Raw genomic sequence first — 144,179 nt, 5'->3', positions numbered from 1 at the left:
GTACCGTTCATTATGCTTACCTTCATTGTTTTTTGTCATTTCATGCTTTTTGCTAACATGTAATTAGTAAAAAATAATTAAAAAAAGTGAAGTGGCGCTGCTGTGGCCAACGTAAGCGAAGAAGGCCTAGGCCGTGTGGAAGAGTGGAGGCGACTGGCCGGTGCAAAGTTTTTTTTTTTAAAACAAACACACAACCGGTGGCTGTTGGCTGACTGGTTCGAAGGCGGCGAAGGATTGACAAAGGCCGCATGGAGGTAAAGTCAGCGTGGAGGCAACTACGAAGGGAGGCGAGTGAAGGCGGCTGGCGGGGTGCTTGGAGTCAAGAAGTCGGCTGCAACAGTGGAAGGCGGCCGCGTGGAGACAGGCGGTTGCGAAGAAGGGGTGTGGAAGGTGACTGTAGCTGGTTGTGAAAAGCGTTGAAGGCCGGAAGCAAGAAGAGTAGCGGACTGCATCTAAGGCTAAGGTGGTCGACGGTGGCACAGTGAAGTGGCCGCTATTGTGGCCAACACAGGCGACGAAGGAGGTGGCCGTGTAGAAGGTGAAGCGGCCGACGTCAGCTCTGCAGGCCGGTGTGAAGGTGACAGTAGAAGGCGACCGGCTGAAAGTAGAAAAGAAAGGCCGAAGTAGTGGCTGTGGCTGCGAAGGCGGCTGTTGGCTGCAGCTAAGGTGTGAAGGGCTGGCCGTAGAAGAGGAAGTGGCCGGCTGTAGGTGGTGGCTGTAGCAAGGAGGAAACGAAGAAGCGCAGGCGCCTGCAGAGCTGAGAAGTAGAGGCGAAGAAGTGGAAAAGAAGGCGAGCGAAGCTGCAAGCCGCCGGTGTGGAAGTAACTGGTCGGCATGGAGGGCAGCTAGCTGTCGATAGTAGCTGACAGTAAGCACGTGAAGGCGAACGGCGAGGAATCCGGACGCGATAAGGAAGAAGAAGAAAAAAAAAGGTTAGTATTTTTTCTTTTTTTTATTTTGTTATTTTTTTATTAATTTTTATGTTGTTTGTATTTTTAAAAAAATAAAAAATAAAAAATAAAAATAAAAAATAAAATAATAAAAATAATTCCCCAAAAAAAGGAGATGTCCAATCACCTTTGCTCATATTTAGGAGTAGGTTTGCCACTTAGGAATAACTTAAATACTTGTGGGACATTGAGACTGCGGTCATAACCTGTGGTGTGCAAGCACACTTGCCTTTGCATAGCACACTTGCCTTTGCATAGCACTATCTACCACTTAGTCTCACTTTGACTAGTCTTTACTCACCTCTTTTAGCACTCTTTAAAACTCTAATCAGCCTTTCACTTGTATGCTCACGTGTGAGATTGTCATTGCTGGTTTTTTTTTCAATAAAAGGCTTTACTTGTATCCATTGTTTTTTACAGCTTTTGCTTCTACCGCGCTCGAGGACGTGCGCAAAATAGGAAGGGGGGAGTGTTGCGTGACGAGTGGATGAGTGGTGATCAATGCAAGGATGCAACTCAAAGATGCAAGCAAGAAAATAGGTGACATTCTTCTTTAGGGCTCTTGTAAAGAGTTCCAAGTTGTAGATGAGTGTGGGAGTAGGCTTAAGAATAATCCCACATGGGAAGTTTTGGGAGTTTTAGAGTTTTTGTATAAAAAGTGGCTCATTTGAGAGCTTAGACACATTGGGCTAAACTCATGTTTGAGCTCTCTTGAGACTAGCTCTCCCTCTTTTTCCATAGAGGTGCAAGCTCTTCTCTCTCCCCATCTACATTATTGTAAGTTCTTTTTTTGTTAATTCAATGCAATGAGATGATGTTTGTTTGTCTCTCTTCTCATGTCTATTCTCTAGTGTGCATGTTTCTTTGTTGATAGTTTCAAGGTTTGTGTGCATGCTAGGGAAGTAAGTGCTTAAGAATGAAGAATGCTTTGAGCTTGTGTATGCAATAGCTTAGCTTTCTTCTTGTATTGGATGCATGAATGAGTGGGATGATGAGTGAAAGAGTTAGGGCAAGATTGAGCTTGTGTGTGTGTTAAGTCTGTGTCAATGGTAGTAGTATTCTTAGCATTCTCTCCATTTGTGGATAAGCTTTTGTGCACCGGTACGGGTTGAATCCCTAGCTCCGAAAGGAATGCAAATCCCATTGGATTGAGCTACACGTGGATCATACTACTCTTGCTACAAGTGAGAGAGTTTTCCGTCTCTCCAGGGGATTAAAATGATGTCTTATCCAGAGTTTTTTGGTGGTCCTAATGAAGATATAGCAGAGTTCCTTGAAAGAATGGAGGTTGCGTGCATAAGCAACCACATCAATGAGTCGGTACAGGTGTTACGGCTACTGAGCATCTGCTTGAAAGGGGATGCAAGGACCTGGTATAGAACTTTTGAGGAGTCACTGAGGGTTGCTGTTCCACATATTGATATGACTGAGAATGGATTAAAGACAGCACTTAGCAACCGGTTTAAGAAGGTAGAAGACCCGACAAGGTTTGGCATGAGGTGCAAGCTCTGATACAAGGTGAGTTGGAATCAATTGATGACTATGTGAAGAAATTCTCTTTGCTGTGGGAGACTTTATGCAGGGCTTTAGGGGAAGACCAAGTACCCCCTGACATGATGAAGAAAAACAAGTTTGTAGCCGGGCTTAAGAGGAGTATTCGCTGGAAGGTGGAATTAAAGAAGCCCAGGTCTTACGAGGATGCGGTGGAGATTGCCAAATCAAAGGATTGGAAGTTGCAACGAATGAATCAGCTGGGGATGATTCCAGTTGTAGCACAGCCAGAGATGCGTAGAGTGGAGGCTACACCCATGAATGCAGTGATTGAGAGGATGAAACCCGCTGAAGCTCAGGCTATGCAGATGGTAAGTACCTATGGTTCCTGTGGGTTCTGATGAAGGATTGCGACAAGATATGAAATAGATGGTCGATCTTATGAAGAATTTGAGCTTAAATTTAATGGGAAGTACAGGTGGTGGACGCGGCAAAGGTAGAGGCAATAATCAAGAAGGGGGAGATGGACAAGCAGGGTATGGACATGGTCATGGTAGGGGCTGTCGTTTCATCCCTACATGCTAGAATTGTGGTGAGCTTGGTCATCTAAGTACAAATTGTGATAAGCCCCAGCGGATGGGTGGTGATATGTATCCACTACCTTCACAATTACCTAACAGGTCAAATGACTATGGTATTGATATCAAGGATCAAGGAGGCCCCAGCAGTGGAATCACAGCTGAGGAGAAGGGGAAGGCAAAGGTCGTGAATGTGGTCACTCTGGAGAATGTTCAGGTAAAAGAAGAAGGGGATGTGATGCCCATTGGCAAGCGCACAACGGATGAAAAGAAGGAAAGGGAGTAGCTGGACCCAGCCGTAAGAAGGGGAAGCAACATGAAGGAGAAGATGTGAAAGCCAAAAGGAAACGGAAGCCTCGTAGAAGGTTCCAAGTGTCAGACTTCCCACTGGGGGATGGGCAAACCAGCTATAACTTGAAATCTGATATGGTGATTAGGAAGGCCAACATCACCTTTGGGCAGTTGGTGGAGATGGTGCCAAAATTGAGAAGGCAATGGAAGGGACTTGTGAATCCAATGGAAAGGGAGTCAGAGAAGAAGTCAGTCAAAGTATTATCTTTAGAAGAGCTCCCAGATATTTGCCCTATTGTGGAGGTGTGGAGTAAAGGTAGGAACCTTGGTCAGGCCTATATTGATGGAGGAGCTCAAATCTATGTGATTACTCAATCATGTGTAGAGCAGTCAGGCTTGAGGGTGTCTGGGGTTTCTGGTTTTCGAATCAGGATGGCTAATCATCAAAAGGTAAAATGTCTTGGTATGGTAAAGGAGCTGGAAATTGAAGCTTTTAATGTCAAAGCTACTATAGATTTTCATGTGATGCCTGCGGGTCTTGGTGCTTTTCCAATTATTCTTGGGCAACCCTGGTTGCGAGTGGTGGGTGCAGTACAAGACTGGAGGTATGGGACCATTTCTTTGCATAATAAGCAGGGTAATAAAAAATCTTTTGAGATGCATAGTAGGAGATCTTTGAATGATGTGTGGGAGAGGCCACAGGATTCAAATGAAGAGGAAACTACCACCAGTACTTCTGAATCGAAGATGGATTCATCGACTACTACTTCTAGTGAAGAAGAGGCAGATGTGGCTTTCCTAGTATCAGAGCAACAAGGTAATGAAGATAAAGAAGTGCATGAAGTGGGTACTGAGGGAGAAGATACTTTAGGGTCATATGAAGTGATCGAGGAATTACTGCAACCAAAGATGAAAGTGAAGAAGAAGCAGGAGCTGATTGAAGGAATGCCGAGTCCAGATCTCTCGAGTGGAGAAAAGGTTAGGTATGTTAATATGCTGTCTCATTTTCCAGAATTGTTCATCACCTCTTATAAGGAAATTCGAGGATTTAAAGGGCCAGATTTGAGGATTGAATTGAAAAAAGATGTAAAAATAGTTAGGCAGAAGCTTCGCAGGATGGGACGAGAACAAATGCAGGCCCTGAGAGAGGAAGTTGATAAGTTGTTGAGTGCAGGTTTCATTACACAAGTGGACACAGCTGAGTGGGTAAGTCCTACAGTGGTGAGTCCAAAGAAGGATGGCAGGTGGCGTATATGTGTGGATTTCAAGCCCTTGAATGCTACTACAAAAAAGAATGGCAGGTGGCGTATATGTGTGGATTTCAAGCCCTTGAATGCTGCTACAAAAAAGGATCCTTACCCCCTACCTTTTTTGGATGAGATCTTAGATACTGTAGTTGGATATGAAAGGTACAGTGTTTGTGATGGGTTTTCAGGTTATTTTCAGTTAAAGATTGCAAAAGAAGATCAGTGCAAGATGACTTTCATTACACCTTGGGGGTGTTTCTGCTACAAAGTCCTTCCTTTTGGATTGACGAATGGGCCAGCCTACTATCAGAAAAGGGCAAATTGGGTATTATCTCCTTTTTTAGGCAAGTTTATCAAGGATTTTATTGATGATTTTTGCATATACAGCTCAAGGCAAGAGCATTGTGATAGGCTAGCTACAGTTTTTCAGCATTATGATGAGTGTGGTGGTCAATTAAATCCAAAAAAGTGTTTTTTGGCTCAACTGAGGGTGAAGCTCTTGGGCCATGTTGTTTCAGAGAATGGTATTGATCCAGATCCTGATAAAGTCAAGTCTCTTCTTCTCCTTCCTACACCAAAGAATACAAGGCAACTGACTACTTTTGTGCAAAAGGTGAAGTATATGGCTCGATTTATCTCTCTATCTTCACAGTTGTTATATCCTTTGCAGCAAGCAGCAAAGCATGATCCTTTACATTGGTCGGAGGAGTGTGAGGTAGTTTTCCAAAAAGTCAAAGAGGTGTTGGGAGGTATTCCTACAATGCAGGCGCCTAACTGGAAACAGGTATTTTATGTTAACCCTTCAGTAGGTGAAGATGCAATTGGAGCTATGTTGTTATTACAGAAGGGGAAAGAATCACATTATATGCAACCAGTCTACTGTGCCAGCAGGGTAAAACTTGCTAGAGAAAGGTTGTTATCAGAGGTGGAACTTGTTATGGTGGTTAGTGTGATGTATGCATGTAGGCGGTTCCGCCACTACTTGTTGCCTCACCCCTTTGTGTTTTTGACGAGTTACACTTTTTTGCCTCAGTTAATAAATGGCACAAATTTATATAAGGCTATGATGAAGTGGGTGATTGAGTTGCAGGAGTTCACTTTCTCATTCTTGGTGGAAGAGAGTACCAGGGCTACCTTAGCTGATCTATTGACATATAAGGAGAGTCCTCTTCTTATAAAGGAGGAGACCATCAAGAAGCCAGTTGAGGATGTGGTTGAGTTGGTGAATGCACACATATTATATTTTGATGGTTCCTACAGGAAAAGCCATGGTGCAGCCTCAAAAGGTTTGGTGCTTTATGATCCACAGGGTTGCCTTGTTTTTAAGAAGGGTGTTAAGGTGAATGCACATAGCAACAATGAAGCGGAGTATCTGACTTTGGAAGTTGGATTGCAAATATGTTTGAAGCATGGTGTACATAGGATTCACATTCGAGGTGATGCATTGCTTGTGGTAAAATAGGTGTTGGGAGTTTGGAAATCAAAGAATGTTTCACTCAAAGAAATGTGTTTCAAGATTTAAAGCTTGTTGAAGGAATTTGAAGCTTGGAGTCTTAAGCATGTGGATCGGGGCCATAATGAAGAAGCTCATGAAGCAGCCCAGGGAATGATTGGTGAAGTTTTTGTTCTTAAAGCTCATGCACCATTTTATTGTGGCAGGGAGAAATTACTAATGGTATTGAAAAATCAAAAAAATATGGTTTCATCAGGAAAACTGCAAGGTATGTGATGGTTGGTGAGGCTTTGTATTTGAGGAGAATTGACTTGATAATGCGACGGGTACCTTGGAAGGAAGAAATCTACAAAATTCTTAAGGAAAACCATGAAGGAGCATGCGGTGGACATTTTGCCTCAAAGATTACTTTGCATAAAGTATTGCAGGAAGGTTATGTATGGCCAAGTGTACATAAGGATGTTAACCACACTGGTGCAGGTCATGCAAACAATGCCAAGCTCATAGTAGACGGATATTAAGGCCTGAAATGAGGAAGATAATTCTTTCTTATGATGTTTTTGAAAAATGGGGTATTGATGCTGTGGGACCATTGTCTATTACCAGCCGAGGGAAGTGCTACATTTTGACTACAGTTGATTACCTTTCTAGATGGGCGGATGCAAAGACAGTGAAACAAATTACTGCTAAGGAAGTGGCAAAGTTTGTATATCAGGATATTTGTTGTAAGTTTGGTGTGCCATTGGAATTGCTTTCTGATCAGGGTCCAGGTTTCAGGGCAGAGCTTATGGACTATTTGTGTACAAAGATGAAGATCAATCGTCGCAGTTTTACCACATCTTACTATCCACAGTGTAATGGTTTGAATGAGCATTTCAATGGTGAATTGATTAAGATTTTATCTAAGGTGACGGAGCAACAAGGCAAGAATTGGGATCTGGAGCTGCCTGCTCTGCTGCCTTGTGGGCATACAGGACAGCAATTAAGACTGGTACTGGTTTTACTCCATTTCATCTTGTTTATGGGAAAGAAGCTTTATTGCCTATTGAGGTGGAGATACCAGCTGTTAAAATGTTGGAAAAGCTTTTGGAAGAGCCTAAAGATGCCCTTAAAGAGCGGCTGTTATATTTACAAGAAGCACAGCTGAACAGGGATAATGCTTTGAAGCATTATGAAGATATGCAGACAAGGACATTGGAGAAGATCAACAAGAAAATTAAAAGCAAAGGAATTATGAAGGATGACTTGGTATTACGTTATAATAGCAGGCTGGATAATTCCTTTCATAAGAAATTTCAAGTTAAGTGGGAGGGACCTTTCTTGGTGATCCAAGGATTTGGAAATGGTACCTATCAATTGGTAGATTTAGATGGGACTTTGCATGCTTCCATGGTAAATGGATGCAGGCTGAAGAAGTATTATGCACGTTTGATGGTGATTATACAAGATGTAGTGTTAGAAGATGTGATTTCCAATGAAGGGCAATCTTTGGATATGGATTTAGGTCTTGAAATGCTTTTTACTGCTGCTGATCATGAATGATTCAGCAGGCTGGGGGTTGGGCAAAGTATGTCAGGAAAAATTCTGTAAAGGTGTTTTGAGTCCGTGTACATATGGGATGCATGGTTTGTAATAAAACTTTGCCCTGATTGCCCTGGCAAATGTATAGACTGAATGGCTTGCAGTGAGTTGGTACATGCATTTTTCTTTGGAGTAGGTGCTTGTTGAGACTTAAAGTTTTATTTGTATAAGCTTTCTATTAGCCAAGAGGGTGTCTTGGGGATGTGTGCAAATGTATAGACTGAATGGCTTGCAGTGAGTTGGTACATGCATTTTTCTTTGGAGTAGGTGCTTGAGACTTGAACTTTTATTTGTATGAGCTTTCTATTTGCCAAGAGGGTGTCTTGGATGTGTGCAAATAAGAGGTGGAAGAGCATGAGAATGTCAATGATAGGGGCTTTGATGAGCCTCTGGTGGAGATAGATGTACATATGCTGGTTTATGTGGAGAGAGCCCAATCTAGACTGTGAATACTGAAACCTACAAGGGATGCTAGCTAAATATAATTTGCTCTTTGTGCTTGAGTTTGGATGTATTGTGCAGATTTGGAATGGCCGTATGTCTCCACATCGCAGGGGATTTGGGCATAATAGCCATGGTGATGAGATGTGGTATTTGTGTGGATTCCGGTGTTTCAAAAGATATTGATAAAGGCCATATGGGCACTGTAGTGTGGCATGGGAACCACCTTCTAATATATATATATATATATATATATATATATATATATATATAAAAGCACCACCAAGTGGTAAGCGAAAGAGCAGCCATCTGGCTGCTTGCTTTGCTGCCAGCGCAACCTTCAAGAAGGTTGGCGAAGAAAGCTTACGAGTGTGGCCGCCTGGAGACGAAGAAGATTTCTGGAGAGAGCAGAGCTAACGGACGGCAAGTTTTTCTTGTGTGAGTAAGCAGAGCGAAGGAGATGATGTTTTCCTTTGTGTGCGTGAAAGGCTGACAAGGACAGGCTTTTGCTGGGGCGATGCACATGGCTGGCGGGCTTTTCCAGAGCGTGTCCAAGGTGACGGCTGGAGTGAAGAGAAGAGAGAGCGGCCAGTTCATGATGGAAGGCGCCGCTAGGTGGTGTCCGTTGTGAAGCCGGCAGTGGCTAACATTGCAAAGGTGTTGAAGTTGGGTTTCGCTGTGGCTACTGGCAAGCACAGAGGGACAGAGAGCTAAGAGAAGCGAAGCTGTTGGCATCGACTAGGCAAAGGAGTCGCCTGAGGGAACAACAAAGGAAAAAGCCAGAGGAGTGGCTGGTATCTTGCTGGGCCGGCTGTAGGTTCGACGTCAACTGGGAGAGCCAATGCAGGAAGGGTGCCGCCGTGTGATGTAGAGAGAGGTCTCTCGGGTGGCTGAGCAGAGCAAAAGAAAAGAGAGAGTGCCTTGGGTTAGATTTTACTTTAGCTAACTGTAGGTGGTGATGGCGACTGACCCAAGCCGTAGACGCAAGGAGAGCAGAGGCGAGGGCTGCTGAACACTGCAGGAAGGAAAGGTTACATTGGTTTCTGTGGTGGGTTGGAGTGCAAAAGAGAAGGAAAAAAGCATGGAAGCTGGCAGCAATTAGAAGGGAGGGCCACCTTTGGGATGCAAAAGGAGAGCCATGGGCAGATAAAGGGAGTGAAGGAAGCCAGAGCGGAGCCAGCTGATTTGTGAAAGAGGGATCAAATAGGAACAACATTAGGTGTGGTCCTCGATGGTGCTATATTACAATTCAAAGCAAAGAGACCTTTTTACTTTTTTGCATTATTTGTGGATAAGTGTGCGGGTTTTGATTATCTTGTGGAATGCAAGGTTTTGATTATCTTGTGGAATACAAGGTTTTGAGGTATCTCTGTGTAGTGTTTTGTTTTGGTTGTTGGTGCCCCCATATTGTTGTTGTATTCCAAAGTTGCGAGGTGGAAGGCTATAGAGGCCTGGTGTTTGTTTCCTTGTTTTCGCCTCACAGCAGTCATTGGCATGTATGCTAAAAAACGACGCCAAAAGCGTTGGCATGATACGCATGTGAAGAAAGGTCGCTTTAAGAGAGGTGATCTAGTGTTGCTTTACACATTGAAGAAATAAAAACGCAAGCTAAAAATGCGAGGACTTGGTCCATTTGTGATCAACGAGCTTAGTGCAAGTGGTGCAGTAAGGTTGGAAACCTTAGACGGAGAGCCAATGACTAACTTCATCAATGGTAGCTGCTTGAAGCGCTATGAAGAACCTCTGACAGATGATATGCTGATATACATACATGCTAGTCAGACACGTAAAAAAGCTCAAGCTTTGTTACAAAGTCAAGCATACATGCTAGTAAGGTGCGAGTGGTGCAGTAAGGTTGGAAACCTTAGACGGAGAGCCAATGACTAACTTCATCAATGGTAGCCGCTTGAAGCGCTATGAAGAACCTCTGACAGATGATATGCTGATACGCATACATGCTAGTCAGACACGTAAAAAAGCTCAAGCTTTGTTACAAAGTCAAGCAAAAGAAGAAGCTAAGGCTAGAGTAGCACTAGCATGAGAGCGCCACAAGGCAGCTATCATGGCCATCCACTTGAATGATGATGAAGACTGTGTAGATCCCTTTCATATTGAAGTAAGGAACCTTACTCAAAGAGCAATCTTTGTAGTGTCTGCACTTATAGATTCCGGAGCTGACTGCAATGTTTTATCTTATGAAGCGTGGACATCATTAGGCCAACCTTTGCTCACCAATGCAACATTGAACTTCCAGAGTTTCTCTGGTGATGAAACCCCAGCCCTAGGCAAGTGCTGTATTAATATGTCCATTCAGGATCAATCTATGCACATGACTTTTTATGTTGCTAACAAGAGCCAAGCAGTGGTGGATGTTGTTCTAGGCAGATCATGGATTAGAACCATCAGATGCGGTATGGACTGGAACTCACGACAATACACCTTGTTGGTAAATTCTACTCACCTTACAGGATCAAGTGCTTCGGCACTCCCATCTTTTCAAAAGGTGAAGACCATCACCACTGTGATAGAGACAACCTCAAAAGATCCAATGATTTGGGTGAATAATGACAATGACAATACTCAAGGATGGCATGTGTGCCAACATCTCTCTTATATGCATAAGGCTACGGAAGTGGGGAAGCACTTAGAATTCAAATCTGGTTACCTAAAGCAGCTCGCAAGCCAAGACCCAATGCTACCAAGGAACATCCAAGGAATACAAAGCTAAAGAGGAGGTTCACCAAAACCAACAGTTCCACCTCCAACAAGACCACTCAACAACGATGGATCCCAAAGAAGGTTCTGCAAGCACAAGGCTACTACGAGGGTGCTACTACCTTGTGGCTACCAAAAAAGAATGCAGGGACTACTGCAGCAAAACATAATTATGTTCCTGAATCTACTCAAGAACAAAAGCAGTCAATACCACCTCACTTACAGAAACCAAATCAATACTGGAAACCACGCCTTACCAAGCCTGAAAGAGTCCAGGTGTGGAAACCACGCCTTACCAAGCCTGAAAGAGTCCAGGTGGAAACACAAGCTGACGCGTCAATCGGACATCATCAGAAGGTCTCAAACAGGAAGGGATACTCCAAACTGACATGGGAAGAAAAAGGCAAGTGGGTACCTTTACTCACTTCTATCTCAGAGGCAACACATCAGAAGGAGGATATTGCAACTGAATCAAGTTCAGAGTCTATTCCTCAAAACACAAGCAATGTCAAAGTTTGTCTTACAAAGCCGACAACTTTCAATCAGGCTCCTACACAAGTAGACTCCCTGACTATCAAGGAAATAGCGTTCTTCCTACAACTCCAACTATTTGGAATGTCGTCGGTATTCTACTCTTTCCCTAATCAAATTACATTACTAGCCATAAGTCTACATGCATAGGTGTTAGAGTTGGGCACTCTAAAGACCCAAGAAAATTTTGAAAGCCCAATGGGATGGCAAGAACACAGCTGCCATATGGTTGCGAAAGCTCAGAAGTGTTCAAACATCTCCATTCACACCTCCTCCTATTTGTCCCAATGCATTTCCTATGCCTATCACTAAAATCTCACCTCCGACTAAACTTCAATCTCTTGCACGTACTCTGAAATGGGTACCAAAAAGAGTCCAACAAAAAGGAACCTGTGCCATACGTCAACACCCCAAAAACAATTTGCATAATGTTACATTCAAAAGCAAACTCACATTTATCGAATCTATTAGATCTATTTCCGTCATGCCTGTACATACTAGCATTCTTCGTTCAACTTGCATTAAATTTTAAAAAAAAATATGAACACTTCCTTATGTGTTGTGTAGAATAACCAAATGGAGACTTGGCTGGACACATGCAGTCCATCTTTGGACCTAGATAGCACTCACCCTGACCATCAAGGGGCTACAGCATTGCACCTTTTCAGATGCACTCCCGATATTTTTATGCCCCAGTGGGTGAGGATTGCTGTGGAAGACAATTTGTGGAGTTATACTACCAGCAACATCATCCGTTTCCACACTGTCGCCGCGACTGTGCTCGTATGGTATTGGGAAATGCTTCCCATATATGTTGGCAGTGTCGCACATACTTCCGTCGCTATGGCACTGGTATGATGCAGCAGATCATGGGGGTCACACCTCAACGACATAATCTCTGGGCAATTATGACGCCGCAACGTGGACCCAACCAACAAAGACTCTCGGAAGAGGAAAGAGCTCAAACATGGTGTGAAGACACCCTTCGTTTGCTAACCCCTCCCTTTTTGCAAGTTCTTCTTCCCCATGAATCTACATGTCAGTTTTGTCTCAATGTGAGTGAATCTTTAGAACGGTTTCAAAACCATAGGTGCCTCTTAAGCCTTCCTACTGTGCCCATACCATATGTTAGTGAAGATGCACTTCTTCCCTTGCCATCTACTCCGTCGGTAGGATTACGGTCTGGGTTATCTTTACATCCTGAAGCTATTGATGTCCACCCACCTGAGAATGCAGACATACATCCACTAGCACTTGTACTCTCTTAATAAGAACTAAAAGCCAGGGCACTTTTTCCCATTGGGTTTTTCCTCTCGACCAAATCCGGTGTTTAGCATCAATGTTTCTTATTTTTTTGTCTGTTTTAATTTTCTTTCTCTTTAGTTTGTTTTGTCAGAATAAAATAGATACAAGCACCAAACTACATCTTCCGCTTCAGTTCCGCAAAACTGACAGTAATACAATCAAGTGCAAACAATTCTTCACCAACCAGCACTTTAACAGAAACACATGAACTCATGCCAATCTCTAATGTTTTCTGTATTTTTCTTATTGATTGTTTATAAATTTTACTTTACTAAGCATGGCAATATGCATCTCCTTTGGTCTAGAGTAGGGATAGCATTCTAGTGGCTTTAGACTTAATAGTGTAAGTTTGACCGCAATTGTTTTTTCCCGTTTAGCAATACAAAATAATTAGTGTTTTGTGCCAAAGGTAGAGTTCCAGACCTAGGACAAAGAGACTAAATTAGTCATAGGACCGTCAGTGGATATCTTGCCCTTACTAGGACATTGCTTAGGGACAATCTAATAAACCTTCCATAACAAAAATTGGCATGACAAAAATAAAAGAAAAGTGTATGTTTGTGGCCTATTGCCTTGTTATTCATGGTAGGCGAGGGAGGTCTATACCTTTCCCAGACCAATGCCTTGTGTAGTAAGGAATAGCCATACCGCAGGTGCGCAAACATACTCTTGAAGAAAGCCCTGTCCAAAAAGAAAAAAAGAAAAAAAGAAAAAAGAAAAAAAGGCACCAAGAGAAATGCTTGTCTAATAATCCAGGATGGTCGCCGTTGTGCTTAAAATATTAAACCAAACACTAAGCAATATCAAGAGTCTGCCACTACATAATTATGTTAGATTTATTAATGTTGAACCGACATCTTTGACTTAGCATAGGCTCAGTATACTACTTGATAGTCCCTTGATTAACTGTTGTCTTTTGCCTTCTAGGAAAAGAACAATACATTTGGCATAAAACATTCTTTACTTTAGTTAGCTGTAGGTAGTAATTATTAAGGCTTGAACTAACTTATTCAATCTCTACACTGCTTCAATGTTTCCTTCCTCTAGCTAATTGGACGTTTATTGCCATGTCTTATTCAATAAAATTATTTGTTTTGTTATTGTCTATCAATACTTTTGCTTTCAAAAAAAAAAGAGAACACACAAACCACCTATCATTTTGCTTGCAAGTACACACTGGAGATTCTACTCTTCCTTGGCATCTACGCACTCGAGGACGTGTGCAAAATAGGAAGGGAGGAATGTTGCGTGACGAGTGATCAATGCAAGGATGCAACACAAAGATGGAAGCAGGAAAACAAGAGACTTGACATTCTTATTTAGGGCTCTTGTAGAGAGTTCCAAGTTGTGGGTGAGTGTGGGAGTGGGCTTGAGAATAATCCCACATGGGAAGTTTTGGGAGTTTTAGGAGTTTTAGTGTAAATAGTGGCTCATTTGAGAGCTCACAGACACATTGGGCTAAACTCATGCTTGAGCTCTCTTGAGAGACTAGCTCTCCCTCTTGTCCATAGAGGTGTAAGCTCTTCTCTCTTCCCATCTACACTATTGTATGAGCAATGCTCTTCTAATTCAATGCAATGAGATGATGTTTTTCTTTCTCATCTCTATTCTCTAGTGTGCATGCTTCTTTGTTGATGCTTGTGGATTCTCTATTAGGCTTTGTGTGGTAGTGGATTCAAGCTTAAGCTTCTCCATAGCTTGTAGCTTATCCATGGGCAAGGCATTGCTTGAGTAGTGAATGAGAATTCATGTTTACTTCAAGTTCCATTAAGCTTCAAGGTTTGTGTGCATGCTAGGGAAGTAAGTGCTTGAGAATGAAGTGTGCTTGAGCTTGTGTGTGCATTAGCTTAGCCTTCTTCTTGTATTGGATGTATGAATGAGTGGGATGATGAGTGAATGAGCTATGGCAAGATTGAGCTTGTGTGTGTAAAGTCTATGTCAAGGTAGTGGTGTTCATAGCATTCTCTCCCGAAAGGGATAAGCTTCCGTGCACCGGTACGGGTTGAATCCCTAGCTTCGAAAGGGATGCAAATCCCATTGGATTGAGCTACACGCGGATCATGCTACTCTTGCTACAAGTGTAAAGAGTCTTTCGTCTCTCCAAGGACTGTGAGGATTCACAAGTTTCCAAACAAACCTCATTTAAAATTGTCCAAGAACCAAGTGTGCGAGTGTACACATTGGGTACTCTTGAAAAGGCTGAGAGCCAAAAAGAGAATGAAAGTGAATGGGAATATAAAACCAAAACGGGATCTGAAGCTGAAACAAAAGCTGAAACATCCATGGTTCCTCTTGAAGATTCTATCATGATATGGTTGGATTTCCCTACATGCAATGATGTTAAGCGCAAACACGTGTTGATTAGCCCTCAAGCTAGTCATGACATCATGACAATAGACACTTGGGTGTCATTGGGACAACCTAAACTAATCCCTACAGACAATGGTCTTGCAAGAGGAGCCAATGGACAAAACATTGAAGTTCCCGGTTACTTTAGCTATGCTACTCAAACAATCAGTGGAGATGTGGAATGTAAATTCCATGTTACCCTAGATTCCCTTGAGTATGATGTTATCCTTGTTTGGTAGAACTTGGATAAGTGACTTGTATTCAATAGATAAATCCATGCAGACAGTCACCTTGAACACTCCTGCTGGCATTGTACAATTGCTATTTATGACAAAAAGTTGACAATACCATACTGAAAGGAAGAGGATCCAACTTTAATGGATTTCTATGATGCTGAACGCAAAAGGTTACAAGCCTCGTCCAACACGAAAGCCCCTCTACACAATGATCTACCATCTACGTCAATAACCAACTCCGATAAAGCATCTACTCCTTAAATCCCATCCTCACCAACAAAGTTCAATGCCCAACAGTTAATCTTGAAGAAGTTCCTATAGCACAACCATCTATCTCTAACAAGGAACTACCCTGAAGCCTATGCCTCTTCATCGACAAACCTCCCAAAGGAGAAAACTACATGCTCGAAAGCCTCATCGTCGACAGTCACTCCACAAGAGACTCGAGCCTCATCATCGTCAAAAATACCCATGAGTCTCAAACCTACAACCTTAGTGCTAACTAATGTCAAGGAGGGCCCCAAACCTTCCGCATATCAACCAAACAGAAAACTCCACCAAGAACCAAAATCAAGGTATCTGAATGGTATAAGATGTGGGTGGAGAAGCAGCTACTTGTAGCTTAAGGCTACTACGAAGGTGCCAATCAAATTTGGGTGCCATGACAGTCAAAACCTCTTCCTCTACGCAGCACTCAGAGGCCAAGGAAAAATAAAAGTACTCCACAAACTCGTCCACAAAAGCCTATGATCCGAGTTCCTCAAAGAACTCCACCAAGTCAACAAGTGTGGGTACCTAAAAGATCACTACAAGCACAAGGATACTACCAAGAAAATTCCAACGCTTGGATTTCCAAGTGCATCAAAAAGTCCCCTAAGCCTGCACAAAAAAAGAAACCTCAGCACCATAAGCATCAGCCACCACATTATAATGTTCATCAAAGATGGGCGCTTACTATGATGGTCATCCCATCATATGGTTGCCAAAATCGAACAACGTGAAGAAAGCCTCGCCACCGACTTCAACCCCAACAGCTTCACCTAAAGTTCGATAAGAATGGAGGCCCAAGCAACAACACGCAAGCCACTCGACCACTCTCGTGCATTTAGCACCTACACAAGAGCTTGTGTGTTTAAACAACCCCAATATTAACCAACTAGCAGTCTTACCTATCGCCTCGACAACGTTCGAGCCAAAAATTCAAGAATCAATTTCCATGTCTGACGGAGACTTAGGAGCGCATCAAAGCATCAAAGACAAACTCACAATGCTCTTTTTACCCCTCTGGATGTGAAGCGTAAGTGCAGAAGCTATGCTACAGACATAAGAACCTATTCTCTCAAAAAGGTGAGTAGCCACAAGAATCTGGTTCTCATAAGGTGGCAATTAAAAAAAACACAAAAACAAGGGAGTAACGTATATGGCAACTCCCAAGGATCTTCAATATTTTGTTAAGCTTATCACTTACTATTCTTTTAGGTATATTAATGTAGCAGCTGCTCCATGAGTACATATCCATACTCATGCACTGGAGGACATTTTTACCAAAGCCTCAGCATAAAAACCTTCCAGGTACATCTCTAGATGGGGGGACCATGGTGGGAAAACTTGGTCAATAGTACAACCCATCGCCTGAAATTTTCCTTCAAATTACAAACCTCTCCAAATGATGCTACCATCCTCACAAATCAATGATCTCCAATCCTTAGTGAAGATATCTATATTAGCCTTACAAGTCAACGTAATTCTTTCAACCTCGCCAACAAGTGGCTACTTCAACACAGAGCAGTTCAATAAGAGTCTATTTGACTCCATTCTTGTACTTCATGTATATCTGCTTCATAAGAGTACTTAAATATACATAACAACATAAAAAGCACATGGGAAGAAGCATGCATGAATAGGTCCTAGGTACTCAACATTTGACAAGAATCCTGCCACACAAAGGGACATCATTGAAGGCCAATTTCTTCAAATGATGAATGCTACATCAATGAATCAAATGAGGAATGAAGAATCACCATCTCGTTCTGATGATTATGATGTATATGTTTCTCCATATCCTTCCCTCTCTTCTCTCCCATTATTAACATCTCTTAGCATCCCCAACCACTAACACAAATCACATGTAACCTTGCTTATGATTGCCAAAAACAAAGTGAGCAAAAAATCCAAAAAAATTTGCTCACACAAATTTGCTCACACAAATATAAAAATGTAATCACTCGTGCAATAAAACCCCAGAGTTTGCAGTTCACCAGGTAATCTCTTGTTGGATATGTTTTAAGGGGCTCAGGGTGAGCTATAACAAATGATGAAAGCATAGTTGATGCCGTGGTTTAGCTCTTGTGCTAATGGCTCGTGCCAAGAAGGCACATGTGGATGTGGTGGTGGAGGATGCGGGTAGTGATGCTTGGATATAGTGATGGTAGTTAATAACATGTATGATGACCAGCGAGCCTTTGCATCTACTATTGATACTTTCTGCATTTGCTACTCGTCTTTTTCTAGTTTTCTTTTTTGGACATGTTGGCTTTATTTATATGGACATACTTCTCTTTTTTATATTAGGATGAAAAAGAACATGTGGATGAATTCTAGTTCATATTTGATGTTTATAAAATTGTGATGGTGGTTGATTGCGATCTTCGTTAAGTGAAATGTATCTTGAAGTGACTCATTTTATCATCTTCTCATTTTCCCTTTTTTGTAACATTCTTCCATGCTACACCAATGATGTGGCAGAGGAAATGGCTCGAAGTAAGAGATTTGATGTTGCTATAAGTGAAAGGAAGAGAAGAAAATGCACCTTTGGGGATGACCAATGCTCAAAGGCATAAGCATTTGTACCATGAAGTAGAGATGTGGGCCTTAAATTATTATTATATCTTTTTTGTATCTTTGGTTAATTAAGTGCATTAATGGTCGGACACACACTTTTGGATTTTGTAGATGTTGTTTATTACATTTTCTCCTCATTTTACTAAAGTTTCATTTTACCATCATGGTGGCTTTGTTTATGTGAGTGTCACGATCGTCATTGTGTCTTTTGAAATGTTGCTTTTTTATGTGAATCATGCTTTTGAATCTCTAGCTAGTCATGTGAATGTCTAGACATGCACTCTTGGATCGCAAAATTGATGAGTTTTGTCAGTATGTGGGTGAGTTAAATTAACATTGCATGGAAGGCATTTTGTGTGCTACATACACCTAGTGTAGGGGAGTAAATGAAGTGGTGTAGGGTCTCTTATTCAATTTTCTTTACTTGTTTTTTTTTGGCCTCGCTCAGTTTTTGTCGCTTGCCTTCTAGACTGCCTTGTGTGCCTAGAGTAGTCACATCATTAAAAGTCACAGAGTAGAGATATCCCTTGATTGATGGTATCCTCATGGGACCATATACATCACTGTGTAAAAGCTATAATTTTTGGACAACCCTAATCAATCCATCTTTCATAAATGATCCTTGTTGCATCTTGTCCAAAATGCACCCTCACATACATGTTTAATGGGAGCCTCAAGCTTTGGCAACTCTACACTATCTCTTGCCTTTTAAGATGCAACAAACTACCAAAATACCAAAGCGGGCATGCCATAGATGCGCATCACTCATAGCATGTATAGTAGTAATTAAATAAGCATTATGTGCCAATCTAACTTGTAAATCCCATGGCTTAGAGCACCGAATACCTATCTAACTTGTAAAGCCCATGGCTTAGAGTGCCAAATACCATAGTGATGTCCCTATCACTCTGGTTAGGAACCATACACCATCACCAAATCTAACCACTAGGCCTATTGATGCCTAGCCCAAATAAGACTTCTTTGAGAGAGTGATTGTCCCACCATTTACAACAGTGCGAACAACCTTACTCCTTTTACTGGATACGAGGAGTTATTTGCACATGTGACTATTACTCCATGAGGATCAGACTTAAGTGAGGAAAATAAATCATGGTGAGAAGTAATGTTCTTGCTAGCACCACTATTGAAGTGCCTAGCATCACTATCAAAGTGCCTAACATGTTGATTTGTCACACTAACATGCATACATCATGGAAAGAAGGATCATAACTGCAGTGCACACAATCAATGCCCGATCATCCTGTGCATAGTTTATTGACTCCTTCTTTTTCAGTACTTGGAAGGGATTTAATATTCACATGATCACAAGTTTTTTCTTGTTAATAACACATGTGAACATGTTAATAACATGTTTACATGATTACACGTTCACAAAATAGCAGGTTGCTGGTTACCTTGTAACCGGCCAAAATCCCGTCGGGATTCAAAAAAACCCGACGGCCCGCCGGGTATAATTAAAACCTGGCGGGAACCGCACCGCCGGGGCCGTCAAAATTCCCGTCGGGCAACATATTTCTATATATGTGAAGCCCGTGGGGCCCTTTGGGGATTTATTACTTGACAGTATTACTTGACAGCTATTTACACACAGGTACTGTCTTATCTGCATGTGGGTAGTGTGGGTGTGTGAGTACTCGTGTGGGTAGCCGCCCACAGTCGCAATGCGCAGCTAGATGTGGGTGGTCCGCCACACGAGAGGTGCGTGTGTGTGTAAGGCCATTCTTCGGAATGGTGCTTATCATGGGCACATGGTCGGTAACACAGCCGAGTTGTGTCCTATGGTAAGTATGGCACGTTGTAATGGTACTAGTCGGTAACGCGGCAAGCATAGTATCATTATGACGATGTCACCTTCCCTTCCCTTTATCAAATGCGGGCATATGGTCGGTAACACGGCTAATTTATGTCCGTATCCAATTCCTATTCCCATAGATTCGAACGGCACCTTGTTGGTAACGCAGCAAAATGGTGTCGTTCGCTAGTGCATATGCTTTGATTGCATATTGCGGCATTTGATCGGTAACGCGATCAAAAAATGTCGTAAATTTGTTTGGTTTGCCGGTAACGCGGCCTGTGTTGTTTTCATTACGTGTGACACATGCGATACTTGGTCAGTAACGTGGCCTGAGTATTACATGGGTCATAGTTTAAATCATATTGTCTACAAGTCTCATTTCATGAAATAGTAAAATTAAAGTAACAAAGTAATAACCTAAATAACACTAAAAAATAGATGATATTCTCTCTCTCTCTCTCTCTCTCTCTCTCTCTCTCTCTCTCTCTCTCTCTCCCTCTCTCTCTCTCTCTCTCTCTCTCTCTCTCTCTCTCCTACCTCTATCTTTACTTAGGTGATTATGGCTAAATGTCCATGTAAAGATGACAATGTAAACAAAACAATTCTACACATTTTTTTAGTCTTTCTTGGAGAATTTACGAAATCATTCAAAATGTCTTCTACTATTCACTCTCTCTCTCTCTATATATCTCTCTCTCTCTCTCTCTATTTTCCTTCTCTTATCTCTGTCTTGACTAGGTGATTATGGTTAGATTTCCATGTATAGATCACAACAATGAATATAGATCACAATGAATATAAAACAATCATATACATTGTTTTGCATTATCTTTAAGAATTTATAAAACCATTTAAAATGTCATCTTTAAAAATTTTTGAACTTATTTAAAATGCCATAAAGAGATTATAAACATTGTTTTGCACTGTCTTTAAGAATTTATGAAACCATTTAGGAAACTATCTTTAAACATTGCTGAAATTATTCAAAATGCCATCTAATATAATCTCTCTTTCCATCTATTTCTCTCCTCCTTCCACTGTCTTGACTTAGGTGATTTTGGCTAGACAGTGAATATAAAGCAATTTAATTGTGATGGAGTGATTTACCCACATACAAAAAAATTAAAACAAGATTAGATGAACACGTAGAAACTCAAACACGTAGAATCTTAATATATCACCATAGTGAGTTATTCACATATATAAAAATTTAAACAAGATTAGATTAACGTAGAGAATCTTGATATATCATCATAGTGATTTATCCACACATAAAAATTTGAAAAAAGATTAGATGAACATAGAGAATCTCGATATGTATTATATGACAAGAGTACAACTTGTTCTCTGCTAACCCAACAACTCTGGGTTTAGCATGAAAGTACATTAGAAATCATAAAATAGAGAGCAACCTAGCTACTTTGAGTCACTATCTGAATCCACGTCAAAAAATGTGCTGTGGGCATAGGCCGCAGCCTCGTGGGCCACATTATGTCCATGGGCCTGGGTTAGAGCCTAAGGCAAACTAAATCTCTACTATAGCATCCACATGTGTTGCCCTAAACTCTACATCCTTGGTGGTGGGGTTTAGCCTCCGAAAGCACTATCTCCGTAAAGCAAACTCTACCATGACCCATGCCTAGAATTTCTCTCATGTCTGTTGCGAGTTATTATTTGGTCCACCAAAATGGACCCTTCACCACTAGGCCATGCAATACCACTGGACCCAACACCCCCGACCTACTCACATAGGTTGTATGCTTGCTCTCCTTGAGGACTCGTCCTCGTTCCAGGCCCTCTTGATAGGCTCTTCAAAGCCCTTAGGGAGAGTGTCCAATCAAACCTTTCCACCAGCAAGTCTCTCTAGGTTAGCACAGCCTCCTGGTAGAGTGAGTGATTTATCTCATGGTGTTCCTTTCCTCTCTATCTGTGTCTTGATACTCTCTCTCTCTCTCTCTCTCTCTCATATATTTCTCTTGATCTACTTGATTGGTGGTAGCAGTTCAGTGAATGTGCAACAATGGATGTTTCTTTTGTTTGATAAATGATAATTAATGTGACACACTTGTTACGGTTGTTTTACCTATTCATCTGTCTCAGCTTCTTCTATTTTTAGTGCTTCTTCTACTGAGGGGAGTGTAGGGTTTCGGAGGCCCGACGAGATAGAGTGGCAGAAGGAACTCGCCAACAACGTGAGTCTCATCGCGAGGATCCATTGTAGTGTGGACATTAAGTACCTGGACTTTGGCAAGATCGTGGCCACATCCTCCATCAGAGTCAAGCGCCCCACCTCCTCTAGCCAAACCACAGACGATACCGTGTAAGCTCACGCCCCCTCTCTAGGTCCCCCTTTTTTGTGTGGGGCTCTCTCCCCCCATTGATGAATGTACATCCTTATGTATGAATGTGTGTATACGTGTATGTATAAGTATGCTTAAGTTTATACATATGTGCATGTTATATGTATGTATGTATATGTGCTTCTTGCTAGTACCTCCTCTAGGCGGGAAACATGTATGGCTGCTTGACTGTGGTCATCTGGATACCCTATTATATATAACTAACTCCTAAATATCCCTCATCTCCAAGAAGTGTCTACCATATGTTCATGCGTACCATTTTCAACGAGCAATGTACACACCTTATCAGTGTTCCGCACGAGGCCTTGATCGAGGGGCAAACAATAGGGTCAGGAGCTTTTGGCACAGTGAAGGAGTATAAGGTCAAGGGCATCTCATTTCTTCCAGAGCACGTTACTTTTTACTGAAAGCTTTACAAGGGAGAAGGCAGCTCAAGATTTGAGAGCTTTCAGGCTGAGCAGGGCATGCAGGTTCTACACCCGTCCATCGTGTGATGCATAGCCTTCACCAAGGAATCGCCGTGGATCACTATTTTTCCGTTATATAACGGCGGCTCGCTGGGTGACACGCTCTTGAAGGTGTCTTTCAGACACAGTGAGTTTACCAGAACGATGTATCGCTTGGATCAGGGATGGAAAAAGCCCCCGCCTGCTGTGCTGACATACAATTAAGCCAGGTGCAGCTCGCTCAGATAAAGGAGGTGGTTTTGAATATGCCTCACATTATGCATGCCCTGGTGGATGGCCTAGCATCCGCACACATGGCTAGCATCATTCACACTGACCTACATCCCTTCAATGTTGTGCTAGATTTTACAAAGGATTTAAAAGCACGCATTGGTATCATTGACTGGGGCCTTCTGCTGAGAGCGCCCAAAAAAGCGAGTATCGCTCAATTTTGTATTCGAAGCCAGTAAAAATCCAGAAAAGGTGGCAGAGGCTCAAGCTTATGCCGACAGGGAGTGGAACAAGCAACCATGGATAGCTCCAAAGATTTTTTATCCTCTCTTGGAAGATGCATACACTCCTGCGAGCGATGTTTTCGCCTTGGGATATTTATTAGAGGTGTTATATGACTTTTGGAGGAAAGTGCAGGAGTTGTGGATGGGTGGCAGTACTCACGACAAAGCCACCATGGACGCAATTATATATAAAGTCAGAAATTGGATGTGCTTGCCTAATCATGATGAGAGAAAATCTCTCTTGCAAAGTAGCAGAATTTTTTAGATCACTTACGACTAAACCAGCAAGGGCGCAACATTCGCTGGTGGAGCTTTCTGTATCTTTTAAACCTATTATGTAATTGAACATGGTGTCTGTCTTACTTTGAAGAATGACCAATGTTTTCTAGTATGTGCAATGTTCTGAAGTATTTTTATGTTAAGGTACTTTTCGAGTCTTTGCATTTCATCTTTCATCCTGTGGTGTTTAAAATTAAGTTTTTGAGGATAATGATGAATTTGTCGTACGTTTTATTTTATAGTTCATTAAAAGCCTAAAGTCATCTTTATTTGTCCTCGTGCAGACATGGGAGACGCACAAGCGACCGAGCACCACGAGCTGGCTAAGAAGTCGTACGAGCGCATGAAATCCTTTGCACACGGATTGACTGCTCGTGAAGCGACTAGAACGGCGTGCCAGTTGTCAAAATGGGCAAACCCTTCTTATGCCCTCACCTCTAGGTGAAACAACCATTATATTAATTAATGGTTTTCTTTGTACATTGGACCATCCATCGCTGACTATACTACATCCAGAAAGCTCTATGTTGCTAAGAATTATTCTATGTACACGTTCTTTCTTTGAGCATAGCATTTCTCCAATAGATCATTTCGCATAGCATGATACGAAGGCGGTGAAAACCCTGATCCAAATTCACCGATTTTCTTCCATGCTCTCTTCCAATGCTCACTCTCCACCATCACCATAGCACTCCCTGAAAAGTAGATCGCTTCAACAAGGGCGAGCTGTGCATCATCGAGCAGACCGTTACGTAAGCTTTCCTGCAATGAAGTTTGACGCATGGGTATGTTAAAGTGACGGTTGCAAGAAGATGCACTGGGTAGATTACTTTCTGGTTGCACATTAAAGTTCGGAGTACAAGCCGGCGATGCTTCCGGAGTTTGATGATTAGAACAACAATGTTCTTCCTGCCTCGACACATTGGCAGTAGATGAGAACAGTTTCCTTGCGTCTTTCTTCTGCATTTCGTCTCTTAAACGTTTGGCCACTGCAGGTGCAGAGGGGTGGGTGCATCCTCGGCCTTTTTTCTTCACTCCACCTAAAAAGTGTTCTCTTAATCGAGGTGTTGCCATATATATAGGCAGTGATGTGTGTGAACACACTTAGGACCATCGGGGCACTTTTTCCCTCTTTAGGAGGTTTTTTCCCCCGGCTTGTATATACGCCCATTCTTCTAGGGCTAACTTATCTTTTGTACATTGACACAATCTAATACATTGTGTGTAGTGTGCATTCTTGCTTCTTTTTCTCCAAGCTTTGTGTGCTTTCTTGCAACCCTAATTCCAACAATTGGTATTAGAGCAAGCATCGGCTCCCAGGGCTACGCCGCCGGCACCCTCCGACTCACGTTCTCCGATTGAGGTGAGCTTTCACGAGCGCTTGCAGGTCCCTATACTCTACAAATAAGCCCAAAGGGCTTGGCGTTCTCAGAAATCACATCTGAGGTCGTTTCGGGCTCCGTTTTTGCATTGTAAGTTCTGCACATGTGTTTTCGTCATTTTCTGTAGAAATTTTCACAGTGCAGTTTTCTGCAAAACAGGCATACGTATTCTATTGTGGACCGTGCTACATAGCACGAGCTTTTTGCTTCATTACAAGTAGCTTTTGCATTAGTTTCAGTCAGTGGCCCCATGGCTGATAACAGCAATGATGTATTTCGCATGTTGTCTGCTGATGACAAATTGAATGGAGATAGCAACTACCCACTTTGGGCATACATGATGCAGCATGTTTTGGTTGCAAAAGGAGTGTGGAACATTGTGCAGGGTATGGATGTACGTCCAGGTTCTGTGGATGTAGGATCTGTTGAGGATGTTACAAGTTCTAGCAGCTCTACTATTGCTGCTGTTTTATCCACTACTGAACAAGCTCGTTGGGATGGTAAAGGTGCGCAGGCTTATGCCTTGATTGCACTTTCTATCAAACGTAACATCACCCCACATATTCGTTCAGCTAAAACAGTAAAACGGGCTTGGGATATTCTAGCTGGTTTGTATACAGGTTTGTATACAGGTCGTAACGAGGCAAAAATCTCTTACCTGCGTAAAGAGCTACAATCGAAGATTATGCAGGAAGATGATGACATGAATGTTTTTTCTGCTGAGATTAAAGATCTCAAGGAACAGTTGATTTCTGCAGGTGAGATTATTCCTTATCATTCTCTTGTTCTTGATGCTTTACCTGAGTCATATCAGACTTTTGCTTCCACGTGGAGACTTGTCACTGAGGACAGACCTGATGTTGTCAAGTATGATACTTTAGTCAACAAGCTCTTGCAAGAAGCGCAGTCCAGGAAAAACAGGGCTAGGCAGCGTGCAGTTGACCAGGCATTTGTTGTGCTGCCTAGCAGAGAAGAAGTGGTAAGGCAGCCCCTTCCACTGTTTCTTCTCCTATTAATAGGTCTGCAACTTCTTCTCCTTCCACAGGTAGCGACAATAAGTTTGAGAAGGCTCTTGATAAAGGCAAGAAAAAGACCAGGTGCAACTATTGTAAGGCAACTGATCATGTCATTAAGAATTGCCCTAAACTAAAGGCTAAAGAGGCAAAGAAGAAAGAGTCAAATGCAGCCACAATAGCGGATGCCTCTACAAATGCAGATTCTGCAAATGTTGTGCAGGATATAGAATGGGCGTTTAGCGTGTATTGCCAGTATGACCCATCTGTACATGATGCATGTTTGGCAGTTTCTGTTGACTCTCATGTATGGTATTTTGACAGTGGTGCTACAAAGCACATTACCTCGTATCGTGATATGTTCACTTCTCTTGAGGCTGTCCCTAATGGGAATACTGTCACATGTGCCAATGAAGGGCATTGGTAAAATTATGCTTACTGCTGCAAATGGTAGCGCTTTCACACTTTCAGATGCTTTGCATGTGCCAGGAATAAAGAAGAATCTATTGTCTATCTCTGCGCTTGCTAGACTTGGACTTGTAGTCAAATTTGTGGATGACAGATGTACTGTTCATGATTTGACTTCTGGTGATACGATTATTATATCTGGCACCTTGTTTCGTGGGCTATATAGGCTCAATTCTTATGACAAGTGTGTGGAAGATTCAGCAAATGTAGTTTCTGACGAAAAGACAGTTTCAGATACAAAACTATGGCATGCTCGTTTTGGTCATCTGAACTTTGCTAGTTTGCTGCGTTTGCAGAAATTTGATATGGTTGCTTCATTGCCCCCTCTTGAGGCACCATTGAAACATGTTTGTGAAGGCTGTATTTTGGGCAAAATGCAGCGTTCTGCGTTTCCAAAGGATGGTTCTGTGCGGGCCACTCGCAAATTGCAACTTGTACATAGTGATGTATGTGGGCCTATGCAAACTCCGTCATTTGGTAAACACTTGTACTTTGTGACTTTCATTGATGATTACTCAAGGCATGCATGGGTATATCCACTGAAGGCAAAGTCCGAAGTGTTTTTGTGCTTCAAACAATTTTTACTTATGGTTGAAAATGTATCCAATTGTACTGTGGGCACCCTCCGTTTTGATCGAGGGGGGGAGTACATGTCTAAAGAGTTTGATGCATTTCTGGCTAGTCATGGGATAAAACACCAATGTACAGTGCCGTATACCCCTCAGCAAAATGGTGTTGCTGAGAGGAAAAACAGGTCACTTATGGAGATGGCACGATGTATGGTCAAGAGCCAAGCTTTGCCACATGCGTTTTGGCTTGAGGCTATCATGTGTGCTGCATATGTACTCAACAGGTGTCCCACTAAGGCCTTGCAGTCTATTACTCTATATGAAGCTTGGCATGGCAGGAAGCCTTCTATTGGTCACTTGCGTGTCTTTGGTTTACTTGGCCTATGCTTTAGTGCCTGTGCAACAACGCAGAAAATTGGATGATAAGGCTGTCAAATGCATTTTTGTTGGTTACAGTGCTCAGAGCAAGGGTTACAGATTGTATCATCCGCAGTCAAAGCGTATCTTGATTAGTCGAGATGATGTTTTTGTGGAAGATGCTGTGCAGCCTTTGTTATCATGTACCAAAGAGACATGTGTGAGCTCACGGGATGTATTTGATACGTTGTTGCCTCTATTTACAGGTGGGAATTCAAATGTAAGTCCTAATGAGGCAAATACTCAGCCTAATGCAGATTTCAAACGACATCATAGATCAGCCTATTTCTGATGTAGATTTACAGGATGTAATTCATGAGGATAGGGCTGAAAATGAGCAAGCTAGAGGTATGCCTAAATGGCTATGCAAACCTTGCGTGATAGTAAAATTAATGCACCTATATCTAGTCGTACTCGTTTCAGCATGCCTCTTATGCATCAGATTGTTCTACTTTGGCTGTGTCTAGTATGTGTGAAGAGGAAGAACCTCTTTCATTTGATGAGGCACAAAAATCAGAAAATTGGTTGGCTGCAATGCAAAATTGGTTGGCTGCAAAGTGAATATGATGCTATAATGAAGAATGGTACATGGTCTTTGTGCGATTTGCCTATTGGTAAAAAGGCCATTGGATGTAAGTGGGTTTTTAAGTTGAAACGAAAGCCAGATGGCAGTGTTGATCGCTATAAGGCTAGACTTGTTGCAAAGGGTTATGCTCAAGAAAAGGGCATTGATTTTGATGAGACCTTTGCTTCCACTTGTCATATAACTACCATTCATAGCATTTGTGCATTGGCAGCTCATAATGGTTGGAATGTACATTAGTTGGACATAAAGACTACGTTCTTAAATGGAGATTTACATGAGGAGGTGTATGTATCGTGTATGTATCGCAGCCTCGTGGTTTTGTTCAAAGAGGGCAGGAAAACAAAGAGGGCAGGTTGAAAAAGGATTTATATGGTTTAAAGCAAGCTCCACGAGCTTGGTATGAAAAGATACATGCATATTTGACTGCACATGGTTTTCAGAATAGTCCAACAGAAAGCACTTTGTATGTTAAACATGTGGATGATGTACATCTAATCATTGCTCTCTATGTCGATGACATGCTGCTCACAGGACCAAATGAGAGTCATATTGCTGATTTTAAGGCTGATTTGAATGCCTCTTTTGAGATGTCAGATTTGGGGCATTTGCATCATTATTTGGGAATACAATTTAAGCAGTGTGATGGAGGTATTGCTTTGTGCCAAACAAAGTATATTGAGACATTGTTGCAGAGATTTGGCCTTAAAGACTGCAAGCCTATTGCTACTCCAATGGAGACAGGTTTGAAGTTGAGTCTTCATGATGCTGGAGATCACTTTGATGTCACACTCTATCAGACAGCTGTTGGTTGCCTCATTTATATATGCATTACGAGATCGGACATTCAGTTTGCAGTCTCACAGGTGAGCAGGTTTATGCATAGCCCAAGGTCTCAGCATTGGAAGGCAGTTAAACGCATCTTTTGCTACTTGAGTGGCACCATTCATCTTGGGTTGTTTTATCCCAAGGGGGGATCATTGTCGCCAGATTTACATGCTTTTTTGGACTCAGATTGGGCTGGTTGCTATGACAGAAGAGTATCCACAAGTGGTTTTTGTTTCATGCTCGGTAGCTCATGCATATCTTGGTTGAGCAAGAAGCAACCTACTGTGGCCACTTCTAGTTGTGAAGCTGAGTACAGGGCAGCTTTCACAGCTACGGTTGAGTGTGTGTGGCTCAGACGGCTTATGGCTGACTTGGGTGTTAGACAGGAGTCTGCCACCTCTATCTTCACTGACAGTCAGAGCGCATTGTTGGCAGTTGTTGCGAGAAACTCAGTTTTTCATGCTCGCACAAAGCACATTGAGGTGCATTATCACTATGTCAGGGAGAGACTCTCAGCAGGAGAGATTAGCTTGGCCTATGTGCCAACACAAGACAACCTCGCCGATCTTTTCACAAAGGCGCTTCCTCGTCATGAGAAGTTCGAAGCTTTCCGCAAAGCTTTGGGCTTGCTCCCCTTTGTGGATTGATCTACTTCGGGCATGGCACTCCCCTATACATGAGTGCCAGCTCTCATTCATACCATCACTCCCAGGGGGGATTTGTTGCCATATATATAGGCGGTGATGTGTGAACACACTTAGGACCTTTGGGGCACTTTTTTCCTCTTTAGGAGGTTTTTTCCCCCGGCTTGTATATACGTCCATTCTTCTAGGGCTAACTTATCTTTTGTACATTGACACAATGTAATACATTGTGTGTTGTGTGCATTCTTGCTTATTTTTCTCCAAGCTTTGTGTGCTTTCCTGCAACCCTAATTCCAACACGAGGTGCCCCACTTGATTTTACTGCATGGCATAGCTTACACTCCCAATCTATGAATCGGTCACCGATGTTAATTGCATATTGCCACTCTATCCCAGGTGCCTTTTTTTCTGCTCTTCTGAATTTGGGCTCTATTAGAAGTATCGCTAGGTCCAATGTTTTCTTCCATCTCAAATAACCTATTCAAGCAAGCATACAATAATGAATACACAAACGAAGTAACAACAAAGCCACTCACATATTACAAAACATATATCACCACAGAAACATAGAAGCCTTAAACAACCAAGTGATTACTGAAAAGCTAAAATGTAGCCAAGCAAAAATATGAAACTAGTTTGAATCTATTTTGACAAAAATAAAAGATCGTCATATATGTTCATCGTCATATATGTTGTTTATTGTTTTTATTTTAAAAGAGAAAGACATCCATGACGATAAATGCTAACTGCAAAGGATGATTGAAAGTTTTTTGCCTATAGGAATTTTATTTTTCAACTTACAAAATCGTAGATATTAATTTTTGCTAGACTTTTAGCGTCACGACAAGACAAGACGAATGCATAAATGTGTATTCTAAGATTAAGATACATGTAATTGACAGCATGCATACAATGCACATTGCACCCCCGATGAAGGATGTCTTTCGTACCCAATTAAGGATACTTTAAACAAATCAAAGATCTATGATTGCCCAATACTCTAGTATACGACAAAAGACCTTCTCTAAGACTCTAACATTGACAAAGCAAATCAAAGATCTATGTTTGCCCAACACTCTAGTATAGGACAATAGACCCTTGAAGGGTGTCGGGCGCCTTTTATTAAAATAAAAAATATGCCCGCCGGGATTCTTTGTTTCCCGACGGGCTCGCCGAGAAACAAAGAATCTCGGTGGGTTTACAGGAATAGTAAGTTTTGGCCAGTAAGAGATCAAGTCTTGTGAATATATGTTGTGATCACATGTTTTAGAATGTTAATAACACGTTTTGTTAACGTGATCACGAATTTGTGAACACGTTTATGAAATCCCTGGGCTCGCCGAAAAACAGAGAATCCCGGCAGGTTTATAGGAATAGTAAGTTTTGGCCGGTAAGAGATCAAGTCTTGTGAATATATGTTGTGATCACATGTTTTAGAATGTTAATAACACGTTTTGTTAACGTGATCACGAATTTGTGAACACGTTTATGAAATCCCTGGTACTTGGTGTTAATGCATTAGCCCACACCTATGCTTGACTCTTTTTTCTTCTCCTTCTCCAACCCTTTTATACCTTCATTGATGGAATGGCTTGGCTTCCATTAGTAGTTGCATTTGCCTTTCTTCTTAGGCTTATCATCCCCTTCTCGACATCCTCACTAGAAAACTAGTCTGATTCTACCTTTGGCTTATAGTCGTCGTGAGAAAAGGCTTTGCCTTTATCTTTTTGATTGGCAGTAAATGCCTAATCTCTTACACACATACTAGACAGGTTTTGCCAAGATTGCTCTTCTTACAAGAGCACTACAACCAACTCATTAAAAGTAAAGGCATTGGGGTTACCCTTTATCATGATGCAAAGTGTAGATGCAAGACCTTGGTATAAATTCGGTAGAATTGTGAGAACAGTAGACACCAAAGAACTATTCAAATAGGCCTCATCAATACATACCAATTGCTCCCCGAGATCTTTGACCCTTGTAATAAGGAACTCATCCATTGAACCTCACTCACGGAGCAATTGGCATACATTGATGATAGTTATCAGTATATGCTAATTGATCCTTGAAATCTTTAATCCTTGTGGGGAACTCATCCATTAAATATTCCTCATTAATATGTTTGGGCTCTAACTACCACTCGTGCTTTGATATGTGGTAAAGTGCAGGAAGTGGTAAAGTGCAGGAAGTGCACCCCAAGCATGCTTTGTAATTTTACATAAGTGAATATGATCAATAATGTTCCTTTTCACTAAAAATGCCACTAATGCATGTTCCTGTGCATCCCTACCATCCCATTTGTCTTGTCTTGCTATGGGAGGTGCGGAGGCGGATGCCATTACATCAAAACTCGTATCACCATCCAAAGTACTTGTACTATGGTGTTGTACTCGTGAGATAGATCATGCCTCAATGCCAATAACAACATTCCAAATCCCTTATACATGGTGCATCATATAGTACTACAAGGGTTATTTTATCTTGTTAAGCTTATCCAAAGTACCTGTACTATGGTGTTGTGCTCACGAGATGGGTCATGCCTCAATGCCAATAACAACATTCCAAATCCCTTATACATGGTGCATGATATAGTACCACAAGGGTTAGTTTATCTTGTTAAGTTTATTCTCAATAAAAAGCATACCAAATACATCATTACCTTTGCTATTCTGCTTGTAAATAACTAATCTTTGACACATAATGCAAATATCCCAACTACCTGTAGGTATTGTCAATGCCCACTAAATGCAATCAAAATGGGTGCTAGTAGATCACTGATGATGATGGAAACTTGTAAAGTGTATGATAAATTATAGAGTGTGAAAATGATACTTGGTAGGAATGTAAAAATTGATGATAATGTTGATGATGCTATTCAAGATGAGCTCGAAGATGCAATGTCGAAGATGAGGACGACCCTATCTCCACACCAAATGTTGCTACTGTTGTGTAGAAAACCCAAAACTGAACAAAAATAGTTCGAACTAACTCTCTCAAGATATTGCAAAAACCTTACAACATGAAAATGAGCCCTCCGAAACGCACAAAAATGTCGTTAACATAGGTAACAACACATCATATGGTATATCTTCTCCACCTAAGAGGATAGCTCAATCTGAGATAATCAAAAGAGTAACTCTAAAAGAAGATGACAAGGGGGTGACAAGAGAACTTGCTCTGATACCAATGGTTGGAGTGGAAATCACTGTAGCAACACACATATAGATGTAGCAACAAGCAAGTAGAGATAGATGGAAGCACAACAAGTGGACTCCAGCCCATTATCACTACCATATAAATGGCTACAAGTTATTAACTCAATAGAGTAGTGCCTATAAAGATATATCAAATTTTGTGATATTCCTTTGGTTATTTTTAACTCATGGTCTCATTGAAAATGTTGTATACTTAAGGTATGAACAAGATATTTTCTTGAAGTACTTCATCAATGAGCCATTTACTTAAGTTATTCTATTTAGCCTAGTAACAAAGTTCTACAAATGGTTGAAGCTACAGATATTGTGTCTTGCCTTTATTAAAAAGAATACAAATAATTTTCGTACCATGTATAAAATTATGTAAACAATCTAAACTCAAGTAAATTATTGGAAATAATTTAAATCACCACCCATAATATAGATGACTACTTTGTTTTATAGTAAACTAGATCTACCGTGTAGGCAACCATTAAGTTGCTTGATAAATCTCTTAAAGCTTGTTGAAGCAACATCTCATGTATTAAAAATGACCATATTAATCTCAATTTACTTAACCTAAAAGCTAAAAAAAGACCATATAGTTTGAAATCTATTTAACCTAAAACCTTCAAAGGGTAAAAACAGTTAATATCCTTTCTCCTTTGCTAACAAAAAATAACTATGCACCATTAGCTAAAGTGAGCTACTCAACCCAAAAGCTTCCAAGGGCAAAAAAGTTAACATCCTTCTTATTAGCAAGCTAACAAAAAATGTACCATTAGCTCAAGTGAGCTAGCAATTACATCTAAGCTAGAGATGTCACTCGAAGAACAAGCATTTTATTCATTGGAAGGCATGTGAAAACAAGGTTAGATCCCTGATTTTTCCATAGGATGACTTTGTAATATGCCTTCCAAAGTTAGTCCAATCAATATTTACATATTGGCATGATGTACAATTACTACTTATACATTGAGCCAACCTAGTCTAATAAATATTTACACAATGGCATGATGTACAAGACCGTGACTTGGTCGCTTCTAGTTGCATAAATAGACCTCTTGTCACCACCCGTCTAATGAAAGAAAACATTAATCACACTTAACTATCACACAAGTTAACATAACTCAAACGCGGCACGCATAATTTTATACTAAGTTTTGGGTGATCAATCATAATTGCAATGTGTAAAAAGGACATAGCCTTTTATCATCCCATTTATCATACAATAAATATAATTCAAAAGGAGTCCAAAATTTCTAAAAAATGAATATATAAAAAATTTGAGCCTTTTAATGAAGAAAGAGAAATAGAAGTTCAATGGCTTGGATTAAAATGTGTTTACCATGGAGCTTTAATTAAAGGGATAAAAAAACCCACCACTCTCCCCATAAGCCTCATAAGGGAGGACCAATAAATAATAAATAGATAAATAAATAAATGAATAAGTATGTTTTTTAATGCTCGGGAGGGTATTGAAATTAGATGCCATCACTTTCCACTATGGGAGTGGGTATATTTGAACCATGTACCTCCCTTTTAGGAGGCAAGGATGCTATCGCTAGGATAAACTGAAGGGAGGAAAATTTACATGTAAAGCCTTTAATAGCTTGACATGAAAAGTATGTTTGTATATATGTGTGAGTATATAGTATAGCATTAAAGAACAAGTATTTTTGTATATATATATGTGTGTGTGTGTGTGTGTGTGTAGAGGGGCCTATTTAAGGACATCTACTTAAATTTGAATGGGCCTCTTCAATGAAGGCCTTCCCATTTTTTTTTCATGGCCACTATGGTAAGAATGCAAGCATACAACTTTCAAGAGATGGAAAAAATATCATGATAACTATAAAAACCAACTACCCCCCAAAATGATACAAAAGGAAGGAGTATGACAAATTTTTGGCCCATTGGATAAGAACACGTTAGCCTTTTTTTTTGGGTTAATTATTGGACAATGCCTTTATTCTAGCGCATTTTTTTTGTGTTTTTAGCATTGTATCTAATGCATTCAATTTGCTCCACTATTTCTATGGAGTTTTCAAAGGTGGGTTTCGTGTTTTTTTGATGGTTTTATTGTTTTTTTTTCGAAGGTACATGAAATTTTAGAAACATACACATACGCCCAGCCTCCGTGAGGTCGAGGCGGCCCCGTCGGGATGAGGGCTGGCGAACCCATCATACATGCTTATAATCTACCCATCAAGAGGGGTAGGTACCTAACGAGGCCCCCAAGACTTGAACACAAGACCTTGGGAGTAGAGACCAATGCTCTACCACTAGTTGGTGTGTTTTTTGAGTTTTTACTATGAGGAGTATGTCCCATACCTTGAGTACGTCCCATACCTTGAGTACGGCCTATTTATACTTACATATTTAGGCTACTCCCCATATTCATTAATTAGTGCCCGCAATTAATGAATACATTAAGCTTTATACATTAAAAATTCAATTCACAAAAAAAAATATATTTTTTCTCTCTAGTGTTGTTTTCACTCCTCGCCGTCTCTCTTCTTCGTCCCGCAACCCCAAAAAATCATTCATCCCTTCTGCAATTGTTCATTTCCGACATCAAAACGAGGCTTACAAAAAAAAAAAGAAAATAGATCTTAGTTTGCCATTAATTCATTAATGGCCAAAAAAAAATTGGCACCATATTTATTTATTATATATATTTTGTGGTCTTCTTAAAAACATACTCGCGCATGCCTTGTTTAAATAATGGGCTCTATACGTCCCAATATAGTATAGTAATTGTGGTAGTATCATGTAAACCTTACAGACGTCGAGAGCCTGCTTGGAGAGCACAGCTATGGCGTCCTGGAGCATGGCACGTCGTGTGGCAGAGGCTTGTGTGAGCGGGGTGGTGGTGGGAAGGAAGGCAGTAGTGAAGGGGAGGCGAGCAGGGGGCAGCGTGTACCTGCCGAGGAGGCTGTGTTTCCTCTCGCAGAAGCTAGGGCCGGTGAGCTCGTGCCGCTCCTTTTGTTCATCTGTTTTTAGTGCTTCTTCTACTGAGGGGAGTGTAGGGTTTCGGAGACCCGACGAGATAGAGTGGCAGAAGGAACTCGCCAACAGCGTGAGCCTCATCGGGAGGATCCATCGTAGTGTGGACATTAAGTACCTGGACTCTGGCAAGATCGTGGCCACATCCTCCATCAGAGTCAAGCGCCCCACCTCCTCTAGCCAAACTGCAGACGATACCGTGTAAGCTCCCGCCCCCTCTCTAGGTCCCCCTTTTTTTTTTTTTTGGTGGGGCTATCTCCCCCCATTGAATGTACGTCCTTATGTATGAATGTGTGTATACGTGTATGTACAAGTATGCTTAAGTTTATATATATGTGCATGTTATATGTATGTACGTATATGTGCTTCTTGCTAGTACCTCCTCTAGGCGGGAAACATGTATGGCTGCTTGACTGTGGTCATCTGGATACCCTGTTATATATAACTAACTCATAAATATCCCTCATCTCCAAGAAGTGTCAACCATATGTTGATGCATTCTCCATATTTTGGTTGGTCCTTTGAGAGAGAGAGAGAGAGAGAGAGAGAGAGAGAGAGAGAGAGAATACATACATATATACAATATGCATGTATGGATGTATGTATGTATAGGTATATACATATAAACAAGCATGAGTGTATATGTATAAGCCCTTCTATTGCAGTCGATTGGTTTGTATTAATTCTTTCTATTCAAAGTGGTGCAATGAAGATACACCAACTGGTCTATCCTCACAGGATGAAGACAAATCTGATGACATATCCTCTTGTTGTACCTCCATGACATCAACACTGAAGACACTCCACCCAATGCAAATGGCAGGTAAGAAGAGTCCTCTTGATCGACCCTAAAAATTGAAGTGATCGCCAGTGAAACCAAAGATCTTCCATTGAGTGCAAACGGCAACTGTGAAGACTCTCCCTTGGAGATCTGGCTGAAAACTTCCTTTGTTCGTACCTATGGTCTGATGTGATGGAGCACCTCGGATGTGTGTTTGACCCAAGAAATGAAAAAAGCTAAGACGCGCACACATGCATTTCCTTTGCACTTGTTCTGAAGAAGCCTCCTTCTCAGATTGCACGTTTGGATCTGAAGAAGCCTCCTGCTCGGATTGCTCCTTCAAGGTCTTCGGACACTCCTTCGCGATGTGCTAGGTGGAGTCACATTAAAAGCACTGACCAACAATCATCTTGCCGCGACACTCTTCAGAGGTGAGGCGATTTACCGAGGCTCCCCACTTGCCATGTCCTTTGGCTTGGACTGGCTATCCTTATCTTTTGCCTTATTGTTGTCCTTGTTGTTGCGTGATGGGCTCCGGGAAGCATCTTCTTCAGTCCTAGACTTGGAACTCTCTCGCGTCTCGAGGGTTGTAGCAAGTCGAACATCATCTTAAAGATCACGGGGCGATGCTCCCACTGTTTCTTCAATTCACACTAGTAATCTATGGGAATAAATTGCTTCAAGACCGCCTTGCGGCAATCATCCCAAGAAGTTATGGAGTGGTGTCTAAGGTGGTCTTCTCACTACAAGAGTGCCTTCACATAGACCGTGTGTCACCAATCTAGGCATGTTCCTATGTGTAAAGGACTCTGGGATTATAGGATGCCTAAAATAGTACAAGTTCTCAGAACGGGGGATTTCCATTCCACATGCGTGTACATAAGTCATGGATGCATGCTAATACATTAGTGGATTTTTGCTAGGGAATGATGTCACCAATTGGCCGACCATTTGGTCCATCTCCAGTTTTTGCGTCTCGTTCACTTGAGGCCAGGCCGGTGTCTCATGTGAAGAGGCCAGTATTTTGCTGACATGGACGGGAGCCAGACTGGTGCCACCCGTGTGTTAGCAGGATGGTGTTGTAGGACAGGAGCCAGACCAGTGCCACCCGTGTATGACCTGGACTGTGTTCGACCCATGGGACTGTCACGCCATGGAAGAGCCAGTATTCGTGCCGTGTTTTGCCTATGGGACTGTCACACCATAGGGAAACTCGTGCCTGGAACTGTGTCTTACCTATGGGACTGTCACTCCATAGGAAGACAGAGCAAACAGCCACCTGCCACAGTATTCAGCCTCCTGTAGAGAGGCAGGCGCAGCCAACAGCAGAGGGTACTGCAGCAGTCGCCTTCATGAAGACCATGCGCCAGAGGGAGAGATGGTCGCCGGTTGATGAATCCACGCCAGATAGAAGCGATCATCTTTTTACGCTTGAAGGAGGGAGTCCTTTTTAATAAATCAATGTGGAGTTAACTAGGTGATACCCACGTTTGCATGTGGGTGGGGAGTTTGGGTAGGTGCCCATGCCCACCCCCACACTCACTTAAGTGGGGCTCCCCACCTTGGCCCCTAAGTGGGTGCCCACGTTAATGTGAACACCTAACCTTATAAAACAAAGGGGTTAGAATAAAATATTAAAACAACATGTGTAACATACTTACCACCTGTTCACATATACTAAAACTCGTCAGAATACAGAGCAGACTTCACGACTCACTGGCAGGCGTCCCCGCTCAGTAAGTAACACGTCAAGCAGGCAAACACACAAATACATGTCATGCGAAAACAGTTTCAAGCATGCAAATCATGTGTGCATGTGCAAATAGTAACATGGACATATCTCCCGTTCATGGAACAAGTACAAAATATCTGTCGGCACAAAACTGGCACGACATAAAAACATAAAAACCTGATGGCTGTTAACTCCACGCTCCTCTTTCCCCAAGGCGGCTGGCTGCAACTATAGGCGGCTGCCATCTTCCCCTGTACTGCTGCGCCTGTTTTCCTGCAGGCTGTTTTGCCTACACAAAGGCGGCTGCTACCACTTGAAGGCTCTACTACAGCCGGCTGCTCCTCCAGGCGTACCTCCTCTTCAGGCTACAACCTCTGCGCCAGCTTTACCTGCAGGCTGCCCACCTTCTACAGTATCCTCCTATCTATACAGGCTGCGTGAGCTTTCCCGCAGGCGGTTGCTTCACATCATACACAGCCGACTGCTTCTATTTGGCTGCACTTCAGTACCTTCTGCTGGCGACTGGAATCCCTATTGCTAAGGGCTACGCTGGTTGTCTAGTGGGCTGCCCACCATACAAGCAAGCAGCTGTGCAGGCTGCATCCTCTACAGGCGCTGCTCCCTCTGTCTACTGTGGGTGCCTTTTTCTCAACAGAGCGGCTGTGTGCTGTGAATCCTCTTCAACTGTGTGCTACAGGCCGGTGGCTGCAAGCTACCTCTCTCTATGTGCTGTGCCTCGGTGTATTTCTCAAGTAAGAGCGCACATGGGTATTGGACTTCCTTCTGTCATCTACAACAAGTAAGTGAATTTTCAGATTTAAATAAAGTATTTTGTATTAAATCTGCTAAGGGATTCATTCCCTCTACGGCCACACCCGTTCGGTGCCGGGTTGTCCAAGCTATATTGGCGAACCTCGGTCCAAAGGTGCTGAGATCGGGAGAGCCAGGCGTTAGTACGAGAGCGCCTGTTAGTGCGTGGTCTCGGAACACCAGTGAGGCGCTCTCCGCGGAGTCCAGTGAAAGCATAGGACCGTAGCGATTGGACCACACTAGTGGTCGTTCTGCTTCGAGCTTCTACATCGAAATTCGAGCCTGCTTGTTTGGTACTGTTTTCATATGTACATGGACATTATTTGGTTCTTGGAACCCATGGAGCATTGTATTTATTAAATACTCCCAATAAATATATCATATATTGAGGGGGGGTCGGCCCGTTCCGGCCCCAGTGCTGGTGTCCATCTTTCCATTTCATTTCATTTAAATTTCAAGTTGTTTTAAGTTGTCCATTTCATATTTGTGGTTTTAAAGTTGTGCTATTAAGCGTGTGGGTGTCCAACGGAGTCTTTCCCACTTGACGGGATCGGTTTCATTGGTATCAGAGCACGGTTGTTTCCCTCTTCCTAGTGGGGAAACGAACTTGTGTACTGGACATCCCGCTTTTAGCAAACTTAAAACACAATGGACAGCCAAGGCAACCCTTTGGAAATACCAAATTCGAGGGGTCCATCTAGTGCTTCTCGTGGGTCTGATGCCCTGCGTGGTAGGCACAAGCCCCTTGAAAGGGTTCTTGATAGTGAATCCAAGGGTCAAATGTCTCCAGGAAAGACAGTTATGCTCGAACAAGAGCCTGAAGCTATGAGGGCTGAAATGGAACATATGAGAAAACTTTTGCAGGCTCAAGAGCAAGAGTTAAAGTTCTTGCATGAAGATCCCCATCTACAAAGTGCTATTGAAGCCAGGAAGGCTGATGCTATGGTTGATGTAACTTTTGAATCAATGGCTCGTGAAGTGGGCAAGAAACCAAGGGAGTTGGCACTTGTCTATCTCCTTCGCAAAGGTGATATCAAAGAGGGGGATGACGGAGAGCTGAAATTCAGAAATCCACCTCGTTTGAAGCATGGAGATCCCGCATCCCAAAGGCTGAAATCTTTTATGCAAAAGGAAGAGGTGACTGTCACCTCTCGACATGCATCCTCTCCCCAAGGCACTAAGCCTGACAGATATATGTATGCCAGTGCTCATGGAGGGCACGAAAGTCACATGCATGCAAGATATGTATCTCATGGTGACAGGTCTACTTCCAGAAAAATTTTGCCTTCTGAGTTGTCTCATGGAGAGACCATGCCATATGCAGGTAAGTCACATGCATCTGAGCTTCGAGTTCGTGGAGCACATGCCACCGTGCCCCATGAAGCTTCTATGACGGCCCATGGAGCCCATGCAGACAGGGCTACCCCGTTGGATAAGGGGAAAAGAAAAAGAGAGGACCATGAGCCTCATGCCAGGAAGCCCAAGGAATTCAAAGCAGGTGATAAATCTGTCAAATTTGATGTCTTTCATGGTGAACATGATGCTTCTAAGGTGTTAGCATTTGTGGCACAGTTCGACATTGCTTTTAGCGATGAGGATTTCACAGAAAAATCAAAGGTGCGCCATGCTAGCATGTTTTTGAAAGGGACTGCTGCCCATTGGTGGATCACTGAAAAGATCACCAAGGATCCCATTTCTACTTGGAAGGAATTCAAAGATAGATTTTATGCTCAGTTCTTGGGACAGGCCGGAACAAAAAGACAATGAGAGTGTGCAACAGTATGTTAACAAATTTTGAAAAGTGTTGCTGGAAGTGACTCCCTTCATGCAAATCACAGAGGATGAAAGAAAGAGGAAGTTTCGTTCTGGACTGCAACCAGCATATAGATCGGGTATTGAATTGCACCCGAAACATACGTTGCAACAACTCACAGCTTCTGCCCTTGCTACGGAGCAATTGGTGCTCAAAATCAAGCAGGATCAAGGAGGTTCCAAGGGGAAGGACAAGGCTGTCCCAAATCAGCAAAAGGGTGGACAGCCACCTAAAAAGAACTTCCGGGAGCCCTACAAGGGTGGTAAAGCTGAAAATAACACATTTAAAGAACAGGGCCCAAGGAAGAACAAATTTGGATTAACCCCGGAGCAAAGAGAGCAATATGCCAAGGATGGAAAATGCTTTTCTTGTGGTAGCAAAGACCACATGTTTCGGCAATGCCCAGATCGCAAATCAAAGCACGAGGATAAGCACACCAAAGCTAATGTACATGCAGTTCCTGATGTGCAAGGAAATACAGGTCATGATGCAAAAGAGCGTATGGTTTGCAAGGCTTGGGGGCAAATCAAGGATCAGCCCGCACTCTTCATGTTTGATGACTGTGCAACTGACAATTTCATCTCTATGCAAATGGCAGCTGCATTGGGTATTGAGGTTGAAAACATGGGACCTCAGATTGAAGCCGAAGCTGCATTTATTGGTAAAGAGGTGCAGGTTACCCCTTTGATAGGGAAGTTGCGTATCCATATTCAGGGCTACCTTGATAATGAGCATTTCCTAGTTGCTCCTCTGAATGGATGTGATGTATTGTTGGGCAAGCCGTGGCATCATAGGCTTGAGCCCCGCAAAGACTACAAGTCCAATATGATTTCTTTTATGCATAAAGGCCGCATGCATTTTATTGATGCTGGCAAAGAAGGGGATTCTATCCCAGTTGTATCACACATCCAAATTAATAAAGCAATGAAAAAGAGTCTTTCAGCGTACTTGGTTTTTGTGCGTGATAGTCTTGTGCCAAATCATCAAAATATGGATGCTGTCTAATGATAGGCTGAATTTTCTTAATGCATTCAAAGACTGTTTTGCTGACTCGTTGCCAGGTGAATTACCTCCCCAAAGGCCCGAAGATCACTGTACAGATCTTGTGCCAGGTAGTTCTCCACCTAACAAACCCGCATACCGAGTGAGTGCTGCACAACAAGAAGAAATTATGAAGCAAGTAAACGAGCTTTTAGAGAAAGGTTTGGTTCAGCCCAGTTCCTCACCTTACTGCTCTCCTGTGCTTCTTGTTCAAAAGAAGGACGGATCATTCCGTATGTGTGTAGACTATAGAGCTTTGAACAAGCTTACCATCAAGAACAGATTCCCAATTCCACGTATTGATGATATCTTGGATAAGCTTGATGGTTCAGCTTGCTTTAGCAGACTTGATTTGAAGAGTGGTTATCACCAGATACGCGTGGTGCCACAAGATGTCCATAAGACTGCATTCAGGACAGCCTTCGGATTATATGAATTCTTGGTAATGCCTTTTGATCTCACCAATGCTCGTGCTACTTTTAATCGTATGATGGATAGGATATTCCGACCCCATCGCAAGTTTACAGGAGTCTTCTTTGATGATATCTTGGTTTTCTCCAAGAATGAGCAGGAACACAGAACTGATTTGGTCACAATGTTCGAAGAGTTGCGGAAGCATAAACTTTTCGTCAATGCCAAGAAAAGTGAGTTTTTCCTTTCAGAGATTCATTATCTGGGACATATTGTATCCAAAGATGGAGTTACAATGGATCCTGCAAAGATAGAGACTATTCGGAATTGGCCCGAATTGCAAAACGTACATCAAGTACGTAGTTTTCTGGGATTATGTTCGTATTACAGGCGTTTCATAAGGCATTTTGCCATGATTGCCACTCCTCTACATGATCTCACGAAGAAGAAAACTGCTTTCAAATGGACTTCAAAGGAACAGGATGCTTTTTTGCAGCTCAAGCATGCGATCATATGTGGTCCAGTATTGATTGTTCCTGACTTGCACAAGTCATTCGTGGTTGAATGTGATGCTTGTGGTGATTGCATAGGAGCTGTCCTAAATCAAGAAGGGCATGCAGTTGCATACGAGAGCCGTCGTTTGCATGATGCTGAGCTTCATATGGATATCTATGAGAAAGAGCTCTTGGCTGTAATTCACGCCTTAAAGATTTGGAAACACTACCTTCTTGGGGCTGAATTTGTAGTCAAGACAGATCATCAAAGCTTGAGATACTTTCTATCTCAAACCAAGCTTTCAGAGAAGCAGATGAGAATGGCAAATTTTCTTTCCATGTTTCATTTTCAGATTGTGCATACTCCAGGAAAGAAAAATGTGGTGGCCGATGCACTATCTAGGAGGCCTTATGTTGCTGCAATCTCAGTGGCCTCTCATGGAGATCTATCTGCTATGAGAGATTTGTATCATTTGGATGCTGATTTTTGCCATATATGGACTGATTTGATGGCTGGTCATTCACATGCCTCTTATGTTATCAATGAGGGTTATCTCATGAAGGATAATTGCCTATGTGTGGTGAAGGATTTGCGTCCAAAGGTTATGGACGAATGTCACGCTCCACCTTATGCTGGTCATAGAGGTATTATGCCTACTACTCGCATGATTGAGAGGTATTTCTTTTGGCCGAGCATGCGTAAAGACATTGAGGCTTATGTGCGTGCATGTATCACTTGCCAAAAGGTGAAATTTGATAGGCAAAAGCCTCCAGGTTTGCTTCAGCCATTGCCTATTCCCTCGCAACCTTGGGAAAGTATCACGATGGATTTTATTATGGATTTGCCTAGATCCCAGCATGGGAATGATGCTATTTGGACTTTTGTGGACAGGTTTAGCAAGCAAGCTCATTTCTTGCCCGTCAAGAAAACCATCAAAGCTGATCATATGGTAAAGCTTTTTCTTGCTAATATTTTCAAGCATCATGGTATGCCTAAATCCATTGTTGGGGATAGAGATCCCAGGACTACAAGCCTCTTTTGGAGGGCTTTGTTTGATAATATGGGTACTAAGCTTGAGTTTTCATCAGCTTATCATCCCCAAACGGATGGCCAAAGTGAAGCTGCAAATTCAGCCGTGTTGGATTTATTGAAGTGTTATGTGGCAGATCAAAAGAGTGCATGGGAGAAGTATCTTCCACTTGTTGAGTTTGCCTACAACAATACAATCCATGCTTCCACAGGAAAGGCTCCGTTTGAGATTATTTATGGCAGAGTGGTCTTGCCACCCATCCTTCGTACCAAGGATGAGATTTTTACAGCTGATGAATATGTTCGTGACTTGGATGTTGCCTTTGGTCAGGTGTGGACAGCCATTGCAAGATCTCAGGATAAGCATAAAATGGCTGCTGACAAGCATAGAAGGGACATGGAAGTCAAAGAAGGTGATTGGGTATTGCTGAAATTTGAGAAGGCTAGGCTTCGGAAGAGGCCAGGACGAGAAGGATCATATCCTAAGCTTTCTCCTCGCTATTATGGACCCTTCAAGGTGATTCAGAAGATCAATGAAGTGTCCTACAGGCTTGCTTTACCTAGTCATTGGAAGATTCACAATGCTTTTCATGTGAGTCTATTTCGGAAATATGTGGGGCCAGATCCTGATGAGCCTGTCACAGAAGATCCGCCAGAAATTGAAGAGCTTGAGGAGATCCTTCAGCCAGAACAGATTGTTTTTCACAAGGAGAGAAAGCTACCTGCAAGAAAGCTTTCCAGGAGATACCTTGTGAAGTTTAAGAATTATTTGCCTATTGATGCCAAGTGGGTAAATGAGGATTATTTTGCAGATTATCCGCCATTGTTGCAGGCATATCTTGAGGCTTTTCAGTTGAGGTCAACTCTTTAGAAGCCCGGGGGGATGTCACCAATTGGCCGACCATTTGGTCCATCTCCAGTTTTTGCGTCTCGTTCACTTGAGGCCAGGCCGGTGTCTCATGTAAAGAGGCCAGTATTTTACTGACATGGACGGGAGCCAGACTGGTGCCACCCGTGTGTTAGCAGGATGGTGTCGTATGGACGGGAGCCAGACCAGTGCCACCCGTGTATGACCTGGACTGTGTTCGACCCATGGGACTGTCACGCCATGGAAGAGCCAGTATTCGTGCCGTGTCTTGCCTATGGGACTGACACACCATAGGGAAACTCGTGCCTGGAACTGTGTCTTACCTATGGGACTGTCACTTCATAGGAAGACCAGGTTTTTATGTTTTTATGTCGTGGCAGTTTTGTGCCGACAGATATTTTGTACTTGTTCCATGAACGGGAGATACGTCCATGTTACTATTTGCACATGCACACATGATTTGCATGCTTGAAACTGTTTTCGCATGACATGTATTTGTGTGTTTGCCTGCTTGACGTGTTACTTACTGAGCGGGGACGCCTGCCAGTGAGTCGTGAAGTCTGCTCTGTATTCTGACGAGTTTTAGTGTATGTGAACAGGTGGTAAGTATGTTACACATGTTGTTTTAATATTTTATTCTAACCCCTTTGTTTTATAAGGTTAGGTGTTCACATTTATTTAAAAGTGGGCACCCCCTTTGGGCACCCACTTAGGGGCCAAGGTGGGGAGCCCCACTTAAGTGAGTGTGGGGGTGGGCATGGGCACCTACCCAAACTCCCCACCCACATGCAAACGTGGGTATCACCTAGTTAACTCCACATTAATTTATTAAAAAGGACTCCCTCCTTCAAGCGTAAAAAGATGATCGCTTCTATCTGGCGTGGATTCATCAACCGGCGACCATCTCTCCCTTTGGCGCATGTTCTTCATGAAGGCGACTGCTGCAGTACCCTCTGCTGCTGGCTGCGCCTGCCTCTCTACAGGAGGCTGAATACTGTGGCAGGTGGCTGTTTGCTCTACGGCTGTTAACTCCACGCTGCTCTTTCCCCAAGGCGGCTGGCTGCAACTATAGGCGGCTGCCATCTTCCCCTGTACTGCTGCGCCTGTTTTCCTGCAGGCTGTTTTGCCTACACAAAGGCGGCTGCTACCACTTGAAGGCTCTACTACAGCCGGCTGCTCCTCCAGGCGTACCTCCTCTTCAGGCTACAACCTCTGCGCCAGCTTTACCTGCAGGCTGCCCACCTTCTACAGTATCCTCCTATCTATACAGGCTGCGTGAGCTTTCCCGCAGGCGGTTGCTTCACATCATACACAGCCGACTGCTTCTATTTGGCTGCACTTCAGTACCTTCTGCTGGCGACTGGAATCCCTATTGCTAAGGGCTACGCTGGTTGTCTAGTGGGCTGCCCACCATACAAGCAAGCAGCTGTGCAGGCTGCATCCTCTACAGGCGCTGCTCCCTCTGTCTACTGTGGGCGCCTTTTTCTCAACAGAGCGGCTGTGTGCTGTGAATCCTCTTCAACTGTGTGCTACAGGCCGGTGGCTGCAAGCTACCTCTCTCTACGTGCTGTGCCTCGGTGTATTTCTCAAGTAAGAGCGCACATGGGTATTGGACTTCCTTCTGTCATCTACAACAAGTAAGTGAATTTTCAGATTTAAATAAAGTACTTTGTATTAAATCTGCTAAGGGATTCATTCCCTCTACGGCCACACCCGTTCGGTGCCGGGTTGTCCAAGCTATATTGGCGAACCTCGGTCCAAAGGTGCTGAGATCGGGAGAGCCAGGCGTTAGTACGAGAGCGCCTGTTAGTGCGTGGTCTCGGAACACCAGTGAGGCGCTCTCCGCGGAGTCCAGTGAAAGCAGAGGACCGTAGCGATTGGACCACACTAGTGGTCGTTCTGCTTCGAGCTTCTACATCGAAATTCGAGCCTGCTTGTTTGGTACTGTTTTCATATGTACATGGACATTATCTGGTTCTTGGAACCCATGGAGCATTGTATTTATTAAATACTCCCAATAAATATATCATATATTGAGGGGGGGGTCGGCCCGTTCCGGCCCCAGTGCTGGTGTCCATCTTTCCATTTCATTTCATTTAAATTTCAAGTTGTTTTAAGTTGTCCATTTCATATTTGTGGTTTTAAAGTTGTGCTATTAAGCGTGTGGGTGTCCAACGGAGTCTTTCCCACTTGACGGGATCGGTTTCAAATGATGCGTGTTTGTGACTTGCCTGTATGGGTGTGTGAAGGGATAAGATGCCTGGCATTGCTTACTGCTTATTCTAGTGGAGTGTCCTTGTTTGCTCATAACTTTATGGTTTAAAGCATGTGAAAAAGAGGGCAAAAAGCGTACATTTATTATGGTGACCAAGTTATAAGCTTTTGTGTTCACATTCGTTTAAACGACAGTGGACATTATTAACAATATTGGGCACCACATGGGCAGTGGACAACTCATTTGGCATTAAATACTCGTGGAGAGGAGGAATCGAATAGAAGCTGCTAGACGTCTCCAAGAGAAAAATTTCTAGCTTTCCAAAATTCAACCACCTTGAATCCATTAAAGCAAGTCGACAGGGCCTTCTCTCGCTAGGGATCAAACAAAAGGTATCTGGTACGACTCTCCCTGGTGTTGGCTGTTGTTTCTCCCACTATACGGCTTTTTGTTGATTACTGTGCCGACAATGCCTAGTGTACAGTGTTTTTCTTGGCTGATGTACGAAGTGTATGATTTTTGGTACTTGTTGCACCATTGTGTACTTGCTCTAGCTCTTTTTACTTGCTGTACAGCATGTGGTTGTCGGTGCAGACTTGCAACTCATACTACGCTCTCAAGTGCCCATGTTCCCTACCATTTGCTCTCTATTGTTCCACCAACACATGGTAGCAACAATCTGCAAGAGAGCACGTAGGACAAGAGAACACTACACAGGGTAGGTGATCTTGTAATCCGGTTTCTCCCTCTTGCTACTTGCTTTCATATTTAAGCATAAAAGCTTACAGATTGCAAGTAGAGTCGATGACAGCAGAAGTATGCGTGATGGAAGTGCTTGGAGTGTTGAAATCTTCTTTTTGTCTCAATCCTTCCTGACAAAAGTCTTCAAGAAGATGAAGAAACCCTGGGAAAGCTTTTCCTATGGTTTAACTTGAGAAAGGAAGGCTGAAATTAGAGGTTTATGACCAATACTTACCACTTGTCACATGCCACATAACCATGTCAGTTGATAGTTTCACATGCACAGTTTGCGAGCGGGTGTCCCCTTACCCGGAACTACACATTGGTCAAGCAAGCATGAAAATAGCATGCAATTTCGATTGCAAGCGCAGCCCATACAGGCTGCCCAGCCTCCAAAACAGTGTGTAATCAGTGCCCAGCCTCCCAAGCAGCAGGCGCACAGTGCCCAGCCACTTTTATCCATGCGCATAGGTGCCCAGGCCAAGTAGGAAAACAGGCGCAGCATTTAATGTGAGTTAATGCTGTTTTATTCAGTCGTGGACTGAATATATGACAGCCGACTGCTATAATACTGGCCGACTGCTACACTGGAGTAGTATAAATACCAAGGCCCAGATCCATTTGTGTTATCTCATCATTCACCGAGTGCTCAAGCAAACCAGGGCTAGGACAGCCAAGAAGTTGCTAAAGCAAAGGGGTGGAGGAGTGCAGGTCAAGGGCAGAGATTTCTCAACCAAGAAAGGTCAAGATTTCTGTATTTTCTTTTTAGATTTACATCATTCTAATAAAGCAAATACACCATCCGTGGTGGGGGCCCTCCAGAGGGTATTTGGGACCCGATACTGTGGCCTCTCCATCTCTCCCTCTCTCTCTCTCTATTTTCTGCACATCTTCATTCAGTTTTGTGCGTTAATTCCGTCGCGAAAAGTGTGCTGATTTCTGAGTGTTAAAGTTACTGATCTTCTCCGAAGCTTCTGCATGTTACAGTGGTATCAAAGCCTACTTCAAGTGCAAAGATTCAACAAAGAAACCAGAATTCTTTCTCACTCGTGTGGTTGGTTTTCAGACGCTAGTGGACTACCCCTTTTGGAGTGACTCCTGTCCCTCGAAGGACGGTTGGTTTTAGCCTCTGGAAGCCTCCAGACGTCTCCCACTGTCAAATCCCCACGGATCTCCTTGTGATCGTTCTTGGTATGCGACTCGAATCCTGCAAACAAACGAACAAACAAACAAGGGGGTGCAGGCTTGACTCACCTCCCAACCATGACAGCCGTGGGCAAGCCCATAGACTTGGCTGTTCCCACCGAGCCACGAGCTGAGCTAACTAGGTTGACGTACCGACCAATCTCCTCCTCGCGACGTCCCATACCGCCACGAAGCTGCCCTCGCGGGCCTCGAGATTGCTGTCGGTCTCGGCTGCATAAAGCAGGTGCATGTCTGCACTAGATCCAGGCTCCAAGACCATAGAGGTCTCACAAACTTGCGAGACTCTCTATATATCAATAACTAACCTTGGCCACCCTTTTATAGGCTCTTGGCCGGTGCCCGCCCGTCCATACTTGGGTGCCCGCCCGTTAGTATATCCCTAACTCAGCTCGTCAATCAGCTTGCCTAGTTCCAAGCTTCCCCAAGCCTCGAAACTAGTCTTGCGTGCGTGTAGCACACGGTAGATACACACTGTGCACATGACATACTCCCCTTCCTCTAAGAGCTCACTCCTGAGCTCACTAAAAAGCTAGGGTAATCTCTCTGAAGAGTAGTCAATGTCTCCCATGTAGCGTCCTTCTCAACACGATCCTTCCACTTGATCTTGTATCCCGTGATAAGCGTATTATGCAATCTTCTTTCACGAAATCCAAGAATCTTTTCAGGTTCGTGCGGAACAAATGTCATGTCCTCGACATCTATAATTTCGTGAGGAGTAACTAACTGATCTGTTCCACCCAGTACTTCCTTAAGTCTATTGACATGAAATACAGGATAAACTTTCACACGAGAAGGCAAATCCAATTCATATGCAACTGAACCAATCCGTCGTGTAATACGAAATGGTCCACAGTATCTAGGGGATAATTTCGGAGAACTACCTGTCCGTAAAGTCTCGAAATCTTTCGGAACTCGCAAATACACCATCGTTCCTTCAGAGAACTCTCTGGGTGAACGATGTCTATTAGAATAAAACGTGTCTCGGTCTTGAGCGCTTCTAATAGATTCCTTCGCAACTTGTAACATTTCCTGCATATCTTGCAAAAAATTACGTGCTGCATCATGCTGAAGTCTTGAGAATCCTACTGTAACAGGTGATCTAGGTTGAAAACCATACATAAGCATGAAAGGACTAAACCCTGTACTCGTATGCTTAGTACTGTTATATGCAAATTCTAACATAGGAAGATAATCCTCCCATGAACTCTGTCTTTTGGATACATATGCTCGAAGCGTATCCTCCAAAATCTGATTCACTCTTTCAGTCTGGTCATCAGATTGAGGATGATCAGAGGAACTCAAATTCAAAGTTGTTTCCAACTTCTCAAAAACAAGTTTCCAAAAATCACTCGTAAACTTAGAGTCCCTATCACTGACTATGTCCTGTGGTAACCCGTATAGTCTAAACAATTGCTCGATAAACTGTCGTGCTAATCGCGTAGCTGTAATAGTCTTCCGGGTTGGTAAAAATCTAGCCATTTTTGTCAAGCGATCTACCACAATTCAAATAGAATCGTGGCCTTGATGTGTTCTTGGCAATCCGGTAATAAAATCCATGGAAATACTTTCCCATTTATTACCTGGGATTTGCAAAGGATGCAACAACCCAGCCTATCTAAAGCGTACAGCTTTATTTGCTTGACAAATCTGACACTTGAGAACATAATCTTCTACATACCCTTTCATCTTTGGCCAATAAAAAGTGTGTTTCACTAACGATAGTGTCCTGTGTACCTCAGGGTGTCCAGCAAAAGGGGCGTTGTGACACTCCTTAAGAATCTTGGACCTAATGTCCGAGATCTGTGGTACACAAATTTTGTCATTACGGAACAGTAAACCATTCCGAATCATCCACTGGCCTTCTGCAGCCTGAATGGTAGACTGCTCAGTCATCGAGTCTTGGTCAATCAATGAGCTCCCGTCCTGGATCTTCTGCCAAAATGGACCAAAATAACTATCAGTCCTGCAAAGCCCTCTCAATGACTGAAATAAGTCAGTAGAAATCTCGGTGAACGACAAAGTATTCACCTCTCTAATTCGACTAAGCGCATCTGCAATACTATTCATGGACCCTTTCCGATAAACGGATCTCAAAATCAAAATCTTGCATTAACTCCGCCCAACGAGCTTTCCTTCCTCTCAAATCATCCGCATTGTTGGGGTAAAGGCATTATGCCCACCCTTCTAGTGTGTACAAGCCCATAAGTTATAGTACATAGTACACTTAGTACTTTTAATGTACTAAGTGCGCTATGTGTACTAGTACAATATACATGTGTGATAGGGGAGTCACACACTCATATCATGAGTTGACTTATCCCCACAACTCTCTCTCTCTCTCCGTTCTTCTCTCTGTGTGTATGTCTCCCACATGAAAACCTAACCCTAATTATCTCTCCCATTCAACTGGTATCAGATCCTTGGCAGTCAGAACTATAGAGACCTGCTGAGCTCTCGCCTCTCGCTTCTTCAGAACTGCAGAGACCTGCAGGAGCTAAGTTTGGATAGGTGTTACCTTCCTCGAAGAACTCTGGTACGCCCACTCACACCCGCGTCTTCGAGCAGCAGCCCAATATTCCTTGGAGCAACAGCACACGTCCATACTTAAGCGAAGGGCAGGCGTGTCAGCGCTGAGCAGCCAGGCGTCCAATGAAGGCGGACACGCAAGACAGCAGCACGTCGACTGTAGAAAGTCGCAGGGCAGGTGGGCGGAAAAAGCTAAAGGTCGACGGCAGCCTTAGCGCACAACAGCGCATGCAGGTAGGCTTGCTCGTAGAGGCGTGGTGGTGGTCCGCGTGAATAAGCAAGGCGTTCCTGGCCACAAGGCGTGTAGCGCTACTAGGCGGAGGCGAGCTTGAGCGAGCCCCTATAGCTTCCAGGTTCGGTGAGCCGTGTAGCGTTGGCCCTTCGCAAATTCGCTTCGCTCCACATCATCTCGGTGAGCCGTGACAGCAGCTGGGCGTAGGCAGTCAACAGACGTGGGCTGCCCAGCCAACCAGGCGTAGCCAGCGCTTCATAGTAGCAGCAGCCAGCTATCCGTGTACAATTGGTAAGAGTGAGGAGTCCTTCATCAGCACAGATTTCTGCAGCAGCACCTCATCAGAGCAAATTCGACGCCTCCCCTTTTTTTGCAATCAGAAATTACGAGGTATTTGCTTCAATTTCTTTTGGGATTTGCAATTGAGCAGGTACAATCATCAATTGAGCAGGTACAGGTGCCAAATTGCTCAATTTTTGAGCAAAATTAGCAAAATTGGGTGACATTGGTCACAATCAGGATCAATTTGCAAGAAATTGGATGTCGAAATTTGGGGCTTTTGATGTAATTGTGCAATTAAGCATTCATACATGCTGTATGATGTGAGAAATCGCACATTCGGGCAAAATTGTAGCAAATTGCAGTGCAAATCAAGGGGCTTTTGTGCCGATTGGGTTGATTTGCATGCAGGCACTCGCATTTGATGCTTTGGGCAATGTGTTGATGCTTGTCAAGCACTCAATGTGCCTGTAAATCAAGGGGCTTTCATGTATTGGATGTATATGTGGCCAGGGGGAAGCATCGTGAAGACTCTGGATGCCTCCATGTGCGTCAATGTACCATGTATGATCAGAAATTGATCTTAAATCAAGGGGCTTTTCAAGATTTTATGCTTGTTGAGCTTGGCAAAGCAGCAGGCAAGACTTTTATGCCTTGAATCCTCAGAAATCAGCTTGCAGTCAAGGGGCTTTTGCCCAATTTCCGTCTTCAGCAGCTTATAGCATCCGCTCTTGCTACGGAGCAATTGGTGCTCAAAATTAAGCAAGATCAAGGGGGTTCTAAAGGAAAAGAGAAGGTGTCATCAGCCTGGACATTTCCCAGTATGAAAGGGGTCTGATGGACTCCAGGATGTCTAAATATTTGGAAATTACAAGCTTTGGGAATGGGGGATTATCCTAGAATACAAAGGACCACACTCCTAAAATTTAGGAGAGTTGCTTTTTTTGGCCCGACTTCGATGGAAATTCTGTTTGCGTCATTACATCATGAATTGAGCAGATACCAAGAGTCGGCAAAGTACCTATGACATAATGTCTACCAGTTGGGATATTTTTAGAGATAAAGTTTATGGAAGGATCCATCTCTTAGATTGGGACATGTGGAGAAAATGGATCAAAGTGAGACAAGTGGCCTCACCTTGTCAGAAAGTGGATCAAAGTGAGACAAGTGGCCTCACACTTGTCACTCCAGCTATTGTGTGGCTCTCCACTTGTCATTGTAGCCTTCTCTTGCCATTTTAGCTCATGGGAGGCCCAAATCTATAAATTGGAGCCCTCTCTCTTCATTAATGGAGGCTCTCTTACTGCACACTAGCCTCTACCACCGTTACAGGTTGCCCTAATGATGGCTACTCTCTTTCTCTCGCTCTTGAAGGCTGCCCATGAAGAATACCGGCTGTTGGGGACTGTTTTGGAGGTTTCCATCGCGAAGAAATACTGAAGGCAAGGGTATTTAATCATTTATTATGATTTCCAGCATTTGTACTTGTTGTACTAGCCCTTGTACCTGCTGTACCAGCCATTGAACCGGCTGTACCACACATTGTATCGGCTGTACCAGCTTCTGTACTTGCTGTACCAACCACTACACTTGTTGTACTAGTCAATGTACACGTTGTACTAGCATTTGTACTTATTGTACTTGCTGTACCAGCCGCTGTACCGGCTGTACCAGCCACTATACTTGCTGTACCGGCTGAATGGAGAGTTGTACTTGTTGCACCAGCCACTGTACCTACTGTACCAGCCACTATACCTGCTGTACCGGCTGAATGGAGAGTTGTACTTGCTGTACCAGCTCTATTGCATGAAGACCCGTGGTTTTTGGGAAAGAATCAGTACCCACACGGAGGTATATGGATTATATTGTTGGCTCGGCATTTCTACAGCCTATGTTCCGGCTCAGTTGCCTCGTGTTGGGCTGTGTTATGGCATTTGTATATGGATAATCCAGCATCTCCCATGGGGAGAGTAAGGCCCTCAAAGCTTGTACATGATATTATTCTCCTTGGGTAATAAAATACTCCAAGGGGGGGGGGGTCGGCTCATTCCGGCCTCTATGTGGTGTCACATGTGCAAGATCCATTTTCAGCATTTATGGATGTTTTGTCCAGCTTTATGTTTTATGCAAAGTGATGATGGATATGTGTGAAGGCTGTGGTCATGTTTAAATGTTTTTATATGCATTGATGGTATCAAGAAGTGTGTCAAAGGCCCTAGTCCCCCGGGGACCCGCCGCGAGTCACAGAATGCTGTCCCAAACCTGCAAAAAGGTGGATAGCCACCTAAAAAGAGCTTCCGGGATGTCCAGAAGGGTGGTAAAGCTGAAAATACCCCATCCAAGGATCATGGGCCAAAGAAGAAAAAATTTGGCTTGATCCTCGAGCAAAGGGAGCAATATGCAAAGGAGGGGAAATGCTTTTCTTGTGGCAGCAAAGAGCATATGTTTAGACAATGGCCTAACCGCAAACCAAAGCATGAGGACAAGCAACCCAAGGCAAATGTGCATGTAGTTTCCGATGTGCAGGGAAACACAAAGCATGATGGAAAAGAGAGGATGGTATGCAAAGCATGGGGTCAAATGAAGGATCAGCCCGCTCTATTTATGTTTGATGATTGTGCAATAGATAACTTCATCTCTATTCAGATGGTAGCCGCCTTGGGTATTGAGGTTGAGGACATGGGGCCTCAAATTGAAGCAGAAGCTGCCTTTGTTGGTAAAGAGGTGCAGGTTATTCCACTTATTGGAAAGTTGCGCATACATATTCAGGGTTATCTTGATCATGAGCATTTCTTGGTTGCCCCACTTAATGGATGCGATGTATTGCTTGGATTGCATGAATTTTTGGTGATGCCTTTTGGTCTCACCAATGCCCCGGCCACATTCAATCGTATGATGGATAGGATATTCCGACCCCATCGAAAATTCACAGGTGTATTCTTTGATGACATCTTGGTTTTTTCCAAGAATGAGTAGGAGCATAGGACTCACTTGGCCACAGTGTTTGAAGAGTTGCGGAAGCATAAAGTCTTCATTAATGCCAAGAAAAGTGAGTTCTTTCTTTCAGAGATACACTATTTGGGTCACATTGTATCCAAGGATGGAGTAAGAATGGATCCTGCCAAGATTGAAACCATTCAGAATTGGCCAAAGTTGCAAAATTAACATTAAGTACGTAATTTTCTGGGGTTATGTTCATATTACAGGCGCTTCATAAGGCATTTTGCTATGATTGCCACCCCTCTACATGATCTCACGAAGAAGAAAGCCACTTTTAAATGGACCCCAAAAAGAAACAGCTTTTCCATGGTTTTCTTCATTGACAAGATTGTAGGAGTTATGGAGATTGGGAACTTGGACATGAACATGGAACTTAGACATATAGCTTGGACTTGATCTGGACTGGATTTGATTTGGGACTTGGAACTTGGACTTGGATTGATTGGATTTGGATTTGGATATTGGATTTGGTACTAGCCCGGTGAGAGATACTTGTGGGTCATCCCTGTGGTGTGCTCGGCATCATAGATCTCGTGCCTCGACATCGATATCAACTTGGATATCCAACATCAGCATATCTGTTTGTTTTGTACTTATTGATTGTATTGATCCTAGACAGCGTGCTCGTGGATTGTTTCTGAATAAATTCCTGAAAGGGAGCGGGGCCTGTTCCCCGCTCAATGTGGGGTAGTGTGCAAGATCCCTATTCCCTTCCGTCTCTCCCCCCCCTCTCTCTCTCTATCTTTATCTCTTGGACACATGGTTGAGTTTGTCACCGCATGCTCCGCTGGGCTTACAGTGGTATGAGAGCAGGATTTCTCTTGAAGAAACTATTGTCAAAGTCATGTAGTAGTAGCACGCACACCACTCTAGGGCACTGAGCAACGATGGTGGCTGGGCTCCCATCTCCTAGCCGTTGCTCCCCCCCAAAAACCCGGTCGGAGGAGATATCTATGACAAGATGCCACCACACCCTATATCTGGCTTTTCGACTTTCCATGCTCTTGCATATGGGATAATCCACCACAACTTCTAGTCATGCGATAACCCGAGAGTAGCTACGAGAATTGCCACCTCTAACACCCTCCTTCAATTAGAGCACCTCGATCAAACAGAGGTTAGGACTGCCCAGGACCACACGGGCCGAGCTCTGATACCATGTCAAAGTCACGTAGTAGCAGCACGCACACTACCCTAGGGCACTGAGCAACGTCAATGGCTGGGCTCCCATCTCCTAGCCGTTGCTCCCCCCCCCAAAAACCTGGTCAGAGGAGATATCTATGACAAGGTGCCATCACACCCTATATATGGCTTTTTGACTTCCCATGCTCTTGCATATGGGATAATCCATCACAACTTCTAGTCATGTGATAACCCGAGAGTAGCTACGAGAATTGCCACCTCCAACAACTATGAGGCCAATACAGGACTTTAGGATGGGAACCGTGGTCATCAGAGGAGTATCATGACTTTCAGCAGGTAAAGCGATTTCTCAGAGACAGAAATCCTTGCTTGGAGAACCAAATGGGAACAGGACCAAAGAAGGGCTCAAATGTTTGAAGATTTCATCAAGGATCGAGCCACTGAGCCAAAGGAGTTGAAGTTGCCAAAGCCTATCTTCGTGCTGAAGGGGCCACCATTTCGGAAGGATTTAGAGCCACCATTTTGGAAGGATTATCAGATTGATATCATGCCAAAAATATTGTCAAGAGGTTGGCAGTGGATGCTAGCCCATTGCATGTTTCAACAAAGAAAGCCGTGGAATCTTTGCATGGTATCTGGCTACGAACCAAACACCCGGAACACTTGTCATCATTCCAGAGGGTGACTCACAGTACGGACTGGCATTACTTCATGTGCGAGACTTGCATCACCTGTGGGACATGCGATTCACACGGTGTTTGATATGATTTGACCAGAGAAATGAAGGAAGTCTCCATTTATGAGGAGCAACTGCAAGGTGTTGAGTGAGCCAATTCAGTCAGCCATGGAGGGAGTCTTTTTTAATTCCTTTGGTTTTTCCCTTTTGGGAAGTGGGGTAAGGAGCATTAATACTTTTGGAGCACGATATGCTTGAACTTTGTTTACTTTCCGTCATTTTGATGTCCTGTTCATTTGATATGGAACAAATGATTAATTATGCATGGTATTGTTGCTGACAAAGCTGGTCTATTGTTTGTTAACGCTTGGATGTTTGTTTTCAAAATGGTTGCAGGTTTTTGGTGCAGTTTTGGGATGAATTGGCGGAGATTGCTGCAGCTCACTTGAAGAAAGAGGACCGTGTTTTCATTGCGGGCTCAATATGGATGGAGAGCTACTTGGACAAGGATAATCTCCAGAAGTCGATGTGCAAGGTTAGAGGTGGCATACAAAGGCATAATTTGTTTCTTTCCATAAACAACTCTTAATAAGACTTCATTTGAATTTAAGTTCTGTTTTTAGAGGACATTGGGGTGTGTAAGCACTATTTTAAAAGGTCCTTAGGATGTGTGTTGCCACTTGTTTCATGACCTGCTACACCTGCCTGTCTCGCGGCTGTAAATTTTTCTTGTTTATGTCGTGTTTTCAACCCAAGAGCGTGAACGATTGTCGTGGTGGCCACATCAACAATTCAAGCTTTTTGTTTGCAGATAGTAGCAAGGGACTTGAAGTTTGTCGGGACTGACTACCGAAACAAGCAGGGTGCGGCTACGTATTTAGAATCATGTCATTTTAGCTTTATGGTTGGTAACTAGTATAATATAAACTTGCGTTGGATTTCCAGGTGAAAATGCCGGCTTTGAAGAGCAGTCTGGTCAAAAGTTGAGCTCTGATGAGCTTTGGAAGGATTATTTTGACAATCCTCATAATTATTGGGATAATAGAAGTTCCAAAGTTAGTTCTCGTTGGCATAGCCCTTCTGTTTCTTCGTTGACTCCAGATATTTGAGGTCGAGCTTCTGTGTGTGTGTGTGTAGAGAGAGAGAGAGAGATAGAGAGATAGAGATTATATATCAACTCCTACAAAAGACCCGAAGGGGTCTATGAGACTAAAAGAAGTTACATATGATCAATGAGTAAATTGGCTGTGTGAGTGTGTGTGAGAGAGAGAGAGAGAGAGAGAGAGAGAGAGAGAGAGAGAGAGAGATTTTTTACGTATACGAAAGATCCAAAGGGTCTATGAGACCAAAAGTAATACATGTGATCTATGGGTAATCGTATGCTAGCAAAAGAGGAAAGGGGAAAAAGCCAGCTAGAGAGAGAGAGAGAGAGAGAGAGAGAGAGAGAGAGAGAGAGAGAGATTAAGCGTCTACTAAAGACCCAATGGGCCTATGAGACCAAAGTGGTACAATAATGTCCATGGCATATCTCATCATGGAATGGAAAATAAAACAGAATAAAAACATAAATATAGCTATCTCACAGGGGCGATACAAAATTGTCCATGGAAACTTGGCATGGAAAACTAAGAACATAAAAACATGGGAGCAACATCAGCTCCGAGTAGATGGTATACCACTCTCCAAAATGTCAAGCATGGGGTTGACGAGTATGGCCGAGAGGTCTCCCTCAGCTATGTCACGTGTAAAGGTAGCTCGATGGCGGTGGAGCATGTCCTGGATCTGGAGCCGATGATGTGATTGTGGGGCTGACGGGGGGGGGGGGGGGGGTCGAGGGCGTCGGGCACGCTGGAGTGCAGAGGCTCGATCTTGGGTAACTCCTCTCGGGCGAGGTAGGTCCAGAGCAGCTCGTGGAGGGTCCACAAGATCCACTATGTCGGTTTGCTCCACCTCCTGGGTCCGGAAGAAATTGGTGATGGTTGGCTGCCGAGGGAGGGGGTAGGGTGGTTGGGGCCTGTGTCTCAAGAAGGTGTCCCTGTGTCTGCGGAGCTCAAGTAGGAAGAGGCCCAGGCAACGCTGGTCTTGGAAGGCAATGATCCTGGAGAGTGGACCGAATCCCTCACGAAATAGATAGTGAAACCTCTGTCCGTACGAGCTTCTCGGCTCTGAAGATGCGCTCGGCTCTACCTGTCTCCACTCTGAGGCGGTGGGAAGAAACCCGTATCTGGCCAATCGCAATCCGCATGGCATGGGACATGTGAACACCCAAGTAGCCCGGTTGCTGGATGGATCCATCCTCAGTGAGTGTGAGGAAGTGGTCTTTGTAAAAGTGCATCTTCGTGGGGGGCTCCAGGGGTGTGATCCATGTGCAATGTGTGTAGAGAAGATTTGATCGGATAACCCGGTTGGTATCCTCGTGAGACAGCCGGAAAAAAGGGGAGTCCAAACTATACTGAAGGGGAGGGTAGGCGGTCCATGCAAAGCCTGTATATTGAGAACCAAGTGGAAACCAGTGCATACCATACTCCAGAGTGCCCCTCAAGTGCTAGCTGTCTGGAGGACTCCAGGGCAAGCCTTGGGTACCTGTGGGGATACATGTGACTGATGCGATGAAGGTACGTGACTGTCTGGAAGAGTGCCTCCACTACCATCGGGGCTGCAGCAAACTCTACCTGGATAATCTGGTGTGGGACTGATGGTTTGTTGCGGATCATATGGGAGAACATCATGACCTGGGGCCTCTCAACTCGCTATGAATCCTCATCGGATAAATCTGGCCCCCAGAAAGCTGCTCCATACATCAAGGCTGGTGTGACGAGGGTGTCAAAAAGCCAGCCCTTCGTCTTGGGCTCCTGGAAACGTGCCTGGAAGCAGTGCCGCTCAAGTAAGCTCAAGCATGGTTGTCACGGTACGAAAATACGATACCGTACGGGAATTTTTGGTACGATATGAAATTTTCGGATACCGTATGATAAAATACGGTTTTTATTTTTTACACTTACAAGCTATGGAGCTTCAAGCTTGAATGTGAGGGAAGGTTGGGAGGGGAGGAGTCTACAGTGCTTGAGAAACCAGTACATGGATATGTGTCTCTCTTGGTTGGATCTCCCGATTGTCTCCAAAAAAGAACCTGGATGGGTAATGCAATACCAAAGGTCTCCCAGTGTAGCGTTTATGACTAAGGGACCGTCCTTGCACAAATACGAGGAGTGCATCTAGGGTGATAAGTTTAGGGACTCCTCTCTAGATCAAAATGGCCATGTCCAAATGTTCTCCCTCGTGCATAACTTGAGAATCTAATTGTCTAGCCTACCTATACCAGGGATCCCCAAGTGATGTAGCAAGATTCTCTCATCCTACCAATCAAGTGTACACTACCAGTCTACCTCGCTAGATTTTTTTAGGTCTCTCCACAACCCCATATGGAATACTGAGTGGACACGAAAGTTGCGAAGTATTGCGAGCATTTGGGATCTTCGTAAAGCAGGGTTTCTATTTTTTTTTAGCATTTGGAATTTTTTTTTCAAGGAAAAAAAATTGGGGGGAAAAAAAACCCAACTCGTACCGTACGATACCGTACGAATTCGTACGGTATCGTACCGTACGACTCGTACGTACGAACCTGTTCGTACGCGTACGAGAAACAACTATGAGCTCAAGGCTGCATATCCCCGCGTCACTCTGGCATGTGCTACGGGAAGCATGGTAAAGCGTGGGTCACTGAAAGTGACACCAAGGTAGACATAGGATGAGACAATCTCCACAGGATCCCCTCTAGATGTGAAGCTCAATCTGGATGTGACGGGGCGGTAGGTATTGAAGACCATTACCTTGGTTTTACCAAGGATAACAAAGAGGTCCCGCTGAGTGCAAAAGTCATGTAAGGCATCCAACTGTCTCTGAAGCTCTTCGGCTGAGTTTGAGAGGAGGACGATGTCATTTGCAGTATGGGGATCAATATGCTTACCAGTGTGGGACCAGCCCCGCCTAATCCATCAATGAAGCTTGAGATCTCGTCAATGTAGAGGCCGAAAAGAGTGGGTGATAGAGGGCAGCCCTGTTTCACCCCAATGGTGCTGGAAATCTCCTGTGATGTACCTCCTGGGGCTCTCACTCGTCCGGTGACGGACTCATAGAGGGCGATGATGCTCCAAACCATGTTAGATGGGACTCCGATCTCTTGTAGATGGTGTAAAAGGTGGGCTCGGGGTACAGTATCAAAAGCTTTGCGGAAATCCACAAAGCAGTAGCAGTAAATCCTCTGGTGTTGTGCTCTACACTCCTCGATGATGGCACAGAGGGTGAAGATGTGGTCAAGGTAGAGTAGCTCCTCTGAAAGCCAGCCTGTCATGAGGCTCTGCATCCCTGGCTCTCTGCAAATGAACTGAGCTCCGCCTCTAGCACTAATCCATAGAGCTTTGCCAATGTGTGGCCAATCATGATCATCCTGTAGTTATTAGGATCAAGTGGATCTCCGGCTTTGAGGATGGGGGTGATGGTGTTGGTGGACCAAGAGGGTGGAAATCCTTCACAAAGGGCTCTATGGAACATGTAGGCTAGTAGGGGCGCTAGGGTATCATGGGCATGCGAGATGTACTCGGCAGTGAGTCCCTCATGATCTTGGGCTCGCCCATTGCGTAGTCTACGAATGGCCTTGAGGACCATGCCCTTTGTGAAGAAGGTGGAGGTGGTGGGGCGGGGGTTTGGTGGTGGGGGTAGGGGTGGCTGATGGGGGATATGATACAGGGAGCATGGATAGGAGTGCCATGTGTCTGGGCAGGTGATAGGTGTGGGAGGGCGATGTTCTCGGAGTTTCCTCCATGCCTCTTTGCAGTTCGTCCCTAAGAAAAGTCGGTATAACTCATCCTCTTTCCGAGCATAGAACTCCCGTTTCTTGCGTCGGGTGACCCGTTGAGAAATCCGTTGTGCTTGGCGCTTCGTGATTTGCCCAATCCGTACCTCATGCGTAAGACGGGAGAGCGTGGCCCGACATTTGTCATCATACCAACAGTTCTGGGGCATGGAACCGCAAGGTGGCTTGGTGGTATACCGCCGCGTGCATATGAAAGAAGCTGTGGCGGATGTGTGGAGTATGGTGGTGAGTTGTGTTGTGAGGGTGGATAGGGGGACAGTAGGTTCCACATCCTGGAGTTGGCGGTAGATGTGGTTGGAGTAAACAAGGTCAAGCTCGTGATCAAAGAGGACCCGAGTGTAATGTGAGATGGGGGGAGGTGGTGGAGGGACATGTGGTGTGTAGGTAAGAGTGAAAGAGAGGTAGGCATGGTCAGCTTCAAAAGGGGGTGGCGGAATGGAGAAGTCGGGGATAAGGTGTGCCAAAGCTGGAGATCCCATAAGGTAGTCCACAGTGCTAGTACCTCCTGAGCGAGGGAAGGAGGTGAGGGCGCCAGAGGAGGGCCATCGGGACATCCCGTTATAGATAACGAGACCATGTGCAGCTCCCAGCTCTAAGAAATATCTCCCGGACACTGTGACCTCCTCACGGTCCTGTGATGATCGCTGCAGCCCTGTGTCAGTGATGTCCAGCTCTTGTAGTCTGATAGGGTTGTCTAGATCGAGTAGTGGGACCTGCTGACTTCCCGTCCTGGCGTTGAAATCCCCGAGTAGGAGGACTTCCCCCAGTTGTGAGAACTCCATGATATCCTCATATAATGGTAAGTACGGTGACTGGCCATGCTGTGCAGCGTAAGGGGAGTGGCATGGTGCAAAATAACACACAGCAATGTGGATGACTCTGTCACTGCTATGCTGTAGCCGCACCCAAAGATATCGTGCATCCTTGTCCTTCCGGACGATGCTGACAATCTGTTGGAGATGGGATCTAAAAAGGATAGCTACCCCCCCAGAGCCACCCACTCCTCCTGATGTGCGGGTCTCGCCTCGAAAAGCTGACTCCCACTCATACCCGGCTATGTATGGTAAACCCCTCTCAGGGCTCTGATGAGTCTTTGGAAAAAAAAATGACATCCCTGCCTGTGAGAATCTCGCTCAAGCCTCTTGGATTCGACCACAGCATGCCATTGCAGGTCCATACTGCCAACCCCAGGTGTTTGGTCTCATAGACCCCGCGTCCCTATTTGGGACGGCGCTCAGGGATAATGACTCTACCATCCCTGTAGATAGCCCACTTGCCTGCTCTGCGGGCCTCATAAGAGAGAGAGAGAGAGAGAGGGAGGGATGTCTTAAAGACCCAAAGGGTCTATGAGACCAAAAAGGTGGTACAACGTGTCCATGATGAATTGAACCATGAAAGAAAAAAAAAGTACAAAACTAGCTACAGAAGCTTAAGTATCCATGTGATGCTACATGCTGCTGCTGCTCCTGTCAGGGCACTATAGTTGGTGGGGCTGTGACCCAAAGAAATCTGTGATGAAGGTCTGGGACGCAATACACGCCTAAACATCTCTAAACATCTCTGGTCCTCATAGTGTATGACCCATGAGAGGGGACTGAATCCGTCTTGGAAGAGAATGAAATCTCCTTTTTATCTCATAGTAGGGTGTGCATCTAAACAAATAGTGTTCCTTGTCCTCCACCTCACCAGGGGTGCAAACTTTGCATATATTTGCATCTCGTGGGATGCCTTCGGCTCTGCCAGACTCAACCCTAAGGCATATGAGACCAAAGTATGAGTACATCATGTCAAACAGCCCATGGAGGGGAATCGAAGGTGTCTGATACACTCCATCATAAATATAGTGTAAATGAAACAAATGGAAAATCATATGTAAATGAAACAAATGGAAAATAATACATAGATTTATAACTTGGACAGGTGTGTCCAAAAGTAGTGCCTAAAGTCCATGGTGTTACGTGCATGCCCAGCCGTGGTAGCACGTGGACATGTGATCAAGCTGGAGCCGACTGAGAGGCAAGTGTCAAGGTTGTGTATGGGCTGGAAGGACAGACAGCCAGACGTGTGGACAGCTATAGATACATCATGCCTAGTTGGGACAATTGACATCGTTGGCCAACCAGCCAACCCTACCAACCGACATCACCTTGCCAAGGGCCATTCGTGGGCATTGAGAGATAGTGTTGCAGAGCCAAGACCAAGGGCAGCAGCAGTCAAGGCATTTGGATCACACCAGAAAAGCTGTGAATTCCCTAAGACACTTTCTGGTATACATTTGTGGATAGGCATGCATGAGTAGGATCTAAGTTCAGATGCAAGGGCCATTGTACATATTCATGTTTTGGAATATACAGTAGAATAGGATTGCATCTCGTCTCTCTTCTCCTATGTGTTTGCTAGATTATTAGGATTAGCAGTTAATCTAGTCTGCTTAACATTAATCATGTGTTAAAAGTCTTCTGCTGTTAGCACTCCTGTGTCACTTAGGGCTGTTGGTGTCTCTGAAACAAGTATGAATTATGCAGCTGTCATCCACTAATATGCTCCGTGAATCTCACTCCAGGGCAATGTACCAAAGTCTTCCTTGAGGTAGTTTGACAGTGGGAGGCAAGTGTTTTTTGTGCATGCATTGACAGTGGGCTGTGAGTGAGCCTGGCTAAGGTCCCAACTAGCACCTTGCTGCCTTTTTTAGTATGTAAACGAGATGCCTGTGTGCCAGGGACGTGCTGTAAACTCTGCTAGAATGATGTCATGTGGTGTGCTCCTCTTCCTTTGATCATACAGGAGAGCATCATGACATGTGTGCTCTCAAATGAAGCACAATCGGATCATGCGTAACCCACTTCCTAGAAGGCTCTTACAAATAGTGCTACTGGTTTGACTAATGAGTAAAAGAGGAGAGATTTTGTGTGCATGCTGAAACACTTGGAAACTCTGCATCTTGCCAATGATGCATGCCCTGACATGAGCTTTCGGTTTCATGTTGAATTTGGGTTCTATGAAGTGCATCCTAAGTACACAGGAGGGTCCGTGCCCGAGCAAAGGTGAATGACTCATGTCCGAGATGCCTGCCACTAGTTTAAAAGATCATAATCTTTATCTTGTCAAGATTGAGCTTAATGTCCCGACTATTACAAAAGCTTGTAATTGAATTTAGATCCAAGAACTATTGTACATATTCATATTTTGGAGTATAGGGCTACATCTTTTTTCTTGAGTGTTTCCAAGATTAGTAGGGAGTAGTGTTAATCATCAATACTTTAGTGAATCACATGTTTAAGTCTTCTGCTGTTTGCACTCTTGTGACATTAGTATCAAAGCATTAGGAGTGTCTAGATCCACTTCAACTACACTGATGTCCATGCATACTCATGTGACATTGGTATGAGAGTCTATGTTTCTCCTAGGCATATTAGGGTTTGAGTCCAAGAGCCATTGTACATATGCATGATTTAGAATATAAATAAGAGATAGACTATATCTCCTCTCTCTCTCCTCTCCTCTCCTGAAGATTAGTAGGGTTTAGTGTTAATCATCAATAGTGTAGCATCAATCATATGTTTAAGTCTTCCGCTGCTCGCACTCATGTGACAATCATCCATTTCGTCTTGGTCTCGTCTTGTTGACTTGCATGATGTTTGTGTCTGTTTGGAAAGGAACTCCTTGGAATCACATCTATAGAGTGCTTTGAGGTGTTAACTTCTCAAGCAAGGCGCAAGCAAAACAATCTTTATATGCATTTAAGAAATCCAATCTATCTTTACTTATTCATCCATTTGCACATTATCTATTTCAACAATCTCATGTGCAATCACCGAGTACAAACAATTAGACTTCTTTATCTCTGTATTGTTTTGTACATGACTTACAACAGGAATTGTATCATCTGTAATACCAGCCTCTGTTATGATCCTTGCGAGGATTGATACGTACATGCCAAGGCATACACGACAATACATCACATCCCTGCAATCAAGAAACTCTTGTGATTCAGATATCCTTGTATATATATATGCAACTTTTCAATCACAGGAGTTACATTTGCAACTTTGTTCTTAAAATGCAGAGCATGCTTCCTTGGGTATTCCGAACTGAGGCACATCTAGGTCTATGGCAGCAACCATCGTTGTAGATATAAAATTTGTAAGGTCTTTCAACAGACCCCAAGCCTTACAATACTTTGTGTGCTTTACGGGCTAACCTGTTGTCACGTGCATGCCCGTGCCATGGCATAATCCTCAGCAGGAACATAATAATCCTTGATTAGGACAGTAGTTAGGACAGCATTTAGAGCATCAATAGCATCAGTAGCATCATCATCATGACCTTCATCAGTGTCATCAGCAGTAGCAGCATCAGCATCAGCATCAGCATCAGCATCAGCCTTGGCATAAACATCATCATCAGCAGCAGCAGCAGCAGCATCACCATCAGCATAAGTAGCATAGAGGGGTCCAGGGGTCTGTCAGCAGCCGTCAGCCATCAGTCGGCAGCCAGCAGACACCTAGGCAGCAGGCAGCCAAGGCCTAGGCAGTGGCCAACAGCAGTGGGGCATGCAAAGAAGTAAGCGCAGCATTAAAGGAAGGAATCTCATGAATATTGTGTCCAGCATTCTGGCCGAAGCAAGGCAGTAGGCCAACCTTTACCTCAGCATGATATATAAGCAAAAGTCATAATTCAGTTCATTCAGCGCTCATTCATTCATCATACATCATTGTAGTCACATCAGTTAAGTTATGTAGGAGCCACAGGTCAACCCCTTTGGGGCTGACCAAAGGGCTCAATCATGTACAAGCACTAAAGTCACGTTTTTGTACCATATGAAATATAGAAACCTTGACACCAATCTCTCTCTTCTTCTCTCTCCCGTCTTAATCATGTTTATTTAGCATCTTGTTCTTAATTAGGCTTAGGACTGTGGATTAGTACATCAAGGCTTCTGTGCATGCAACGTTGGTATCAGAGCATTCAAGCTTAGCCACTAAGCATAGTCCCAAGGAAGGTGCATAGTTTCAGCATAAGAATGTAGTACGGTAGCAAATGGAGTGGTCTGTAACAACAGGTGAAGCTAGAGGAAGCATTCCCTGAGGGTATGTATGCATAACTAAGACATCATTAAGCTCTCAGATCAGTTTCAAAGGCCTAGCAATAAGCATGATCAGTTCCGGTAGGTACCCACCGTTTTGTTAAGGGTAAGAGAAAGTAGGCATGGGGACAACAGTGGAACAGATGCCCAGTTCTTCAGCAAGACTTGGAAGTGGAGATCAGGAGTTAAGGTGTTCAGACAAAATATCAGTCAAAGTCAGTTAAAGTAGAAAGTCAAAGTCAAAGTCAGTAGCAGTCCAGGGAGGAAGGATGTCAGTATCCACCCCGTCATCAAGTTTAACAGGAGGGGATGTCACGTGCACGCCCATGCCATGGCATAATCCTTAGTACGAACATCATCCTTGATTAGGATAGTAGTTAGGATAGCATTTAGAGCATCATCAGCATCAGCTCTAGGGGCCTGTGGGCAGCCATCAACCATTAGTCGGTAGCCAATAGACATGCAGGCGGCTAAGGCCTAGGCAGTGGCCAACAACAGTGGGGCATGCAAAGAAGTAAGTGCAGCATTGAAGGAAGGAATTTCATGAATATTATGTCCAGCATTCTGGCCGACTCTGCAGCGTAGTAGGCCGACCTGTACCTCAGCATGATAGATAAGCGAAAGTCATAATTCAGTTCATTCAAGAAAGTCATAATTCAGTTCATTCAAGAGTCATTCATTCACCATACATCATTGTAGTCATCAGTTATGTAGGAGTGAGGGGTCAACCCCCTTTGGGGCTGACCAAAGGCTTGGTCATGTACAAGCACTAAAGTCACCTTTTTGTACCATATGAAATACAGAAAACCTTGACACTGATCTTTCTTCTTCTCTCTCCTATGTCTTAATCATGTTTATTTAGCATCTTGTTCTTAATCAGGCTTAGGGCTGTGGATCAGTATGGCAAGGCTTTCGCGCATGAAACACCTTTGTTACCTTGCACATATAGTACTACATTCACACGAGGCTTTTCCTTGTGTCTTGCATTGTTGGGCATTTGGTAAACGCATGTTCCTTGCTTCCACATTAAAAGCACGTGGCTTCATTCATATAATCTGTCCTTCGTTGCCAAGACATCCCAAAAGCAGGCTACTTGATTCTCAACTTCTTTTCAGAAGCGTTTTTTATTCCCTTTGCATCTTGTGCATCTCTTTTGGGTGGCTGTTCATGTTCATAATTAGCCTCCCTTTTGTCCTTGTACATACAAAAATCAATCATGTTTTGCAACCGTTTTGACATAGAGGTTCTCTATGGCTATGACATAATTGGTAAGTTGCTTGATAGTATGATTAGGGTAAATTTTTGGCCCTTGTTGGATGATGGGTTGAAGTCCCACTTCAAACCTTTTTCTTTTTGCTCTTCATCCTTTATGTGCATGAAGGGCATTACCTTGAGATATACTTTCCAAAACTTTGTTACATATTGCATAACTGAGTGTCCCTCCCTTGGGACAACGAATCCGATTGCGAATGTTCTTCGAGGCAAGAATTGTGCATGAAATGCATCCTTGAAATCCTTACAATTGGTGGTAGTTTTTCTAGAAAGTTGTTGGGACAAACTTCCAATTACTTGTGGTCCCTTTCATTTGCATGTCCACATGTTGAAGGTTGGATATCTCTGAGAAATGCTCATCGCCAAACCAAAGGCAATCTTAAACTGGAAAATAAAAGCCAAAGCTTCATGTATATCAAACTCACCATAGTAGTCCTCGAACTTGATGTCCTCACTCCTTTTGCTAACTTCTATTCTATGGTGAGATTCCATTTGCTACTTCTCTTCATCTACATGATGAGGAGAGGATTCTTGGCGTCGCTTTGCATGATCGTGACTCGTGCTTTCAGCTCTTTCTGACACCACATCAAAACATCATGTTTATGATGCTTTCTTCACAACGGCCCGCTGATTTGATTCTCTTTGTTGGTTGCTCCATTGATCTTGATGAATACAGATAACCACTCTTAAGCTAATTGTCAATGGCTAGCTCTCAAGATCTTGTTCCTACGTCTTCAGCATGAGAGGCAAGTTATTCTTTTCACATAGTGGCTTCTTGGTTGCCTACAACTTATGTACATCTAGTGTTCTTGCATTGTCACGTGCACGCCCTTGCCATGGCTAATCATCTGCAGGTACTGTCTTAATCCTTGACTAATCATTAGTTAAGTCTGTCATCAGTAGCATCAGCATTAGATCAACATTTTCATCATCGTCGTCGTCATCGTCATCATCAGCTGTATCACATCATCATGGGAGTGCACGAAGGCCTGTCGGTTGGCAGCAATCACCTGTCGGCTGGCAGCAGCAACAGGCCTTGTGCAGAAGGCAGTTGGTTCCATGGAAAGCAAAAGGTGTGGCAGGATCAGCAGGCATATAAAGCACAGCATTTGTTCAGCATTCTATTCATGGTTCATGTCCATAGCAAGTCGACATCCTTTAGTAGTTGGTCGACTTGCTTCCCAAGAGCATATATAAGCATTTAGTCATAATTCAGCAAATCATTCAGTTCATTCATCATTAGCATCAGTAGATGTAGAAAAGAAGGTCAACCCCTTGGGACTAACCAAGGCCCACACATGTACAAGCATTCATCAACCTTAAATAAAGAAAACCCTAACACCAGTGACCAATCTCTCTCTTCTCTCTCCTCTGCCTTAATCAAGGTGACCCGATGCTCCCTTAAGGGTAAGGGAAAGTAGGCATGGGAACAATAGTTGAACAGATACTTGGTTCTTCAGCAAGACTTGGAAGTGGAGATTAGGAGTGAAGGTGTTCAAATAAAAATATCAGTTAGCTAAAGTAAAAGTTAGTAGAAGGTCAAAGTCAGGAGCAGTCGAGGGAGGAAGGATGACAATGTGTCCACCCCATCATCAAGTTTAGAAGGGAATGTCACGTGCAGGCCCGTGCCATGGCTAATCATATGTAGGAACTGTCTTAATCCCTGACTAATCGTGAGTCAAGTTAGTCATCAGTAGCATCAATATCAGATCAACATCTTCATCACCATCATCATCATCAGCAGTATCACATCATCATGGGAGTGCATGAAGGCCTGTCGGCGGCTGGCAGCAGGCAGCCGGTTCCATGGCATTGCACCAACAGGTGTGGCAGGATCAACAGGCATATAAAGTGCAGCATTTTATTCATGGTTCATGTCCACAGCAGGCGGACAGCCTTTGGTAGCTGGCCGACTGCTTCCCAAGAGCATATATAAGCATTCAGTCATAATTGAGCAAATCATTCAGTTCATTGAGCACTTCATTCATCATTAGCATTAGTAGAAGCATGTAGAAAAGGGGCCAAAAGGTCAACCTCTTGGGGCTGACTAGGGCCCACACATGTACAAGCATTCATCAACCTTTTTGTTCCATATATAGATAAAGAAAACCGTGACACCAATCTCTCTCTTCTTTTCTCTCCTCTGTCTTAATCATCTGAATTCAGCATCAATGTTCTTAATTAGGCTTAGGGCTGTGGATCAGTATAGCAAGGCTTCCACACATGCAACATGACAATCTCTCAATGAAATCACATAATCTCAAGATCATAAACACTTGCACTAGGGATGAAAGATGTGTCGACAATGCTTTATGGTATTGTATTATTTATCTGAGCAAGCTTGGAATAACCAAGAGCTACCTTCACCGGCTCATTAGCATTATGTGATTACAATTGATTGATAAAAACATTATGTTGGTGTATTTGATCATTTGCCACACGAATATCACATAATCAAGGATTTACCCATTGTTGGAGGAGGTGAATATTCTCTCACAGGGTAATTCAGTTCTCCTAAAAGCTCTCAAAATATGATCCGTCTCGAAAAGTCTCAAAAAATGAAGCATAAACAGGTATTTGCTGATCATCTGCCACACAAATGATCACATAATTAGGGACTAGCCCATTGTTGTTGGCGGTGAATACTCTCGAGTCTCATAAGGTCATTTTGTTCTCCCAAAAGCTGATCCATCACGAAAAGTCTCCAAAAATGAAGTGTATACATGTATTTGCTGATTTTACCTCTTTTCTACTCTTGTATATGGTAGGGCAGCCCTTATCACAGTACTTGTGAGCTGATACTCAAGGGCTGCCCATACACTCATGCATGGCCAGAAAATAGGACAATCCACTCTTCATCAATGAAGGGGTGCCCAATTTATAAGTTGTTTGCCCTTTTTATTATCTATCCTATGTAATGTGAACTTGCACCATTCACACTAGTTATAACACAATGCATTTCATAAATTGGACCAAAACCTAAACGTACTTCTTGCAGAACACATAAATATACTATGGCAAGCCCACACAAGTTTATGCACACACACGTTCATGGGTTTCGAGTGGACATTCGGAAGTCAAAAGTGAAAGATTGAAAGGGGGGCTAGGGGGGGTTGGAAAAATTAGGCTATCGTGCAGGGTGAAAATGGGCACGTCAGGCAGAGCCTAGGGTTATGGGCTGGTAAAGCTAGGGTTTGGGGGGTGGTTTGCAGCGGGCAGGGGGATGAGTAGGGGCTGCGGGCAGAGAGAGAGAGAGAGAGAGAGAGAGAGAGAGAGAGAGAGGTTGAGTTATATTAGACGTCTTCAAAAGACCCAGTGGGTCTGTGAGACCAAAAGTGATCCAACAGTGTCCATGTAATCTCATCATGGTGCAAAAGAAAACAAAGACGAGAGCTATGAGCTAGGAATGTCAAATCCAAGCCATAAGGTACAAAGTGTGACCGTCGTCATCATGCAATCTATGGAGCTAACCCTTGTAGGGGGAGGGGGCCATCAAGGATATTGAGCATGGAGTTAGCCTGTAAAAGGCTCCGAAGATTTGCCAGGCGTGGGAAGGTGGCTTTGTGCCTCTCCAAGATCTCCTCAAGATGGGGTTGATATTCGTGTGCTGGCAAGGTCTAGGGAGTCTCGGACGTTGGGCTCGTTGTAGTGCGTGGTCCGGTCTAGAGTCACATCAGAGGGGGGGCTGGTGGGGGGTCGAGCACTCGAAAATGTGTGGCTTGATGAGGTTGTGGGTATGTCATCCATGGCTGGTGGGGTGTCCTCTCGTGGTCGGAAGGACTGAGTGATGGTCGTGTGGGGCCGGGGTGGATGTCTCCCATGGGGTCTCGACTCCCTAATCAATGAGTCTCTGTGGCGATGAAGCTCTAGAAGGAAGAGGCCCAGGCACCGTTGATCCAAGTAATCCGTGATCCTACATAAGGGTCCGAATCCCTCTCTCAAGAGACAGTGGAACCAAAGAGACAAAGCAAAGCATGTTTGTGTGTAGAGAGAGAGAGAAAGAAAGAAAGAAAGAAAGAAAGATTTTATTAACGTCTTCCAAAAGACCGAACTCGGCCTATGAGACAAATCGGAGTACCTGTATGGGGTATCCTCTGTCATCCCAACAAAATGAAAAAGTACTGAATAAAAAAGCTGAATCTGGGTGTGCAGGGGATGGAGCTCTATTACTAGGAGAATGCAAAGCTATATGCATGGAGTATACAATCATGATATGCAACCTAGCTAGCTCCATCCTGTACCATACTGGGGGTATAAAATGGTATACATCAGTGAAGGGGGTGTCCACAGCTCCCTGAAGAACATGCCTGGGTGTGCTCTGAAGCGAGCCAGTCGCTCCGCACCCTCTCTGTGAAACTGAGCTCTGATCTCTGTCATCTCTCTCTGGTATAGGCGTGGTGTCCGAAAGCCAGGTGTCCGAGAGAGAGAGAGAGAGAGAGAGAGAGAGAGAGAGAGAGAGAGAGAGAGCAAAGCATGTGTGTGTGTGTGTGTGTGTGTGTGAAACTTAATATCCTCAGGCGGTGCGATGACACCCGCAACTGGCTTACTGCAATCTGCATGGCATGTGACATGTATATGTTAAGATATCTGGTCCTTAGTATGAAACCATCCTCTATAAGCCTCATGAAAGTATCCATGTAGTATTGCCGTTTGTGTGAGAGTGGCTTATGTGTTGTGATCAAGGTATCTTGTATGCATAGTCCCAATAAATCATATCTGATTATCTGGTTCGTGTCGTCTTGAGAGAGCTTGATGAATGGGGGGTCCGGATCATACTGGAGTGGGCGGGGGGGGAGGGGGGGCGGGTGGGGGGGGGGTGATCCATCTTGAGCCCTTGCCTTGTGAACCAGGTGCATACTCGGCTATACCATGCCTTGTGCCTATCTTCTGCCAGTTGCTAGGAGAATTGTAGGGCGAGCCTCGATAGTCTCCAGGGGGCCATGGCACTGATCCTGTGAATGTATGACTTTCTAGAAGAGTGTCTCTACTAGCATGGGTGCTGGAGCAAATTTTGCCAAGATAATATCATGTGGAATTGATGGTTTGGTACATATCATAGAGGGGAGCATCATGACTTAAGGCCTCTCTATCTTCAGCCATTTGGCTGTTGTAATTGCCCTTGGGATTGCTCGAAGGCTCAGAAGATTTCGCAGTGGATTATCTGCATCTTCGCTATGGACAGGGCATCGATCTAGATCATCACTTGGGCCACAGAGGCTGGAGTGATCAGGGCTTATGAGGAGGAGGGGGGAGGACTAGACCTTCAAGTCTCTCACCATCGTATTGCAGCAGTACCAGTCGCAGCCTCTCCTTCAGGTGATTGGCCCCAGGCTCATGCCAGAGATGGGAGATTTGCCGTACAAGATGCAGCGAGGCCATCGAGGGTACCCACACTCCATCGGCTTAGACCATCAGGAGCATATGGCTTGATATCATTCACACGCGGTCAGTGGGGGAAGTTACAGGGAGGTTCTGACCGCATGCAGAAGCGACATGAAGCCTTGTTGAAACTTTGGAGGTCTGGACCTTTCCCCACAGATAATGGCGGTGACTCCATTTGGCATTATAGACCACCTGTGTGGTTGTCCCCCCCTCCCCCCCCCCCTATGAGATAGCCTTCTCCTCACCGAGCGGCCAGCCGGAGGAGAAGCATCTCTTCCCCTTATGATCACTTGTCTCCCGTCCTCATATGAGGCGAATTTGTATCTAATCCTTTGTGGCTGTTTTTTCTTTAACTAATGGAAGGATCTTTTTTTTGGGGGGGAAAAAAAAGATCAGGTGTCCAAAAGGGGGCTCCATACATCAATGCCGGAGTGACGGAGGTGTCAAATAGCCACACCTTGGTCCTCGGCTCTTGGAAATGGGCCTGGAAGCACTGTCTCTCCATGAGAGCAAGAGAAGCATACCCTCGCATCAGTCTTGGCTCATCAAGAAGACCGGCCCTGTGAGTGTGCAACCTCCACTGGGGTGCCCATGTAGGTGAAACTAAGTCGAGATGTGAGAACAGGGGATGTGTTGAAGACCGTAAGCTTGGTTTTCCCAAGGTTTATTATGAGATCTTGCTGTGCACGTAATGTGTCAAGATGCCTCTGGAGAACCTCTAGAGAATCTGCAATGAGCACAATGTTATCAGCATAAAGTAGTATGGAAACAAGGATGCCTGCTAGTGACACGCCTCCTCCCCCTCCTCTTATCAATGAAGGCTGAAATCTCGTCGATGTAGAGGCCAAAGTGGCAGACAATGGGCATCCTTGCTTCACTTCAATGGTATTGGTGATCTCCTTAGATAATCCTCCTTGGCATCTCACCCGCCCTATGACCGACTCATATAATGCCATGATCTCCCAAATCAAGTTTGATGGTACCCCCAAATCTTGGTGTCTCTGTAGTAGTGTGGCTCGAGGCACCGTATCAAATGCTTTGTGGAAATCCACAAAGCAATAGCAAACCCGTCGGTGTCATGCTCTGCCCTCTTCTAAAATAGAGAATGACCTGCGGAAGCTTGCCTGCCCTAATGCTCTGTGCATATGGCTCTTTGCTATTGTGTTGAGCTCAATCTCAAGTATTGACCATAAAGTTTGGCCAGTCTGTGGCAAATCATAATAGTCTTAGAGATGGGTGTGATGATATGGGCTGTCAAGGTGGGTGGGAAGCCTTCCGAAAGAGCCCTCCTGAACATATGGGCTAGGAGGGGTGCCAGAGTCTCCCCCCCACATGGGAGATGTGCTTTGCCAAGAGGCCCTCATGGTCAAGTGATCTACTGTTTTTTGAGTCTCTAGATGGCTTGGGCTACCATGGCAGGTGTGAAAAAGCTGCATGTGGTGGGACGTGGATGTGATGGTGGTGGGATGCGGGACTGAGCTAGTACTTCATACAAGTATTGTGCATATGTGTGCCATATGGATGGAGATGTGATGGGTGTGGGTGGGTGTTTCTCCCATATTTTCTTCCAGCCCTCACAACAATTCACACCTTTTAGAGATTGGTATAAGTCCTTGTATTGACCCTTAAACATGTGCTCGTTTCTTACGTCTGGTTGTGTATTGGTTAATCCTTTGAGCATCTCGCTCTCAAATTTGGCCAGTTACAGCCTCGCGTAGGAGACGCTCACATCATACCAATCGTTCTGGGGCATGGTGTTGGTGGGGAGTCTGGCAGTAGATCGGTTGGTGGATGGAAATGCAGCTGTGGCAAAGGTGTGATAAGATTGTGGTGAGCTTAGAGGTGAGGTTGGCTAGTGGGAGATTGGGGTCTACATATGTTAGATGTTGTCGGAGTAAGTTGAGTCTCCATCATGGTGGAAGTGAATATGGGTGTAGTGGGAGATGGGTGGTGGTGGTGGTGATGATGGTCGGGAAAAGCTGAGGCTGAAGGAGAGAGAGGCATGGTCGGCTCCAAGGGGGCGGGTGGGAATGGTGAAGGTATGTATGGATGTGGCTAAAGCCGGAGATGCCATTAGGTAATCCACTGTATTCAAGCCTCCGTGTAACTTGGTTGAACACAATACTAATCAATACACTTAAATACACTAAGATTTGATGGACACGTGCTCCATATTAGAAGTAATTTGCTGAATTGACAAGAGACACACGATGAGCCGGAACGGACACGATGAGTCGGAACGGCCGGCCCCTCCTTCAAATAAAGTATATTGATCTTGGGAGAATCAAGTACATAGTGTCATGGGCATTTTTGACTAGATTTCCATACCAATGCATATGAATACAGTATTGCAAACAAGTGGTTGTAGGTGTAGACTTGCAACTCACACTACCCTCTCAAGTGCCCACGTTCCCTACCATCTTCTCTCTATTGTTCCACCAACACATGGTAGCAACAATCTACAAGAGAGCACGTAGGACAAGAGAACACTACATAGGGTATGTGATCTTGTAATCCGGTTTCTCCCTCCTGCTGCTTGCTTTCGTATTTAAGCATAAAAGCTTGATAGAGAGTTCTACATCCACTATTGGGCATTGATGACGTTAGTGGGGATGTTGTAGTATCTAGTCCATACTATGCATAATGGAGTTGATAGTTATATAGTCTTGTTGGTTGACTACCATGAGTATATAGCATGCACATTCCTAAAAGGTGAACTTGGGCATGTTCTTGGATTCATCTAGGTATATATGTATATAAAAGCTTACTAATTGCAAGTAGAGTCGATGATAGCGGAAGTCTTTGCGATGGAAGTCCTTGGAGTGATGAAATCTTCGATTTGTCGCAATTCTTCGCGACAAAAGTCTTCAAAAGGATGAAGGGAACCTTGGGAAAGCTTCCCCTATGGTTCAACTTGAGAAAAGAGGACTGAAATTAGGGTTTTCAGCAAAAAGGCTAGAAATTACAGCAAGAAAGAGAGCTGTTTTGGTGAATTTCAGTCATTAGGAGTGTGTAGGAGAGTGATTAGCACCCGAAAACACTATTGGAAGCTTGGGAAACACCTTAGCAAACTTGGATATGGAGTTGGGAAGGAGAAAGTGCAGAAAATATAGCCCAAAAGCTCTCATGGAGGAGGCGCCTTCTTCTAGAGAGAGAGGGAAGAGTGAGGTCGTGAGTTGTCCACTGTAGGTGGCAGGCAGGTGCTTTGTGGAGTAAGCTAGAAAGAACACATGGTTGGTTACTCCCTTTGTACAAAGGGGATAAGGTCTGGGCGGTGGACATTGGATTTTGTCCACCTTGGGACATTAGTGTGTGTGAACACTGGTTGCTCATAATTTATAAGTGAGTTTCGTCGCCTAAAACTTAATGGAGTGTGTACACACTCACTAATTCCTAAGGTTAGGTTTATGACCAATACTTACCACGTGTCACATGAAACATAACCATGTCAGCAGACAGTTTCACACGCATGGTTCGCGAGCAGGCATCCCCTTACCCGGAACTATACATTGGTCAAGCAATTATGAAAACAACATGCAATTTCAATTGCAAGCAAGCACATAAAGATGCTATGCAATGTAGCATTGGTATGGACAATCCCCGTTCATGAGACTATACCAAAATAGACGTGCTCCAGGCAAGTACACGAGGTACCAGACTCAATGGAACACCAATCCACAGGCATTTCCGGGCATGTACATAGAGGCACAAGTCCCAACGGAAAGCCATGTCCACAGTATCACATGAGTGGCATCAATCTCCGGCATATACAACTGCCATAGACACCAGTCCAATGTACATACATGATGAGAAAGCACGGGTGGACCAATTGGGTGGCCAAATGGTGACATCCCTCCCGGCTTCTAAACAGCTGTCGGCAATTGAAAAGCATTTGAATATGTTTGAAGCAAATGCGGGCAATCTCTGAAGAACTCTTTATCTGCCCATTTAGCATCAATGGGAAGATAGGTCTTAAACTTCACAAGGTAATGCTTGACAACTTTGCCTGTAGCAAGCTTGCGTTCCTTGTGATACACAATCTGCCCTGGCTGCAAGATCTCCTCAAGCTCATCCACTTGTCGTAGATCCTCAATGAGCGGTTCACTGGGCTCCGGCCCTACATACTTACGAAGGAGACTCACATGAAAAGCATTGTGTATGTGCCAATGACTAGGCAATGCCAATCTGAAAGCCACTTCATTGATCTTCTTGATCACTCGAAAAGGCCCATAGTACCTAGTTGCAAGCTTAGGATATGCACCCTCTTTGCCAGGTCTCTTTGCAAGTCTTTCTTTCTCAAATTTCAGCAATACCCAATCATTCTCTTTAACATCCAATTGCCTTCTATGCTTGTCGGCAATCTTTTTGTGCTTGTCTTGTGACCTTGCAATGGCTGTTCGCACCTGAGTAAAAGCAATATCCAAGTCTCTTACATACTCATTAGCTATAAAAGCAATATCCAAGTCTCTTACATACTCATTAGCTGTAAATCTCTCATCCTTTGTGCGAAGGATGGGTGGCAAAACCACCTTACCATAAACAATCTCAAACGGGGCGTTTCTCGTAGATTCATGCACCGTGTTGTTGTATGCAAATTCCACAAGTGGTAAGTACTTCTCCCCAGAAGACTTCTGATCTGCCACATAACATTTCAAAAGATCCAACACAGCTGAATTTGCAGCCTCACTTTGCCCATCCGTTTGAGGGCGATAAGCTGATGAGAAGTCCAATTTGGTGTCCATGTTATCAAATAAGGCCCGCCAAAAGGGACTTGTAGTCGTGGGATCTATATCCCCCACAATGGACTTCGACATTCCATGATGCTTGAACACTTGTAGTCGTGGGATCTCTATCCCCCACAATGGACTTCGGCATTCCATGATGCTTGAACACTTGTGCAAGATATATTTTAACTATATGCTCAGCTTTGATGGTCTTTTTGACTGGCAAGAATTGAGCTTGCTTGCTAAACCTGTCCACAATTGTCCAAATTGCATCATTACCTTGTTGGGTTCATGGCAAGTCCATAATGAAATCCATTGTAATACTCTCCCATGGCTGCGTGGGAATAGGCAATGGCTGAAGCAAACCTGGTGCCTTTTGTCTATCAAATTTCACATAACCCTCTTTAATCACATAAGAGGCACGTGCATAACCAACCATCAAATTAGCCCAAATAGTGGCAAAATTAGCATCCGTATGATACAAATGAACGCATGGCAGACAAGTCCCCATGAGAGGCAACCGAGATAGCTGTTACATACGGCTTTCGTGACAATGCATTTGCCACTACATTCTTCTTTCCTGGGGTGTGCAAGATCTGAAAATGAAACATAGAGAGGAAATTGGCCATTCTCATATGCTTCTATGATAATTTAGTTTGGATAAGAAAATACCTCAAACTTTGGTGATCTGTTTTCATAGTGAAATCAGCCCCAAGAAGGTAATGTTTCCATATAGTAAGTGCATGAATTACAGCCAAGAGCTCTTTCTCATAAATGCCAAGAGATAGCTCTGCATCATGCAATCTACGGCTCTCATAAGCCACGGCATGTCCCTCTTGATTTAGGACAGCTCCTATGCAATTTTCAGATGCATCACATTCCACACTAAAAGGCTTTTTCAAATCCGGAATGATCAACACTGGACTATGAGTAGTTGCATCTTTCAATTTGAGGAATGCATCCCTCTCTACATTAGTCCTTTTGAATGTAGTCTTCTTCTTTGTTAAATCATGCAAAGGAGAAGCAATCCATGCAAAGTGCCGAATGAACTTGCGGTAGTAAGAGCATAATCCAAGAGAACTACGGATCTCATGCACTGAACTCAATTCGGGCCAATTCCGAATTGCATCAATCTTTGCAGGATCCATTCGCACTTCATCTTTGGACACAATATGCCCAAGATAATGTATTTCTGACAACAAGAGCTCACTCTTCTTTGCATTTATGAAGAGTTTATGCTTATGGAGTTCTTAAAAAACAATAGCCAAATGAGCTCTATGCTCTTCTTCGGTCTTCGAGAGAAGACCAGGATGTCATCAAAGAAGACACCTGTAAATTTCCTGTACCCACGGAATATGCGACCCATCATTCTATTGAATGTAGCCTGGGCATTCGTAAGACCAAAAGGCATAACAAGATACTCATAAAGCCCAAATGTTGTCGTGAAAGCAATTTTGTGTACATCCTCAGGCACTACACGCACTTGATGATACCCACTCTTGAGATCAATTCGGCTAAAACATGCCGATCCATCCAACTTGTCAAGGATGTCGTCTATGCGTGGAATCGGAAACTGATTCTTGATGGTGAGCTTATTCAAAGCACTATAATCCACACACATACGAAAGAATCCATCCTTCTTTTGAACTAAGAGGATGGGCGAACAATATGAGGAAGAGCTTGGCTGAACCAAATCCTTCTCAAGAAGCTCATTTACTTGCTTCATGATCTCCTCTTTTTGGGATGCACTTACACGATAGGCTGGCCTATTAGGTGGTGAGCTACCCGGTACAAGATCAATGCGATGATCTTTCGGTCGTATGGGTTGTAACTCATTTGGTAACTTATCAGCAAAACAATCATTGTACTCTTGCAAGGATTTCAGCCTATCATTACTAAGAGTGCTTACATGTACATTATTTTCCTCAACATGATCTTGCACAAAAATCAAGTACGCAAAAACACTCTTTTTCATTACTTTCTTAATTTGTACATGAGATACAAGGGGAATGGTATCACCCTCTTCACTAGTATCAATTACATGCTCTCGGCCTTTATGCATGAAGGTGATCCTGTTGGTCATGTAAGCCTTACACGGATCAATACGTGTATGCCAAGGCTTTCCAACCATTACATCACAAATATTCAAAGGCGTCACAAGAAAATCCTCATGATCCATATAGCCTTTGAATGTGTATATGTGCAACTTGCCAATAATAGGCATGACCTGCACTTCTCTACCAACAAAGGCAGCCCTTGCTTCAATTTGAGGACCCATGTCCTCCTCTTCAATATCCAAATCAGTTGCCATTTGTGTAGATACGAAGTTCTCAGTTGCACAATCATCAAACATGAACAAAGCGGGCTGATCCTTAAGTTGTTCCCAAGCTTTACATACAACCTTGTCTTTGCTATCATGTGAAGTGTTGTCCTGCACATCTGGGACCATATGTACGTTGGACTTTGATGCATTTGCATTATCACGCTTCTTCTTGTTTGGGCATGCATTTGCAATATGCTCGGTGTTACCACAAGTAAAGCATTTTCCTCGCTCATGTATTGCTTTTTCTGCTCCGAATTAAGACCATAGTCTCTTACTTTGAAGGGTCGCTTCTTGGTAGAGTTATTTTCAGCCTTTGGACCATTTTTATCTTGGTTTTGGTCCTTTTTAGGTGGCTGTCCATTATTTTGTAGGTTTTGGACAATCCCCTTGAAATGAGGGTTTAGACTTGTTGGAACGACTCAATTTGAGTTTCAATTGCTTGGTGGCGGTGGCGACTGCGATTAGTTGGTGTAAGGTGTGACCAGGATACATTTGTTGTCCCGCTTTGTACACGGGTTGCAATCCCGATTGAAACCTTCTCTTCCTTTCCGCCTCGGTGACATGCATGAATAGAGACACCTCCACAAGTACTTTCCAAAACTTTTGTACATATGCATTCACTGTTTCTCCCTCATTTTGCTTCACCCAATCCCACTTCATTGTTATCTCATTCAATGCATTGGTAGGCATGAATTGGGCATAGAACCTCTCCTTGAACTCTTTCCATGATCTAACAGGATTCGGTGAGAGCTTCTCCGTAAGCCACCAATGGGCAACAGTGCCTTTCATGAACATGCTTACATGCCAGATCATGGATTTTTGAGTGAAATCCTCATCACTATAAGCAATTTTAAATTTGGGCAATAAAAGCAAGTGCTTTTGATGCATCATATTCCCCATGATATTCATCAAACTTCAGAGATTTGTCTCCGCACGAGACTTTGATGCATGTGCCTACATCTCAACATGTTTTCCCCCATGTTTGTCCATTGGGATAGCCCTTGTGACTGCCATCATTTTAGGAGCAAAAGGTGATGCATAAGGCATAGATACATGTGCCCTATAAGCATGAGGCATGGTTGGCCCCTCAACATGCATTGGTGCATTTTCAGCCATAGCTTCTCTCTTACGAGCACACTCGAAGGCATGAGAGATACGCGGAATACCTGCACCAACAAAAAATTGCAGCCCATGTTGCATGTGTTGTGCATGCACATTTTCAACCGGCAATGGCATTTGACATAATTTTGACCACTGCCATAAACATTGTGTCCTTCTCACGGGCTACGTAAGGTACTCCTGCATGGTGTGAAGTCTCCGATGGTTCCTCTCCCAGAGTCCCATAGCATGGAGATTCATTCTCTTAGACATAAGTTCTTGTTCGGACACCTGTGGGAATTCCAAGACATGTGGGATGGTGTTCTTTTCTGCATAGGCATCCTCGGTACGAGCCAAGTATGCACATGCTGCATCCCTTGGTTGCATGTGTAACTCTTGAGCAATCATTGCCGTTGCATGATCCATATAAGATTAAGCTTTCTTGGCTTTCAAACGGTCATGTACCAATGGATCCTCATGACGGTAGAGATTCAATTCTTCTTGTTGTGCATGGAAAAGAGAGTGCATACGAGTAAGTTCAACCCTCAAGACTATGGACTCTTCTTCTTGCATCTTCTCTTTGCTACAGGACGTGTCCCACATATTCATGTTCCCTATTGTGCACCACATGAGTTTGCTCGTCCTCTAAAGCCTTGGAGGCATGCATTTCATTGTCCCTGCCTCTTGTGTTACCATCTCCAACATTCACTGTATGGCTGTCCATAGTGTTCTAAGCGTAGAGATAGCTAGTGTTCATAGTGATCGTCTCTCACGATAGAAGTGGAAGAGAACTGTATGCTCTGATACCAATGTAACTTGGTTGAACACAATGCTAATCAATACACTTAAATACACTAAGATTTGATGGACACATGCTCAATACTAGAAGTAATTTGCTGAATTGACAAGAGACACACAATGAGCCGGAACGGTTGGCACCTCCCTCAAATAAAGTATATTGATCTTGGGAGAATCAAGTACATAGTGTCATGGGCATTTCTGACCAGATTTCCATACCAATGCATATGAATACAGTATTGCAAACAAGTGGTTGTCGGTGTAGACTTGCAACTCACACTACCCTCTCAAGTGCCCATGCTCCCTACCATCTACTCTCTATTGTTCCACCAACACATGGTAGCAACAATCTGCACGAGAGCACGTAGGACAAGAGAACACTACTCTCAGGGTATGCAATCTTGTAATTCGGTTCCGCGCTCCTTCCACCTGCATCCAAATTTAAGCATAAAAGCTAACCAATTGCAAGTAGAGTCAATGACAGCGGAAGTCTTCGCAATGGAAGTCCTTGGAGTGGTGAAATCTTCGGTTTGTTGCAATTCTTCGTGACAAAAGTCTTCAAGAGGAAGAAGAGAACCCTGGGAAAGCTTCCCCTATGGTTCAACTTGAGAAAGGAGGACCAAAATTAGGGTTTTCAGTAAAAGACCAGCAATTACAACAAGAAAGAGAGTTGTTTTGGTGAATTTCAGTCATTGGGAGTGTGTAGGAGAGTGATTAGCACCCGGAAGCACTCTTGGAAGCTTGGGAAACACCTTAGCAAGCTTGGATATGGAGTTGGGAAGGAGAAAGTGCAGAAAATACAGCCCAAAATCCCTCATGAAGGAGGCGCCTTCTTCTAGAGAGAGAGAGAGAGGGAAGAGTGAGGCGGTGAGTTGTCCAGTGTAGGTGGTAGGGTGCGGCTTTGTGGAGCAAGCTAGAAAGGACACATGGTTGGTTACTCCCTTTGTACAAAGGAGATAAGGTCTGGGCGATGGACATTGGGTTTTGTCCACCTCGGAACATTAGTGTGTGTGAACACCAGGCTGGTCATAATTTATAGGTGAGTTTTGGTCGCCTAAAACTTAATGAAGTGTGTACACACTCACTTATAAATTAGTGCTAATTCCTAAGACTAGGTTTATGACCAATACTTACCACCTATCACATGCCACATAACCATGTCAGCAGACAATTTCACACGCACAGTTCGCGGGCGGGCGTCCTATTACCCGGAACTACACGCTGGTCAAGCAAGCATGAAAACAACATGCAATTTCAATTGCAAGCAAGCACATAAAGATGCTATGCAATGCAGCATTGGTATGGACAATCCCCGTTTATGAGACTATACTAAAATAGACGTGCTCCAGGCAAGTACACGAGGTACCAGACCCAATGGAACACCAATCCACCAGGCATTTCCGGGCATGTACACAGAGGCACAAGTCCCAACGGAAAGCGAAGTCCACAGTATCACATGAGTGGCATCAATCCCCGGCATATACAACTGCCATGGACACTAGTCCAATGTACATACATGATGAGAAAGCACGGGTGGACCAATTGGGCGGCCAAATGGTGACACTCCCCCATGTGGGAAGCAAGTGAGAGCTGAGAGAGAGAGAGAGAGAGAGAGAGAGAGAGAGAGAGAGCTTTCCTTTAGCTAACTGTTTTTTGGTTCGAGTGATAGATAAATGTAAAATTTCCTGATTTCAAGAACAAGACTACTGGTATTGGGTTGTGGATTGAGAGTAGAAACACTCCATTTTGGGTGAAGGAACGCCTTGAACAAGCAGGAGAAATTTTGGATGCTGGATCAACACCAGGTATTAAGGTCTTTATGTTTGTCGGCATTTTTTTAATGTTTGTTGGTAAGCTAAAAAATTGAGCTAATAGACTCTTGTACTTCCTAGTATTGTGGAAAATCATTTTTTGTGTTCATAAGGGATGGCCCTGTACTCTATTATATTGTGCAAAAGCTCTATTTACAATGTCTGTCAAGTTGGCTCAAGACTGAAAACCAAGAGAAAACTCCAATTTTCTTGTAGACTATTTCCTGTACAACCCAAGTTGCTCAGAACCTCTGTTGTTGGTGTAGATTGGGGCTGCTGGCAGCTGCTACTCACGATTGAGGAAGAGTGGGCTGTGAGCTCCAATTGCAAAATGAGAATGAGGGTGCTGGGGTCCCTATATATGGATTTTTTTATTTTTTATTTTGCAGGGCATACAGATGTAGTTAACAAGCTCTTTTTTCCACCAATAACCATACACTAGGTTGAAGGCACTCTCTAGCACTTTCCTGTGGCCCATTTGTACCACTTGACACTGTCCAAGCTGCTGCTGAATTCTCTTGTTCCAAAATCTAATATCCAATAGTGTAGTGCCCTATTGGCCAGTGTCCAACTGTCTCACGTTGGGCCACCAGTTTGTGCTGCCTACCTGGAGTTTTAATGTTATTATGGTCCTTTGAGGGGACTTACTTGTAGGTATATTATATTTATGCTCTCTCTCTCTCAGCTTTTTCACACAGAGGATGCGACAGAGGCCCACTATGTATGCACATGCCCAATATACTATGAGATTGGGGGGAGGTTCCACTGCCTCTTTCGAGATGGATTTAGACCACTTTCCAGGGTCATGGATTTCCTAGATTAGAGATGCTTGGGACTTTTCCTCCTAGAGCTTCGTAGACACAGGGAGTCCCTTTTACCAGCGGTACTTGTAAGAGGAACAGTATAGAGAGCTCTCACCGACTTTTTCCAGACCAGAGCGACGAGGGCAGATTCACCCACTACACGCGACCTTCAGGCTGATGCAGGAGCTCGGCCGGGAGGAGTGACACTAGGCAGAGCCATTGAGCTATGCAGAACCCGGCGCCCTCGATCTTGTGGTCCCCGCCCACGCCCGTGTCACTACAAGAGGATTAGAGCCATCATCTCCCACTACCACAGGACTTTCTCTTGCCAGCCCTCCGGTCTAGCAGGAAAGGAGCATTGGCAAGGGGCCTAGCTTCTGTATAGCGGCTTTAGGAGAGTGCACTAGATAGCCCGTAGATTGAGTGTTAGCTGGCAGCCATCCGTACAGAGCTTAGATCCATAAAGGAGCGGAGGGGGTGGAGTACAGACACTATGCCAAAGCCTCCTTTTGGATGTAGGTGGGAGATAGGGTCATTGGGGATTTCTTTGAGAGCATAGTTATCACGGTTCGAAAATACGATACTGTACGTGAATTTTTGGTACGATATGAAATTTTCAGATACCATATAATAAAATACGTTTTTTTTAAAAACTCTTACAACCTATGGAGCTTCAAGCTTGATGTGAGGAAAGGTTGGGGGGGAGGACAGTGCTTGAGGAACCAGAACATGGATATGTGTGTCTCCCAGTTGGATCTCTCGATTGTCTCGAAAAAAGAACCTCGATGGGTAATGCAATACCAAAGGTCTCCCAGTGTAGCGTTTATGACTAAGGGACCGTCCTTACACAAATACAAGCAGTGCATCTAGGGTGATAGGTTTAAGGACTCCTCTCTAGATCAAAATGGCCATGTCCAAATCTTCTCCCTTGTACATAACTTGAGAATCTAACTGTCTAGCCTACCTATACCAGGGATCTCCAAGTGATGTAGCAAGATTCTCTCATCCTACTAATCAAGTGTACACTACCAGTGTACCTTGCCAGATTTTTTAGGTCTCTCAACAACCCCATATGGAATACTGAGTGGACACGAAAGTTGTGAAGTATTGCGGGCATTTGGGATCTTCGTTAAGTAGGGTACCGTACCGTACGAACCGAATGGGTTCGTACCGGTACGAGAAACAACTATGTTTGAGAGTATAGGTCCATTCAGGCGGAGATATGGTATGGAAAGCCTAAATCCACCACACTCACTAGCTCAAGGCTTACCAAGTGAAGAGAGCTAACCTTTCGCATGCTGTTGGGAACTTGTTTGCTTACCCGCCATCTTGTAGAAGAGGCAACAACAAAAATGCTAGCTAGCACTTGCGAGGACCTGCCCCCCGTTGTCTCACCACGAGTTGTCTATCCAGAGTTTGGAACTCCCAACTATTGCAAGACCATGCTCCACCGTGCAAAGATTGGAACATGTTATTAATTCGTGCTTGGATGCACGACACATAAGTGAGGGTGGACACGGATCTTTTAGGCAGTCCCCGTTACGTGTGTACGTCCTTTAGTGCCTCTACATTGCTTGTGCATGCTCTTAGCTCATTGTAGATGGCTCATCTCCACTTGTGACTAATACACACTTCTATAATTAGGGTGTAAGCTTTTTGTAGATGCAAGTGTGTGCATTATTGATGCATGTCGGTGGTCCGTGTTAACCTTGATCCGTGTTAACCTTGAGTTAACATTCTCTCCCATCGGTTCTAGGTCCGTTCTCGGACCTAGGTAACTGATGTTGGCTTAGTAAGGCTTGAGAGAACCTTTTGGAGAGTTTTTTTGGTGGTGAAGGTACGAAACATGTTGGTTGGTGAGGCTAGTGGGTGGTGTGTGATGGACAGTCGATGTTGAGAGTACAGAGGTCAGTGTGAATGCATGTGCGTGGGAAAAACAAGTAAGGGTGCTTGAAGCATGTGCTTGAATGGTGCAAGCACCCACCTGCTTATATGTATCACAAAATAGAATAGCATTGAGTTGATTGGGGAGGGTTGTCGATGTCGAGGTTCAAAGTATTGTTAAAAGTGCGCGAATGTGAGTATACAGTGCATGAGTGGTATAGAACTTTAAGAAAAATTCACATGATATTCTCCACCCTTCTCTAGAAAAATAATGATTTGACTCTTATGCTTGTCCATCCGACATAAGCGAATTGACTTCAGACACTTATGCTTGTCTTTCCAACACATGTGACTTGGACATGAAAAGAAGTATATGAGACAATGGAACCGATAGTTCTCTACTTTTTGTGGGCTAGGTGGAATTTGGTTGTCGTAAGATTTTAGATTATTTACAAAACGTTGAAGCTGACGATTGAGGATAGGAGTATGGTGATAATATAGAGGTACCGGGGTTCGCCAAAAGTGTGTTTGGATCATATCTTCAAATGTGACATGATAGTGCCATGGCAAGTGTTGCAAACGATAATAGTAGAAGGTGATATGATCCTTTTCTCGACTTGCATTGAGATAAAAAATGAAGTGGGAGTTCGCCTATGCGGTGGACCGTCTTCTATCAATTAGGATGATCCTAGCTAATGGAAAATGAGTAGTAAATTGATGAATAAACTGATTAATTGCTAAATGATCACACTTACCATCATACTTACTAAAATTCGGTTGACTTCGAATGACGGTAGTCGATGTCGCGGGCTACTGGTTGGTGGCACCTAAGACTAGGGAAACTGAAGAGAGGTGCTGGTATCTAAGATGCATGGCCTCCTTTTCCCTTTGGTGCTCCAGTAACATACGTTCTCCTCGATCCAGCCCTCGGTGGTGCTCCCGAGCGGCGAGTTTAGCCTGATGTTGGTCTTCTTCAATCCTGCCTTGGGCTTTCTCATAGTCCCGTCTATCTGCTTTTTCTTACTGCTTTCTTGCTTCAGGTTCAGCTTTTTCTTCTCTGTCTAGCCTCGTCTTCTTTTCGTTGTTCCATCTGAAAGAAGAGGGAGATGTAGTTAGGGGTTGCTGGAGGCGGAGGAGGACGTGTTGTTGTTGCCTCCAAGAGTTGGAGGTGCTCCATGAGAAGCTTGTTCTGAGCTCTGAGTAGAGCTATGGTGTTTGCTATATAGTTGGAAGAGCAAGGTCTCCTTCAGGGGAGACGTCTTCTAGCTGATGGGTACTCTCCTCTGTAGACATGATGCTGAAGTCGGTGGTTGTACCGGAACGTAATTTGACCATCCAAGGATGCCCTCACGCTACGATACGTTGTGTGTGGACAATCTGAATCTGATACCAATGTAACATGCAGCGGAAGTATTTGTAATTGAGGATCCTGTCACACAAATGCTCACACCGTCTTCTTCTGTATCTTGAGTTTCGCGAGTTTAGCAATCCACTTTAAGACTTCAAACTTTAAGAGATTTGAGAGAGAGAGAGAGAGAGAGAGAGAGAGAGAGAGAGAGAGAGAGAGAGAGAGAGAGAGAGAGAGAAGGATGCTGAAAACTGTATGAATGCTGAAAACGCAAGGGGTATTGTAGGCTGAATGTTGTAGATGCTGTATTTTACTGAGTGGAGGTTGAATTGCTCAAGCGTCGATGCTCCTAGATGCTGATGAGGAAAAAGCTGAAGGCTGATGTGATGAATTCTGCAATCGCTTATGCTCCTTGTGCTGTTGAGTTCTTCAATGTTGAATATGATATGAATGAATGAATGGATTATATGCTCAGCTATTTATATGGATAGATGATGCTAGTTGGCTGGCTATAGAGTTTGCCGACTGCATCCATCTTGGATAAAATAAATAAATGATGTAAAAATGCCCAAAAAATACTGTAAAATATGGGAATAATACTGGGTAAATTCTAATGAATGCTAGATGGTATTTGAAGGCTTCTACCATGGTCAAAATGCAGTGGATGAATGCTATGCATTATGCAGAGTGCTTTCTAATGCAAACCCTAAGGCTTCTACTGACTCTGCATGCATGAATGCATCTCTTCAAGTGGGTTAAGGGACTTGGATTGACTGACTAATTGTCTAAGGCTGAGATTGACCTACGTAGCTCATGCTTGACTTATCCTGGACTGAGGATTACAATGGGGTCATGACGTACAACAATTATCATCCTAAAAGATACTAATAATGTACAATGTTGCACTGATGATGATGAGCCATCTTGTCACCATGCACTACAGTGCAGAGTGCATGTGAGAGAGAGAGAGAGATGTGTCGAGCTACACCTGTGGTTCGGAGTAATTAGTGAGGGAAAGCTAGTACATCATATGGGGGCCATGTGGCCATTTGTAAAGTAATTTTTGGTAATATATCTTCTATTACGAAAAAAAAAGAGAGAGAAAGATGTCCAACTCTATTTTTCCCTCGACCTAGCCGCGTTGTGTGTTGCCCTCGGTCTACTGACCCAAGTATGAAATAAGCCCTTCAAGTATGAAATGCAAGTGCAAGTAGGAGTAAACCAAGGGCTGCTCATCCGAATACTCTCTCTATTTGTGTATGCAAAACGCCTAGATCAAGAATCAAAAGTAGAAAACTGACCATGTTCTTTGGGTACTCTTTTCTCTCTAGCAGCAAACAGTGACCCAGGCTTGCTCTCCTCTTCCTTTCTCTTCACTGGTAGTAGACGACGACCAAGTCCTTTCTCTCAGTGACTACAGCAAACGGCAACCAAGTTCTTTTTTCATTGGCAGTGGCACACGGCAACGACGACCAATTGATGGTGCTAGTGGCCACACAACAAGCATAGGCATGGAGCGGGTGTACTCGCGACAAGCATGATGACAAGAAACAATAGCGGCAAGCATACGAGCGAAGGAGAAGACTAGCGTTGCAGGCGATTATGGGTGGGGGTTGGCGAGAGTGGAAATGTCCCGGGGGGGGGGGGGGGGGGGACTTGTGACGATGATGAACGTCGAATTAGCGTGTGCCAGTTTTTAAACCTCAAACCCGTTGAATTTTGTACTTGTGTGGTGCGTGCTTTGCTTTCTTTAGCATTTTATTTTTTGCTATATTCAATGCGCATGTGCTTCACTGTCTAATAAAGCGTGCGCTTTATTTTTTGTTATATTTCACCTTGGTAGGTTGCCACATGGCCTGTTGTAGTCGCTTGCTTTTCAGCAAGTAGCTTAGGCTACCCAAAGAAAACGCTCTAGTGAGAGGCTTCAAAAACAAAAAAATCCACCATTGGCATTTATATTAAAATTTCTATGTTTATTTTTAAAATAATCACTAGGGCCATGTGAACCACATGGTGTGTGCGTTTGCTACTGGCGCCAACACTCAAACCGGCCGCCTGAACAGGCTATAAGAGGCCTCAGGCATCTGCAGAGAAAGCAGTGGCGATGCTGCTGGCAATGGATTGCGAAGAGTTGGAGAAGGGCAAGTTGAACTCAGCACTGTGCTGTTGTAATCGTTGGTGTCGTTGTAGTTGCGGCGGTTGGACTTGTGACGATGATGAACGTCGAATTAGCGTGTGCCAATTTTTTTACCTTAGACCTGTTGAATTTTGTACTTGTATGGTGCGTGCTTTGCTTTCTTTAGCATTTTATTTTTTGCTATATTCAATGTGCATGTGCTTCATTGTCTAATAAAGCGTGCGCTTTATTTTTTGTTATATTTCACCTTGGTAGGTTGCCACATGGCCTGTTGTAGTCGCTTGCTTTTCCGCAAGTAGCTTAGGCTACCCAAGGAAAACGCTCTAGTGAGAGGCTTCCAAAAAAAAAAAATCCACCACTGGCATTTATATTAAAATTTCTATTGTTTATTTTAAAAATAACCACTAGGGCCACGTGAACCACATGGTGTGCGTTTGCTACTGGCGCCAACACTCGAACCGGCCGCCTGAACAGGCTATAAGCAACTGCAGAGAAAGCAGTGGCGATGCTGCTGGCAATGGATTGCGAGGAGTTCGAGAAGGGCAAGTTGAACTCAGCACTGTGCTGCTGTAATCGTTGGTGTCGTTGTAGCTGCCAAGTAGAGTGTTGTTTGTGAATAAGCGAGCGTTGTTATTGAATGTGTCCCGCACTGCTGGCCCCTGCTATTGTATGAATACACATCCTTGTATATGGCCTCGTTGGTTGTATCATTGAAGTAGAGTTGTGTGTTGTCCTCGTATGAAGTCATGTTCCCATCGGCAGCTTCGTAGATGCATGCGAACCCTTACATGTATATGTACGGTGGGCTCACTAGACCTATGTAGTGGAAGAAAACACAGGAGAGTCGCCATGCTCTTGCTTGAAAGGATGATTCTTACATACTTTCCAACAACCCAGCTACCTATTATAGTGGATAGTAGGCTCTTCTGCTACTGTTGATCTGGTAGACTTTGACCAAATATTCGGCCAGCTTTAGAGTCGTCCAGCTTTTTTTTAAAACGCCGTCCAATGCTAGCTATAGCGTTGTCCAGCGCTCAAGCATGAGCTATAGCGTTGCCCAACTTTTTTTAACCTTGAGCCACATGACCTCACACCCTTGCTTGCTTATGCAAGGGTGTTAGGTTACCCAAGATAATAATGAAAGTGACCATCCTTATCTCTAAGAGATCCGTAGGGTGAGGAATCGAGAGATTAGTATCTCACGCCACTGTGTTACATAGTGCCTTTGCGCTTGATGAGGACTAATTCCATGGTTACCTACATACTAAGTCGTGGTACACAAGCTAGGAGTATCTAGTGGATATCATCCTTGGTAAGACTGGTTTACTTAAGGGATCGAAGGAAAGAATCTGCCTTACAGTCTTGTATAGAAGGTCTAGTTTTTGATGTATTTCACCTTCAATGATGAAATCATATTCCCAAGACTCGATGCTATCAAAGATATCATCATTACTGTGATGAAGCATTGTTTTTCATCTTCTGCATATGTTTTTGTGGCTTGAGGATTTAGGCTCGACGTGTGCAAACAGGTTGTCTAGCAGCATAGGCAAGGGTGGGAGAACATTCTGAGTGTGCTTCCAAGTATCATAATCAATTTCAAAATTCATCTTCTTCTCCGTGGTAATCTTCATCATTCTGTAACTTTGGTTGGAGATCCTCTGCACCCTTATCTAGTGTCCCGTGAAGCCTTGAAAGACAAGTTTGAGGAGGATAAGTTAATTGGTTTAACTTGCTTTGTGACTGTCATGTCTCACTCTTTTGGCCATTCATGGGATTATTGGAAGAGGTAGGTTTTCCAATGCGATCTTTCTGCTTCTATGACCTGTGGATAATTGACATGTTTCTCAGCGAAGTGATCCTTGGAGCCTGACCTTTGTACTAGGTGTAGGAGATAGCTGATTGATGATGTAGTGTAGCTCAAGTGAGTGGCGAATGACTCAAATCAAGATAAGGCTGTAAGGCAAATTCTTCCCTGCGATCCCCTCCAAACTAGTCTTACCAAAAGATGATGTCCATCGAATATTCCTGGCTTATGTACGACGACTCAATACGTAGGTACCATGGAATTATGGTCCTCATCAAGAGCAAAGGCACTATGGGACACAATGGCACAAGATGCTAATCTCTCAAATCCTTGTCTTGTGGATCTTTTGGAGGTAAGGATGGTCACTTTTATTATTCACAGATGCTACAAGAGATGGAGAAGTGAACACCGTTCTGAGCAGCGGGAAGGGTACAAAATCATAGAAGCAAGAGTGGCATAAACTGAAGGATGGTATGAACAACAGTCTGAGCGGAGAACACAGTGGTTGACCAAAAAGCATTACTCAGATTTATATGCCAGTGCACCTCTCCTACAAAATGGAACCAACATATATGCCACATGAATGAAGATGGTCAAGTTTTGAGTTCTACAAACTCCAAACGCAGGATCCCAACCACATTTACAACTTTCCACGCTTCCAACCGACACATCAGTCCTCTTTCAAGGATTTCCGGGCTTACGTATTGTCATTGCTTCTCTTGTGGAAGGATATACGTGACCTGGATTTTGTTGCACATTCTAAGTTTGAAATGGCTTTGGTAGACATTGGTCCAAGCATGCGTAGGCACGGAAGAAAAAGGTGATGTCACAAATAGCGGGATCCTGGTACGACAATAATAATAGACCAACACTTCAAATACCAAACACAGAGCATGATAACACAGCAGAAGAACCATAAACAATACAATAACACCGCACTGAGCCGGAACGGCGGCCCCCCGTAGGAACTTCTTTATAGATAGAGAAGATTTTACAAGATACCAAGGTGCTGGTGCACACAACACCGGATTTTCCACAAAGCCTCAGCACAAATCTTGCACACATAAACTACCTCGTGCCAAGGTACAAACACAGCACCAAAGTCCATTTGATAAACTGTCTCAAAACAGTCCCATAATCAGCTCATAAACTGTCCATAAAACAGGCCGGTATGGAGCCCAAAACAGCCCCGAATTTTGTGCAAAATCAGCCCTAAAACAGAGCCATAAAATCAGCACTAGAAGAGCTCTCAAATCAGCCCAAAACAGTCCCGAAACAGTCCCAAAACAGCCCAGAAAAGATTGGACCAGCCATGTCAAGCTCCGGGAGAAAGCGACCAGCCATGTGGCTGCCTTGGAAGAAGTCGACCAGCACTATGGGAGGCCTAGAAGAAGTGGACCAGCCTAGTAGTAGTCATGGAGCAAGTTGGCAAGGTGAAACAGTCCCAGATATGTTGTACGGCCAGCGCAAGAGAGAACAGAGAGAGTGAACTGTAGTCGGCCAGCAGAGAGAAGCCTCCAAAAGGATGCGCATGGCAAAAAGAGAGAGAGCCAGCCCCTTTTAATGAAACCAATAGGCCAAATTTGCCTTGCTTTTTCCCTTTTTCCCAAAATAGCTGGACTTTGCCCATAATATCACCTTAATGCTTTCCTTGGCTTGTACTCCAAGTTTTGGCCCAAAAATATCAACTTTTATGCTTTTCCTGGCTTGGTGCCCAAGTTTCATCTAGGCGCCTTCTTTTGTCCACCTGTCCATGCCCAAAATAATAATATGACCAGCCCTTCATGTGAAATCACTGACTTACAAATATAATAAGTCATTTTAATGAAAAAATCTCATGGTGCTCATGCTGTATGGCCATCTTTTAGGCCAAACCATGCCGTAAAGTGCTCTAGCTTTCTTTTGTGGAAAATCCCCGTTCACACCTTGTTTTCGCCCAGTGTCTGAAACGCTAATCAAGACTGGTGGAGGGACCAAATGGTGACATCCCCGCCGTCTTATAAAGCAGTTGTCCGCAACTGTAGAATTCTGATACCACTTAAATATCCTTCAAGAATAGCAAATCCATTGTCTATCCATAATATTTCATAATCAATGCATTAAAGCCATAAATCCAGATCTACGATCCATAAATCCAGATACAAGCACAAGAGCCAACTGTATCAAGAAACAAACTGTATCCATATCATGAGTCAACAACTCTAATAATAGCCAAACACAGGCACATGAGCCAACTGTGTCCCAAATATCCATAAATTCATAAGCCGGATAATAACTAGACACAGGCACAAGAGCCAATTGTGGCTCAAAATATCCATAAATTCATAAGTAGCTGTAGTACTTGCAAAAATAAAGAAGTAGCATACATAGCCACAAAACATCTTGCCATGCCATTGGATTGCATAAGGGCACCATCCCTATGATCCATACACATGTCCAAGCCAAACATGCTTCACATGTCCATATGGTCCATCAGGGCAACGACCCTTCCATGAAACTGTACATGCTCTCCAGGGTTTCCGTGTCACCATTTGGTCCATCTCCATTTTTGGAGCTATTTCTATGGAACTGTCACTCCATAGAGCAGCCAGATTTGTGCCATGTTCACATGGGGCCAGGCTAGTGTCCCATGTAAAAGGGCCAATCTTTTGGTGTCACATGGATGGGAGCCAGATCAGTGCCACCCGTGTGTGACCAGTGCTGCGTCACATGGACGGGAACCAGTTTTGTGTCACCCATGTGTGACTTGCTTCGTGCTGTATGGAGGGGAGCTTGTTGGTGCCACCCGTGTATGGCTAGGATGGTGTCTTACCTATGGGACTGTCACTCCATAGGAAGACCAGGACGTATTTCTATATATCTGTCGCGCCAGTTTTGTGCCCGACAAGAATCTCTTGTACAAGTTTCATGAAAGGGAGATTTCGTCCATTATATGTGCACAACACACGTGCAACACCCTTTTGCAGCAGCAACAGCAGCATTAGACGTGCCCCCTCCCTTTTTTCTGCAACAGCATCAACACAAAGAAATTCAGCTTGCAAATCTCAGAGAAATTCAAAAAATTAAGAGGTATTTGCCTTCAATTTTGGGAATTTCTTATCAATTCAATCAATTGAGCAGGTTCAGGTGCCGAATTGCTCAATTTTTGAGCAAAATTGGGTGACATTGGTCACAATCAGGATCAATTTGCAGGAAATTGGATGTCAAAATTTGGGGCTTTTGATGTATTTGTGCAATTGGGCATTCATACATGCTGTATGATGTGAGAAATCGCACATTCGGGCAAAATTGCAGCAAATTGCAGTGCAAATCAAGGGGCTTTTGTGCCGATTGGATTGATTTGCATGCAGGCAATCGCATTTGATGCTTTGGGCAATGTGTTGATGCCTGTCAAGCACTCAATGTGCCTGTAAATCAAGGGGCTTTCATGTATTGGATGTATATGTGGCCAGGGGGAAGCACTGTGAACACTCTGGATGCCTCCATGTGCGTCAACGTACCATGTATGATCAGAAATTGATCTTAAATCAAGGGGCTTTTCAAGATTTTATGCTTGTTGAGCTTGGCAAAGCAGCAGGCAAGACTTTTATGCCTTGAATCCTCAGAAATCAGCTTGCAGTCAAGGGGCTTTTGCCCAATTTCTGTTCGGGACTGTTGTATGCAGTGTTCGGGACTGTAAAAGTCTCATTTTCACTCTTTTGGACAGCCAGGAGAGCATTTATTGCTACTGTACCTGTTGGTACAGATTTGGTACAGCTTTGTACAAGTTTTGGCATGGCTGCACATTGATTTGAGTGAGTAAAAATCTCAATTTCAGCTGCTGTACTTGCCGGTACAGGTTTGGTACATCATTGGTGAGCACTTGGTACTGTTGTACAGTACTTTGGAAGGGCAACAGAGCACATTTAAGGTGCTGTCCTAAATCTGCAGCAACCAGATTTTTGTGATTTCATCACATACAGTGGAGAAAAGTTGCATTTGTGCTTCCGCAGTGGGAGATAAAGCTTGGGAGAACAACTGTGAGCACTTTGTGTGCTTTTGGTGCAGTGTTTGCACATTTTGCAAGGAGTCAAGCATTGACAGGTTGCATATTGCTATGGCAACCACAGGTGAGAGCTCTTCATTGCTTCACATCAAGAAGCTTAAAGGCTCACATAACTATGATATTTGGCAAACCCAGTGCTATAATGTGTTGCTCCAGAAGAAGCAGCACAAGCCTATCAAAGAAAGGGGTGTAATGCTTGCTTCTCTTGCTGCTGAAGAGTGGGAAGATATGGATGAGCTGGCAAGATCTACTATCATGTTGTCTGTGTCAGACTCTTTACTTTTCAGCATTCGTGAAGAGAAGACAGCTTTGGGAATGTGGCAGAGATTGCAGGACTTGTATGCCCAACAAAGTGCCTCAAGCAAAGTGTATTGGTTGAAGAAACTCATAGGTCTTCAGATGAAGGAAGGGGCGTCTATGACAGCCCATCTAAATGAGTTTAATGGTATTGTCAGCCAAGTTATAAATCAAAAGTTGGCAATGGACGATGAGTTCAAAGCCACCTTTCTCTTATGCACTTTGCCAGAGAGTTGGGACACATTCAGGACAGCCACTAGCAATTCGAATGCTATGCTGTCATATGCAGATGTTGAGGGTGCTCTTCTTCAAGAAGAGATGAACAGGAAAAACAACTCTGTTGGAAAGTCCAATGCAATGAATGCACGTGGGAGATCCCAGCAAAGGGATAAAAGCCAAGAACGGGGAAGGAGCAAGTCCCGCTCCAAAAAGGACTTGGAATGCCATTATTGTGGCAAGAAGGGACACATCAAAAAGCAATGCTACAAATGGAAAAATGATCAAAAGGAAAAGGGAAAAGGCAAAGACAAAGACAAAGATGAAGCCAAAGATGCGAAGCCAAAGGGCAAAAGTGGAGTCAAAATTGAAGAAATCAATGTGTCACATGCAGGTGACAATGAGGATGAGGTCCTATTCACGTCTTCACTTGATGCCCATTCACTTCTTACAGGAAATGGTCATGGTATGCACTCATGGATCATTGATTCAGGTGCCTCCTTTCATGTCACAGGTTGCAGAGACTTGTTTGTCAGGTATACTGCTGGCAATGAAGGAGTAGTTTATTTGGGTGATAACCATGCATGCAAGATTCTTGGCAGAGGTGATGTGAGGCTTGTATTTTCAGATGGCTCACAGCTTATGCTCCATGATGTCAGGCATGTGCCTGAGATCAAGAAGAACCTGCTTTCTACTGGACAGCTTGATGATGCTGATTATGTTACCACATTTGGTCGTGGAAAGTGGAAGATTAGTAAGGGCTCACTGGTTGTTGCCAGAGGTTCTAAGGTGGACACTCTTTACTTCATGCATGCAGGTGTTTGTCACCATGCTAATGTAAATGCAACCGAGCTGCCGGAAATCTCTATGTGGCATAGCCGGTTGGGACACATGAGTGTCAAGGGAATGGAGCAATTGTCTCGTTTGGGTTACTTGCCTTCTCTTAAGGTTTTAAGTTTTCAGTTTTGTGAGCATTGTATGTATGGCAAGCAACTCCAGTGCCCCCACAAGAAAGCTCTTGGACAGAAAGATGCTCAGGTAGAGCTTGTGCATACAGATGTATGTGAGATGCCTCAGCTTTCTTTGGGAGGGGCAAAATACTTTGTGTCTTTTATTGATGATGCCACACGCAAGGTGTGGGTTTATCCTCTTCGTTTGAAGAGTGATACATTCTCAGTGTTTGAAAAGTTTGTTGCTCTTGTTGAGAATCAAACTGGCAAAACATTGAAGGCTTTGCGTTCCGACAATGGTGGAGAGTATATGTCCAAACAATTTCAGGACTTTTGTGATGCGAAAGGCATCAAGAGGGAGCTCTCTACTCCTTATGATCCTCCACAAAACGGGACTCCAGAGAGGATGAACAGGACCATTCAGGAGAAGGTCCGTTCTATGTTGACACATGCTGCATTACCTCATGGTTTTTGGGCCGAAGCTGTTATGACAGCCGTTCATCTTATAAACAGGTCACCTAACACGAGGCTTGGTGGGAAAGTGCCAGAGGAAGTATGGACAGGGAAGCCTCCGTCATACAAGCACTTGAGAGTGTTTGGTTGCGTTGCGTACGTGCACATACGCAGGGAAATGCGCACCAAACTTGATCCTAAGTCTCACAAATGCATATTCCTAGGATATGGTGACAGAGGTGAAATGGGGTATAGACTTTGGGATCCAGTGAATAAAAAGATTATACGCAGCAATGATGTCATTTTTGATGAAACATGCATGTATAAGGAGCCTGCAAGGCAACAGGAGCCTAGCAGAGTCATCTTTGATGATGATGGACATCATGGACAACAACCAAGGACTGTAAATCAGCCATTACAGCAGCAAAACCAGCCCTTAAATGGTGCTGAAAATGGTCCAAATGGACAGCCAGAGATGGCAGAAGATATCCCTATGGATATGCCACAGTTAGAGGAAATACCGGGCATGATATTTCAGCCTTATGGCATGGAACAGGAGCCACCAATGGGTGATATGCAGGCTGGACAGCAACCTGCAGATGATGGTCATTGGGTACGGAGGTCCACAAGACCCTCCAGAGCCCCTGACAGGTTTGTTCCAGGGGTTGACTACTTGATGCTCACTGACTGTGGGGAGCCCTCATGTTATAAGAAGGCTTTACAGAGGGCAGACAAGGCTCTTTGGGAGCGTGCCATGAAGTCAGAGATGGATTCTCTGCACAAAAATGGAACATGGAAGTTGGTGCATTTACCTGTAGGCAAGAAGGTTTTGCCATGCAAGTGGGTTTACAGGCTCAAAGTTGCACCTGATGCAAAGCCAAGATACAAAGCCAGGTTAGTGGCTAAGGGCTTCAAGCAGGAATATGGTGTGGACTTTGATGAGATCTTCTCTCCAGTGGTCAAAATGACCACACTTAGAGCTGTATTAGCTTTGGTTGCTCATGATGATTTGGATTTGATTCAGATGGATGTGAAGACTGCTTTTCTTCACGGTGATCTCCATGAGGAGATATATATGCAACAGCCAGAGGGTTATGCAGTAAGTGGAAAGGAGAAGCTTGTATGCAAGCTGAAAAAGAGTCTTTATGGGCTCAAACAGGTACCAAGAGAATGGTATCATAAATTTGATACATTCATGAAATCCCAGAAATTCAGGAGAAGTGACATAGATCACTGCTTATACACCAAGAAAGCTTTGGATGGCAGTCTATTGATCCTCATCTTGTATGTTGATGATATGTTGATTGTCGGGAAATCTCGTAAAGAGATGGATGCCTTGAAGAAGAGGCTGCATCAAACCTTTGATATGAAGGATTTGGGTGATGCAAATCACATTTGGTATGCGGATACTTCGGGACAGAAATCAACATGTGTTGTATTTGTCTCAGAAGGAATACATTGGCAAAGTTTTGCAGAGGTTCAATATGGACGGGGGGAAGAAGACTAGTACTCCTTTGCCTCCATATGTGAAACTCAGTGCTATGGACAGCCGACAGTCAGATAGTGGCAGGGCTGATATGGCTAAGATTCCGTATGCTTCAGCTTGTGGCAGTCTCATGTATGCCATGGTTGCTACTAGGCCGGACATTGCATTTGCAGTGGGAGTGGTTTCTAGATACATGGCCAACCCTGGCAAGAAGCATTGGGAAGCAGTGAAAGGTGTCATGAGATACCTGAAGGGCACACAGGATATGTGCATTTGTTTTGGCAAACAGGATGCATTAGTGCATGGTTACACGGATTCCGATTATGCCGGTCATCCAGATAACCGGAAGTCTACTACCGGTTATGTGTTTACATTCACAGGAGGTGCTGTTGCATGGATATCCAGGATGCAGAAGTGCACAGCCTTATCTACTACAGAGGCCGAGTATATTGCAGCCACAGAGGTTTGCAAGGAGGCATTATGGCTATCTCGGTTAGTGGTTGATGGGTTATACAGGGGATATTCCATTGTTGCATTGTGACAGTCAGAGTGCCATCCAGTTGGCAAAGAACCATGTCTTTCATGCAAAGACGAAGCATGTGGATGTGAAGTATCACTTCATCAGAGAGGTGATAGAGAACAAGCAAATTCAGCTTGTTAAGATTCATACGGATGACAACCCGGCTGATCTGTTGACAAAGAGTTTGCCTCCGGAGCGGTTTGCTCATTGCAGACACTTGATGGGCATTGGATGAGGCCAGTTTCAGCCTTGATATGGCCTTGTATATTATCATGTACATGCTGATTTTTTCTTTTCCTTCATTTAAGGGCACTTTGCCTTTAAGTGGGAGGTTGTTGGGGTAAAGGCACTATGCCCACCCTTATAGTGTGTACAAGCCCATAAGTTATAGTACATAGTACACTTTGTACTTTTAATGTACTAAGTGCACTATGTGTACTAGTGCAATATACATGTGTGATAGGGGAGTCACACACTCATCTTGATGAGTTGACTTATCCCCACAACTCTCTCTCTCTCTCTCTCTCTCCCTTGTTTCTCTGTGTATGTCTCCCACATGAACTCTAACCCTAATTAACTCTCCCATTCACACAACACCGGATTTTCCACAAAGCCTTAGCACAAATCTTGCACACGTAAACTACTTCGTGCCAAGATACAAACACAGCACTAAAGTCCATTTGATAAACTGTCTCAAAACAGTCCCATAATCAGCTCATAAACTGTCCGTAAAATAGGCCGGTACGGAGCCCAAAGCAGCCCCGAATTTCGTGCCAAATCAGCCCCAAAATAGAGCCATAAAATCAGCACCAGAAGAGATCTCAAACCAGCCATGTGGCTGCCCTAGAAGAAGTTGACCAGCACTATGGGAGGCCTAGAAGAAGTCGACCAGCCTAGTAGAAGTCACATGGAGCAAGTCGGCGAGGTGAAACCGTCGCAGATATGCTGTACGGCCAGCGCAAGAGAGAAGAGAGGGTGAATTGTAGTCGGCCAGCAAAGAGAAGCCTCCAAAAGGATGTGCATGGCAAAAAGAGAGAGAGCCAACCCCTTTTAATAAAAACCAATAGGCCAAATTTGCCTTGCTTTTTCCTTTTTTCCCAAAACAGCTGGACTTTGCCCAAAATATCAACTTTATGCTTTCCTTGGCTTGTGCTCCAAGTTTTGGCCTAAAAATATCAACTTTTATGCTTTTCCTGGCTTGGTGCCCAAGTTTCATCTAGGCGCCTTCTTTTGTCCACTTGTCCACGTCCAAAATAATAATATGACTAGACCTTCATGTGAAAACACAGTCACTTTAATGATAAAATCTCATGGTGCTCATGCTGTATGGCCATCTTGCAGGCCAAACCATGCGAGTTAAGTGCTCTAGCTTTCTTTTGTGTGGAAAATCCCCGTTCACACCTTGATTCCGCCCAGCGTCTGAAACGCTAATCAAGACTAGTGGAGGGACCAAATGGTGACAAGGGATGCGGGTTTTAGTTGATGATTTTGCAGAATATGTTGATGATTTTTTCATCCGTAGGATTGCTTAAGATAGTGCATAGAGTTTTGGTAATCCATAGGAGCAGGTGCACTGGTTGATGGAAAGGTGACTTGCACATTTCCATTGTTTCATGCTTTGGAGTATGTGCAGAGGGTTTTGATGATCAATAGGAGCAGGTGCACTAGTGAATGGAAATGCTCAAATTACTTGCGCACAGTTTGCAGCCTGTTTTGAGCATGGGCAGCCATGAATGGACCGGCCAGGTTTTGGCCTAATCAACGATCATCAGTCATTCAGCTTGCCACATCAGCAGTCCAAAATCTTACTAGAGTTCACGTGTGTGTTTGAAGGCTGGAAACAGCAGAAGGCACCCATCGTTTGAGTAGCAGCTGTGACATCCGTCAACTTGGGCACTTCTTCTGGACTGCTGATCATTTCAAACTTCCAGACTGCCATTGTACTTTCTGTATCGTAATTAGGCTTTAATTCTCGGAATTAATTCAATATTAGCATAGATTTCTAGTGCGTGATTGTGTTTATACAAGTCTTCCGCTGTTCATCTTAGCTACGGGAAACGGGGAAACAAAAATGGAAATGGCAATTTCAGGGGGCCTGAAACAGGGAAACGCCATGTCAGCAGGGGATATGTAGAATAAGGAGAAGAGACAGAGAGAAGAAGAAACACATTAAGATGTGAGAAATTTGGAGAGTTTGATTGGAGATTAGGGGAAAGGAGATTGCTCAGGAGAAGGAACAAAGAGTAAGCTAATATTGCCCTGAAACTGGGGGTTTTCAAGGGGAAACACCATGTGTTACTGGCAAAATATTTCTCCTGCCATTTCCCCCATTTACCGCTGTTTCCTCATTTCCCCTACAAATGTGTTTCAGGCTGCAAACATAGTGAACTGCCATTTTCTACATATAGGGTTCATGCAACATAGTGATAAACATCAAGAATTCGTAGTAGTGTATTGCATTTCAGTGCCGCTTTTTGGTTTCAGTAAACTTGAATTTGGGTTTTTCGTAGTTTGCTTTTGAACTTACTCTCAGGTTGGATGGTTGTAGACCAAAGATACAAGGCAGCAGCAGAAACAGAAAAGTTGTGGCAAGCTTTTTTCGCGAATCCGTCTGATTGGTGGGACAATAGAAACTCAAAGGTTGTCATCCTTCTCTCTCTCTCTCTCTCTCTCCCTCCCTCCCTCCCTCCCTCGCAGGCGCTTGCGTGCGCGCACACGCGCGCGCACACACACACAATAAGATAGCTCTCATCAATTCAAGCTTGGCCTAAGCCTGTGAAGCTCTCTCTCTCTCTCTCTCTCTCTCTCTCTCTTTTGAGTTCCGTCCTTTAGACAGCTGTTGTCAGACAGGTGAAGCCTAGCTGATGACTCTTGTAGTTTCAAATTATGTTTGCCACAATTTATCACTTGGGATTTCTCTTTTGTGGTTGTCTAGCTTCTCTTGGAGTTGGACATGTAGGTGTCCTGCAAGAGTTTCAATTTGTCCACACTGCTATCATGTGCGTGTGTGCGTGCGCTTGAGAGAGAGAGAGAGAGAGAGAGAGAGAGAGAGAGAGAGAGTTATATTAACACCTGTAAAAGGCCAAAATGACCTATGAGACCAAATACATAACTTAAAAGTCCATGCAGGTCTTGATCTAAATCTGTGGTCAAGCAAAAGGATATTTTATAGAAAACATCCTGCTAATCAGCTAGTAGATCTACAATACCACGCATGAAGTACAATATGAGAGAGAGAGAGAGAGCTTATGTACATTGTGTGTTATTCATGCAGAAAACCACCAAATATCCAGACTTCAAACATAAATTAACGGGGGAAGCCTTGTGGATTGATAGTTACACGTGCCCAAGTTGGGTGAAGTCGCAGATTGCAGTGTTGGATACGAAAGCAAAAACAGCAAGGGAAGGAGGAGGGAAAGTTGATTGGTCAAGCACTTCAAGAGAAAAAAATCCAAAAACAAGTTTCGAGGAGGAAGACCTAAGCTTTTTTTAGAAGCAATTCTTTTTTCTGAAAGCAATTTTGCCTATACTGTATGGGCTGCTCTTAAGTAGGAAATTATCTTGCTCCCTTTTGAGGTAGTGTGAAACCAACAGGCACAAAAATTGTAAAGGGGGCACAAATCAAATGTATCACAGCATCTTTGAAGGTTTGAAGGGACATGGACACGCCATTTTTCTCTCTAAGGCGAGGGTGGGCGTGGGTGGATTGCTAGTTGCAAGTATGTGTCATTTTTTAGTATTTACAATAGTATTTATTATACGGGTTTACTTTGAAAAACAGAACTGTCAGGCTGGCTCTTCACATGTTCAAACATTCTAATTTCAAGAATGGTAGTACATAATCCAAGCAGTTGCTCACTAGTGTCCATGAGTACATGTAATATACATTATTACATTACAAATTCTGCTTTTACATTTATAAATATTATTATGTGCACACAGACAAAAGGTAATAAATAAATAAACGAATGTGTATGTACATGTGCATATTTACATGTGTATGTATGTACACACACACACAACACACTACATAGGCTGGATATCAGACACCTTAAAAGGCTAAAATTCTTAGGTACATAGGAAAGATATAGTTCTAAAGGTTTATTGTTTATGCCTTAAAAGGTTTTTAAGGTATGTACAGAGTGAGTCTCATACATTTGGCTTTGTCTAGTTAGTATATTGAATAGCTTAATAAGGTAGACTATTCTCCTAGCCTATATGTTGTCTCTTTCTTCCTTCTAGATCCCGTCCTTTTGGAGACAAGTAACATGCCCAAAACCTATGTGTTGCATCCTCAAGGCTTTTATAAAACTAAGGGGGCTTATAAGGGAAATGTTTATAGTCCATGATGGTCTAAACCTCTTATAAAGCTTTCAGGTAATTTTATGAAGGCTTTATAAAACCTCTTATAAATGCGTACTTTTATCATTAATGGCAAATTCACATGTTTATCACACCTTATTTTTGCTAAGGCTTCCTTAAATTTACTTCTCTCTCAAGAAACTTTACAAAAGTGGGTGGGGCGTTGTTGAAAAACCTTCAACTAAGTTGTGCTCTTGATGTTATGTAAACCATAATTATTTCTCAGCAAAGAGTTCAATTTGAGTATTCGTTTTAACATCTTTTTCTACTCTTGAATTCCTCACAAAGATGTGTGTGTCTTAGCTCTTTTGTATTGAGGTGTATTGTAGACCTTAGTGTGCATACTTTTTGTGTGTGGATCATCTCTTTATGAAGACTCTTAAGTTATTCTCTTTGTTGTGTGTTTTCTCTCTTTGTCAAACTTTTCTTATACTTTAGACAACGATGACAAGTCCATCATCCATCTTGAAGTCCATCTATCCGTTCGGATTAATAAAGGTATAACTCATTTGTTCTATTGTAAGGTGGCAAGTGATTGGTAATGGTTGGAGTTTGAGAGTCGTATTTTCAGAGTGGAGAATTGATAGTATAAATATGGGTTTTCGCAAAAAATAATAATATTTGTACATATATTTCTATACTTACTATTACGCATTAAAAAAACAAGACAATACAAGTGTGCACGCACGTGCGTGTAACATATATATGTGTGTGCGTGTGTGCATGTGTGCGTGCATGTATGTATGTATGTATATATAAATGTGTATGTATGTATGCATATATACATATATGTATATGTATATATATAAATACATGTGTATGTTTATATACATACATACATATACACATACATATATATATATATATATATATGTGTGTGTGTGTGTGTGTGTGTGTGTGTGAACATACATACATACATACATACATACATATATATATATATATATATATATATACACACACTTTTTTTTTTGAAACACACACACACACACACACACACACACACACACACATATATGTATGTAAAAATATATATATTTATACATAGCCAAGCTTGAGCTTGCCATGGTTTCTCCATCTAGAAATGTACCTAGATGGGTGTCGGTGGTGAGGTTTAATGCAGGTTCATGAAAGCACACAATGCTTATGATTACATGCAGAGCCAGTGGATATATTGCAAGTAGCGTACATGGGCATTGGGCAAAAGATGGGTCTGTGTAGAAGCTTCGTCGAGTGATACCTCCAACACATGCTTTCTTCGACACTATTTTGTCTACTTCCTTTCACTTTTACATATGGTTTGAGATAGGAAATTGATAGTTGATGTGTAACGAGACTTGGATGATCAGGCGGGTAGGAATGAGATTGCCTTGTCCATGAAAATGGAAGAATTTAGGACATCGAGGCATAAAAAGGGACTAGAAGGAAGAGTCATGAGACATTGTTAATCATCAGAAGAAAACAGATCATGCGTCTCCGGAAGCTCTCAAATCGCTTCTCTTGCACTCGCACCCCCATTTATCGTCATGGTGAGAAGCAATCCCTCTCTCACAACCGCACTCTCTCTCACCCAAGGTAGTTAAAATCAAGCACTCAGTCTCAGAGGCCTTCTTGGATGAAGCCTTCAGGTTTCTGCTCAACATGCGACCCGGTCTGCCAACCCCAAAGGGATTGGAGGGGGCAACATTGACAACTTGTTGTCCAAGGGCTTTTTTGTGGAGAGTGTCCTTGATCTGAAAACTAAGGTCTGCAGACAGCACCCGCGGAGGAGGGCGCGGGGAGAGCAAATAGGAGGAGGCGAGGCGAGCAACAAGGAAGAGAAGGAGGAGGCGGCGGCGGCGGCGGTGAGGCGAGCCGGCTCAAGCTGGAGGGGATCAACCAGTTCGATATGAAAGGGACTCGTGATGGGATTGTATGACACACTAGCCAACGTGCATAGCGTGGTGTTTGCCAAGGTGCGGCTCGTGATCAGTGGGAGAAACAGAGCCGGAAGGGCGGTGGCGGCAGCTACAGGGTCAACGAGGAGAAGGAGGAGCGGTGAGGGGCGAGGCGAAGGGCTTACAAAAAAAGTAGTTTAAAAAAATAATAAAAAGCAATGAAAAAAGTGTTTTTTTAAATAACAAGAAAAAGAAAAAAAGAAGCAGAGTTGAAAAATAAAAAGAAACAGAAAAAAGAAGTGAGAAAAAGCAAAAAAAAGACTCGTTAAATTTAGAAAAAACAAAGCAAAAAAGAGGTGGTGTTTTGGGGATATATATGTCTTGAGACACACATTCATTATGGGATGTGGAGTCCTATAGCACACATCTATAACTTCAAATATTTCCATATGAGATCCAATACTCGCAAAAGACTATACTGTTAGAACCAAGTATTTCGATATGAGATGTAATCACTCGTCAATTGATTTATGATCGATCTTAATTGCAAGAGGCTTCACAACCACCTTTACATGTCTAGGCACTACATCTTCGATAAAAGACAAAAGGCAATAGACCTAGTAGACAATCTCCAAGACAAGGATGTAGAAGTCCTCCACTCAAACCAAGAGACAGGGGATGCAACATCCAACGCCTTAGTAGCTAAGGGTATCCAATCAACACCAGTTAGAGTCCTAGTTAAGGGCATGAGCATGGAGACGAGTTGACAGAGAATCTGCTTAATGGTTTAGTCCAAACTGGCAGGGCTAGCTCTAAGAGTAACCTTTGCATGCAAACAAAGGATATGAATGCCAATGCTGCTATGCATGTGTCTATGCCAATGCCTATGCTACATGAGGATATTGTGTAGATATCAAGAATAATGTAGAGGCAAATATCTTAATGGCTACCTAGGCATCCCTAGAAGTGGATGTTAGTGAGTTAGTGGTCCGAATAAGAATGTCGTGATAAAGAGGGAAAAACAAAGAACCTAAAGACAAGTATACAAAACTTGGAGAGGCAAGAGCTACAAGAGTTGTGCCCATTGCTCCATGGATTAAGGCTAAGGAGGATGCAAGCTTAACCACAACAACCAGCAGTAGAGATGCCATAGAAAACAAGCTCTTTGAAAGGGCATTCAGTACTGGCTACTTTGTCAAGCCAACTAATGCGACAATTAAAGCTACATGGCAATTGTGAAGAAGCCAATGTTCCATGCTCACACAAAGTACGTTGAGATATCGTATCACTTTATGCATGAGTTGTTCTTGGATGGAGAGCTTGTGTGATGATGAGCTGTTCGAGAATGGAGAATTGTGAGGATATTATCTTCACAAAAGAATATGGGAAGAGATATGATGGAGAAACATCTTTATCGAATTGACATTCTGGATGCTCCACCCTCATCGCCATCATTGTGTGTGTGATGGGCCACTTTACTTTATAAGGCCCCCATGTATGAGGAGTGTTTTTGTGTTAAATAATCAAGCAACCAATAGTTCCAAGTTTAGCTACTAGTGGATGTGTGGTCATATGGTTAGGATACGACACCATGCCATGTATTTGATGTTAGCCATGTGTGGTTGATAGAAGGTTAGGATATGGCTTATGTAGACTCCATGCTAAGTAGGATGCATGCGAGTGTGGGTTGATAGACCACACTTCAAAGTGGAAAGAGATATTCTCTCGACACCTTATCCTTAGGTTGCATGGTCGGTAACTCACATACCCATACACCTATGTACCAATCAAGTGTATGGGCTATAAGGTTTGGGGTTTAATTCAGGTTTGATCGGGGGCATGGTTAATCATGAGACGACTAATTGGACCCAATCTTGGGTGGGTGAAAATGGTCGTCGTCATGATACATAGATGTCACAAGGATCCTATATATATGCTATTGGGGTTCCCCCTTCCTCATATCTTACATGTCAGATATATCCCATGCCAGATATCACATGGCTAACTTGCTCATTGAGCTCCTTACCTGTGCATAACATTGTCCATATAGAGTCTACCTCGATTGCCATCAAAGCTTCTTATTGGAGTAACGCCATCAGTTTGTAACTTTGGTTTATAATACTAATTCCACATTATTCTCCAAATCTCTTGCTTCAAGTTCTTTATCTTGTGATCAAGTTTTTCTTTGTGTGTTTTCTTACACAATCTAGGTGTAGACTTGATTATTTCTAATCATACATAACCAATTTTCTCACCTATGTAGATTAAAGATATAACCAATTTTCTCAATTATGCAGATTAGAGACATCACATAGAACTGTATGTTGAGATATCTATGCCAACTAGTGCAAATATGGATGATACGTTAGGATGATAGCTCCGCACTTACGCTATTAGCATGGTTAGTGAGATTATGGATGATATGCCACCACCAATGGTTTACATGCTATGTGACAATCATTTTGTTTCCTAGACTTATGGCATAGTTATAGTGCCAGCTCATGTAGTTGGGTTTACATTATGGACCGTGTATGTTATAGTAGGAGAGTACTTGTTATAGTAGGAGAGTACTTTCCCTTATAGTAAGTACTCTTATCTTTATGTTATGGTTATAGAGAAGAGAAAAGAATAGAAAGATTTTAGCCATCATCTCTCTTGTATGATTGTCTACTCTTGTGTGTCACTATGTTTGCAAGGAGAGGGCTCAAGCTCACCTTCTCCCCCTGCATTCTTCTCATAGTATCAGAGCGCTAGTTTGCATGAAGAGCTCAAGAGGAAAGAAAAGAAAGTGATACTCAGGTAAGGGTAGCTCCATCTCTTTCCCTTTGCTTTTGAAGTAATCCTCTGCTAGTAGGTAAGAATAGCAAGCATGCACAATAGTAAGGTGCATGGTCACATCTAGATCCAAACCCTTTGCAGTGAAGCAAAGGGATATTATATTATGTGGGAGATGGCCTATAGGACCTCAATGATTTTAGAATTTGGATTCAAGGCCATTTTGGGCCTTGTTTTGGCTCCACAAGTTTTTTGTAGGCACTTTGTAAAAGTGTCGATTTTGACTGTGATGCCCAATTTCTAGTTCAATGCTGCAAAGTTGCAAAGTTACAATAGAAATTTGGTTGCAGGGAAGCCTATGGAAAATTTAAGATTTACATGTTGGTGGATGTATGTTTATGTGATTAGTCTACATATATAGGTTTGTTATAAGTACACAAGTTTTTACAAGCATTGTTTGGTAACTTACTATAGGTAATGTCACGTAGGCTGTAACACATGTGACCGACCAGACGGGGCTTTAACGTCAACGCCTCGGCCGGAGCACCGAGGACGTGGCCATCCACCAGGGTTCAGTGGGAGAGGACGCCCATGCGGAGCCATAGATGGCCAGGTTAGTGTGGATGGCAGACCACACACTATATAGCCTGGGGGATGAGGGGCAATCCTCATTCTTCCTCTATGGCTGGGTGGTGAGCCAGAGGCTGTCCCCTCCTGTGCTAACGCCCGTAGAGGTGTTACGGTGATCTTATCCTTATCTCCACAATCGAGTGTGTGGAGGGAGGCGGCCATAGCTGGAAGGAAGAATTCTCTCTCTCTCTCTCTCTCTCTCTCTCTCTCTCTCTCTCTCTCTCTCTCTCTCTCTCTCTCTCTCTCTCTCTCGCACACACCCAAGCGCTCCATTGGCAGAGGTAAGCAATTTCATTTTTTTTGCTTTGGAGCTTGTCTGCAAAAGAAGAGATTTTCGTCTGTAGAGAGAGAGGTTGGGTGTGAAGAGAGAGAGGCAGCTAGAGCTTTTCGTCTGGTGTAGAGAGAGAAGTCGGCTGTGAAGAGAGAGAGACGATTGGAGCTTTTTGTCTGGAGCTGTGTGGAGCTGAGGGTTGACTGTGTGTTTAGAGCTGAGGGTGGACTGTATGTCTGGAGCTGTGGAAGGCTGAGGCCACAACCGGCGAGACGGCCAGCCCCCCACAGGCGGCCAGCCAGGCCACGACCGGTGGTGGCATAGGCGGCCAGCCACGCCAACGCCGGCGCGGCAGCTAGAGCCCATAGGCAGCCAGCCATGCTAGCGTCGACGACCAGCCCACAAGCGACCAGCCACGAATTTTTAATTTTCAATTTTATTTTTTTTTTTTGAAAAAAAAAGGAAGCCCAAAAGAAGAGCTTTGATAAGCTCAAGGTGACCGTAGAGTAGCTGCACCTGTTTTGACTATTGTCGATCCAAATGAGCCGTTTGTCTTGGAAACAAATGCTAGTAATGAGGCCATTGGGGGTGTACTTATGCAAAAGGGACGCCCAATTGCATTTGAGAGTAAAAAGTTAGATCGTGCGCAGCGTAAGTACTCAGCTTACGAGCGAGAGTTACTAGCGATAGTTCATGCACTGAAAAAGTGGAGACACTATTTATATGGTGCTTCTTTTGAGGTCCGGACGGACCATGAAAGTCTGAAATGGCTTTCAAGTCAAAGTGAACTGAAGGGTAGAAAAGCTCGGTGGGCGGAGATTCTATAGGAGTTTGACCTTCAGATATGTTACCATAAAGGTAAGTATAACGTGGTGGCAGATACACTTAGTCGCATGCCACAGATTCATGAACTTAGTTTCACAGTCTTCAAGAATGATTTCTTGGAGTCACTACGTGGTTTATGTGAGCACGATCCATCTTTTACAGAGGTCTGGCGCGCTGTACGCGTACGCACTTCTTCACAGACGCGACCATCTCCCTCGTTGGCACGGATTGCTAGTCCAAAGAGATTGGCCGAAGGTGCAACAACAAGAAGGGAAGCGAGAGTTAGTTCGGAGAGACTAGCCATGTCTTCTGGGTATAGTTTGGAGCCGGAGAGCTCTGACGTAAACCCTTCATCACCTTTGACTGCCACGGCTTCAAAAGGGGAGTGATAATATTCGTCGGGGGGAGAAATATGCTAATTACTCCATTGACGACGGGTACTTACTCTACAAGGGAAGAGTATGTGTACCAACTATTGGTGACTTTCGGGTCCACATTCTTAAAGAAAGTCATGATAGTCCAAGTGTGGGTCATCCCGGGATTCAAAAGACCTATGCACTAGTAAAAAGACAGTTTTATTGGCCTAGTTTGTTTAAGGACGTCCAGACTTGTGCTGAAATGCAATAAGTGCCAGGTCAATAAACACGAACGTCTTAAGGTTGCAGGACTACTCCATCCGCTGGAGATTCCTCAAGGGAAATGGGAAAGCATTTCCATGGATTTCATTACCGGTTTACCCAAGACGAGTCGAGGGAATGACTCGGTGTGGGTGGTAGTGGACAGGTTAACTAAAATGGCAAAGTTTATCGCCACGAAGAAAACTGCTAAAATGCCAGAGTTGGCAAAACTCTTTATTGAACATCTCTACAAGCTATATGGCCTGCCTGCAGATATAGTGTCGGATAGAGATAGAAAGTTCAACAGTCATTTTTGGAGGAAAGTCTTCAAAAAGTTGGATACTACTCTGAGTATGAGTACGACAAATCATCCGGAGTCTGACGGTCAAACTGAAAGAGTTAACCAAATTCTAGAGGATATGTTGCGTTCTTATGTTAGTAAGAAGCAATCTAATTGGAAAGAGTACTTGCCCTTATTGGAGTTTGCCTATAACAGCTCCAAACACTTAGTGACTGGATTTACACCATTCATGTTAATGTATGGATTCTAGCCGAGATCTCCGATGGCTGTAGGCCTAGAAAAGGAGAAGATTCAATCTGTCAAGGATTTCCTTGAAGATATGAATGATATGCTCAGAGCCGCACGTGAGAGCATTTGTAGTGCTTAGGATCGCGCTAAATCTTATGCGGATAAAGGACGTAGAAAGGTGACCTTTGCAGAAGGTGACTTTGTATTCCTCAAGGTTCCTGCACAGTCAGAAACCATGAAAACGAGAATGTGTGAAACTTTCTCCGTGATATTGTGGTCCTTTTAAAATCCTTAAGAAGATTGGGGACGTAGCATATAAACTTGAGTTACCGGAGAGTTCTCAAGTCCATCCTGTCTTCCATGTCAGTAAACTGAAGAAATCAGTTCACGGGTTAGAGAACGCAGTTTCTCCAAAGATTTTGGTGGACTTGATAGAGCCACCAAAGATACCACATGAGCGTGAAAAAATTCTAGTGTACCAGGAGGTACTTGTTAAATGGACAGACAGGGATGAGGAGGCAGCTACTTGGGAACGCCGTAGTGCAATTTCCAAGAGGTTTCCCCAGTTTGTTTTCGAGGACGAAAACTCTTCTTAAGGGGGGGGGGTAATGTCATGTAGGCTGCTGTAACGCCTGTGACCGACGGCGGTAGACCGGATGGCCAGACGGGGCTTTAATGTCAACGCTTCGACCGGAGTTCCGAGGACGTGGCCATCTAGGGTTCAGTGGGAGAGGATGCCCATGCGGAGCCATGGGCGGCCAGGCTAGTGTGGATGGCAAGCCACACACTATATAGCCTGGGGGATGAGGGGCAATCCTCATTCTTTCTCTATGGCTGGGTGGTGAGCCAGAGGCCGTCCCCTCATGTGGTAACGCCCGTAGAGGTGTTATGGTGATCTAACAGGTAATCATGTCTGATAGTTTGTCCCAAATTATGAGTGAGAAGTTAGACAAGAACAACTTCCAATCATGAAAGTTCAGGATGAGAAAGTTCGTCATGGTGGGAAAAGGATACTAGGAGTTCATTTCGGGTGATGAGAAGGTGCCGGAGCTTTCGAAAGAAAATGTCACTCCTAAATAGGCATAGGCTTTTTAAGTGATGGCATGATAGAACTAGCAAAGAGATATATTTGTTGTCTTTTAGTGTGTCGGATGCTATAATTTGTCATATACAAGCTGCGTTGCCACCTAAAGATGCATGGGATATAGCACAAGTAGCAAGGCAAGAGAGGTATGATTAAAGAAATAGATGCATAATGTGATGTATTTATTGTCTTTTAGTGCGTCAAATGCTATGATTAGTCATATACAAGTTGCATTGCCACCTAAGGATGCATCTGATATAGCACAAGTAGCAAGGCAAGAGAGGTGAAATTAAAGCAAGAGATGCATAATGTGTAGAGGAATAAGATAAGTATCAGTGATTACTCATTGGAAGTTAAAGGGGTTACAAATGCCCTCGTCTGTATTGCAGCTCTTGTTGATGGCGGCGACTTGGTGTTAGTCACATTGAATGGACTTGGTAAAGAGTATGATGAGTTTCGGACATCTATCTAAACTCATGAACTCTTTCTAAACTTTGCAGATCTTATAGCCATTCTTATTACTAAGAAGAGAGTTGGAACTAAATCATCTTCAGGAAATATACAAGAGTAGACCTTCTACTTAAACACAGGTAGAGGTAGGCCATTTTGGAAATAGAAATCATCGACAAGCAACAATAGGAATCTAGACAAGAACAACTTCCAATCATGGAAGTTCAGGATGAGAAAGTTCCTCATGGTGGGAAAAGGATACTAGGAGTTCATTTCAGGTGATAAGGTGCTGGAGCTTTCGAAAGAAAATGTCACTCCTAAATAGACATAGGTTTTTTAAGTGATGGGTGGCAGGAGAGAGCCAGCAAAGTGATATATTTGTTATCTTTTAGTGTGTCAGATGCTATAATTTGTCATATACAAGTTGCGTTGCCACCCAAAGATGCATGGGATATAGCACAAGTAGCAAGGCAAGAGAGGTATGATTAAAGAAATAGATGCATAATGTGATGTATTTATTGTCTTTTAGTGTGTCGAATGCTATGATTAGTCATATACAAGCTGCATTGCCACCTAAGGATGCATGTGATATAGCACAAGTAGCAAGGCAAGAGAGGTGCGATTAAAGCAAGAGATGCATAATGTGTAGAGGAATAAGATAAGTGTATCAGTGATTACTCATTAGAAGTTGAAGGTCTTATAGGTTTCTTTGTCTCTATTGCAGCTCTTGTTGATGGCGATGACTTGGTGTTGGTCACATTGAATGGACTTGGTAAAGAGTATGATCAGTTTCGGACGTCTATCTAAACTCATGAACTCTTTCTAAACTTTGAGGATCTTATAGCCATTCTTATCACTAAAAGTAGATGAATGTTGGGACTAAATAATCTTCATGAAATATACAAGAGTAGACCTTCTACACAAACACAAGTAGAGGTAGGCCGTTTTGGAAATAAAAATCATTAGCAAGCAACAATAGGAATCTAATGTACAAATAAGGGGGAACCAAAGATGCCAAGGTGGATAGCACGAAAATTAGAGTGGAAATAGAATGGATTATTGTGGAAAACCTAGGCACATAGGAAAGGAGTGCTATAAAAAATAGAATGATATCAAAAGTGAGAAGCTACATGAAGGGAACTATGCATCTTCAAGCAAGCAAGTTGAAGATAGAAGTGAGCAGCTTTTTGTGATGCAACATATGCAGATACAAGGAATCATGGAGATGTACGATATGTTGACTTGGGTACTTCTACCATGATCAATCATGGAGAATGGTTTAGAGATATGTAAAAAATGGAAAAGAGATGGAAAAGCTAGGGTATGTGGAAATAGGTGATGATACTACACATTTTTGAGAGAAGTGGATAAAAAAATTGGAAAGATGCCTATGTGTGTGTGTATACATATCTCTAAACTATCTATCTTTGGGAACTCCATATTAACGATGCTTAATAATTTGTGTAGAGATGGTTGAATTTGATGTAAATGAGACATGGGAGTTGGTGCCTTTGCTTAAGGAGAAGAAGGTAATTGGATGCAAATGGGTTCATAAAGTAAAACAAAATTCAAATGGGTCTATGAGAGCAGGAAAAAGGTAAGATTGGTAGGCAAGGGATACAGAACTATGGGATTGACTATGTGAGGACCAGGAACAATCTGGTTACCATGAGCCCAGTCATTGTATGGTTGCAGCAACTAAGAAATGGTCTTTTCATTAGATGGATGTAAAGAGGCATTTCTACATGGTGATTTATAAGAGGAGATCTACATGGTGCTACCACCAAGATATATGAGGACTAGGCACACCCATAGTTTTTTTGTAGGTTGCGTAAAGCCTTGCATAGATTGAAATAGGTACCTTGAGCATATGGCCAAACAAGATAGGACAATATCTTGTCACTATTAGATTTTATATATCTACAAAAACTTTTTCACTATGTGAAAAAGACTGATAAGGCCATTATTCTAGTAGTCATCTATGTTGAAACGGGACGATGATGGTGACATTCATGAGGTGAAGATGCTTCTCAAAAAGAAGTTTGAGATGAAGAATTTGGGTGAGTTGCAATACTTCTTGGGTATAGAGGTGATTACATCATATGATGGGATTTTAGCTATTCTAGATGTAGTATGCTTTGGACATATGATGTCCAAGTATGGGATAATAGGTTGTAAGCCAATTTTAGTGCCATTGGAGCATAACACAAAATTGGTTGTAGATATAAGTGATCTTTTGGAGGACCCTACTATGTACATGCACATTCTAGGGAGTTTGATTTATATGACTATCACCAGGCTAGATTTTAGTTATGTTGGGTTGGTGAGTCAGTTTATATAGGCCTCGAGGATACTTAGGTATATAAGGTCTATAGTACACTATAGGATTTTCCACGAGGATAGAGTATAGGTGCAATTACATGGGTATATACATACATATTAGGCTGGTAGTTGTTGGATGATGGAGAAGATGCTCTGCACACTCACACAGACACACACGCACACACGATGAGACAGACAAGCTCAGAGAGCAAGAGAGACAAAGCTTGATGCTGGAAAGTACTCAATGATAAGAAATGAGTGGAAAACAAGAGTACTAATAGAAACCCTAGCCCTAGGGTTGATGTGGCTAACACACAAGAGTGTGTTCACATGGGGAAAAAACTCCTAAGAGCACAGGGTAAAAATTGCCTGTGTGTAGGGTTGTTGACACTAGGGACTTCCAGGCTAACAAACCCCCCTCTGAAGTGAATGGTGTGAATGTGTACAGGTTGTAGCAAAAATTGGGTAAACCCATCTTCCACGTTGGCCTACGTAGTCACATAAATCAAGACAAAATGGTGGTAGAAGACGATTGTCTAATACCAAGAGCTTCCAATTGATGGTGGAGCCATACACATTACTGAATAGTTATGAATGCTTCTATACTCAGATTCACAACATGAAGTGGCTTTTGTCAGAAAAAGTTACCACTGATTAACAGCTTAGTGTTAGATCATCATGCCTAATAGCTATCAGTGGAGGTAGCAAGCATCAAGAAAATGCATTTCTGATTCACTACATGCCAAAGCCAAAGTTGGGGCAATGCTAAAATCTGCTCAACTGTGACACTACATACTAGATTTCAAAACGGGGGGACAACATATGTAATAAGGCATCTAAATACTGCAAAAGATCAATGTCTCTGAACATCAAATGTATGCTGTAACATCACGAGAAAATCGGCAAGGTAAATTTTTGTTGAATATGTTGAATGTCAGCAGATAGCAGCAGAGCAGGCAGTAGGCTAAATGCATAACTGTAACCCAATGATCAGCTTCCAATGTAGCAAGAAGAGAAGATGGCTCCTCATGGAATGTGGAAGCAACAAGGGCAGAATCAATAAAATAAGATGAAGTACTAGAGATAGCACATGTCTGACTACTGTAAGTAGGAGATCATAATGGTTGCATTCTCTTCAATTAATGCATCACCCATGGCATTAGAGCAATATGGAAAAGTTGGGCTGCTGAATCTGATTGAATGACAACCAGCAAAAGATGGCTGATTCATAGCCAAAAGAAGCCGAATGGCTAACCAGAGAGGTAGAATCGACGAACTGAAAATTCAAATGCCAAAAGCTGAATGCGAGTATTCAGATAGCAGGCAACATCAACGGGCTCAAAATTATAATGCTAAAAGGAAGCAAGCTTACGTTCATGTAGGCATCCATATTTGATGGACCTTACAATGAGGGGGTTGATGCCTTCGTTGTCGAGGTTGCTTCCTTTTTTTATGCAAGTTGAGGGGATCTTGTACATTTCTTTGGGATCCACACATTTTCATTACCTTCATAGAATCCATGCGCTTGTAATAATTTTTTGGGAACCCATAAGTGATGAGTTAAAAGAAGATTTTGTCATACTCTTTTGGGTTTATGTGCATATAGTAATATTATAACATTTTTTCCCTCATTAATTTACTTAAACCATATGTCCACCTTGTGGTTCCCATTTACCTCCTCTCTTGGGTCTCCTCCTATTTGTCATCTGTGTGAGCTTCTATGCTCCTCTTCTTGCCACCTTATCTCAAATTCATGGCTTGTCAACTTAACTTAGCTATTAGCATTCTCTGCCTATAGATATCCTGCTAAGATTTTTTCTCCATCTTTGTAAGATGTGCCCTACTATATTCCCTTCCAAGAATATTGCATGTTCTCTACACTCCAAGTATGCACAATTCCACAAGCTTTACTCAATCAACTCATTTGTCACATGGATTATTGATTTATCTAACAAATTGATGGGATCCTTCATCCATTTAAACTATTCTAGTTCATGGATACTCATCAATTGATGCCCCTCTACTTTGTCACTACTTCTACAAGCAAATGGATTTTACTGGCCAACACTAACTCTACTTTAACCAAGGTAGCCATTTCTAGAGAATGATTGCTTTTATTATGAACACAACTAACAATTATCATATTTGACACCTACAAAACCCTAAAGATGCTACTCACTAATATTTTTCATGGATGGACAGATACATGTAACATTATGGTGAAGAACTTGCAACAAAATTTTGAAAATCTCCCTTTCTGCTTATTTGGTTATCTTGTTTATCAAACTATTGTTATGGAATTTTTATTTCAGTTGTAATCTCTTGAATTTGGTATGTAGAAAATATTTGATTACACACACATAGAGAATGCTATTCTTCTTTCTCCATATTGACTAAAGCCACTCGTCTTAACTCCTTGCCAACTCATTATCATTGCAAGCATAGGGACCATATATATTTCAATGTTAAATACACATTAACATAGGTTAACAAATACCCTTAAATTTATATTTTCTTCCCAACCTATACTTACCTTACATATTCAAATAAAAAACTTTCATACCTTTGGTATTGCCTATATCATAAAAATAAGTCATTACCCTCAACACACCTATGGTTCTTTTGTTATACAGTGAGAATATTATTTTTACTGTCCACTCACATGCCACATCACTATCCCCAACCAAACCTTGACTATTTCAAACCTTAATATATACAACTTCTAAGATCCAATAGGGGGGGAAAAAAGGAGAGAGCAAAGAGGCACTATGTTCCTTCCCTCCATTTGCTTATTAGTGCTAGATTTGACAAATGATGATTCTTCTCTCTTTTAAAAATTCCTTATAAAAATTACAAAATAGTCACTCGCCTTTATTTGGAAAAAAGTTTTAGAGGTGGCATTCCAATTCTAATCAGTGAACGTGTCTCAAAAAATCATTAAAAATATTGATTGGTAGAATTCAATGTTGAAAGATATGTAACAAAGACAATTAAATTTAATTCAAGCAAATTTTTAAACTTTTTTTAAACGTTGAGATTTTAAAGACATATGCTAAGATGATTTTTATATGTCCTCTCAAATAATTAACTTCAAGAGAATAATTGATTTTCTTTAGCAAATAATGTAATCATTTATTACAAACTAAACTCTCTCTCTCTCTCTCTCTCTCTCTCTCTCTCTCTCTCTCTCTCTCTCTCTCTCTCTCTCTCTCACACACACACACACACACACACACACACACACACACACACACACACACACACACACACATTTTTTGGGGGTTATTTAAACGTTGAGATTTTAAAGACATATGCTAAGATGCTTTTTATATGCCCTCTCAAATAATTAACTTCAAGAGAATAATTGATTTTCTTTAACAAATAATGTAATCATTTATTACAAACTAAACTCTCTCTCTCTCTCTCTCTCTCTCTCTCTCTCTCTCTCTCTCTCTCTCTCTCACACACACACACACACACACACACACACACACACACACACACACACACACTTTTTTTGGGAGGTTAAAACCATTTTTTTCTATTAGGTCAAATGTACAAAGTGAGAACCCCTCAAAAAAGTTACAAAGGTCTCACAGATGTTGAAAACTAAAAACAGTGGAAAAGCAAATCTAGATGAGACTGATCTAATTGTTGTAGAAGCTGATATCAATTATGTAGAGATTATCGCAATGATTAACAAAAATACTGGTACTTTTGTCAATTGGGTTGACTGGAAATCTAGTCAATTATTACAAGCAATCCAAACTATTTAGAGAGCCTAAAATTGTGTCTATTGGAAAAATGAAGCCATATGTGCAAATCTTTGCTCATATTTGTCAAAAATCCTAAGAGAAACACAAGAAGTTATGAATAATATCATTCAAGCAAGAACATCTTGGACAATGAGCAAAAGCAATCTTTCTTTTTGCCAAAATGCTACCAACAAGAAGTACTCCTACAATGAATCGTCAAAACTAGACTCTCCCTTTGAGAGGTAACTTGCTTTTCCATAGCCTCTACAAAGTTTTTTGTTGTTTTATTCGTATTCCATAGCATATTTCCATGCTCCAAAAACCAAAGTGGTGGTATGAGCAATTAAGAGATCCTTGTTGCTATGATATGTGGGAAAAGGAAATTTAAGAGAAACAAAAGTCTCCTCTCCATGGAATATCTAATCTTCCAATCTATCCTGCAAGGGTCTAGTATGATATTCTAGAAGGGCTATAATTGTGTTTGTATTTTTTTCCATGTAGGCATATCTAAACCCAATCTTTGTTAAGCGTGTGAGAAAGTGTAGGAGTTCAATGGAGTAGCAAAAGCATGACTCCAATGTATGTTTTCCGACGACCTGAATGAATTTCTTGTTTGAGGAGGTCTTCAAGACCAGTGAACATATTACAATACTACTTTAATCATCTAGCTTATATATGGGCAACTATGAATCTTGCCTTGGACATGTCTAAATACTATATCTCCTAGTAGTGTAGCTTCCATTTACCAAAGGAACAAGTTTGATAGGCTATCGACATTACAACAATCATGAGAGTCCAAGGCTGTTATTGAGCCAAAAAAGTTTGTAGTAGGGTTGCTTTGTGTCCTAACATATGATAATGAATATCAAGAACATTAAGACCACCATAGAGCTTGGGTGCATAGATTCTTTCAAATCTTGGAAGGTGCAGTTCTTTTTTATGATGTTTTGTTCGCCCCATTAAACCTCCATGGACTTTGACATAAAGTTGGAAATGTATTGTTTTGGAGTGCGCAATTCTGATAAGTGCCAGTAATTCAATTTGGCTTACAACCTTTGCATGACCTAGTAGCCGTTCAATGAGACATTCCAACCTAGTGGATATCCCAGGTGTTAAACAATGTCAATAGGCTAAATAATTTGTCTCGACCATAAAATGATATGCCAATTCATCTCCTTTAATGGCAATAAATTTTATTTTCTAAAATTTATTCTTAAGGAAGAAAAAAAAGTCATCAACATAAGCTTGAGCAACCAAAGCACATCCATTTGGTAATTTGCAATGCATGTAACTACCCAACATTAGTGAGTTTATCCATATAGAGCACCAAAGGATGAGTGGATGATTACATACAATAAAGAACTTAAGGGGTAGACCTTTCTAATAGATTTACCTAATACCCATGAAGAGGATAGTCCTTATACGGTGTGCCATATTCCCTACATAATGTAATAAATAACATCACATAGGTTTTGTGCAAACCCAAGCTTTGTCGTGACTGCAGCAATGTAAGTGAGTAGTGTCAAATGCCTTTGCTACATTAACTTATAGTAATAATGGATCCTGCTCTATATATTTTGCATATTTTATCCCCACATAGGCATTACAAATACTATTAATGATCTGTCATTTGGGATCAAAGCCATACTATGCAAGATGGAGGCCTCTATTCAAAATCTTTTTGAGTCTGTCAGCTAGCATTTTTGTGATCATTTTATAGATTACAGGCATCAAAGTAATATGTTGCCAATTAGATAAATTTTGGCATAACTATTTTTTGGGCACTAGTTTGATGAGCTCCTCTTACCAAGAGGATGGCATAATTCCTTCCAATTGTATTGATTGATCATAAGCAATAGGCGTTGTGCAAATATTTCCCAAAATTGGAGAAATAATTCAGCAGCCAAACCATCCCACCCTGGAGATTTCCATTGGCCTAAAGATTTAACAAAACCACTGAGCTCTAAAGTTGTAAAAGGAAGTTCAAGGTCTCATGTGCTTCCTGTGCATTCATAATTGACACCACCTCAGAGAGGAGATCAAGACCAGCACTATAAACACTAGCTATCAATGGAGCAAATGAAGCAAAAGAATGCTGAAAATAAGCAATGCATTCTTGTTCTAATTGCATAAGGTTTTGCATCTATTCACTAGTTTGCATTTGAACTTGTGAAATGCATTACTTTTGCCATGTTGAATGCAAACTTTTTAAGAAAGCTTTGGAGGAATAGCCCTTGCCCACCAACATGGGTTTTTGTCATGATCGAGTTTGCCATTTTGAAGCTTTCATTGATCATTTTTTATCCAATTCATGTCGATCATAATTCATCTACATTTCTTCATGGGGCAATAACAATCAAATATGTCTAAGCTCTTCAAGAGCTTGCAGTTGATTTTTGAGCCTAGTGATTCATTATCTTTCTTCCCCCTAAGTACCATTTTCCATAATCTGCTATTACTCCTTGTGTTCTGATGCCAAGTAGTGTCTATGCCCTTATACATTTTAGATTTTAGGGCATCCACAATAGCACACACCATTTCCTAAAACAAGGGGTGAGTGAGATAACTATTATTTACCATACAATCATTTTTTTGTATATCATCAATGGGAGCATCCAAATAAAGACCCAACCATAAGGGAGCATGATCGGAGAGTCCCAGGGAATAGTCAACCCACATACAGCATGTGTGAGGATCGACATGATGAGAATTTATAATATACCAATGATCTAAACAAGCACGATAATCAGTAAGAGCATTGTGATGGAATGTAAACCCCTTTACATTCGAGCAAGTTTCTTTCCACATATCTATTGCATTCACACAACATAATGCATTTGTCCATGAGATCCTCTTAGGCATAATCATGTGAGCAACCATAAGTGTCATGATCGTGGGTGAATTATTAAAACCACCACATAAAAAAGCATTAGTCATTCATGGATATTGCATAAGTTTTTGCCACAGCAAGGCACGGTGAACAGATATAACTAATGCAAATTCAAAAACCTTCCCATTTAAAATGCATTATACTACCATGTGAATTTATAAGCCATTACTATGTGTAAAGCATGTCATATAAGTACACAAACACTAGGAAAAGTAGTCAAGCCTACATAATATATATCATAGTCATGAAAATAACTAGTTTGCCTAGCAAGAGCATGTTGATAATGATCCTGTACACACACTATATCATGTTTCATCCTATATACATAGTTCCAAAGTATCCTATTTAACCCTTGTACATTATATGGTAGGAATTTTATTGGTGCATACATGTTCATCACGTGAAAAGCATGTCAATATTAACCTACATGCTTTGTAATTTTCACCTTCCACCCTTAAGTACATCAACCCGCAACATTCCAACATTAACATGGGTAGAAGTGGATGTGCCTTACTCTGGGGTATGGTGACCTTTGCCCAAGTGCAGGATCGCAATGGTTGAGGTTTCACATTGATCATTTTTCTTGGATAGGGGGTTTACCAACCCTTTGCATCGGGAACACTTTTCTCTTTTACAACAGTAGGTTTTTGAGTTAGCTCAGGACACATTTGTGCCTGTGGTCCAGCTTTATTTCTAGTATGGATACCCATATTAACCACATGAGGTGGATTAGTTGTCTTAAGGGAAGGGGGTTTGATTGGAGGCATCGAATCGTACACGATCGGAGTAGGAGGGACTAAATCAACTAGTGAACACAATGTCAATGTGGGGCATTTAGAGCCCAAACTTGTGTCACAGGTAAAACAAGCTCCTACAAAAACTCCCCATTTGAGTTCAAAGGATTTTTCCCCCATTTTTATATCATTAATTTTAATAGCAACTGATGGAGGGGTGGGTTTGTTAATGTCCCAAAGTATATTAAAACAATTGCACTTTTCCATCACACATGGGGCATAGATAATAATGCCTAGCTATTGAGTGCCTAGATAATAGTGCCTAGCTACATTTGCCTAGCTACATGGGGCATAGATAGTAGTGCCTCGATGAAATATTTATAGGAAAATTGACTACCTTAGCCCACATAGGGCAAAGATGATAAATCTTAGTTGGAGTCCATGGGAGAAAATGGACCATTTTCCTGCCATTAAACAATGATGACTTTTCCAACAATTGTTGCTATTTATATGTGAGGTCTATAAGCACCACTTCAAATAATCCTCATGAAGCATAATACACTCTCCAGTTGTGCGGGGTCTATAAGCACCACTTCAAAGAATCCTCGTATAGCATAATGCACTCCATCTACAACATCCTTTGGGCATATTTTCCACTAATATCAATGGCTGAAGGCATTTTTCTAGGAAAAAAACAAGATAAATGCACTCTCAGAAAATTTCTTAACCTTGGGTAAGACTGTCTCTCTATATATATTATATTAATTAGAATATGAGTTTAGGCTTGTTGCACACAGCCTAACTATCTTGGAAATCATGACGCAGAACATCATATAAATACTGCACATCAGGGTTTACATGATGAAGCATTCAAGGGTTTGATTCTTTCAGTTGTTTTTTTCTTTCCCATTGTTGTGAGTCACATATCCTTGAGAACATATGTTTTCTTGAAATATTGGCTAATTAGAATCCATGGAACTGAATAGAACAAACACACACACACACACACACACACACACACACACACACACAAGCCTTGAGGCTGAGCAGAACCAGAGGCAATAGCTATGAACAAAATTGAAAACTAGTGATGGCCCTCTCTGAAGCAAGAACAGTCGATAGCCCTTTCTCCAGTGAGAACAAGCTATGACCTTGACTCACTTCTTAGTGAATTGATGAACAAGCAAGCAGGAACGAGCACCACTGCTGCTAGGATCTTACACCAAATGTGCGTGTACATAAACACCTCTCATTCTACCGACATTAATACCTCTCTCTCCCATAGTGTGTGTGTGTGTAATAAAAGACACCTCTCATTCTACCGACGTTAATACCTCTCTCTCCCATAGTGTGTGTGTGTAATAAAAGAGGACCCTTGCACTACCTTTATGCCACCCACAAGTGGGGCATATTGGCTAGTGTGAGGGCCCTTATAAAGGCCATGATCCACCCGAGTTCAAGTCCCACTGTTGGTCGTATATGCCCTCATGTTGCATTCTACTGACGTTAATACCTCTCTCTCTCTCTCTCTCGCTCACACACTCACACACACACACACACACACACACTTAAATAACTTTTACCCACTCATAGAAAATTTTTCTTTGCTTTAAGCTGCTTATATAGAAAAAATTGCATGTAAATGAAGCATAATACTATCCTATATTCTAAGAGCCAACTAATACTGCCTACTAGACCCTTCATGACAAATACGATCCTCTCTATATGAAAGTTGTTGCACATGGAAATGTGAGACATACATGGAAATTTAAATCATAATACCTCTTTAAGCGTATCAGTAATGGTCTTGTAAGAAAAACACCATAGTTTTGGTGGATTTTAGAGACTTTCTAACATTTTTTTTTTGGGTGTGTAACTATAAGTTTTCAAAAATGTTCCTTCTAGCAAAATACTCTCAACACAAGATAGTATTTGGAATTGGAAAAAAGGACATCAATTGGCAAAAAACTATTAAAATAAATTAGTCCATTTATAGTCATTGTTTAATTTTTTAGTTTTGGTCAAGTAATTTTTTTTAGCATGCTACAAGTACAATACAAAAATATTTGTGTGTAAATATAAATGGTTAGAAGTTACCTTACATCAATTCAAGACATAACATTTTTTATAAGTGTCCTAAAAAAATCAAGGGTATTACAACATTTTTAAGTCACTCAAAGTATTTTTGAAAACTGTGATAAATACTAGGCACATGAGTATGTACTTGCATTGAAACTCCATAGAGAACACATAATGGCATATCATATTAACCAATGTATGGTATGGTTGCTTCACAAAAATGTAGAAGAGAAAGCATGGGTACATTGTACATGCTTTGTGTGATGTTCAATCAAACATGTTTCTATATAGATGGAGTTTTTTAGAAGTTAGGAGAAGCTTTCCATTTAAACATCACAAAGATATGTTGGAATTTTGATAGACGAGTTTAAAATTATAATGGTATGCATTGGAAAACTAACATCCAATTGCTCATAGTCAAAAGTACAAGAGTATTCATGGAGATACCAATGAACTGAACTACTTGGTATGAAGTCAAAAGACTTACTGATGAATGACTTTCTATGAAGTAGGATTGCAGTAATGCATTAATTGTTATATGCTCATAGTTAAAAGTATAAGGACATGCATACTTACACATGGGAAAACTCATTGATTGACTTGCTATAAAGATTGATAGGGACAACGTGCTACATTACAGAGGAGGTTGGAGGGTGAGTGATGGATTGACCAACTGAAAAGATGGGCCCAAGCTTTACAAGGAGATTAAAGTATGCAAGAGACTGCTTGCATTCTTTAGTGATGAGTCTCCTTCAGGCCGTGCTCCCCACCGATCTTGCCATGTGCGATCATGTGCAGTAGTTCGAGGGAATGGTAGTGAGTTGATGTGTTGTGACATAAAGGTATGAGTGATGAGGGTGTGCGAGCTGGGGTGGGCCTAGGGGGAGAAATGGGGTTCAAGCTTGGATTCTTGAGAGAGAGAGAGAGGGGGGGGGGATCTCTTCTTCTTCTTTTTAAAAGAGGGAAAGGGTTGTGAATGATGAGGCTTGGCATGGGTGGTGACACTATGCTAAAAGGGATCGTAACTAGTGTGAGGACTTTTGGAAAGGATAAAAAGGATGTGCATCGTGTGAGCAAACTTTACATAAAAGAAGGCACCGAGAGAAGCGCCACCGACCGGCGCCCTCTTGTTGGCGCCATGGGATCGTATGGTGCCAACACGCGGCGCTCTCCTGTTGGCTCCATGGGATTGTATGGCGCAATCATCTGACACGCCGCCACCTAGTTGGCGCACTTTGCCCCACCCAAAAAAAAAACGATCTTACAACTAGAGACCTTCAACCTTCCACTTACCACCAAGCTTGAGCCCCACTAGAATATATCTATATTTACCCTATATTTACCCACATTTCTTTTTTCACTCTCTCTCTATAAGAGGGTATGTTAGAGGACTTTTTTTCCACGAGAGGGTGCATTTGTGCGCGCCGCATGTGCTGCCTTCCGTCGTGTAGCCCTTCGAGTCCTCATCGTGGAACCCGATGGTTCTACTAGTTGAGCTACACGCCCATTGGCTATGTATATAAGAGGACTTTTAAAATCACGCTTCCCTTTGTAGGGGTAAAATTTGTCGTCCTCTTATGTCAATGATAAAATGCCTTAACAAATTTGAGGGCTTTCACCTAGGCTTACCAAAGAGGATTTTTTTTTAATATTTTGGGGGTTGAGGAAGGGGAGGGGGGAAGGAGGGAATTAACTCTTTAACCTTCCACCAAAGCACTGAAGCTACGCCGTCCAACCCCTCAACCCCTAATCGTTGATGAATCTTTTTCACTTAATTAGAGAAGAATATCCTCTTCTTATTTCTAAAATTACTTATGTCGGTTACACACTTTATGGAAGCCCATCGTGAAATGCCCATTGTGTGAGTATGCACTTTTCGTCATGATCTAGGTAGGATAAATGTTTACTACCCATGTAGTTGTAAAGCTGGGACCCCACAACATTTATTGTGGTTAATTGTGATAAGATACTTTTTTGTTGCCCTTTCCTTGTGAGAGCAAACAAGAGTCATCCGTAATGAAAAGAAAAGACAACTTGCCAAATGACATAATGCACTTCTTCCTCATATGTAAACACCTTAATCAATCAAATGATTCATATTTCATCTCCCAATTGTAGGCTTTGCGCTTCTACTTAGTCTATAGTCAAGCCTAATTATTTCACATTGCATGAAAGGAATCAAATTTTTATTTATTAAAAAAATATCCCATGTTTAAAACATTTGTGTGTCTTCATGGAGCTCAGAGCACAATCAACAACATGCTCTCTCTCTCTCTCTCTCTCTCTCTCTCTCTCTCTCACACACACACACACACACACACACACACACACACACACACGTGTGGAATGATGGTGAGACGGGCTAGATGGGGTTGAGGGAGAATAGAGCCATGGAGAAAAAGTAAAATAGATTCCAAAGGGGGTCAAAGAGTGGGGCTACAATCCTAAGCCAAAAGTTTGGTCTAGGCAATTCGAGACAAAAAAAAAACACAATAATGTTGCACATGTGTCTCAATCTAAGTCATTGCATTCGTGGTGGGCAAGAAAGTGCCTCATTATGATGAGAGAAATGTGTGTAGCAATCCTCATGCCATTATGGAAAAATGTAGTAACGATGTTCGATAAAATACCCAAGTAGAAAGAGGGACAACCGAAAGTGGAAATTCTTAAAGTTGGAAATACTTGAGAAAAAGCACCATAAATTTAGTTTAGTTGAGGCCAAATCATGTTTAATAAAAAAATCTTCAATAAAAGAAAATATTTCTCTTTCATTCAATGAATTTCTCCATGGGAATTCTTTTGCCTTTCCTTTGCAAAGGTAAAAAATAGCAATATTCCACTTTCAATGCTCTCTCTCTCTCTCTCTCTCTCTCTCTCTCTCTCTCTCTCTCTCTCTCTCTCTCTCTCTCTCTCTCTCTCTACATATTCATATACTCCTTTTCCTTTATAGACACATGTGGACACACACACACACACACACACACATCCATGCACACGTGTAAGGGGGATATTTATACGTATGTATAAAGGTCTCCCTCTCCGCTACATATTCATATCCCCCTTTTCCTTTACACACACACACACGCGCGCGCCATGCACACGTGTGTATAGCGAGGAAGGGGGATATTTATATGTATTTTTAAAGGTATATCTCTCCGCTACATATTCATATCCCCCTTTTCGTTTTATACACACATGTGCATGCACATGCACACACACACATATATATATATGCACGCACACATGCACACATATATATATATATGCACGCACACATGCATGCGTGTGTATCGAGGAAGGGGGAAATTGATATGTATGTATGCCGAGAGAGAGAGAGAGAGAGAGAGAGAGAGAGAGAGAGAGAGAGAGAGAGAGAGAGAGAGAGAGAGAGAGAGAGAGAGAGAGAGAGAAGAAGAAGAAGAAGATGGGGAGAGAGAGGGGGGGGGGAGGGGAGGGGAGAGAGAGAGAGAGAGAGAGAGAGAGGGGGGGAGGGGAGAGAGAGAGAGAGAGAGAGAGAAGAAGAAGAAGATGGGGTAGTATAAAATGTAATCAATTTTTTGCACTTTTAAATCACTATACTTTTTTACTATAACATAATATATCATGTATAGTAATTATTGTTATATTTGTGACACTTGAAAGCTAGAATTACTATATCTTACTATTCACCCTCTATCTTTCTCACTAGAAATTTTGTATCATTATAATGGAATATTTTATATATCAAAATGTTATTTTTAAAGAAGTTACCATTAGCATATCATGAGTTAAAAAATTAACACAAGTGTATGGTGAATTCTTTTTTTCCACGTTGTGTGTTACCTTGCTCCAAATTCCAAAACCCTTCTTAGTGGATACAACAAAGTGCACGTGTGCATGGTTGGTTCTCACTTTGCAAAATCTTTGAAATTTAAAATTAAAAAAGCAATAGGGAAAGTCATTTTGTATTTCTTTCTTCATAAGAATATAAAATGCAAATATTTTTCTAGGCAAGCTAGCAACTTTATTTTAAAGAAATTCAATGGGGCTGCAAGAAATTCTTCAGATAAGTATGTTGATAGTTTGACCCAAATCCCTTTGATTGAAAGAAGCAATGTTTTGATCACAACATAGTTTCATTAAACAATTCAGCACATCCTCTGCTACAACCAACAAAAAATTAAGCCCAACATTGCACTTGGGACTTCAACCATAACCAAAAAAGATTGTGCACTCAATTTTGAATGGCACACCAGAGGGGATATTTTCACATTAAGGATTTTCTCCTTTGAAAGGTAAACATGGGTCAAGAAGGGTTGAACAAGGCTAGATATAATTAGAAATCACTTCCTCACTTGGATTCCTAATCCACTCACTTACCTATCCTCTCAACTTAATCCACTCACTCCCTTTCATCAAGTTACCAACTTCTATCTTCCTAAGCTAATTCCTACCTTGCAATGGGTTTCAAGGGAGACAATGCTCTTAGATAAGGGGGTTTGCACATTTAGAGTGTAGCCCGCCCTAGAAAGAAGGGCAACCCTAGTATTGCTTGTGTGATTCTTAAGTGTTTACACATTTATCCCTGCTGAAAGTTCACCATATCCTAGTCAGTAACCACCTCATGCCCACTTTCCTTTTGCTCATGGATGGGTGAGGTTGCTTAGACATGAGCAACAAACTCTCCCAAAGATTGGGCCTAAACATCACATATTTTATTATGCATTGAGCTTGGCAAGTGTGTAAAATTTAAATTGCAATGGGCAAGCAATTTATAATCTTAATGATGCACACAATGGGGAATGCATGTGTAGAGGCCCTAAGCCTCTTTGTTGCTTTAAATTCCAAGCAAAGCTCCATTATTCTACCACTGCTAAGGCACTGTTCACATGCCTCGACATCTCGAGACTCTTCTCCAATCATCACCCTTCCATTTGTTGTCAAGCAAGCATTTGATTGCACTCCATAGATGATCTTGTGGGTTTGAATCTACCTAGATGGCATTTAATTTCAATAATCCCCACATTTACTTGCATTCCACAAGTATCTTTCCTTTTTAAAAAATATCCCACAATTGAAAGGGCCAAGAATGCTTGCCCAAAAAGCTATGACAATGTAGTAGATTCACTTTAACAAGCATAATTGTCATTTTAAAGCTAATTTTAAATGTTTGAGAAACTGTTGGCAAGAGCTATTGCTTGGGTTTCTTAGAAATGGTAATAAAGAACACATGAAACGATTTGCAAGTATTATTTTTTTGACATTTTGAAAATTTTCTAGTGCAATAAGCCAAAAAATAAGCCCAAAAAAAAAGAGGAAGAAAAATTTCAAAAAAGGACAGCATGAGGGAAAGCAGGCATGTATTTGGTGATACATACTAATTTCCTTTTTTTTTTTTCCAAGTTTACTGTACAAACTAATCACTGAGGTTTCCCACTAGTAATATTATTACATCATTACTAAAAAAAATGTGTGTGTGTTGGAGGATGCTCTTCTGCAATTGATGCAAGGATTATATTTTCCATTTTTAATAAATCATTGAATCTCCCAATAAATTGTGTGGCATGCTCTTCTGCAGTTGATGCAAGGATCATGTTTTCCATTTATAATAAATCATTGAATCTTATGTACATGCCAATGTGGAATGGGTGTTTTCTGGCATTTAAGATTTAAAATGAAAAACACACCCTTGCTGCCAGAGTAGAAAAAATAATGTACCTCACTTGCATTAAAAAGGATAAACAGACCAAAATTTTCCATTTAAATGCCTTCAAAGAGGCAATTTTTCAATGGCTTTTCACTGCAATATGATGCTTACACTCAAGTCCTGTATGACAAACACAAGGTCACAGGTCTCCAGTTGCCTACAAACTTTGAGCACAAAGGTGTGCCAATGGCTATACAATTTTGATCCTCATTTTCTGTAATTTTTTAAACTGGAATGGCTCAAATTCAAGCCTTCTCCAAAAAGAAAAAAAAAACAGACCTTATAGCTGGGCATTGAAATTCTGTACAACATTCACACGTGCTATCGAGGGCAGTTGATTGTTAAACCAACAAAGCAAGCACAATGTCTGTGCACAAAAGGCCATGTATACATGAAGTCCATCATGGGCTGACTCTTCCAATGTTTCACTCAAAGCTGCTTGACCGGCTGTACCGCCCACCCAAGTACTCCTCCAAGAATTTGTTGGAATGTGCAAGGTTTACACTATGGTCAATGCTGCCTTGTGATGCTGCATCATCATCCAGGCCAAGCAGTGCAAGTGTCAAATGCGTCCGTATGTCACAGTCTCCATAGTTTGGCATGTCATATCCATCATCTGATTCCTTGCAAACAGAGTCCTGCTTGCCAATGTGTTCCGGGTCCTCAATTTCCCCAGTGAGAAGCTTCAGAATCTGCAAGGACAATGTTCTTATGTATAAACCCCATCATGTAGTGGTGATACATATAACACCTCTTAAAAGCAATGATACATGCATACCCATTGGCGTCTAGATGCTTTTGTAATCAAAACTATGTTAACTACCGCATTATTTAGCAATAGCCTTCGACAGGCCCTGAAGGATAATGAACTACTCCACATGGAATCGATGGTACATATATAGTTTTACTGGCATCTCTTAAAGGCAATGACTGATGCAAACTCATGAACTACCCATCATGTATGATTGTGCATAGCTGCTTCATACATACCCGACTCATGCGAGGCCTCAACTGCGGCGACTGTCGAAGGCAAAGAGAGGCAGCAATCATCATGTTCTTAAGCTGGCCTGCACTGTAGGCTCCCTCCAGCTTTGGATCAACAAGTTGATCAAATTTTGATTCACCTTCCAATAATGGTCTTGCCTGATAGTACATGTCAATCTTAGCCTTTCAGACACGATGATCAGAGATCTTCACATGCAAGTCCAAACAGATGTTGGATTCAACTTACCCAGACAACCAGGTTTTCCTCTCCCTTCGGATTTGTGTTGTCAATGGGACGTCGCCCCGTGATCAGCTCCAGTAGGACCACTCCAAAGGAATACACATCCGTTTTCTCACTCACTTTTCCGAACATGAAGTATTCTGGAGCAAGGTACCTGCAACATTCACAATGTCACCTCCATCACAAACATGTGCATGTGTGCTAACGTGCACATTCCTACACATGGCACGCACATGCCACTGAGCACCCAGCATACCCAATACAGCCTAGCATGCATATGGCACGTCCCTACACATGACATGCAGATGCCTATGCACATCCCTAGCATTCACATGCCACTAACAAGCACACCCACAAGGAAGTTATTTCTTGGACCTATGCATGTTTTGTACATACACATGCCTCGCTCATACATCAGATCACAAACCCAGCCCCAGCTCCATCCTCTTAACATGATATCAGAAACCTTTGATGCCACTCAAATGAACAGTCATGGTTGTCAACAGGACCATGTGCACACTCAACCATACTAAAGAGCCCAGCCCCAGTTCCATCCTCTTAACATGACATCAGAAACCTTTGATGCCACTCAAATGAACAGTCATGGTTGCAGACAGGACCATATGCACACTCAACTATACTAAAGAGCATCAATGTATGTATAGAATGAATGCTTAGCAGTGTGGGAAGGCTTGAACCAAGATAAGGTGATTCGTGATTACATACCCAAACGTGCCCACAACATCACTGCAAGTGATTTGAGTGGATGCTGTTGGAGCCCATTTTGCAAGACCGAAATCTGTCAGCTGGATGAGGAAAAGTAGATAAGAATTAAGACTGCCTGACACCATTCTATAGACTTGAAGAAGGGACTGCAATTAGAATGCTAAGTGGGTCAAAAAACACATATAAAAGCATACACAAACCTGTGGCTCAAGATCTGCTGAAAGGAGAATGTTAGAGGACTTCACATCCCTATGGATTACCGGCCGTGTGCAACCATCATGCAAGTACTTGAGAGCCTCTGCCACACCAACCGCCACTTTATATCGGGCGTCCCAGGGCAAAACAGCCTTACCCTTTCCACCTATTAAGTCATGGAACATATTGGCACCACCTATGAGCCAAATGCTTAAGCATGCCGTGTACATTCCAACATAATAAAGCTTCATTGCAACAGAAAATGAATTCACCCTCACCATGAAGGTTTTGTTCGAGGTTGCCTTCAGATGCAAAATTATACACTAGCAAATAATGCTGAGTGTCAACACAGTATCCAATAAGCTGTACAATATGGCTGTGGTGAAGGCCACTGATGATCTCAACCTCTGTGAGAAACTCTTCCTCAGAATCTGGTGCAGATGCATTTAGGCATTTCACAGCAACCACATATCTATTTGTAAGGAGTCCTTGATAAACTTGGCTGCAGCCTCCTTTTCCAATCAAGTTACCTGAGAGCGAAACCGGACAGTTCAGAGTGCCAGTTTATCTAATCCATTCCACAGTAGCAATTTCTAACTTTTGAGATAATTTCGTATGCTTCTTCAGCAGAGAGTCTCTCTCTCTCTCTCTCTCTCTCTCTCTCTCTCTCACACACACACACACACAAAGGCAGGGTTAAAACACGTACTCATAGAAAAGTTGTCAGTTGCAGCTTGCAACTCCACAAAATGGAACTCCTTGCAGGGCTTTTTATGGCAAAGCCTCTCGACTCTGGATGCCACTGTGTTGGCATGGCATGGATGAGCATCAGCACTGCATTTTGTTGGGAAAGCACCCTTGCTTATATCTTCTCCTGTTATATGTTGCTCCCCCCTGTCATAATACATTCCTTCACTGCTTATGCATGGCAAAAAGTTGGGCAGATCCTTGTCTGCAAGCTCTGCGTGTCGATTCAATATCTCTTTTGGCCTATCTGGCAAATGCAAAGCCCACTCTACCACAGACATCCTGTGGGATTTCGTACGGCGGTGGCTGAATTTGGTCATCAAGATGGATCGATGCATCAGAGGCCATCCAGCAGAGGGTGGAGCAACATTGGATGCAGCCCTTTGTGGGCTTGGTTGTACACCATCTGAGGACTGCTCTGAGCTGACAATAAAAGAACACTCCTCCTGTGCAGATTCCGGCCGCAACTGCGCAGAGGCCCCTTTGTCAGACTCACACTCTGATAGATCATACTGCTGACCTCCTTTGTTTTGAACCAAGCAATCCCCAAGTGTTTTTCGTGAGGGTGAGAGCTTGATTCTCACATCATTTGAGCCTGAAGTGTCTGTACACGCTTGGCATTGTGGTGTCAATGAGTCTGTGGGAGAACTCAATGCTGAGAGAGGTGACTCCACATCAGATGTTTTCTTGGAAGCACCCACGTGGGGTGATGTGTACTTGTAAGCATGAAGAACACTAACAGGTGAGTCTAGAAATCGGCTTGTTGGAAGAGGCCAGTAGCATGTCACATTTCCATAATCATCATGACCCATCTCCATGTCAGCGGGTTTCTCCGACACACTGGCCCTTCTCCTGTCTGCCTGTTGACGACCTGGGCCCTTCCAACTATGGCTCCTGATAGTTCTTTGGATTGTGTTCAGCACTCCTGAACTATCCCCTGCATAAATCCACAATTACCAAGTCACCTTTCTGGGCTTTTTCTTACAAAATGCCATGTATGTAGGAATAATCCCGGTCTAGTTCTATATGACATGTGCATACGCAAGCACACACGTACATCCACCCACTCACAAGTGCACACACATTAACATGTATACAACAAATGTACATATGCCCACTAACTATTGCATGCATGCACGTGTGCACACACATACGCACATCATCTGCTCCTTCTACGTTCTTTCTATACAGTATCCACAAGTCCATGCATGCACATATGCACACACATACGCACACATGCACACACACACCATCTGCTCATTCTACTTTCTTTACATACAGTATCCATAAGTCCATGCATGCACACATGCACCCATACAAATCCGTGTTTTACTAGGTTTAATATACCATGTACTCACAACATATCATCATAACTTGCTTCAAAAATCACATGGTAGGATATAGTGAGAACGAGCCTATCTTACCAAGGCATTTCAAAGCACCTTCTTTTTCAAATGCAACCTGTCCTTGCTGAATCACAATGACTGAACAGGTCAAAGGCAGTCTTTTTGAGCAATACTTGGCTAGAGAAAAGGAAGACCTGTGCACACCAACAAGACACAGATAACATTGATTCAATACCTGCAATTCACTCATTCCAGACGATCAAAACATGAAATGCACAGAATTACATTCTTGACTTCCATAAACGAGCTTGGTAGAACTTTGGAGAATGGAACATGAAGAAATCATGGAATACCCTAGCTGAGGTTTGCCGGAAGTATAACCCAGTATCACCTTCACAGCATTGTTCTGTTTGGCTTCTTCAACGAGTACTTTTTTCAAAGAAGGGCCATTTGTAACTTTCACCTGCAAGTCCACCTACAGCAAGTAAACCAGCAGCAGCCAAATGAGCAAACTTCAAACAATGCACAGTATTCATAAATTCTTGATAAGGGTGAGGAGTGCCATGATTTGCTTGCCTGCTTGATGCTGCAGAAGCTTTCATAGACTCCAATGATAGAATCAAAGACACCCTCTACCTGCTGATTTGCAGTATCGATCTTGCTCTTCAATGCGTCTGCACAACAACTTAGGAGGCAATCAATGATATGAATTCTGCCTATATGGAGAACAGGTTGTGAGTCATGTTGCTACAGGAGCACCTCCCTGCTATGCTGAAAAAGATGCTAATCTTGCTATCAAGAATGCACGGATGGAAGCAATAGTTGCAGAGTTCTTTCATTAGGCTACTCCTTCTCTGCTGACTTTAGATTGGAGGAAGATGATGTAGAAATACTAACAGGGGAGGGAGGAATCACATCAGATGCCTTCCCAGGTTTGAAGAGATTATGGAGGCTTGTTGATACAGCCGTGGACTTAATGCATTGCAGTATGCCACATACATGGACAATACAATCAACAAGAACCTTACCAAGAAAAGCCAAGATTACTAGTTTTTCCCCCAAAAAACAAAGCTTATGTTATTATGCAAGACCACGCAAGAAGCGTGGGTGAGAGAGTAGGGGGATTCTCCTTCATGAGCTAAACATGTGTTCTTTATATGGTGGGGGGAGAGAGAGAGAGAGCGGCATACCTGCTTGGGAGAGAGAGGGTGCAACATGGAGGGCAATTACATGGTCTCCTGCATTGGTGAACTTGGCCAGGGTCCAGGTGAGCAGCTCTCTGCCACTGGTGTCCAGCTTGATGCCCACTATCAACACATCGCCTTTCTTCTTCACTTGCCCCTCTTCTCCTGTCATGATGCTCCCCTTCAAACAACAACAGTCTCACCACAGACACTGATCCAGCATGCTTACCCTCGGACGCAGAAGCGAAGTCCAATGGTGGAAACACTGCAAAAGGACCAGTTTTCCTCTGTTTATATCCTCCCCACTTGACCTCTGCTGGGCATCCAAAGCTTTTCTTCAACAGCTTACACACACTGATTCTTCTCTTCTTGAACGCTGATTGATTTTCTAATCCCCCTCTGCTTTTAAGTATTCAGCCACCCAGCTATTGTTTCCTTCAACTTTCCTTCATTGCAGCTTTTGCAGGCCCTCAAGCATGCAAACACCAATTATTGCCCACGAGAGCACCTCTAACTAAAGATTTCTCTGGTTTAAGTCTTGTTCTGAGACCCCAAGTTGGCTTGTGGTATACGTTAAGAACTGTGACGAAAAGCATATAATCAAAGCTCTGTGGGTTTCCTAGATTGTTGCAATCAGACCAGGTTAATCTGAGGCCTTGTGAGTGCCCAAAACAGATGAATCATGTAATCAAAGCTTCGCGAGATTCCAAAATCGCTGCAATCAGACTCTCTGTGGGTGCTCAAAACAGGCGAAGCTGAGGCCTTGCAGTGTGCCCAAAACAGATCAAGCAAAGGCTACCTGGGTGCCAATACAAGTGAAAAATCAGAGTTCAGTGAGTGCCCAAAAACAAATGCAATTGGCAGCCTTGTGTGTGCTCTAAAGTAAATGCCATAAAAGCTTGGTGGGTTCTCAAGATCAATAGCAATGGCAGCTTCGTGGGCGCCCAAAAGCAGACTGCCAAAACGCTTGACGGCTGGTAGTGACCATGGCATCTAGATCAGCAAGCAAAGACAATGAGAAAAATGTACAAGAGCGAACAAGCATGGGTTTCATGAAGCGAAGCAAGGAAGGCATGGCTTCTTTTTCACGCAAATCAATGTAGATTCTGGTGTTTGTGGGGCATTGGCGGCTGCTACCGAGAAGAGGTGTGTGTGTGTGCATGTGTGTGTGTGTGTGTGTGTGTGTTGTCAGGGCGCGCTGTGCATTTGCAATGACAACTAAAGTGATGCCATCAGAAACAGTGAGAACAGGGGTGTGTTGCTGCGTCTCTGTCTTTGCCTTCCTCTCATCTAATTTTTTAGTTGAAAATAGGAAGTAATTGGACTGGCCTGATCTCGCCTCATTGCACTGTCTTGTCTATAATATCAGGTAAGAAGCATGTTGCTTTAAGCCATTGAAGCTCTGCTTTCAATGGAGCTCTGACGTGGGCATTCTACATGGTTTTTGTCCAAATTAATCGTGCTAAACCCATCAACAAGATCTACCGAAAAATACAACCTTTGGGCAATCTTTGATCAAATAAGCATCAAAAAGTAAGATATTTGGGGCTAAAATGCGAGCTACTATTAAAAAAAGGCACTTTTTGATATAGTGCATTTATTGATCGAGTGGGCTATCGCTGCATTTATTAATTATCAATCAGAAACAGGCCGCTGGCTAAGCTGGGATTCAGTAAGCGCTAAACATGATTATAAGCTCGATTAATTTAGAGGCAAATCTAATTACAAAAGTTTAAGCGAAGTCTTGCAATTGGGCAGCGAGTTAGAAGCAGGCTTAATTATGAGGGATGGAACACACAGGTTAGTTGGGCAAGTTGGGAACAAACCCCCCAAACAAACCCAATAAAGTCTTGAGTTTTGGGTAATGGAGTTCAGATGCGGGCGGATTAGCAGAAACCCAAATCAAGCCTGTAGCTAATTGCGCCATGAAAAGAGAGGCCAAGGACAGAGATGGTGAAAGAAAAGATGGATCATGGGGGGTGGGGGGGGCCAAGCGGTTGTTAAATGCATTGCAATCAAACAGTGACATGGGGTGGGGGCGAAGGGGAGCTGTGCAACGCTAATGATGAATCAAAACGCAGGCTTTTTTTTCCCCCCCCAAATTGGTTGAGAGATTGAAGCGTGTGAGTGAGTTATTGGTGTAAATGGTAGAGACAGTTACAGATTTTACTCTGATTTTTTCCTGTCAAAACAAGGAGGAGGAGGTGTTCTAATGTATCATGTGTTCTTGATTCAGCTCATGTGATCTCATTCCCCCATTAAAAGAAATTTACCAAATCCCAACACCCCCACTTGGCCCCTACCATTCATTACATCTTATGCATACCCCCTCTCCTATTGCATTATTTTAATGACCTTAGAAGTTTGAGTTATGGCATTTTTCTTATGGACTCACCTCGACCATGATGGATTGTTTACTATTCTAAACATACTTGGCGATTATTAATATAATGTTAATTACTTAGAATAAGGTTAAGTAGTTGGGGATCAGTAATATAATGTTAAGTACTTAGAATAAGTTTAAGTAGTTGGGGATCAGTAATATAATGTTAAGTACTTAGAATAAGTTTAAGTAGTTGGGGATTAGTAATATAATGTTAAGTAGTTAATGTAACGTTACGTGGTTGGGGAATCGAAGCGGCTTTTGCATCCATGATCCAATTGTTTATGGCCGCATTATCTAATGTGCTAGCCTTCATCGACCTTGTTAATGAGCAAAGTCAAGTGGGTTAATGGGGGGTGAGTGTATACATTCATCGACTTTGAGATTTGAGATTTTGATGCAACTCCATTCTTAGTTCACTTTTCAAAAATTACTTTAGGTTTTGAAGTTGACGGCTTGGTGCTCAAATGAGTTCTTTGAAATTCGGTGTAAGTACATCATACACTTTTTCACGTTGGCAGCACGAGATTGAATCCTTATCCCCACAATTGATAGGTTTTACAAAATTCTAGACTCATTGTAGAGTCAATAATAATAGAACCCAAGAGTCCTTACAAAAGAAAACCATGATTCACCAATTAATTTATTGAGAGAGAAGGCCTTACTTATGTGAGTCAACAATAGTGGATCTTTGTGTGCATTGTACATGATGTTAGACTTGGGACTCGTGAGACTAACAAATATATTAAAATTTTGTTCCTCCAAACTTGTCATTGGCTCTTTTTTCCCCTTTAACTTTTTATATTGTTGCTTTGTTGGGTCCAACTGATGGTATTAGCAGTTAGCATTGGCTCAAGTATCCTTTGTCACTTTATGAGGTGACTTCTCCATTGTTCTTTTGTCATCGTCTTCTTGTTTGCAAGCTAGTGATCTTCTTTGGTAGAATATTATGATATTTTAGAACTTTTCATTCTTCTTTTTCTTCTTTATTCTTACTTTGTTTTTTTTTTTAATGCCTTTATTGGGTGGAGGGGCGATTAAGTCATTTTTTTCTTTGCTTGTTGGATGGTGAGTACTGCCTTAGGGGTTGTTCTTTTTTTAATCCCCCTTGTTGGGTGGAGGGTTTATTTTTGATAAATGCCTAGAAGGTTTACAATTTTGAATGTGATGGAAGCTCTACTTTTGGAGGGAAACGAGCCTTAGGGAAAATTTATATTAATGTGAGAATAATGCATGACCATGTACAATTGTAAAGCCAACATTTTTAAACTAATGACTCATTCCATGCTATCTAGCATGGCTCATGGAGTTAGATAACCTCACCTTTTTTGGCAAATTGTTTGAATTTGAAACCGACCTTCCATGAGTTTTTACTCTAGACTTTCGACTCTGTAAAACTGATTTTAAAAGATCAAGATTACTTCTATCCAGCAATTTGCCTTATTGCAGCTATATGACTCTAATAGTAAGTATAAGTTTTAAGATATTTCACAAATCATCCCTACCTAAGTATAATAGTAGGGCTTGGATGTGAAACATCTACCATCAAGGAGACTTTTTATGTGGTTTGTAAGTTTGTGCCTTCCTATACTAAAAAATATAACCCTTCTTAAATTAATTTATATTTCAAGGGAGGAAATGTGAAAGCTTAACTTATGAATGAAAATTGTCACCTTTAGTGTGCCATTCAAATACATAGAGAGAAGAAGTGTTTTTATATATATTCTTAAATTAAAACTATAAGGTTTCTCTTCAAAGCTGTTACCTTGTGAGAGGGCTAGGTCATTACACATGAGTGAAACTCCTCATTAGCACTCCATTCATAATTTAATATATATAGGATCCCAAGATTGTTCTCATAGGAAAGGCCATAAAATTTTGTGGGCTGCCCTAAATTATTTTCTTCTTTATGAAACTTTCATTGTGATTGTAATGTGGCAATTGTTCAAATGGGGCATAAAAATAAAAAGAATTGATTTCCTTCCTTGCACTCAATGAGATTCATTAAAATAATGTTGGAAGCTTGCCTCACAAAGCACTGTGCATATCACATCATTATATAAAGATAAATACAAAAGCACTTTATTTAATTGCTTATTTGATTTCAAATTCCAAAGACTTTGAAAGATGAGAGCCAACCAATCACACATGCAATTTTGTTATATCCAAAAAGAAGGGTTTTGGAATTCGGAGCAAGTTAAGGCACAATGTAGAAAAAAGAAAAATAAGTGAGGGATTTACCACGAGCTTGCCTTAAATATTTCAATACTGATATACTTATCATAATTTCTTAAAATATGATATTTTAATGTACAAAATGAATATTTTTATTTTTAAAAACTATAGCTTTTTTTGTATGATAAAAAAATAAAACTATAAGAATGTAATAACTACTACTTGAAAAATTTATAAATTTACTATAATAATTATTATATGTGAAATCTAATTTTATTCTATAGTAATAATTTTTAAAAATATGATTTACGTCCTAAAACATGCAAAAAATTTAAATGTAGTAATGTAAAACTGAGCAGTGTCTATATATTGAATTTAACCCTTTTTTCATCCTCTCTCTCTCTCTCTCTCTCTCTCTCTCTCTCTCTCTCTCTCTCTCTCTCTCTCATGTGTGCGTGTGAACATGTGCATAAGCACATGTGTGTGTGTGTGTGTGTGTGTTTCTCATGTGTGCATGTGAACATGTGCATGAGCACGTGTGTGTGTGTTCTAATGTCTATGTATACCTAAAATTTCACAAAAAAGGTACAAATGCAACAAATTAGGACTAATTACTCATTGATGGTGATGTCGGGCACAACATAAATGTTAATTACACAATGAAAAGCTTAGACATTGAATCATTATGAAAAGCATGGAAAGGTTAACACAAGGGAGTGGTTGCAAGAATTGGGTGTTCAACTTTGGAGACTCTCCAAAGAAATGGGATAAGCATCAGGTGTTGAGATATCGAGCTTAACTAGTGTTGCGGACATTGATGACCCCCGGGTGATAGCTTCTACATGTACACCATTGGTTAGGTTGGTGAGATTATGGGTGATATGCTGCCAATAATTTATAGGTTGTGTGACAGCCACTTTGGTGTTCTGGAGTTATGGCATAGTTATAGTGACAGCTCATGTAGTTGGGTCCACATTATGGACCAACCTTTGTATGTTATAGTAGGAGAGTTCTTTTCCTTACAGTATGTACTCTTATCTCTTTATGTTTATGGTTGTAAAGAGGAGAGAAGAATAAAAGAAAATTCAACTATCCATCTCTCTTGTGTGGTTGTCTACTCTTATGTTTATGTGTTTTACTTGTAAGGAGCTCAAGCTCATCCTCTCCCCTGCATTCTTCTTATGTTATCGGAGTGCCAGTTTGCATGAAGATCTCAAGAGGTAAGCAAAGGAAGTGATGCACAGGTAAGGGTAATTCCATCTCTTTCCCTCTTTGATTTTTGAGCAACATCTTTTGATTGGTTGTGAGAGCTACAGGGAGAGAGAGAAGTTAGTGTCTTAGATTGAAGCATCCTCTTGGGTGAAGGAAGAAGACCTTATTGTGTGCAGTTAACTTTGTTAACTAAAGTTTTGCACATTTTGAGAGAATTCGGGCACATTTCGGGTCCCGTTTTGGCTCCAAATGTTTTGCAGCAGGCACTCTATGAAAGTGTTAATTTTGACTGTGTATGCCCAATTTATGGTTCAGTGCAAAGTTATGACATAAATTTGCTTATAAGACAGTTTGTGTAGAGAATCTGAGATGTGCATCAAGTTGTTGGTGGGGATGCATGTTAATGTGAGTGTTCCATATACAACTGTAGTACAATAGTTGTGCAGTATTGTTGTGTTGAAGATTACAAGTTTGTTGTAAGTGGAGAAGTATTTGTAAGCACTATTTAGCAAGTTGCTATAGGTAATTATGTACGACAATCTATCCCAAATAGTGAGCAAAAAGTTGGACAAGAATAACTTCCAAAAGCATGGAATTTTAGGATAACTAATTTCCTTATGGGAAAAGAATATATGATGAAAAGGAGCCAAAGATTGCTAAAGAAAATCCCACCCCATAGTAGGTGTTCAGGTGGTTTATATAGATGTCTAAACAGCTCTCTCTTCCTCTTTGTTTTGTTTCATAAAAGAATGATGTTGTTCTTATGGTGAATTGTGTTGTTCTCTTTTCTAAAGATGGCTTCCTTCTTTTGTAAAAAATTGCTTCTTTTTAGAGCGAAAAAACCCTATTTTTTGAAACAAGCGAATGGAGACCTCTTCTTCCCCCCCCTTCCCTCAAAAATGGGGCATGGCAGCCACCTTTGCATGAATTGCTGATGGCAGTGCATAGTGGAGACCCCCAAAAAGGCACCCATTTCCATACCATGCAAGGCACCCAAGCGCTGAAGTGGAACACAAGCCACCACAAGGCAAAGAGCCATGTCCCCTCCAGTTGATAAGAAAAGAGGGGGCCAAAATGGCCTATAAGCCCTCCACACTTTTTGAAAAAGACACCATATTGGATTATAAAAATCTCTCTTACACACGTTTTCTCCAAAAAGAAAAAAATTTGTCCCCTCCTAAACTTTAGGCCTATAGACTACTACTAAACTTGTTCCAAGGCATTGAGGTGCCAAAGGTTATTTGCCAATATCCACTACTTATTGCTAATAAATGCTTAGACCCCACAATGTATTCCAAGTAGCTATTCCTCTCTTCCCACAAGGAAAGAAAGGAGGAAGCGAAATCCCGATCATATCAGCCATCTCCCTTGTAAGTAAGACATTCATGCCTTATGTGTGTGCCTTGCGTTCTCCATCTTGGATATGTCCTTACATGCCTTATGTGCTCCATCTTGGATATGTCTTATGTGTGTGCCTTGCGTTCTCCATCTTGGATATGTCCTTACATGCCTTATGTGCTCCATCTTGGATATGTCTTATGTGTGTGCCTTACGTTCTCCATCTTGGATATGTCCTTACGTGCCTTATGTGCTCCATCTTGGATATGTCCTCCTCAAAATTTTCTTTGCCATGCCATATTTGTCCAAAATGGATGAAATAAGGCTTGACACCAACCATTTACTGGGGTAGTATGCACACATTCATATAAATTTGTAAGTTGATAACTGCCATTGTCTCTCATAAACCTTTTTGAGATGATAAATGGAACTTCCCAGCGCTGCAAGAATTTTGCATCAAATTGGTTGTCAAGATGGATCTCATATCTAAGCACAAGCACGGTTTTTTGTAGACCTTTTTCCTTAAGTAAGGAATCAAATTTCTTCTAAGTTTCTTGAGAGCTAGTTATAAAGTGATCAATAGCTATCTTTCTGTCCGATTCCAAATGATGCAAAGCTATGAGTCTATCTTGAAATAGATCATTAGTATCCATGTTTATCTTCGTCAAGAACTTTAGACTGGGTACATCAACTTCAATAGGAGCAAGTGCCTCTTGACCATAAACAAGATTAAAGGGAGTAAATCATGTAGAGTTTTTAAAGGTAGTCCCATATGCCTAGAGTGCTCCATGCAAATGTTGATCCCAAGTCCTTGGTTGAGCTTCCACATGTTAAGCTATGATTTCGTACAAGATGCCATTAATCTTTTCAGTAAACCAGTACACTGTGGTTAATAAGGAGTAGAATATCTATGTTTAATATT

General features: G+C 42.6%; 2 protein-coding genes across 3 annotated transcripts; one reads left to right on the top strand and one right to left on the bottom strand.

The window, feature by feature from the left end:
• Nucleotides 1–35,272: 35,272 nt before the first annotated feature.
• On the top strand, nt 35,273–103,690 carry LOC147605526 (protein OSB2, chloroplastic-like). 2 transcript variants are annotated; one of them, XM_086793230.1, is made up of 7 exons: nt 35,274–35,733; nt 56,927–57,065; nt 57,342–57,393; nt 57,476–57,585; nt 83,756–83,891; nt 102,389–102,480; nt 103,115–103,690. In XM_086793230.1, exons 1-7 carry the CDS (start codon nt 35,342–35,344, stop codon nt 103,331–103,333), a joined length of 1,140 nt encoding a protein of 379 aa, XP_086649356.1. In that variant the 5' UTR covers nt 35,274–35,341; the 3' UTR covers nt 103,334–103,690. The 2 variants fall into 2 exon arrangements, with proteins under 2 accessions (XP_086649357.1, XP_086649356.1); XM_086793231.1 differs by lacking the exon at nt 102,389–102,480 and having other exon boundaries at nt 35,273–35,733; nt 103,115–103,297.
• A 27,081-nt stretch (nt 103,691–130,771) lies between these two features.
• Nucleotides 130,772–138,123, bottom strand: LOC147605525 (protein kinase STUNTED-like). Its single transcript, XM_086793550.1, has 11 exons — nt 136,156–138,123; nt 135,542–135,639; nt 135,319–135,440; nt 135,044–135,159; nt 133,582–134,556; nt 133,151–133,402; nt 132,878–133,038; nt 132,678–132,757; nt 131,958–132,105; nt 131,717–131,869; nt 130,772–131,418 (listed from the first exon to the last, which is right to left on the bottom strand). The coding sequence occupies exons 1-11, from the start codon at nt 136,319–136,321 to the stop codon at nt 131,152–131,154; spliced, it is 2,538 nt and encodes an 845-aa protein (XP_086649676.1). The 5' UTR covers nt 136,322–138,123; the 3' UTR covers nt 130,772–131,151.
• Between the last annotated feature and the right edge of the window lie 6,056 nt (nt 138,124–144,179).

Source organism: Cibotium barometz, chromosome 59, assembly GCF_041138505.1.
Source record: "Cibotium barometz isolate CiBa-2024 chromosome 59, ASM4113850v1, whole genome shotgun sequence".
In the NCBI taxonomy this organism is placed as follows: Eukaryota; Viridiplantae; Streptophyta; class Polypodiopsida; order Cyatheales; family Cibotiaceae; genus Cibotium; species Cibotium barometz.
Note: the sequence above shows the minus strand (reverse complement) of the source record. Positions and strands in the feature narration are given on the sequence as shown.

Coding starts and splice junctions, on each gene's coding strand:
- LOC147605526 (XM_086793230.1), top strand. CDS start 35,342: ATGGCGTCCTGGAGCATGGCACGTCGTGTGGCAGAGGCTTGTGTGAGC. Junction 57,066..57,341: donor TCCAGAAGTCGATGTGCAAG/GTTAGAGGTGGC, acceptor TTTTGTTTGCAG/ATAGTAGCAAGGGACTTGAA. Junction 83,892..102,388: donor GGATGCTGGATCAACACCAG/GTATTAAGGTCT, acceptor GGATGGTTGTAG/ACCAAAGATACAAGGCAGCA.
- LOC147605525 (XM_086793550.1), bottom strand. CDS start 136,321: ATGACAGGAGAAGAGGGGCAAGTGAAGAAGAAAGGCGATGTGTTGATA. Junction 134,557..135,043: donor AGGTGCTTTGAAATGCCTTG/GTAAGATAGGCT, acceptor GGATTTATGCAG/GGGATAGTTCAGGAGTGCTG. Junction 131,870..131,957: donor AGGAAAACCTGGTTGTCTGG/GTAAGTTGAATC, acceptor ATGTACTATCAG/GCAAGACCATTATTGGAAGG.